This window comes from Lichenostomus cassidix, chromosome 1, assembly GCF_008360975.1.
Source record: "Lichenostomus cassidix isolate B80296 chromosome 1, HeHo_3.0, whole genome shotgun sequence".
In the NCBI taxonomy this organism is placed as follows: domain Eukaryota; kingdom Metazoa; phylum Chordata; class Aves; order Passeriformes; family Meliphagidae; genus Lichenostomus; species Lichenostomus cassidix.
In genome coordinates this window covers 64,910,297-65,054,475 of record NC_139479.1, presented here as the reverse complement: position 1 = coordinate 65,054,475, position 144,179 = coordinate 64,910,297, and the positions used below count along the sequence as shown (strand labels likewise).

Here is a 144,179-nt window from a genome sequence, read left to right as displayed (position 1 = left end):
GGGAAGGAGGTGTCAGCCTAAAAGGCAAGGAAGAATCTAGGATAAAGGACAGAGCTAGATCCTGGACAGGAGAGGTGATTTCCTGTGTCCTTAGCTGCTAAGAAAAAAAAGGAATGAGAAAAATCAAAAGGTGCTCATCCTGGAGCAAAGGTGCTACTGGAGAAGACGGGCAATAAACATGCTTAAAAAACATGTTACCAGTACCTGATCACTGATGACAGAGGGAGCTGAGGAAAATGCGTTTTTCCAAACTGATGTCTCTAAAGTCTGCTAAATAGTAAATGGCACACCTGGAATTTCTATATATTATTATTATTATTGGATTTCATTGCTGCAAGAGACTGTAAAACTTTACCTATCTCACAGTGACACTGCTGATGTCAAATGGTGACAGGATAGGGTTCTTCTCACCTACAAATTTCCTATACAACTTGCTATTACTGCTCAAATTTAACAATAATTTATCCTTCTGATATCCTCCTTTTTCCCTGCTAGTTCTGCGGGCAGCTGAAGATGCATTCAAATGAAGTAACACTGTTGGTTTATTCACTGTCTTTCCAGTGGATGTTTTTCCTTTTGCATATGTGATACAGCTGAAGATTTCAGACATCCTCTTCTAATTATGAAGAAAAATGTGTAGCACCAGATATTGTGTGAGAAGAAAATAAATATTCTGAAAACCTTTTTTTCCCCCCATGATACTTCTGCATTCTATGGAGGAATGAGATTGGAGAAGTTATCACTCTTTCTAACCCTTAAATAAAAACAAATTTCAGTGGACTGTTATGCCTGGAAAGAAATAATACTTAACTCTTTCAGCAAAAGGAAAGACCGCCGAAATGTAGTTAGAGTTTCACCTGTTTCCTCAGAAAAAGTTTTGAAATGAACAGCATTTTTCAAGGATGGGATTAGGGTATGGGCAATAGGTTTCCCTGCTTACAGAAGGAACACAGACAATGTTCTGCACATAGATTCATTCTTCATTTGTCTGTGGCTTACACTGCCTCACCATCCTCTGCAGGCAAGGCAAAAGCTTAGGAAATGATGAAGCCTGTATCTAAGATGAGAAACAGATCCATGGGGATGTATGGAGTGACACTCAGGGAAGTTGTCTCAGTCAGACCCAAGCTATGCAGTCAGATCCCAAGGACTGGCCCAGTACAGGGGATGGACATGGCTGACTCCCATCTCCTTCTCATTGTATCCTTTGAGGGTGGAGCTTTCTGTTCCCAAGATGAATGATAAAAAAATTATTTGCTTCTTCAATGCACAGAATTAATTCCCTTAATTTTCCTTTTCCGAATCACAGTTCAAGTCCCTTTTGGGTGTACCCTTGATATCAGCACAGCAGTCTAACTACAGACAGTCCTAACTTTAAAACATCAATACTGTAGAATGGATAGGACTCAGGTTACATGCTGGATACATATGCAAGTATGTATGTACTTTGCAAAAAAGCACTGGAAGTTAATCAGTTTTTTTTACTCATAGGCATATATTTCAATTATTATTTTTTTCTTAGGAGCTTTTTGCTTTTCAGTGCAGCAGTACCGTACCCTACTGTGTTAACAGTATCAGACTACTTGGATTGTCCAGAATGCTCTGATAAGGCTCCTGTGCTGAACAGGTCCTGAGAGCTCTCTCCTCCTGCCAAATCCCAGGAGAGACGGGTGTGCCGCAGCTCCTCAGAGGATTTGTTGTCCCATCATGCTTTGCAGTAGGGAGACAGACTGGAATTGCAGTTTAGTCCTTCAGTTCACTAGATAAAAGTCGTCTCTATGCATAAGTCCTGTGCACCGCTTAAGGTCCTCTTGTGGACTTGAAATTAGGATGTAAGATGAATGTAAATGGCACAGAGATCTGACTTTGGTTGCCTGCAGAGGGGTGAATTTCACCTACTAGGAACAGCTACAGCCAGGTTTCTGAACCCACGTGAAATTGCTGGGAATTCGCACCATTTACTGGTTTGGCTGGGGAATGAAGATGCTCACAGGAAATGTTTGACACTTTTGCAGGAATTTGGCTTATTTTGTACTAGAGAACAGATATGCTATACCTGAATTTCTAAACTTATTTTACTGGCATCATAGTAACTAGAAACCACAAAATGAAAAATAAAAGAGAGTAGACTATGTATAGATATATTTACATCTACATACATCTACATATAGAAGCTTCTGTTCATGGGAATTCTATAAGCCACTGCCTGCAATAGCATCCATCCTAAGGGAATTCTAGAGATGATTCTTAAGAGACTGAGGAGATGGGGTTGTGAGGTGAGCCCATCTGTGTCAGCACCTTATCCAGCCATTGCAATGGTCCATGCAGGTGGATCTCAATCCAGCAGGGTGTGCTTGTAACATCTTGGCGATGATACTCTGCTCCCCAGCCCTATAAAAGGACCAAAAAGTGAGGGTTTGTTTGTTTTGTTTTTTTTAAATACCCAAAACATTAAATCACAACTCCAGTGCTGATAGTCTTACACAACTACAGACAGTCCACCACCCAAGTTCCCGAGATTTAATGCTTTATCCTAGGGATAATTTTCTCTAGAAACTTTGCTCCTTTTTAAGGTCATTGTTAAAATTACCAGGGACTCTATGCTATTAAATTAAAAATCTCAGTCACACTTCCAGGTGCTGAGAACAACTAGCAAAGAAAGGCCTGTTTCCAAGCTTGGCTGCCTGCAAACAGCCCATGGGGAATGGTCCCTGTTGTTTGCACACCAGAGACATGCCCAGGAAAATCTGTCAGACTGGTGTCTGGCACAGACAAAAAGCAGGCCAGCCTCTTTCATTAACAGGAACTGGGAATGATCTTGGCCACTGTTTCATGTGTTGGTAGAGATTCATCCTGTGAGTCTGAGGTCCTAGAATTTCTAGGTATTTATCTAAACCTCTGGAAATTTCCAGCAGTTCCTATGTACCATACTTAGCCTATGTATAAATATTTTCTATAGGTTTTCTATCCTTGAACATGTCCTCTTTCCCAGTGAGACTTTCCAGCCACCTGCTGTGGGAAGTCCTGCAGTAATTTCTCCAGCTCTTGTGGGGAAGATAAGGGATATGAAGCATCTGAGAGAAGATGGAGATGACATACCGGAATGGAGACAACAAAACCTGAAGTCCCCATGACTCAATAGGCAGGTTTAAGTTAGGTATCAGGAGAAGGCTCTTCTGCCAGAGGGTGGTTGAACAGGCTCCCCAGGGAAGTGGTCACAGCACCAAGCCTGACAGACAGAATGCTAGAAGTGTTCGGGCAATGCTCTCAGGCACATGGTATGACTCTTGGGGATGGTGCTGTGCAGGGCAGGAGCTGGACTTGATGATCCTGATGGGTCCCTTCCAACTCAGGATATTCTATGATTCCAGGAGGTGCAGTGTCTGCTCGCTAAGCAGGCAGCCTGATGTCACAGCAACACAAGGGCTGTGAGTCACAGCCAAAGTCTTGCAGCTCACCAGCTGTCTCACTGGCAGAACTGAACTCGGATTTCCACAGGGCAATGTGCAAAACATGGTCCCACTACAGGATGAGGATCTTCATTTGTGGGATGATAATCAGACACTGACTCACACCTGTCAATTGTGATAGTCAGGCAGGTTGGTATTCTTGTTGTGGAAAAAGGACATAGAGGTATATTTAGACTGATGGCTGCCAGTCACCAAAATTTTAGAGTGCTGAGCAACTGACACAACTGAGACTGCTAGATGATGGCTGCAAAACCAGGATCAACACCAAAACTAGATGTCAACATGAGTGGTCTGGATAAAATCCATTGCTAATTAATGAAGAAAAAGGGAAAGTGATCAGAAGAGTAAGATATGGACCAACCAAAGCTCAAAGGGTACTTCTAAACAGGCAGCATTTTTCTAAACTGCAGAGCATTTATCATACTAGAAAGGGCCTGTGTTCACAGAACCTCAGATTGATGTTCTGGAAATGTTTGCATAAAATGCCAGTACAGACAGACTTCTGAGATGGTGAAGTCACAAGTACTCGGCTGCAGTGAAGATACACAGCCAGGAGGGCAAGTGTTAGAGGAGCTGGCACACCTTGCTGACAGGCAAGATGGAAAATCCAGAGGAATAGCAATTACAGGATTCAAGCACAACCTGCCAGATTTGGGGGAGCCTGGCAGGCAGCTGTCCATCTCCCTCTGCTGGCAACTCCCAAACACTCCCAGTGATGCTTTTTTTGGCTGGAGCACCCCCAGGGGAAACGACAGGAGGGCAAGGACCCCGATGCTCCCTGTACATCTTGGGTTGCAGGTACCCTCCTTTATCCCAGGGATGAAAGGAGCCCGGAGCTGGAGCTCTCTTACCCAGGGAATAAAGTGAGTACAATTTGCAAAGCTGCAGTGGTGTTTTACACGGATAGTGGGAAGAGGATACTAGTATTCCCACAGGGTCCTGCTGTTCCTGCCAGCACTTCCCACCTCTGAGGGCAACAGCTCTCTCCAGCCTGGGCTTCAGCCATGTCCCAGAGTGCTGAACTTTCAGGTTTCCTGGGTGTGTTCCCCTTAGCCTCAAGACCTGGGGAAATGTGGGAGTGATTGTGCTGGGTTCAGACCTCGGCTTGGAGAAACTCTCCATCTCTTCTCTTTGTGCTTCAACTGCCTCAGCTGTGGAGAGGTGACAAGAGCCACCCTTCTTTGGCTATCAGCAGCTTTTAGTGGATGGAAGCTGCTGTCACTGATGATACACCCACATTTGAGCTCCTCCCAGCTCTGTGGGCACATGAAGGGCATCAGAGGCAACAAGACCTTCACCTCCCTCTATCCCATGTCCTGCCTCCAGAAGATGGCACAGTGCTGGCAAGTCTCTCATGTCTTGGTCCCTACCCATTCCTGCCTTCCAGCTGGTAGCTCAAGCATTGGTGGGGTCAGAGGCAGGCTCTCCATACCTTTGGCTCTGCTCACCCTGTGGGCTGTCGGTGCCCAGCAGCACCTGGGCATGAGCCAGGGGAGAAGCCACAGCACCCAGGAGCTCTCTTGGATTGTGGCTGACAGACAACACACCCCTCTGGGCACTGCATCTCCAACACCCAGGGACACTCCTGACCCCAGACTGAACACAGCAGGGCTCACACTGTGGGAGGGAAATATTTTGAGAGGCCTGAGTACAGGAAAGGGTATTTGCAGGCCAGGAAGAAAGAGCCTAGATGAGATTTGCATAACAATTTTTCAGACGTCATGGGAAAGAGTTCAAAATAACTCCTTGCACTGGTCCTCTGGTGCCTGAGGCACTATAATAGCTGCTATTATTTCAACAAAGCAAGGTGATAATATGGCAGCAGCATTATATAGTGCATCAACACCACCATTTCTGCTGCCATGCTGGGCATGGTGGCAGATAACACATCAAAGAGCCTGCCCCCGAGTTGCTGAGATAATGAAAATATTGTGTAACTGGCTACACTGCCTTTATAAAGGTTCCCATTCATGTCTTCCATTAAAAAAATGCTGTTTGTTGGGTTTCTTGCTTTCTTTTTTTTTCCCCGAATGCTTGTGTGTGAACAAGATGTCAGTTCCTTCCCAAGAACAAAGCAACAGCATGGTCATGGGCATGGAGATTTTGGATTGGACTCTTGGGAGAAGTTACAGGGCACTCTTAATGCTCTTGGAGACTTAAGGAGATGGGTCCCCAAGGATGGCTAGAAAAAGTCAAACCAGAAAGATATGTGGGACTTAACTCATTGCCTCTGCAGAACATAAGGAAACTGGGCTCAAGCCTCAAGCAATTTTTTAGTATCTTAGATGTGAATTCAATCATCTCAATTCAGTCATTTGTATAGAAACAAATCTGCAAGACAAAGGAACATACTCAAGCCATTTTTATGGTACCTAGCAGGACCACTGGCTTCTAATGGTGCAACTCCTCTAGTCTGCAGGCTGAGCATTGCCACCAGCCCTTCCCAGCAGCGCTATAGCTAGTTGGTCTAGCCTCATCTGGAAACTATCTCGAAATACTCACCATTCTTTGGGGTTTAGATACTACAACAGGCACAAAAGTAAATACTGAGTGCTAAAAAGAGTCAAGAGATCTTGGTCTGGTGAGAAGGCCGTTCAGAAGATTTGAGAAAGCCCCACAAAGACTGATAGATTTCACACAGAGCAGTCTGACTGTGAAGTTTGGATATGAAGGACTTCAGAACAGTAATGGCTTTGGTGGCCTCCTGTCTCTTCCAAATAACAGGGAGAGGGTCAGATGTTCTTTTGCGTTTTCTATTCTGCTTGCAAGAAACACTTCTGATTGCGTGGCTGGCCAGAGCAAATGACATCAGAAAGTAAGACAATCTTTTGCCAGGGATCAGGCAGATGGCAAACAACAACAATTCTCTGCAAGCTCAGTAAGGGAGGAGAAGGAACCCCGTGTTTCTTGATTGAGACCGTATACACCAGTCTGTGGTACTGGTGAGACTGTAAATTAGCCTAGAGACATAATGACATTCTTTTCAGATCTATAGCTCTATTGAGTTCTATTGCAAACCAGTAACAATAGACAAGACCACAACTGCCTAAGATATGTGCTACAACATTTATGTCAGTAAGCCCTTCTGAGCAGAGCTTTTTGAGCAATCACTGGGGGAACACCACCATGCATTCTCTGCCTATTTTCCACAGAGAGATTATGGAACACCTAAATTTTGTAATCTAAGAGATTTTCAGGTTGACCAGGACAGCTAATGATTTTGAGGACCTATAAGGCAATACTGGAAAACAGGCAGTCTGAAATGCTATTTGAAAGCTGGGTATCTAAATCCCCCCTTGGAATGGATTTCATGGGATCTAACACAAAAGCTAGCAAGGGTGCAAGAGAAAGCAAAGAATCCTTACTTTCACAAAGCTCATTCGAATAGTACACATCTTGGTCAGCTCATACACCACTTCAAAACCATGATTGACTGACTGGGCAAGCAGCTGGGCGAAGAGCTGGTTGTTGAAGATCTTGAGGCTGCAGCCACTGGGGATCTTGCAGACTGTGGCTGGGTGGAAACCATGCTGGTAGTTACAGTTGCGGCTTTGCACAAAAATGCTGCTGTCACTGACACATTCGGCATAAACTTCCCCACCGACGTAGTACAGATGAACACCTTGAAAAATAAAGTATAACATGTATTATTTCTCCATTGTTCACAACACACTCTATGCCAGTCATTAATTATTTTACTGGTTTGGGCATACAAGCCCAGGATCCTTCCAGGATCTTTGTTTCTCAGTACAGGTTGGTTTACTTCTCTACCCAGCAGCATAGTACTTTATGATAAGATACATATACATGAACATCAAATACATGTCAACCATATACTAAGCATCAAGCAAAACTATCCAAGACCTGAAAAATCACTATTGCATTACACAGCAAAATGTATTTTTGCTGTTAAGTAACTGTACACTGGTCAAGACCCACTTCACTGCATGCTGTTGTTTTATTACAGGATCCTACTCTCATACAGTTAAAACACAGCATGATGCACACTTAAAATAGCTTTTCTGTATTTTCCTTTATCCGCCACGTCAGAACCACATATTTGCATTTACATGATGCGACTTGCTCATCAGATCCTGTTCCAAGTGACCTTTAGTAAGAAAATTACTGATTTTCTTTTGAAATGCTCAGTGTCCAAGTGACTTACCAACACTAAATCAGATTTTGATTGTGACTTGGGGAAATTAGGGTGGAAGCACTTCTATCCCTTCAAAGACTCTGATCCACCAAGGATATCTGCTTGCATGAAAACATACCTAATTTGGTGGGAGAATTTACTGGAGCCTAACTCAGCAACCTTGAAGTTAGGGATCATCTGTAAGAAGGTAATTATGTAGATGTGTTCTTTAGCTGATAGATGGGGAAAGGCACTGTGACCAGAGGATTCACTCCATCTGCTACAGAGTGCAGGCTCAGACCCAGTTTAAACCCATGGAAGTCTGTGCAGGTGCTGAAAAGTCTCCCATTCCCTGCCCCTGCTGGCACACCTGCTTTCATGCTGGCAGCAACAGCTGAGGGTTGGACAGCTGTCCAGGATGAGGAACTGAACCAGCTAATAAACTTAAAAACAAACAAACCAAAATTTATTTGCTGTAGATCTAGTGAGATCATCAGTGCAAGTGTGGCAATGGGGACCCTGACTGCTTAAACATGAGCGTGAAGCCACAACCTGAAAAGGACCAAGTCATCCTGTGAAAATGCCCAGTCACCCTTCCCATGGCTAGATTAGGGGAAATGAACCCCTCCCATGGGCAAGAGAGGTGGAAGAACTCAGTTATTTGTTCTTTTAAAAACCACCACTAAATAAAAATAAAACCCTGCTCTCTAATGCCAGGTATGACAATCAAACATTTACACACAGATGTTCACAGAGCCTTGGTGGACTGCCTGAAAAACTAGTGGTAACTGTGCTTCAATAATGCAGCTGTAATTAGTTTTATTCCTGGTGTCTTTCATACAAACAAGGACTGGTTACATATTCCCAGTCCGTTCATCATTCTGTAGTCATAACAAGGGGCAGCAGCACATTCTTAGGACAAAACCAGCCTCTAAACAGAAGTGGGAAAGGCACAGGGGAAAGCAGGTTGAGTGGGAAAAGGATCTGGGAAAAATACACTCTCCCATAGTCTTCCATGGTGACTCAGATGGGAACCTTAAAGTTTGTCTTCAAGCCATCACTTGACTTGTGTGCGCCCACAAGATTTCAAATGAGCTGCGAGTGGCAGGGGTGTGGCTCGGAGCACACTGGTGCTGCACTGGGAACGGGAGCAACAGGAAAACATCAGCTCCAACTGCACAAGGCACCGTGGGGTGCTGCACACTCTGACTGCTACTGCTGGACCTTCCTTCCCATGGAACTGAATAAAGGGGAAGGACTGAAAGGACCTCGATGGAGTCCATACAGCTTTCTGAAATAATCAGATGAAGTAAGAACAGAGGGTAACGACAGAAGAATAAGAACAAAAATGTGCAACACATTTTGAATCTTCAGGTGTGGCTACTGACTTAGGGTCACCACAGGGGATGCTAAGGTGAAAAACATTAAAGTCTGGGTTTTCAAAGTATACTAAGTAAACCATTTTCTGAAAAAAAAAAGAATGCTTTCAAAGGCATTGCCCAAACATTGTGCTATAATAACAAAAACATCCATGTCACTTCTGAAAGCAGAGGTTACAAATGATTTTTCCCTTGTAAACTCTTTAAAAGCAAAAAATATAGCACTTATTCAGTGTGTGTTTCTATTATTCATTCACCAGAGAATTCATTCACCAGAGAAAAGCGTGCTCAAGGAAATCAAGGAACTCAATACATATTTGTAGAAGACCAAATCAAAGGTCCATATGTTTTAGTGGTAATTCATTGCTCCGTGCTGAAACTGAAAATTCAGCAGTCTCCAAGCATCCACATCTTTTTGACACTGATCAAAAGTTCCTTTTTTGTCCTTGAAGTCTGCCTGCTGAAACAGGTCCAATTGCTCGTAGATGTTGCATTGTGTTCTGGATTGTTTTTAGCTTTGATGTGGTATTTCCAGGAAACGGTTTCACGCTGATACACTAGATGACAATTCAATCACATATCCTTATCCTACTGAGCTAATCTTGTTTACTCACTCTTTTTTCTCCCGTGTTAACATGTGACAATTGTATCCATTTCAGCAGCTTTCATCTGTCCACCATGCCTTTGAACTACACACTTCTGGAGCTGCTCTGTGCTCTTCTGCAAGCCTGCACTGGTGCCACTTGTACTCCACTTGTATATGTTTTTTAGGATTTGCATAAACAGGGAAGAGCAGTAAAATTAAGGATCTCTGCTATATTAAGCTTCTCTCTGGGCAACCTTCTCTCTTCCCTTGGGCAAATTCCTAGTGTAGGACTTTAAAGGACTTTTAATCAATTAAGACAGATCTTCACATTTAAATGGATAAAGACCATTAGCATGTACCTAACTTTATTTCTGTTCTGTCTCTTCCTCTTTTGGGGCAGAAAGTCCCAGGCTGTAACATCCCCAAATGACAGCTGGGATCTTTTGTCATTCTTCTTTTAGGGTCAGGCTCAGCTTTGATCTACATCCCTCTGCCAGCTTACACTGACAGGGTGTAAAGCTTTGCTTTATTTCCTTTAAGTAAGCTAGGACTAGATGTACAGCACGTTTGCACTCATCACAATGAGCCACTGTGGCAGACACTTGTAGCATCTGCAAAGTGTTTTCCATTCTGGGGAAAAGTGCAAGAGCTTAGCACAACTTTCCCTGCACCAGCCTTCAGGTTCACCTCTGTTTGCAAAACCTGTATCACATTTGTCTCAGAACTTCCTCGTATTCAGTCATTCAACACTAGACTATCAAGAGCCAATTAAAATATTGCTCTAGGCCTGGGAAATGAGGTGAGGTTGACAAGATAATAGGAGTGGAACAATTAGAGTTAATTAGCCCAGTGGGAAATGCATTCCCAGGCAGCTACTGGTGAGAGGCTGGGTTGGCAAGATAATGAGTCTAGACTGGATAGACCAGAACAGGCAAAGCTTCATCTGCACGGAGAAGTGGCCAGCACAGGGCTTCTGACTCACCACCAAAACCAGCAGAAATTCTGGGAGAATATCAAGCCCTACCCAGCCCTAGGGAGCTGGGATGGAGGGTGTGTGGCCGTGTGTGTCCAGGTGTCCTCTCCTCGTGCTTGGCACCAGCAGCACATGATCCTGCATGCTCAGGGTATATGGACACCACAGGTGGAGCATACAGAGCTGCACCAGCTACCACTGGTGGGAGAATCCAAACCTTAGTTTTACCAGTGAAAAGCTGACAAAGCAGGGAATTGGACTGGAAGGGGAAAAAAGCTACAAAGACAACTCTGGTAGAGTTCTTCAGCTAAGTAACTCAACTACTAAGTGTTTCATCCATCTCCCTTTGTTATTTGGTGGGAGGAGAACCAGCCCTGAGGCACCAGCAATTATCCTTTTAGTGGCATTTCAATGGCAATATTCCCAGTTGCCAGAAGCTCTAATAAATAAAATGAAAATACATACTGCTAAATTAGAACACACAACTATAAACAACATTTTTCTCTTCACTGGTCAAGTAAATAGCTTTTGTAAGGAGTTACTCTGCTGATGGTTATCCAGTCAGAAAAGAATAATCTGCTTTTCTCCTGTTTCAGAAGTAATCTCAGAGCTTTGATCTTAAGGCAAGTGCATCTGATGAATCAGCTAGGTTTGTTAATGCAATGCATGGATTTTTGAGATCTGAATATTACTGCTAAGGAGAAGGGATTTTCTCTTACCTTTTCCTATGTGTCTCCTGGTGTTTTCTATAGTAGAATTGCGGTTTACATTTGAGAGCAGACCCAGGCAGAACCTGTTTTTGTTATTTGAAGGATCTGTAAATCCATCTATAAGGATACTTCGAGAGGAAGCCTGGAAAGTCTCCCCTACGCGGTTGTTGAGTTCATAGTAGGCAACTGAGCACCAGTGTTGGGGTTCCTCATAACAAACAGGCCGAAAGTCTGTAGGAAATAAAGTTAAGCAACTGCTCAGGTTTCAACAGTATTTTTTAAACAATCTTTCTCTGTTTTTGTTCATTCCCTCCCACTCTCAGCCCCCATCTCTTCATCTAAACAGTCACTTATGTCATGCTTTATCCCAACAGCAGCTTCCATTGCTTCTTGATTTTATGACTTAAGTCCCAAACATGCAAAAGGCTGGTGCACCAGCTTAACTCTAAGCCTCTGAGGAGCCCCACTTCTTCTTAAAAGTGGTAACTCCACTGCTTTAAATCAAGCATGCTGACATTCCTTGCTGAACTGGGGCCCAAACTACACACTGAAAATAGTAAGGGATACATCTGCTCTGCACACCAGAGGAGATAGGGATGACAGATGGGCTCAAAGCAAGTCAAAACTGAGCCAAGTTTTTGGTATTAGGCCTTCAGCCTAATACTGAACTTTGTAGTTCAGCAGTAATAAATCACTCCAGTTTTTGCACGCTTTCAGGCTTTCCTCTTCCATGCGGGACTGCAAGCAGAAATGTCAGCAAGGTCATTTCTTTTGGATTTATCTCTGCCCTGGTTTTCTAAGTCAGAGACAGAGGAAGACTCAAAAATGTAACAGAATCTCTGAGCCTCATTTGTCCCACAGGAATTAGTAGGAAACTTTATCCTGCCTGCTCACCACAAGCATGTGAGCCCGCCTGTGCCCAGAGCACCTCTGTGCATAACCTCTAATAAACTTCCAACTAATATTCACTAGGATAGTGATCAGGGACGGTAAACTATGATAAATAGATTAAACTAGCTTGGCAATTCATTTACAAGTATTGGTGTCTGATAACTTATTATCTAGCCATTCTGTGTCCCCATCTGTAATTAGCACTCTGCCCCTCACATTCCCTCTGCTCCAGTTCCATGCAACATGCACACTCTTCACTGTTTCTGAAGGCTGGCAATATTTTTTTAATGTTCGTGTGTTCAGTCCTCATTCTAGAAATGACATTTCTCTAGGAACACAATATGATGGACTACAGGAGCAATGGTGATTTTTCCTTTGCAGTAGCAGGAAGCCAAAGCAAAAGCCAGCAGAGGAACTCTGTTTCCCCTTCCTGCTCTGCAGCAATGGGCTATGAATGGTGGAGGCATCACCTGCCAGTACCAGCCCAAAGGTAGCAGAGACCATGCTGCAGAGGTCACCAAGTTGCTTTGAGAGGTGCAAGAATCCCAGACCCTTCTTTGACCATTCATGCCTCTCCCAATAAAGAATGCTTATGAGACCACAAAGATTTTGGTCTTCTGTCAAAATCTCTTTGTATTCCACTAGAACATGTCCGTTTCTTTTCTAGCCAGCCAGTAATGTAACATTAATACAAAGATGGCAGTAAAAGTATCCCAACCATAAGTCTTTAAAGCACTTGAAACCCAGAGCTGAAGGTGATAAAGAAATGAGTTCTGATATTGATAATGCTTTTGTGTGTTATATTGCCCCACCAGCCTTGATTTGATATGCTTATCTTTACAACATAGATAACAGTGTTAGCTTTCATTAACAGCTTTTTAACTGTAATAGTCCACGGATGCAAATAAGGTCTAAACTCTGTAACTTTGCACATAATTCATGGAAATCTTTCATCAACCGATCCTGCTAGCTAATGGCTGGCTCTAGCACCCAGCCTTACTGCAAAACTGCCTGAAACTTATTACAGATCACTAAACCTTCTTGTGCAAGTAACAAATCTTTTCTTAACAGTTTTTATTTAAAGAATAGTACAAATGGTTATTTACTTTCAGCTTCTCCATCGGCAGATTTACCTCCATTGGGCAAAGACAGCACTAATTGACTTTCAGCTATTGCATCCATTGACCGTCCATTGTGGATTCCTGGAGGTTCTCTTGCATGGTAGGGCGGAGGTGGAGTTTCCACTACAGAAAGAAAGAAAAAAGAAAGGAGAAAGAAAGGAGAAAGAAAGGAAGACACCTAAGTCATTATGTTGGTAAATTCCTCCTGTCTTTTCTTGGTGAATATTTTACTACTTCAGCATTGTTTGGCTAGAGAAGCACTGGAAACAGCACAAATCTGAATCTGACCTCCATTCAGTCTCTAGTTTAAGACCATTGCATGTTCAAGAAAGATGGGAAGGAAGGGCTGTCATGTTGGACATGCAGCTCTTGAAAGAGAGAGGGATGATCACAGCAGTGCCTCAGGCCTAGACCTGTGTCCAATCAAGTTCTCTGTTAACACCACTTGTTACCCTAAGAAAGTAATGCAGTTTCATCCTTTAGTTCCAGACTTTTTAATTTAAAACTTGAGAGGGATGATTTAAGAGCAGAAGCTAACTTTATTTGATCCTGTGGGAGAAAGGTCTCTTTTTTTATAGTCTATGAAAGAAAACCTGTGGAAAGCTATAGAAATCAGACTTGGCAAAACTTTCTCCAGACTTGTTCTTTTTTCCTCTGTCCTACAAGGGAAGTCTGTCCCTCTCCTTGTTTGCTCAGTCTCCCATTTGAGAGCAATGGATGTCATGAAAACATTGGGAGGAAAAGCATCAACTCACAACCTCCCAGCTCCTGATTTGTTTCATTTACAGCAACATGAGCTAGAAAACAGAAGGTGACACCATAGTGGGGATTCTCCAGAAAGGCAGGAGGTTTTAGAAAGCCAAAGAAAAAAGGATTTCATTTTCATATCATAAAATGTCAACAATCACTGCATAAGCACTAAAAGTGTGTAGTTTTGTTCATTTGAAGAGAAACTCAATGGGCTTATGTGCAAATTATAACCATATACAAACTTGCAGGACTCTTTAAGAGGGTCTCTTTAAGAAGGGTTTAACTTGGTTCCAGGTTTAAATTCCCTCTTGTGTTTGGGATCTTTTGGCTCTTTCTCAAAATGGAACAGCTTCACCCAGAGTGGAGAACTGTGAACTGTCTCATGAGAAAACCACTGAATCTTCCACATAAGTACTGCACAGGACTATTAGTCTATTTAAGCACTGTTCAGGATTTAAGAACTTCATACACTATATGATATTTCTAGCATTTAGCTGACATAACCTTCCAACAAAAAGTAGTAGAACAAAATCAAGAAATAGTGGAAAAGTTACAGAAAGGAATATAATCACATAATCATGTGGTTACAGGGATATTTTTGATATTTAGGCCTAAACTAGTCACCTTTAAGTGTGACTTTAAGTCTCCTTATACCCACTAAAGAAAAATAGAAACCTGCAGACAGAATGTATTAGGCATATACAAGAAGATGCATTGAATCTTGGTCTAGGAGTGCCTGTTGTCCTCCACTGATTACAGGGAGAGTATAGACAATTCCATGAGATGCAGAAATTTGCATTGTTGACATCTATACTTGGTCACAACAATCCCTCTCAAGGTTTGTGATGTAATTCTAGTTTGCTTTAGATAGCCTTCCATCCCTGATTGTTACTCAGGCAAATTATGCTTATCACTATGCCATGTGCTGTGAGATACTGAAGCTCAGGTTGAGCCACTTCCATTATTAAGTAGCTTTGCAACATCCCAAGTTCAGTTAAATGCACAAGTCAGAGTCATTACACAGCCAGAATGGGCCTGATTTACCTGTCAGGACCAGCTCCACTGAATCCAGCTTGGTTACACAAAGTTGAAAGAAAAAATATTGGAGAAGACAAACAGGTCTTACTACTTGATGAAATGTTTCAATGTTGCTAAATATGATTGAATCAGAAATATAAATCTAGAGAAGAAATGAATGAAGGCACATTCAATGAATGAAGAGGGAAGGAAAAACATCACACTGTTAAAAGTATTCAACTTAAAAAGGTGTTAAAATACTACACACGCCTTGAAAAATAAGGCACTGAAAATGCACTTAAAATGAAAATAGGTATATCATTAAGGACCTGAATTTAAAGGCTTCATAGTTGGCACTTAAAATCTTAAATTACAAGATTCTGACCTGAATTCATCTTTGTGAAAAAGCTGACATAATTGAAACTATTTGGAAGTTAAAGCGCTGAAGTGAATCTGAGCCACGTTTTGATATTAAAACTAGCTCTCAGCTGTGTTGCATTAACAGCAAAAACACAGTTAAATTTTCAGGTAATTAGAGCTGTACCAAGTCAGGATTTCAAAACACAACAATCTGAGTGGCATAACCCTGCTAATCTTAGAACTGTGGAACATATTCCAAAGTCGTAGGAATTTGCCTAGTGACTTCTCCAAGTGTTGGGCCAGATTGGCAAACACCTTAATTTTCTGAGATTTATATAGTCAGTGGGATCACCATACACTTAAAAAAAAATTCTACACACCAAATTCCCCATTTTATCCTGTCTCTTGATGGAGTTTCTAAAGGCTCCTACTCTGATCATCTTAGGTGTCTAACTTAGGTCTTGTAAGTATTCCTCCATGAATTGTACCAGAAGCTTGGATGGGCAGCTTTAGGCAAAAGGTGGTCTGTCACTGCTGCTTCTCTCCTCAATTTTCCCCCCACAGAAACCATGAAATCTCACCCAGGCACTGCTAGGAGTGGGATGAGTACAGTTCTAAATCCCTTGATCATCTGTCAGGAGGACTGAGAGACAACACACAAGAGACAGTCACGAGAAATCACATTTCAAGTCCGTTCTGTCCAACAGTTCAGTCTGTAGCTACAGCCTGGTGGAAGCACAGAATTGTCACCCGACCCCAGGCCCTGGCAGGAATCTCAAATGCCTCAGTCAGGGTGTCTAGAAACTCATTCTTACCTGTGAGCTGATAAGGACTTCCCGGTCCAGAAGAGCTCTCTGGTGAGTTGGGGTAGCTGATGCTGTTGGGCGACTGGGAGAACATGTGGCTGGGGGATGATGGAAAAGGGGTGCATGGAGGATGCTGGAAAGAATCTGGATAAGTGGCATTGTGTGGCATCAGTGGCTCGCTGTGCAGAGAAGTGTTTCGAAACTTGGCAAGGAGGCTGAGGTGAGGGTTAAACTCGCTGTGTCTTGGAACGAGTACAGGAGGTAGGACTGAAAAAAAAACCCAGTAACAAAAAAATGGTTAAAACTGTGTTCTTGAAAGTATATCTTGTTTTAAGTTAAAAAGAGGCATATTCCATGCTGCTCAAATATTGCTGTCAAGTATTGATTCAATGACATACAAGTCATTGAAGAGCAACAAACCTGTCCAAACCCAAGAATCAAAAGCTGATTCTTGGACATTTTTCTTTAGATCTGCAGTCAGCTACAGAAGTTCCACATTCAAAATAAGTGCAACTTGTCCAAAATATTGTTCCTTGAGCAAGGTACCATAAAATTCTCAGGTACGGCATGTGCACACCGCCATCATACAGAAATTCAAGTGGTATGTCTCTCCCTTTCAAAATTACCTATTCCTTCCTTCTTTAAAGACTGAACATGTCAGGAATTTTCTAAATATTATCACCAGGATGTGCCATATTCACAGCCAAGTTTAATAACAATTAATAGTGTTCTGCAATATGCTACGCATTTTACGACCAGTGTGTTACAGATGGGCAAAATGAAGTACAGACCTGAAGCCAGACACCACATCTAAAATGTTAGGAACTTGAAAATGCTGCCAGACAGTAGGATATTTAAAATGAAATGTAAATGGCAATTCAAATATTGCAGCAATATCAATTTAGTTCTTGCAATATAGTTAGGAAAGATCTAGCATAAAAAGGCATATGTCAGTGGTTGCTATTTAAGACATGAAAAATGCAGGTCAGAAAACTGAAATCCAAATGAACCCATGTAAAAATTAGTGTAGTAGAAGACACCACATCTCTTCACTTTCATCTCACACTGTCATTGCTTTTAACAGCATTGCTCCTTTGAGAAACTCAAAGCTGATCCAAATTACTTTGAATTCTGACATATGAGAAGCAAGAGCAGAATTAAGAGGCAAAACACTTTTAAAATCCTGACTAGTGAGATATCTATGAAGATGCAGTCCCTAGGCTGGAACACAAAGAGGCTACTGAATAATTCTGCATATGAGAGTTCAACCTGAGGCTTTAACTTTTCCCTACCATATCCTTGGTTGGGATAACAGCACCTACAATGGGTGACTCCTGTACCCCAAGATTTCTCTATTAGTTACTAGCTCATGTAATTATGCCTAATTATCTTAGTTAAGGCTTTCAGCACAGGTAGGGAGAATGAATCCCCACTTGGTATAATGCAGATCTAAAAGCCACCAAAGATGATAAGGCAATCCGAGTTATTGTGAGAAGGATGAATTGTCCCAGCTTTGGGTACAATTCAGCAGGCTTGTGATGACTGACCTAGTGTGCAGAGTTCCTCTGGCCTAAAACCCAGCAACACTTTGTCTTCCAGTCTGTCCTTATTAGTTTATGGAAACAAGTAACAATGTGCACTCTTGGTTTTAAACATTGATGGGAATATACAGTTTGAACGTGTTTTAACATATTGCTTGGGCCCAAAAGCTCTGTCTAGGTAAGGCTAATTCTTTTCAGGTAGGTTAGCTAACAACTTTTAATTATAGCAAACTCTCATTTATCCAGCTTAATGAAAGAGTGGAATAATTGCTATAAAGCAAATAATGTATAGATAATGCAAAATATATGCATGAGAAGAGGCTGCAGGAGCTCTTCTTGGAATGCACATCAGTTGCAGAGAGCTGGGGCATTTACAGTGCCTGGTACCAACAACGGGGTTACAGCTTCTTGCTTGATGTAGCACTACACTGCAGTTGGGTCAGGGTCAAACCATGTGTCTGCCCACCCACTTGAATACTCCATTTGGGAATCTGCTAGTCACACATGACCTGAAGAACTGAGCCCTAAAACTATAGAAAAGATTGGAGTGATGGCAGGGGATACCTGTTAAGAAACTACACATGGATGCTTCTCTAGCCCAATACTTTGCTAATTAGCCCCTGGCCAGGACAAGGATGGTGCTCTGGAGACTACTTTCTTTCTTTCTGCCTCTCATATGCCCTTATTTGTGGCATGAAGATTCTGCTGCCACTGTCCTTTGGTAGAGAAAGGTATTTTTGCTTCTTTACTGCTTTTTTTTTCATTTTAGACTTCCCAGGAAGGACTCATACAGGCAATACAAAAATTAACATCTGACATGCACTGCCCAGCCCCCCATGGGTCTCTTCACAGCCAGTGGAGAGAAATAAAAACTTTTACTGCTATATGTTGGGACAAGACCAGTCTGGGATGGGGTTTTGGTGAGTTGTATTCCTCCCATCCAATGTTCCTGTGAACAGCTCCAGGCTGTGAGCTGTTCCTGTTTCTGTAGTTTTCCTTTACTGCTTCTGGAGTTTTCCTCAGCTGCTCTATGAAACTGGTATGATGCTTGTCAGGTCTGCTGGCAGCTCTGACCAGCAGCTTTCGAAAATGAGGAGCTGGTGATCCCTTTTCACCCAGCAGAGGTGCTGAGCAAGGGACAACTGTGTGCAGCAACGCCGTGCTGTGATGAGAGGCTGATGCCTCGCTATGGGTACCACCAAGGGAGCTGCTTCCTTCAGCCCTGTGAGAATTCAACTCCTTCTCTAAATGAAAGCTGAGAATCTGAATGTGTGAACAGCTCTTGCCAGGGAAACCCTTTGATTTGCCTTGAGTGAGTCAGCAGGAAGAATTTTCAAGCCTTGAACTCCTTCCCAGCTCTGACCATGGCACTCTTAATTTCTGCTCTGCTGCACTGTTTTTGCCACCTCACTCACTCTTTCCACTGACAGTTCTGTGACTGCCTAGAGGGCTAAAGTCTCTGTGGTGGTGAGGCATTCAGAGATTTTCTTGTTTGTGGCTAACAGTACCTCCAAGGGCCTCGTTCTCCTTGTTCTTTTGGTAACATGTCACTCTCCAGGGCTCAACCACTCTGAAGGAAGTGTGACCAGAGGCATAAAACTGAGTAACTGAATGTGTTAGGACCTGTCTGTCCTCATAAATTACCTGCATTTTCTCCACTCATTGGGGTCCTTTTCTTCTACCTGCTATTGTCCACCAAGAGCCAGAGGTTGATCCTTTCTTCTATGCATGCTCAAATGTTGATGATCTTTGTTAAACTGAAGACAAAGACAGTCATGTCCTGAGTCCTGCCATTGCCTTTCATGCACCAGGCTTTTTCCTGTTCCTTTTAGCTTCAACAGTTCTTGCTGGGAGCCTGGCTGTGTCCAGAGCCTGTGACTTCAGATGCTAGCAAGCAAACTTATCTGCCTCAGTTTAATTTCAGGTACAATATCCACACTGCGATCCATCTCTGCAGATTTTACTGCTTTTGGAGACTTACCAGCTGGTGAGATCCATCTATTCCCTGTGCCCACACCATTCCCAAACACATGGCCAACAGTGAGGCCATCAGGTGGTCTTCCACCTGGGAGGCTGTTACATCTTAGTCCCACTCAGGCTTGATGAAAGCAGTCACTTAGTCTGAGTTAAAAATCCTCCTGTCTAGAGCAGTGCTGCACCCCAGATTTGAGATATCTACACATGAATCATCTCATTAAAAAAAATAGGGTACATGTTCATGCAGCTTCTCTGTTTTTCTGAAACTGCAGCTTCTTCTGACAACAAACCATTCAGATTTCTGAGAAGGTCTTTGAAGGCAGCAATGAAGGGGGAAGCAGAGAAAACCAGCATACCTATCTCCTCCAGACTAGGTGGCCTAACTCATCTCTGCAGTGGTATGTTGCACACACAGAGGAAATATTTTCTGCTTTTTTTTCTGCGTGGTACCTGCTACTCAGCAGACCTGAGAAGAAATCTGCCAGGGCTACCTGTAGCAGCAATAAAGGCTATACATAATCTGTGCAGTATCAGTCAGTGGAGACTAAAATGGGACTGGGCAACCTGAGGACACAGCAGAGGCAGTGAAATCCCTGAATCTCTGATCAGAGTTCAAAGCTGTTCTCTGTTAACAGAGGTCTAGGGATCTGCCAAGCTGTCAAAGAAAGGGTGAGGCCCCTCCCATCTTTGACACAACTCATTCATTCTGGATAAAGGTTAATGGATCTGGTCATAAAATGATTAACTCAGCAAGAAAGACTGCCATGATGGAAAATGATCCCCAAAAGGATGGATATTTGTATGAAAATAATACTGGTATATGGATTATAAAAAATGCTTATTCCATGGGTGGATTCTTTACCTCCAGAGGATGAGATTCAGAGAATCTCATATATGTCTAAGATCACCAACAGCCAAGATGCAGAAGATTTCCTGCAGCTAAAAGAGGACTGTTGTGTAAACAGACCAGCACCTAAATCAACCTCTCCCAGCCTTTTCTGCGGTGATCTCACTGCTACCACTTTCTCATGAAGCTCCTCTGCTGTCTTGCCTTGCCAACCCCTCCTTGCAGCCCTGCTTTCTAACCGGAGCTGCACTGCACTGTTCTCTCTCCTGCTGCTGCTCACCTGAGTGAGTTCCACTCTTTGCTACCCTATACAAATACATATTATAGCTGTGAGCTTCAGCTTCTGAGTTGTCCCTGTAAAAGTAGATGTAGGGGTGAATATAACAGCCTGAGAACAATTCCCAGGTCCTGTACAGAACTGGCACAGCACAGATTGCATCCTCACTGCTGCACTCACTTTCACCTCGAGAACAAGGTGGCCAAGTCCAAAGTGCCTAAAGTCCCTCCTGTGGGCTAACCCTGCACTCTGAGAGCTGCTAGTCCACACCAGCCCACATGGGTCAAAGCTGTTCCTGGGATCATGCTACCAATTCAGCAGTACCCAGACCTGCACCTTGTCCCTTTCTCATTTATTAGTAGAGATACTCCCAGTCTGCTGCACAGACCAACGATATAGACATGTTCACAGCTAAAACCTTTGACATTTCAGAATCAGAACAAGATTTGGCAGCCATTTAGCAGCTGTTGAATTATTCCAGTAGTAGTGTTTGTTAGCTGGCACTGAACAGATGAGAAAACCAGGGTTGAAATCAGCACTGTGCAGTGCTGCCAGCTGCTGCACTGAGGAGACTCCATTAACTACACCCAAGTTACACCAGAAGAATTGAGAAGACACTAAAGACTGCAGCCTGCAAATAAAGATACACAAAATGGTATATTTTATGAGCATCTTTTTTTAAATTATTGAAGAGTTTACTTTAGCAAGGCAGGAGATCAGCTCTTTCCACAGAAAACTGTTGACAACAAGCACACTCAGTGTAGCTGTAAAATTTAAAAGTTGTGACAATGTTTATAGCAGTTTGAATACAACTTAGAATCAAGGATTATCAGAAGAGGAAGCAGCCCCTGGTGTTTAACAAATGTTAACAAATGTCTTTCTTTTATTTCATCTGTGTGAAAAGAAACATCCCACAGCTCACTTATCTGATCCTAATGTCACCTCAGAGCAAAGTTCATGCCAGACAAGGAGTAATCTCAGAATAATAAGTATACACTTACCAACTGTATCCATTAGTAAATTAAATTACTGTGATTTTTGGCAGCAAGGGAGAGCTAGGTTAGGCATTAGAAATCATTTTGAACTGTAAGGATAGCAAAGCAATAGATTCTCTTGCCTGGGGAAGTTGTAGAGCCTTTATTACATGGGATTTTTAGAGCTCATTAGAAAAAGATCTGTCAGGAATGTACCTGGTAATTTGGTTTGGTTTGGGAGTTTGGGCAGAGGAAAACAGGATGACTGCTCAAGACCTTTGCCAGCCTTGCTTTCTAAGATCCTTGTAGAAGTCAACACTGAACACTACCACTGTTTTAACAGCTGTTTCATTGACAAAAAGCCCAATTAAATTACCTTTCAGTGAGGTCGTAAATTTTTAGTGCAGGCCAAAGAGGATTATCAGTGGAAAATTTCAAAGTTTTATGGGAACTTGGTGGATTTATGTCACATAAACTCTACATTTATGTAAGTAAATCCCACTTAAGGCAGGCCACCAGGCATTTTAGAAAGAATCAACTGCCCTGGTTTCATATTCACTGCAAAAAATGCCATCTTACTGCAACTCTTATCTTTAAAGAGAGAGATAGTGTTTCCTGGGGGTTTATGAGTCAATTGTTGGTTTTCAATGAGACATATATCTCACCGCGGTGGTAAGGCCAGGCTGGTGCCCAGACTTCATGCAAATTGCCACCAGATCATATGGGAAAGATTCAGCACCCACGCCCGTGGAGAGGAAGTTGCTTTCAGCACCTTGGACAAGATCCGGGTGCCCTCAGGGGTCTGATGGGCTGCAGACCCCCCGGGAGAGGGGCTCCTTACTCCCTCTTTACTCCTGGCTGCCAGAGCTGTGATACCACCAGGCAGGGCAAGATCCACGATCCTTCCATCAGATGGAGCCTGCCTGCTCACATTTCAGAGCACAAGGATGCACCAAGACTAGACCTGCCAGAGCAAGAGCTAACCCAGAGATGCGAATCATTTGCAGATGACATAATTACCTGGGGTTTCCACCCGCCGGTAATGGTAGGGGTTGATGCACACTTCTTTCTGCTTTGAGCCGAAAGGGAACTCACAGCATTCCAGTGGTTTCAACTCATGGTGAGATTGCAAATCAGGCCAGCGCCACACTCTGCAGTAGATGACGTGGGGAAGCCCCTTGCGGTGAGACACCTGCAGCCGCCCATCCAGGGAGCGTGGGATCGTGACGCACTTACTGGGCTGGCCCGGGCAGCTCAGAGCCCTCTCCAGTTCTTCCATGGCTCCTTTTTTCTTCTTTAACTTCTTCACCAAGGAATCAACAGCTTTTTCTGCCCACTTCTCTTCTTCATCTCCTTGTTTCCAGCCCAGCAGCCTTTTCACTGCAGGGCTGGTGAAGGAGAACAGGGAACTGATAGGGGTGCTGGAGTGCATAAGAAGCAGAGATTAAGCACGAGAGTCAATGGAAGGGCAAACTGCTCTCCTGCCTTGCAAGGCCTGCACAGAGTTTCCACAGGGCTGAGATGGACACTTCCTTCAAGGAAAGGCTCTTCCACGCACACGTTTTTGTACTCTTAGGCACTGGTTACAAGTAGTCCAACAGGGTGGGTCTCAGAACTTTCCAAACATCAAGAAACTGCTGAGGAAGCCTGGAACAGCAACACAATACAGAGTTAGGCTTCACACACTATTTCTATTGTTCCCTCAATAAAATATTTGGAAAGAGAAATTATTCAAAATGTGTAGTTAATTTTCAGTGGTTTTCTGTTTGGTTTTTGATGTTTATTTTGGGCCCAAGCCTCTCCTCCCTACTATCCTTCCCACTTATTTTAGAGTTGGACCATGGAAACTGTTAAGTATCCAGTCACATTAATTTGTGTTTAGGGTTTAATGCACCAGGCAAATGGTTGCAAGACTAAGATTATTTTTAGAAAAAAAGAAAATTTGCCCTCCTTTTTATATGCTGGTACCTGTAAGCTCAGCTCAAGCATCTTCCATGAAAATAAATCTCTAATATCAAATTTTATGGCAGCAATGAGTAAAATACTATTCTGACTTCAACTCCCTCTCTGCCACTCCAATCTCACTGTACTGTCAAGAGTTGTACAATATTAACTGCAAAATTAATTTAAAATCAAACTACCTCCAGATTTCATTTAAGGCCTTTGAAAGATCTACTAGTATTCTCTAAACTGATTTATGTTTTCTCACATAGAAGAGAAAAACTTTTTTTTGCCTACACAGTCTGTTTCTCTCTCTTCAACAGTTCACAGATTTCTGGATCCAAATCACAGACTTTTGGACACAGTTTGTACTGGATGAACCCTGAGTTATTTTTGCTAGGAGCTGCTACATCTGACAAAGTCCAACAGAAAAAGTTTAATTCTTGAGGGCTTTTCCTTTTTTTTTTTTTTTCTTCATATAGCTGGAGCCAGTCTAATTTTAGCTGAAAATTACATACTTCCACTGACTGGAACTCTGAGGAGAAATGTCCTCGTACGTCAAGCTATTTACTGCTTTAAATATACTTCATGGACCCCCTGTGCATAGCAAGTCCAAAGGTCTGAATAAAGGGCACTTAGAACAGGAGATGGGAGCAGCTTCCAAGTGGATGCCTCTAGGAAAGCAGTTCCATGACTGCCCTAGTCCACCCCTATGGACCTTTTTTCCCACACCAATAAAGGCCTGTTCATGGTCCTCAGCACCACTGACATGCAGCCATTGAGGAGACAGATGTTGCCCAGCACTGGGAGTGGCAGAGCTTCACAAACCATATTTTTGTGCAATTTTCTTAAATGTACAGATCTTGTAGGAGTTCAAAGGGTGCCTGGGAACTCCATGTGCAGGCGCAGGTACAACACACTGAGACAGGAAGCCAATCCCAAGACTGGTTTCTTGGCAGAATGAGCACACATGGCCCAGGACAGCACAGCCTCTTGGACAGGCTGTGATGTTTACTGAGGACCAACGACTGCCTAGAGCTGTTTTTCTCCCAGCTCTTCTGTTTTGTTCTCATGCCCATCCCTAAGCCCCACTGCATCACCCTTTGAAATGCCCATCACCCTGAGAAACACAGATACATGGAAACATAACAAGTTTTTTCCCTTCCTCCATAACAGCAGCAGCAATGGCCAAAAGGGCTCAAAGTCCCAAAAGCTTTCCACTGTACTAGGAAGATGGAAGCACTTGGCCTCACAGAGGAGAAAGCTTGAAAGCAACTCTTTGGCAGCAGCAGCTGCTGTTCTCCAAGACTTTCATATTCCAAGCACCATGAAAATATGTACAGAGGAACTACAAAACTGGAAGGCAGAACAAGCACACCTTGCTTCAGGTACCCACCACAGCACTGACCTCTGGTTTACGCAATTTCTATGTTATCTATCTATGTGTGTCCATTTGTCCTCAACTGACAAGAGAGTCTCTTGACAGATCATGGCAGAAACCCTCTTGCTCGTGCCATTGATCAGTCAAAGATCAATTCCATGGAACTGCCCAAACCTGTCCCACCACACAAAGAGAAACTTCAGATTCCAGATTTTTTTCCCTACTCTGTAGTAGTAAAAATCCAGTGACCTGGAATATTTAACTGGATAGTTACAATGCCTCCAGACAAAGCCAGTCTATTCCAAACACTTAGATGGTACATGTAAGAATGAAGTAAAATCAGAGTGATTTATCACAGGAAAAAAAAAACCCTCAAGCTGTTAGTGAAATGAAATGTGGATAAAATTTAGGCAGGCAGGCTTCAGCCTTTGCAGGAACAGGCTCAGCCTACAGAGTGCAGCACCAGCCCCATCCAGACATCCTGTGCAGTGGAGGTGTCTGTCCCTCACTGCCCTGGTGGGAACCTGTGGAGGATCCACCACCACACTGCTGTCATTGCCTGGTGCCACGAAACCCCATCCTCACATGAGAAAACAAAACAATGCTGGGATCACTGTGGATCAACCCTGAAAGCAGCAACAGGAAGCAAGGGAAGCCTGGGATGAAAGCCCACTGGACCAGTAGCAGTGTATAAGTCTCTCATCTAAGCTGAGAGGGAAAATGGCTCACACTTCTTATCTGAGGGGGTCTCCTGGGCATTAGCAAGTGTAAACAACTGCTCCAGATAAGTTAATGCAACATTACAAGCATTTGATGTGAAAACATACATGTTCATGTAAAAGTATTGTCCCGAGATTTTCTTTTCCATTTTGACCAAGGTTTTAAATAAACACATTAATCTCGTTCAGTCAAATTAAATAACTCAACAGTGACATCAGTATGAGTCTGAGCACTATTGTTGCTAGTGGGAGAGTCGCCAAGACTATGTGTATAAAAGCAAAAGCTGTGCTTTGCAGACCATGTGATGTAGTTTCAGATAAGTACATTGCACAATTTCCTACCGCGCTTCCCCCAGTTTCTTCTAAAATCTTTTTCTCCCTCAATTCAACTGACATATAAAATATAAATGGTATTAAATAAACTAAACGGCTTTCAAATAATATTATCAGAACATCCTAGCTTAATGTTATTAAATTACATAATACTGCACACTATTCAGCAGACTAAGCCCTGTGTTGCTACGCTTAGATTCTCCATTGTGAAATAGCGAGGCACCAACTCTGCTCCAGGGCTGCAACGACAGAGATGTCAATTCACAATTTAATTTTAACAGTCTTTCAGGAGAGCAGTTGCTTAAGCTGTAAGCCTTTGGTAATAGGCAACTTGCCTACCCAGCTTGAAACTTCCAATGTTGAAATGTTTCAAACCCACACTTGATGTATTTTCTGTGCTGATGATCCACTGTGTTTCTCAATTCTCCTCAGTTTACAGTGGCAGTGGAGAGGGAAGTGTTACAGTTTTGTTCCATATTCCCAACACATGTCCATCACATGATAATGGAAGTTCTGGTCTGGTCACCTCTATCTCCCTCAGTGACAATATGGTGTGCTATCATGAGGATGAATCAGGCATCATTCAGGGTTCATTCCAAACACCATTCCCTCCTCTGGGACTACAAGGAAGGCTTTGTCTATCTGTCAGCTAAGTGAGTGGTAAACACCAAACATGGTCAGTCTTCCATATGCTGTAAATCTTTATTCCATTGCTGAGTTTACCATAAGGTCTGAAGCTTGATTTAGGGAAGAGGCAGAAGATGTCTGGTGTATGAGTATGGACCCACCCTTATTTTTCTGTGGCCTGCAGGAGAAGGTGGGACTGGAAATGCATCAGCCCAGTTCACTGGCTCCATTCTCCCTAAACACAGGGTTGTCTACTATTGCTATGGCACAACAGCGGTGGGAAACATCTCTAGGCACAGGAACTTGATTACCTATAGCATATTATTACCACAGCATCTGGAATGGCTTTGGTCTGTGCCAGCAGCACTCCCTCAAATCACTCTTGTGCCTAGTTCAAGAGTTAGGAGGTAACAGGGCTCACTCCTAATCACAAGTCAGCATAGAGCCACCACATTTTGGAGGGTGAGACAGCCTTTGCACAGAAGGAAGCCTCAAGGCCAAGAACAGTGTAAGGTATGTTTAATTTATTAATATAGAAGCAGTCTTTCAGTAGAATTTACTTGGCCACATAAGCATGTCCAAATTTTTGACACCTGTTTCTGACCTACTCATCCTCAAGTCCCTAAATATGTATTTGAGAAAAATATGTGTGTACATGGCATGGACCATTCCACCTAAAAGTAAACACTTAGAAAAAAAATAGCAAAATCAGGCACTACATACATCTGATGCTGTGTAAGATGAGGCACCTCAAGTCTGAATGACTGCAAGGCTAACAGCCAGCAACATGGACATGAGGTGGAAGGGACTAGGGTATTTTCTCCTACTTCTATGCTCATTTTTTACGTTCCAGTGTAGAAATAGCCTGTAGGTCCTCAGGTCTACAGGAGAAATGTGTTGCTCCAGGAGCTTCACTTCAGTAACTTTTACAGTGCTACCAAAGAGCCTGACATGCCAAGAGCAGGGAAAAGCCTACCATAATTGTGGGTTTACCATTTCCTAACTGCAGCCAGGTCTTGCTGAATTCAATAACAAGGGTTCCAGAGCTCATGGAAATTAAATGTGCCCTCCTCTGTGTCTCATGTGGCAACATTCTGACATCTCCACTATGGAAAGGTTTTGTGAAGTTCAAATTTCACCTAATGCAAAAAGGATCCACTGTGTCAGGGAAGACCCACATCACACCTCAGCAGGATGCCTGTGCAGTCCAACATGCAGATGAAGCTCCCTCTAATTCGGTTGCCATAGAATCACAGAATCATAGAGTATCCTGAGTTTAAAGGGACCCCCCCCCCAGGATTATCAAAGCCAGCTCCTGGCCCTGCACAGAACAGGCCCAAGAATCATACCATGTGCCTCAGAGCATTGTCCAAACACTTCTTGAACTCTGTCAGGTTGATGCTGTGACCCAGCACTTCCCTGGGGAGCCTGTGCCAGTGCCCAACCACCCTCTGGGTGAAGAACATTTTCCTAATGTCTAGCCTAACCCTTCCCAAACACAGCTTCATAGCATTCCCTCAGGCTGGGGGGAATTTCACTCCCACGGGCACAGCAGGGAAATTTTACTAGTCCTTGCTAGATTTCCCTCCAAGTTTTCTGCAGAAGTCAAAAAGAAAAACTGCAGGGATGCTAACAAAAACAGACTGAAAACACCACTGTGTGAAAGCAAAGTGTCCAGCCTCCCTCAAAGGCATATCTGTGCATGTGTGTGCAGCATATCTAAGCACAGGTGTGTGCAGATGTGTGTGCGCTTCTGGTCTCAGCATAAATCTTCAAGGTGCTGCCTCCACTCGAGCACTGGGCTGGGCAAACGTCACCGTGAGAGGCATGGCTATCTCTCTCGAGAATGCCTGACATCATCAGTCTCAGTGTCACTGCAACAGCTAAGTAAAGGCCACTGAGGGAGATTTCTCAGAGGGTCGTCTAGACATAAGCTGTGCAGCTCTTGGAGATGCATGTGGCTGGAAAACAGAGCAGTGAGACAATTATAGATGGAAGTCTGCCGCTCGGCGACTGAATCACAACAGAACTGGAAGGGAGAAGATTGTTTCAGTCGATCAATGTGAAGAGGGAATGCTGTGAACATGCTCTTGGTTAGTTATTTTTACCTAGCACTGATTCAGTTACTTCTACCTACTATGAAAGAGGGAAGCATGCAAGTTTTCTTTAATTGATTCTTGGTGTATTTTCAAATGTGCCCAGCTGGCAGCAGCCAGCACATGCCCAGGGCCAGCAAAGAACCTCCCAGGTCACATCATCACTGCCACTTGCTTCCACACATCAGCAGGAAAAAGGGTTTTAAAATAAACAAACAACAAACAAACAAACAGAAGTTTTGCAAATACTTGGGCCTCAAACGAGTGAGGAACCTCACTAACCTTGCCTTGGGCCTCATGCCCCAACACTTTTTGGTTTTTTTGCCTGCACAGCAACTTGGAGCTGGGCAGGAGTTGTTTCACATGTACACTCAGTGCAGAAGAGAGTGTGAAAGCACACACCTGAGCTGCACAGTCCAGTTATCAGCTCATGGCTCAGGAACAGTGACCATATGTTACCCTTGAAGCATGGAAATCACTTGTTCCACTTGTGACACCCTCAACATCATTTGGGATCCCCTGAGGCTTTTGTCGTGCTTGGGACCTGCCAGACAAGGGTGCTGTTATGAATCTATCTGAAACCACTGTCTTTCACACCCAAGAAAATACAGTGAATGAATTATTCATTACAATGTTACCGACTTCTTCCACAATCACAAAACCTGACATCTAGAGTTTTAATTTAATAATATGTAAAGAAGGTTGTTCTCTTCTTAGTGTTTTTTTTTTTTTTTTTAATTAAGAAATTAAATTTCTTCCCAGTTTAACCCTGGACTGCTCCAACTGAAAACAGATGCAATGATAGGAGGTAGAGTGCTTGAAGCTTGGATTTATCCATGTTTCACACAGCCCTGTCAGCCTCTCATTGTTTATTCCTATAAACTTAAATGAATAATGCAAGCTTCTGAAACCCATTTTCTTGAGTCTTTTTCAAGTTTGTTCTGAATATTCTTCCATGATGAATTTTATGTGAAGGCATCAATATCAAAGAGCAAATCTCACAGCACCTCATGCCTCTCCAGCCACTCCTCCACCCTGTGGAGCCTTCACCTGAACTCACTGCCTCCCAAATAAAGCAAGTACAAAATCTGATGCTAGTGCCTAAAACTTTGTTACATCCAAGTAATTTTTCCGAGCTGGTGTAACCACTCAAGTGTTCTGTCATCTACTCAGCATCTTTTAGCTTCTCTTGACAGGAATAATATATTCTTATTGATATAAAGAAGGAAAGATGCAAGTATATAAGATGCACACCTTAACAGAGCTACACGCATTTCCATAGGCTAGACACTCATGGAAGTGTTTCAGAGGCATAAATTCTGTCAAAAAAGAAAACTAAGTACCCAGGTCATGTTTGGTATGCCCATGATGCCTGACTAGGAAGGGATGTACCAATTCCTGATGTGGGACTGCTCTGGATGACCACATTGAGAGATGCTTCAACAAAGCTTCATTTGTGTGACATAAGATGTGGAGAGCAGAGGTGCACGGACATGCTAACAGTACCCCCATGTGCAAAGGCTGTTGCAGACAGGATAGGGGAAATCTCTCTCTCATGTCCACTTGAAGAATCAGGGAGAGCATATGAGTGGGAGAGATCCATGTTGGGGTAGCTGCTGCAGGAAGTCTGTGAATGTATTTTACACAGCTTGCTTCAAGAATTACTGTGCTGGCTTTGGGGATGAAGAAGGGACTGGAAAACGCCTTGAGATGAGCATTTTGATCCCCCAGTATGACCAAGCAAAAGAGTCCCTCTCTTCAGGTGCAGCACTGGGCTAGCATGGCTACACTGGCTTTGGCCCCCAGGCTACTTGCATCTTGGCATCTACTTGCTGAGGACAGCAACCCAACCCCGAGGGCTGGATGTTCCCAATAATTTTTACCTTTGAAAATCTCCCACAATATCTGAAGGCACCCCACAAAACTGCCAGCACCAAGAGAATATTAAAAATATAATTTTTTTAAACAAGGGAATAGTAAAAATATTAAACTGGACCGATTTATCACTATGATCTCTCTCTGACTGCACTTCCTTCCTCAGTATTAATTTTTAAAGGAAACCAGTGACTGCGGTGTTTATAAGGAGTGAACCACACAGTGTTCCCTGTCTGGGCCACACTGAAGTTTCTAAGATGCAATCCCACAGGGACACATCCTCTTCTCTGCCTCACACCCTGCTCCCTGCAGTCAGGAAGAAGACCCATTCACCCAGTCCCTGCTTTACCCCTTCCTGTGGCTGCCTTACTCAGATCCAGACTGGCACCTCTGAGGAAGAACTCCTCTCTCAGCTGCTTTCCTCCAGCAAAGCTGAAGGCTATGGAGCACTCATGCCGTGAAGGAGCTCTGAGGATGTATTTGTGGGAGAAGGCAGGAGGCAGTGGGGTGATGGGGAAGTGCATCAACCTGCCCTGGTTGCCAAAATGCATGATGTCTCATGACTCTGGCTATCCCCGTATTCTAGCCAGTCGGTTCTGCATTCCTCACATACCCACCATTCCCAGAGAAACTGTAGCAAAGCCCATTGGTGTTTCTAAAAATGGAATGGTTAGAAATACGCAAAAAATAGAATTCCTGGTTTTAAAATAAAAGCTGACTCGTCTCTAATACAAAGCATACAGCCAAGTGCCTGCAGAACAAACACTTCACAAAGGAAGAAGGGGACATGAAAAGAATTTCAGCTTCAGTGCTGGTCTAAAGTTTACATCCACACTAATCAGATCCTGTAATCCTCGTTATCAATCACTGGAATTCTTGGACATATTCCCAAATACCCATTTTAGGAAAAGGATTTGCTTAGATTTAGATGTTAAGAATGTTGTGAATAAGTATACATCTATAGAACAATTACTGCACCAAGGATGTGGCACTCTAGTCTGATGGGAATCTATTCTGGAAGTTCAGTGCCTTAAGTTGTTAGAAGAGAATATGCTTTTGGAGATCTGGTTGTGCCTTTACAGTGCACACAGGGAAAAAGGATAAAGCAAATGTTCTCCTCATATTGTATGGTAGCACATCCCACGTCAGGGAGGTCTGCCTGAAGGGTTACTCAGTTCTGGTGTTAAGACAGCAGACATCTTTTGCAGACAATTTAGTATCTCACAGCTTGGAAAGTGAAATAGAGACCAATCAATCATATGGATCATCAACAAAATACTCAAAAGAAAGAAATTCTAGGAGTGCTTCCCCTCTGGCAGCAGGCCTGGAGAGGGAGTAACAGTTCTGCTGGCTGCCTCTTCTCTCCAGGTGAGACAGCCTGGCCAACTGCATATGGGGGGACAGGTTTCACACACAAAACACTTCTTACACATCACGTTAACAGTTTTCCATGGAATCACATTAGCATTTCATTGTGTTCAAACCATATCACATTCAAATCTGTTTTTCCTAAAAGGCTTTCATTGTGCATCACTGTGGGAAATTGCTAATGCAATAAGATTGACATATAGGTTCTCCTGCATGAACATCCGCAGTAATCTGTGCTAATTGAGCCCTCAGTGGCTTGTGAAACCCTGCAGGGGGAAGGAAGGGTGGAGCATCCACAGGGCCTACATCTTGGAGAACTGCAGCAAATAACCATGTGGAAGACAGGCAAGCACTTGTATTAGTGTGCTTTATCCATGTAGAGATCTGATCCAGTGGCAGGGATTGCCTTGGTCAAGGGACCAAGACATTTTCTATGAAAAACATCTGGATATGCTTGGACTGTCTGTGGAAGTTATTTCACAACAACAGGGCTAAGGACAAAAGGAGCAAGAACTTGTCTATCTAGTTCTCTCCTGTGGGGGAAAGAAGGAGATAGCTGGCCATTCCCAGTGACTTCAGCTGAAGATGTGGGTGCTCAGATTCTCTGTAAACCAGAACACTTGCTTATGAGATTAAACAGGCTTCATATGCCTACATTTGAGCCTGGGAGTATAAAACAAGGGCTGGTTTCTCTTTAGCATGTAAGATGACATGTCATGTTAAGTACCAGCTTCAGAAAATGCTGAACAGAAGGCACTAATCAGACCCCGAGCCTTTAAAAGAAGTATTTCTTTCTTCTGCAAATCCATCTCAAGATTCTGAGGAATACCCCATCTCTCCAGGGCTGTTTCTGCACTTTGTCTCCCCTCCTAACATCAGCTCTGGGCCATGCAGCCCCTACAGCTCAAGGCTGCCAAGGAGGTCACCACCAAGAAGCTTGAGGTGGTCCTGTAGGGCCATGCAGCAGGACAGGCACGGGAGCCTCAGGTGTCAGCCTCCCATGGGAATAGATTTTGGCTTCTCTACTCCAGATGTCCCTGTGAAGGCCTCATGCCTTGTGTGAAGTAATTCAAGTTCTGTTGATGAGAGAGAGATAAATCAGCTACCTCATATATGCTGCAGGGTAAGAAACTGCACATTGGCAGCTGGGCCAGAATAATTTGACAGAGACCAGCAGGTTTGGATAGGCAAGACCAGCAAGTAACCATAAAAGAGTCTTGAAAAACCACATGAACTGCTTGTGCCTCCAGTCAGTTCTGTGCCGACTGGGCAGTGTGTGGGATCGCTTCCTGCCACAGGCCTCCCACTAAATGGCTTTCCCTCAGGTGCCTCAATTTCAGCATCTGTCACACAGGTACCCTGACAGTGATGGCTTTGTAAAGCACCATCAGCTCTTCTCATGAAGTACACTGCAAAGGAATGCTTAAAAAACAAAGGACTGGTTTTTTGTTAAGGAAAGGAGCAGCAAGAAAACACATACAAAAACAGATTAAGTATTGTTGAAATGTATTGACCTCAGCCTCAGGGTTATTCATGTTATAAAAGATTCTTCATTAGGTGGAGCTTTGTTGCTGGCAGACAAGCCCTTCTGGAAAGGGCAGCTCCATGACCAGCTCCTGCCTGCTGTTCGGCACAGCACGGCTACGTGACCCAGCACACCAGCAGGCCGAGCAAACACACAGCCACCCTTATCAAGAAATGGCCAATCTGGCTCCCATTGTAGCCAGGTAATGAGGGTGAAAGGAAGCCTGAAGCAGAACAAACTCTAATGACCCACGGGTCTGCTAATTTTCTTTCCTCCTCATTTCTCTCTTTTAATGGACGGTGAGTTTGAGGCCAACAGCTGTGAAGAACTCGGGATGTGGGAAACGTTTTCAAAGCCTATACAAAGGCCAGGCATATAGAGAGACTCCAGAATGGGAGATGTTTCAGAAATAAAAGCAAAAGACACAGGATTTTGGCAGGGGTCATGCTGACTGGGAGCAGAATGTAGGTGGGAGAAAAGAGCACATTTGGAAATGGGAGGTTGCAGTATCAAGCTGGGAAGTTGCCACTTTGTAGACTAATGCTTTGGCAGCTGCAAACAAAAGGAAGGAGGAATGTAAGAAATAACATGAAGAAAAGTGTTAAGAGATATCTGGAAGTATCAAGACCTGTGAAGAAACAGAAGAGGCAAAGATGATGCTAAGTTTGGCAGAGGGAGGATGGTGATGCTACTGACAAGGCAAAAAGAGTGGGAAGGAAACAAATTCTGCATAGAAGGATGTGGGAAAGATTATCCCATTTTCTTCTTCTGTTTTTTCTTGGGTTTTTATGAAGGGTTGGCTGCATAAATTGGGAAGTTTCCTTCACTCCATGTCCACCTCCACCATGTCCTTGCCATGCGCTTGTGCAGAGAAGGTGAACCTCAAAGTGAAATGCTCAACCTTACGTCTATCAAAGGTGCAGAAACCTGCAAGTGGTCCTGTAGAACAATCTGTCTAAAAATCACAGGTGTCTGCACAAAATCTGGACAAATGATGTTTCACCTGCTTTAATAAAATGCCAACATGTATTAGTCAGGATCTCTGTCTGGGCTCTGATCCCGCAATCTAGTAGATCCACTCATCTGCAAAAACACAACCAGATTTTTAGCTGCTATAATAAATACACAATGCACAAGACTCTTTAAGTCACCTCTCCACCTGTAAAATTCCCACAGTATTAACCATTCAAACATTGTAGACAAAATATAAGATGGGATATAATTTGGGATATTTTTAAAAAATTTTTTTTATTGTACTGTATTCAAAGTCTAATGCTTCCTCACAACTATTCTCAAATACTGCAATAGCACTGCAATGATTATCTCAAACTGTTCTTATTACTGTCCTTTACTGTTCATGTACAGTAACACCTATGATTCTTTATCTGGTTTAACAGAACAACGTTTCCTATGTATACTTTTGCTGTGTTGTTTTCAGTTAAAATATTCATGATGCATTGTTTGCTTTTTTTTCTTCCCCAACCTTGTAATTATAATCTGTAAAGGGTATACATTACACAGCAAATGGAATCTCTGTGCACACTATCACTGCATTTTTTGCAGCAGACAAATTACCCAGAGCACATATATATATATATTTTTGTGCCTCCTGTTTCCCCTTATTCTCTTAAGTTTCTTTGAAACAGGGTGCCCAGGAGTGCTGATGCTGGAATTACTGTCAGTATCAGCACTGGTGATAAACTCTAGCTAGTGTTTTGGTTAGAGGTCACTTGTAATTAGTAGTCATTGTCCTTTGAATTTAACAATGGAAAAATAAAACTTTATAGCAACAGATTAGCCTGGCCATCAAAATCACAGCACTTTAGCATTCAGGAGAGAGGATTGCATGACACACTATCTCCCTGGCTGATAATAGCAGATAGCTAGGGATTCAAATACCAGATACAGAAAGTCTGTAAAAGAATAAAAGGAGAGAAAGGAAGATTAACTGCCCAAATGTTATGTGATACATCATACTGACACTTCTACACTCCTCTTTTAGTGACCTGGGCCTTGTATTTTACCCACTGAAGGCAAAATGGGGCATTACTGCCAGTTTCCTCGAGAGTAGCTTTCAGACCCGAGGTGCTACGTCGCTCCTCTATGCACGTCCCCACCTTCTGCAGGTACTTGGCACATGTGTGCCTGGCCCTTGGTGAAATACTAAAACTCAACCTCACAAAGTTGTGCAGTTGACAGCTTTGTGCATATTTGTTTCAGTTCCTGCAGGTAAATAAAAGCTATCTCCACCTTGTATCAGTTTACAAATACTGACACGGATTCGATGCACACGTCGGGAAATCTCCCGATTTGCATATATCAAATGGATATGATAAGGGTCTGTGATAAAATACACTTGACCCTTATTCCAGTCATTTTTGTAGTATTACCTTTTATCAGCTTATGTGTGAGTTAGCAAAGTGAAGAAGAAAATGTTTCTAATTCCATCACAAAGGACAGGCGGGAATAGGAACTACTGCCAAACCCAGTAAATACAAGATATCCTTCTTGATACAGCTGACTTTAAATGTATTTTTGGGCATGTTTATTTTAGCTACTAAGTCAAACTAACTCAATATTTTAAAAACCAACAAACAAACCATGAACATCCCCAGCCTCTGCTTTAAAATCTAACAGGAAGCAAAGATGAACTAGCCAGACACTGGTACTTATCAAATCTGAAAGAAGGGAGTTGTCTGGCTGGATTAAAACAGATGAGGTTTATTTGAGTGATGACATTTGTCCTACCATTGCTGAGGGGAAGAATTTTGCAGCACTTTCTTCATCTTATACTCCTGAAGGTGGGAAGATTAGTCCTAACAACACACAAATACTTGCACATACAGAGGCACATTTCCACACATCGGAGATACTGAAGAGCACTGAAACTTGCCTTATCTGCAGTGTCCTTCCCAAACCACTGCAAACTTGAATACATTCCCGAGCTGTGCATATCATTTCCCACTTCTGCCAAGGGAGAGCTCCTTCATTGAATTGTTGGCCATTCTGGGCTGAAATATTTTTTCCCTAATTTATAAAATGCAAGTAATTAACAGTGCGCGTGCGTGTCTGTGCATGCACAAACGTCCATGTGTATGTCATTTATTTTTATTCCCACTAATGCCTCTTTTAAAGCAGACCTGGCTAGCATCAAATAAATTTACCCATAAAATCAAAGTGGGAAAACACAAAGTTGCCACACAATATCTGAATTGTTACCAATGAGCCGAAGTCTGAATTCCCTCCACTTAGAGCTGCCTGGGCAGGGAGATAAAATTACAGAGATTTATAATTTGCCATATCGAGGGCTATTGTTTTTGGAAATGTTGGTTACTTGCTAACATGTAACGTTCTAACTTCGGAGCCAAAAGACAAAAAGCCAATCAGAGTCACCGTTCGTAGCTGGAATAAAAACACCGAATCCCAGCAATTCTGCTCCGTTTTGCCCGGGAGCGTGTCCAGGAGCGGGATTTCTTGAACAGAAAATAACCTCTGAAAGGAAAAGTATTTTCAAACGTGTCATGTGGGGCTCTGTTGCTTCTTTTCTTTCTTTTCTTTTCTTTTTTTTTTCCCTCCCCTCTCCTACTTAAACGAGAAGCAAAGAAATCCTGACAGCGGGAGGACTTGTCAGCGTTTAGCCATCCATAAAAATGTTTTTTTCCCCGCGCTCCTCCTTTCGCTCGCCGTCCTGGCGTCGGTCTGTCTCATCTCGCTGCTCCGCGGCCCCAGCCCCCGCCCGCACACCGCCCCAGCCCAGCGGGGCCGGGGCCACCAGCCGGGGGGACACCGGCCCGGGGCGCCGCCGCGGCTGCCCCGCCGGGAGCACGGGGGGATGCTCCGGCCGCCGCCGCCCCGCCGCACGGCACCGCTCGGGGAAGGATGCGGGACTGCCCCGGCGCGAAGTTTGGGGCGACGGCGGCGGCACCGTCCCCCGTCCCTCCTGCTCGCCCCCTCCGCCCTCCCCGGGACGCGGCCGGGAGCGCCGGCTCTTACCTGCCAGGGGCGCGGGCCGGGGTCTCGGCGGGAGCGGGGCTGCAGCTGCGCGGCGGCGGCGGCGGCGGCGGGGCCAGGGCGCAGCAGCAGCGGCAGCGGCAGCAGCAGCCCCGGCCGGCGTCAGTCAGGCGGGAGCCGCCAGGCTGTATTAGTGCGCCGGGCTGGAGCGCGGCCAGCAGCGCCGCGGCCGCTGGCCCGCCCCTCGGCCCCCCGCCCCCGCAACCCCCCGGCCGCGCCGCCCCCGCCGCGCTCACACAGCATCGCACACACCAGCACATACTCCAGCACACAGACCAGCACACAGCATCGCACCCGGCATCGCACACACCAGGACACAGCATCGCACACACCAGCACACAGCATCGCACACACCAGCACATACTCCAGCACACACACCAGCACACACAGCATCGCACACAGCCTCACACACACCAGCACACACACGCGCGCTCACACACACTCAGCATCACACACTCGCACGCTCACACGCACCATCGCAGTCGGGATCGCACACGCACAAGAGCACATCCACACATTCACACTCGCACACGCACGTACGCGCACACACACATGCACACGCTCAGACACTTGCACGCACTGTCACTCTCCCAAACGCGCCCACGGTGAGTTACACACACCCTTACACACGCACACACAGGCGCACTCTCGCACACTCACACACGCGCACCTCCCAGTTCCCACACCCCCGCACGCTGCCCCTCGCCCGGCTCGCCCCTCCGCAGACGCCGAGTCCTGCCCCTCCGGCACACGGGCTCCCCGTGACAGAGCTCACCCCCAGGCACAGGCACACACCAGCCCCCCCGTGGAACCCGCCCTTCACACACCCCCCGCTCCCGCTCCCGCTCGCCCCCAGCCCCAGGAGCGCAGCCGCTTCGGGAGCTGCCACTGCGCCTCGGGGGTGCCCCGATCCCAGCGAGGTGTTTGTGTGTGACCTCCGGGCCGCCCCGGGACAGGTCCTCGGCCCAGTGCCCCGGTAGCCGGCCCTTCCCCGGACTCTTCCCGCCAGCCTCCGAGCCCCCGAGAACGGACGCAGTGGCCGAGGCGGGCGTGGAGCATCTTCAACCCTGTCCTGCGCTGCTGCGGGTGCTGCTGACCCGGCTTTTGGGCACAGGGGGCAAACCCTAGCTGCAGACAGAAAATGGTACAATGTCGTCCTTCTGGGACGGCTGGACAACACAGCTGCAACGGGGTTTGGGGATCAGACTGTGCCTTCCCACGCCGGGCTGTGCGGTGGTCCCATGATTTCCTGGACTGGTGAGAGAACAGCAAACTGTAGCTGGCACTGACGAGCAGATGTATTTTCTGCTCCAGAGATTACCTATTAAACCTCATATTCCCTAGAAGTAACCTCCCTAAAAGTAATCTCTAGCTGTGGTAGCTAGAGAGGTAGTCTGTTGCATTAGCTGTAATAATGAAGGGCTGAACGAAGGGAAGTCAAGTGGCTTCAAGGACACTAGATATAAAAGCTACTCACAAAACTGGGGCTCCAGGCAGTGCTAGGAACAGACAACGTCTGAACCTGACCCTGGCTGCATAGAGGGGCTCCACTTAAATTGCACTGTGCCTTTTGAGGTCAATCAAGAAATATGATTAAAGATACCATCCTGCTGACATTTTCACCAAAATTTTTTACATTGCAAAACATGACAGCGAAGCTAATGTTGTTTGGGTAGACATCAAAAAGCCACAATGCAATTACAGCTCCGCAGCGCAGTTTTATCGAAGCATGCCTGCGTGAGGGCTGTGGTGCAATAGGGAGATACAAAGCAATGCCCCAAAATATCTCTGTTTCCCACTTTGGCCTAAATAGTTTTAAAATACCCGTGGCTTCCCCACCTCTGTCTGGCTTCTCCTACAGGAGACTTCTTGAGGGATGAGTGGCAGAAGAGATGCTGTTATTTATAAATCACTGTAAACATTAATAAACTGCCGATCACACATTCTAACTCGGCGTGCTTTCAGATTTTATGTCCATAATGCTGTTTATTTTTAACTGGACACATCACACTGCAAATGTATACACAGACAGTTAGGGGAGGGGGGGTCGGCAGAGCTGTGGCGTGTAACTTACTGAGGCACAACCAAATTCTGCTAGGTCTCACTGCATCTCTTTCAGGTGTTGAAACCTCTGGTTCCTCATGCTTCTACTCACAGTTTCTCTTACCAAAAAAGGGATGGCAGGACAAGGTGGGTCTTTACACTTGCCGCTCTGGTGCACAGCCTGCTGTGTTATCTCCAGTCCATCTTCATTGGCAGGGTACATTAAAATGCCAGTACTGCTACTGGAGTGATCCCAGCCAGTGGGGGTTAGCAGCAGAGCTGCTGCCTAGATTGAGCAGTCAGTTCCTAAAACTTTGATTGAAGCTTCCGGTTAAACAGCATAAACTATTTGTGAAATGACTTAATTGCATTCTTATTTGCGTGGTGGCATTTTTAACTGTGCCATATTGAAAAAGAGTCTAGCTAGCAGAGGTCATATGGGTATATATATATATTGCTGGAGTTTGATACACTATAGATTATATAGCAGGCAACATCTTTTTTTTGCATGTAGCTGTATTTCAGATCATGTGGCATGCAGGCATATATGTTTTATTACAAGAGCTGAATATATGCTGGTGTTACTTGTGATCTGCTAAACCATTGGAATGATGGATCTTCTCCGGAGCAGTGCTCATATATTACGCCTGATCTTTCCACTCTCTCCACACACACTTTCAGAGCCCAAATCCCTGAGCCCAAATCTTCTACTACATGGCTTTCAAAGCCTGTGTCCTCTTTGTAAGGCTCTGCTCCTCCTGCCAGAGTGACTCATCACCTGTCACTCCTCTGCACCGCCTGGGCTCTGCTAATTCCATTTCTCATTTGCCATTATCTCTCTCTCGTGCCTCATTTCCCATCCTGCCCTTTGTAAAAGCCCTCCCTTTGCCTGCACACGATGTGATTTTCCCTCTCAAATCTGCTCCTGTAAAACATGGACCAACCTTCTTTACTCATAAACCAAAACCTGATCTGAATATTGTCCATTTTTTGGTCTGTATTTTTTCTTTTTGTGCTGGATAGCTCTCTAAAGAAAATCATCAGTGTAAGATTATATAGAAAATAGTAGAGTCTGGATGTAGCTTTAAAAGGGATGGAAGGGTACTAATATCTTTTAACACTGATACTCTGTAAAACATAGAATAACATGAATTTTCCACTTGGAGGGAACTGCAAGTTCTCGAGAGCTGTAAATATATTGACTCTGTATGCAGTGCTCCAGGGCTGCAGTGAAGTACTGGCACTGTCCACCACCGAACAAGGGACAGCTGTTGCAACAGCAGTGTCGTGTGATGGAGATACCTCAAACAGCTCCAAGAGTGCTGCTGCGGGCACTAGAACACTCCTAGCCACAGTATCTTGGATTTACCGTGTGAGTTACATTTTCCTCAAGGGCTTTCTCCAGGCAAAGACACAGCAGGCATTTGCCTCTGGCAGCAGATTTTTGGGAACAGCCACATAGCTGTGGTTCTGTTGCCTGCTTTGCCTGTGCCAGAGCCCTGGAAAGTGAGGGCTGTTCCTGTGTTGCAGGGTGGAGTCAGACATGCTGGGCAGCATTGCCAAGAAGCAGCTGATTATTCAAGCAGCAGCAGTCACCATCTCTCCCTCTCTCTCTGTGGGTGTCTGAACAAAGAGCCCAAATCCTGCCAGGATGCCTAGCTCCACACCTTTTACTCCCCTTCCCAGGATAGGGCTGGACCAGCCCCAACTCCTTACCCTCAGCTTTGACTGGTATTTCTTGCACTGCCTACAAGCTTGGAGCTTACCCTGCTTCTTCTTCACAGGCAGCTTGAATAGATCTTAGGATATCTCAGTATCCTAACTAAGGTCTCGACAGTTTGGACACATCTGCATCAGGTTTAAAATTAAACACTTGAACCATCATGGAGTCTTCCTTCACACATCTTTTCCAGCACAAGCAGGATGAAACATTTGCTTTTACAAACATGTTTCATGCTACTCACATCAATTTCCTGCATGTTTATGGTTTAAGATGCTGATTCTCAGAAGAAAAACAGGTGGAAAAAGCAGCTGCAATCTTGTGCAACATGTTGGTGAATGCAGCATTGCAGAGAGTGAGCTGGGCAGCTGGGCTCTCTGTTCTGTCACAGAAAGGCATTACAATTGCTCATCCTGCTGCTCTTTGCTTTAGACTCTGCAAGTGAAGCTATAAATCCAGAGAGGCAGAAGGAGGAGGTAGGCAGGCCAGTTTGGAGATGTGTGCCTAAAGGGAGAGAAGGAAAAAAGGGAATCAGCAGCAGAGTGCATGGAGTAACAGGGACCACCTGAGAAGGCTGAAAAACAGTATTTCAGAAATATTGGGAGACAGGGAGACACAGAGGTGAGCAGGCTGAGTGGCTTCATGTACTTTTCATTCAGAGTTGAAAGAGGTGTCAAGAACTGAATGAGCATACAGTGATAAGGACAAATGAACTTATTCTCAGTACCTTCCAATTACCAGCTGAAAGAGACTCTGGAAAATATTTGGACTCGCTGGGTTACTACAGTTTTCAGAAGTGGAAAGGATAATTTCCTACCCAGCACCATAACAAGATTTTTGTTAGTGTGTGTATGTAACTACTGGCTAAAGCAACTGCACAAGAATGAAATCATAATATTTGTGATTAAAGATTTTGGGGGCAATTTCTGCTCTGAGCTAAAAACACATAAATTTTAAGGAATTCCAGTGAACTTTGTCATCATCTTATAATACCAAAACTCCGCAGGGTCCCTTGACTTTTTCCTTTTCTTTGATCCACATACTATGGCTTGGCTTTAATTCACCTACGTTTTTAATGCATTGAGATCCAGCTACCTCTCTTGTTTTTTGTGCTGAGTTTGTTCTCTGCTGCAGAGAATAAGACTCAAGATGCTCACAACAATATGATTGTTGAGATGTCTTTTTATTCCAAGAGATGTGGATTGACCCCAGACTAGCTGAGATTAGTTGGGAGAACAAAATCTTCCAGGTGATTGAGTCTGTTACTTTCTCCTCAAAACTATGAGACCATGTGGCAGAAGAGGACAGAGGCAACCTACTTTTGCACTTCTTGTTCCTTTAGCATAGCAACATTGATGACTTAGTAAACCTTAGAAGGCAAACCCTGAAAGGATTCTGTTTCCACCCTTTTTAGCCAGTACTGGCTGAAATGTGTGATAAATCACTTCCCTGATATTTGCTTGACCTGGATGAAATATTTATGTGCCTCTGGCTCAGCTGGCATTGATTCAAGGACCACTGTAATCCCCTGCCTTCACTTCACCTTCTGAACGTCACACCTAATGTTGAGAGGAATCAGATGAACTCTCAGCCGTTTCATCTAAGTCCATTCTTTATCTTACTAATCTGAACAGCTGAGGATTTGCTTGGATGAAAAGAAACAATATGCAAAGATTCATTGGCAGTAAGAATGAACCACTGTCCTTTGACTTCACGTATCTGCAGAGGTCTCAGGAATTCCCTGTTCTTTGGCATCAGAGCCAACAGCTATGGTTGAGCTAGAGCAAATCTTCTGGAAAAAGAGTTGTTGAAATCTTTAGTGATAGAAAATCCATTACAAGCCTTGCTAAGTTGTTCCATGGTCAGGCTTATCCTTGGCTGTAAAGAAAAATGGCTTTCTCTGCTCTGAATTTTTCTAGCTTCAGCTACTAGCAGTTTGATCTTGTGTCTTTACACACAGGACTAAAAGTTCATTATTTCTGCATGTCTGCTCCTTTACAGCCCATGTTTATATTACCATTTCCTTCATACACTTGTCAATGGCCCTTAAATATCAGGTAATTAAATAATCTTAAGAGTTGCTGGGCTCTCCTTTGAGCCCTTTCCAAATTCTCGACATCTTTTTGAACGGTGGACATCAAGAACCCAGGCTTCTCCAGCTCTACTAGACATCAGGGGACACACACAGAGAACAGTTAACCTTGTGTGTATCTATATCAACCTATAGAGATCACACCAGTATTTAATAATTTTTGCTCTTGATGAAATGAAACCAAACATTTATTTAGATTCCAGATTAGACTCCCTTTCCTCTCATACTTCAACCTGCAACCATTCTTCACTCCAGCATGTCATCTTACAGACATGACCAGAGTGTGCAGAAACATGTGCTGTTTTCTCGAGCCAGGCTTACGAGCAAGTACTGGAATAACTTCCCCATTGATGAGGAGGAAACACTACCTCTGAAGAACGGATTAGGTGAAAATGTGTCAGAACAGTTGGCTCTTTCTTGGAAGTGGGGAGGGATGGAGTGACTTTGAGGTCCTCACCTGCCCTACTGATAATCTAACTGCCTATTCTCTTCAATTTTTTCTTTTTCAACAATGCCATAATTTGTGCCATTGGCAAAGTTCTCAGTAACAATTTCATAGATTATTCTGCGTCATTATTAAAAACATAGTTAAATACTGTTAGGTCAAGAAATTATCTCTTTGAACCCTCATTAAAAATTCATCAAGCTGATAAAATTTTCCTCATTTATGGTGACGTTTTCAGACCTAGGAACTAGTCAGTTTTTAATCAATTTAGAATAATACAAATTCAATACGTTTTACATTAATTTCTTAATTAAAATGTCAGGTAGCGTGGAGCTGCATACCTCTGAAAAGTCTGTAATATCAAACTCATTTCCTTTGCCAGGTAATGTTTTAATTCAGTTTTAATTTCACCAGATATATTTACTGACTGGTGGTACTTATATTGTCCTCCCTTAATCCTTTAGTGAACATGACCTGTGTTAACTGTTCCATTGTTTTACCTGGAATTGTTATCGCTGAAAGACCTCTACTCACACTACCTATTCCATATATCTCAAAATGCTGACAGTAATATTAACTGTCTTCTGCTTTAATGTTCCTAACATTTCAAAGTCTGTTGAAGTAGCATGGGCTGGTCACCGAGCTCCTTAGTGCTCATATTTAAAATCCTTGAGAACAAAGTGTTAGATGCTGAATTTTTAAGACCAGGGAAGCCAATAAGCAGAACTTTTCACAATATTGACCTGATGATTTCAAAATGTCTTAAGTTAGGATTTGCTTTTTAACATCATCTTCAGTTATTGTTAAAATAGAAAATATGCTATTACCTTGCTGTATAAGTAATTTATAATGTATTTTCTTTTCCAGATGGTTTTTGAAATCTTTAATTTATTATTCCCCGTTCTATAATTTATACCTAGTACTGAACAAATAATTGTTGAATTATTTTAACTTCTGGACTAACTTCTTTCTTACTGTTACTTTTGCTATCCATGGATTTATCCTCCTTTTTTTTTTTCAATTATGATTTTTTTCCTAAAATCTCTATTTCTTTTTTGTCTCCTGTGTTTTACAGACTATATTTGCAATCATACTCATTCTGAGTCTGTCTGCTGTCTGTTAACCAGAATAGGCTTCATTCTCAGTTGGACTGTGGTTTTGAAAACATCTCCTAGAATGTTTTAAGCAGTTCCTAATTATTATTCCCTTTCTATTTATTTTCTTTTCAGCTGATTTAGCTTCAAACTGCTTTCAGCTTTGTGAGACTGGATTTCTGTTTCTTTTTTTGTGGAAGTTGGTTGTTTTTTTAAAATTTTATTTCCAAGAACATGTCTAGCTGTCTGAACTGTCTTCTGATCACACATCACAAATGGAAATAAGTCATGATACCTTGCACTTTAGCAATCCCTGTAATTTAGTGATGGGCTTCTCTACTAGTCAAGACTTAGTCTGACACATATCCTTTACATGTTAGATGAGAAATTTTTGAGGCATCCTTTCTGATCCTTCCTGGAAGCAAATTTAAAGTGAGTCCATAGAGCTTTTTTTGTTGTTTGTTTGTTTGTTTTTTGGTTTTTTTTTTTTTTTTTTTTTTTTTTTTTTGCCTGGCCATGTTGTCAATGAAGAAGAGGTATAAAGATTTTGGAAATACTGAGTGGAGTCATCCTGATGTGTTAAATTCAGTTCTGATGTGCCTCCTTCTATTTGAAACTCAGCTTGAACTGCTCACTCGCTACAAGTACTTGAAAGGAGGTTTCAGCAAGGTTGGCGTCTTCTCCCAGGCAAAACTAGTGCTAGAGTGGTAAAGATTGGAACAGACTTGCCAGGAAGTGGTGGAGTCACCATCCCTGGATTGAGAAAGCGTGGCACGTTGTGAGATGCAGTAATTCAGCTGGAGGTTGGATTTGGTGATCTTGGATGTCTTTTCCAATCTCAATGGAAGCTTTGTTTCATCTTTATCTGCCATAGTGCAGTGGTTATCCCTAAAACACCCTAGTGTGTTGTGTTTACTTAGTTATGATTATTTGGATTTTCACATGCTGATATGGTTTGTGCATATTCTTGCTCTAGGAAGGGAAAACAAGGACAACAACAACAGCCTGGCAATTCCCCCCTCCCCCTCCCCCTCCCCCACCCTCCCCTTTTTTTTTAATGGACTTAAAACTCATCAACAAATTTCTCAAAACAGGGACTGCAAAGATGTGTTTCACTTTCTGAGAAAGCCCATTTTGGAATGTCGTTGAAACTCTTATCACTAAATAGTGTCCTCAGCCTTCCCTGTCCAGATGAAAACATGAAAAGATGTTCAAAATTAATGTTGATGGCAAGCATCTCCTTAATAATATTTTATTTTAAAGCACTCCCATGGTTTAAAGAAAGACAGTATATGTGCCTGCCAGGGGAGAAAAAAGGGACATCTTTATAAACTAGATTATTTAAAACGCAAAATATAAAAAGAGGAAAAAACTCTCAGTGATATCTGAGAGACAAGAACATTGTACTGATAAACACGTTTGTGTCTTTGTTCAGTGTTGGCATTGAAGCAGGATGAAGTGAGTAGAAAGGAAAATGCTATCTGTATTAGAAAACTCAATGTATTTTAATTAAAAACTTGATTTATATGGATCAGATTAATCTGTATTTTTATTATTTGGCAGAAGTAAAAAGAGCCTCACAAACTTATAGTTGCTTCAAGCAATAGGGGTCAAGCAGTGCACCATTTTACCCTGTATTTGCTTTAAAACTAGATGGATACTGACTGAATATTTTGCTTAGGAGTTCCAAGAAGGGGACCCTTGCACTCCAATCCACTCCTTGCAATATGTTAACAGCAATTATCTTGGAGATCATGAAGGTATTGCCACTCCACAGGACCAGCAGAAACAGTCTGCTTGGAGGTCTGTGCCTTTCAAAGGGAGATATATTTGGTAATTTATGCCCTGATTTAAAGTTGACTGCTGTTCATAGGAGCTACCATACCCATTTTCATTAAGTTATAGATCAAGTAGTTATTAAATAAGAATTGCAAGACTAAGCATGTGATAAATTCACTCCCCTGGGAATCACCTGGCACCAAATACCAGACCTCACATTTAATCAAGTTATCAGAGAGCTGAGATACATGAAGATCTGTTTTACTCAGTATCTGTTTAGGGACTATTAGACATCTGAAATGTACAAATCCTAAAGAATATTTTTATACCTACAAACATTTTTAACCCACTCAATGTCTAAGATGGAATACTTTGAGATAGTTCATTAGTCTTACTGTAAAAAAAGCCCAAGCAAACCAAAAGAGAAATAGGAAGAGAAGCAGCTATTTCTTATGGAGGAATGTAGATCAGCCTTCAAAGATTTGCCACTAAAGCATACCTGTAGGTATATCACTGTATGAACTTCAGACAGAAAAGTATTTATTCCTTAAGTCATAAAGCAGCTACTTATTTTGTAGAGTCTTACCACATTTTAATTACAGAGACGATGTACAGTACATGATGCATATAGTGTTGCCTGTTCACAATGTCTCTTCATATTTTTCTATGCTCCAGACATATTCCAGAAAAATTTCATCATTCCTTTCACAGAAACATCTGTCCAACTGTAAAATGGACCCTTTTTTTGTTGTTTTGCGGCTTTCATCACAAGACTTAAAGGCACCATATTTTACAATCTAACACATTTAGATTCAGTGAAACTCTATGTTGCTGCACATTAATGTAATAATGAGAAATGTAATTAAAGTCACTGCTATAATAACATCTTATCGGAATGCACAATGAAGATAAACTTGCTTATTCCAGAGACAGAGGGCTTATTGCATAGGAAGCAGTTTGTTCTGATGGATTCTTTGATCTACAGCTGGTATCTCTGTTAACTAGAGGGGTGGGGAAGGGCTTAGTATATATTGCCACATTTTCCTTTGGCTGCCAAAGGGAGGATAATTAAAAATAAAGGGGGCTTCAGGATCAAAGAAATGGAAAAAGTTATGCTGCCTGGTGAACAGGCTGAGGGAAAATGTTTTTAAAAATATCTTCATTAGTAAATATTTAGAAGGCACAGATGCTGAATAAACACCTCATTTAGCTACAGACTTCAGGAGAACAATTACTGTATGAAAAAAATCAAAAGATTTAAAAGAAAAATAAAACTAGGTTGGTGGCTAGTATGTAAACTGTGCATAGAAATACCACAACTATGCACAAGGTATCAGGTTTTCTTCATAAAGGGCAAGAAATTACTCTGACTCATCTCTCCATATTTTGTACACAAATGAGACTGGATGGCAACTGAAAGCCTAAGAGAAGGCTCAGAAGTCAGTCCCTGGGAACTAGGTAAAATAGTTTCAGCAAACTGGCCCTTGGCACTGTATGTCTCAAACTGGGGTGCCCAACTAGCTCCAGTCTCTTCCAAAGGAGGCACTAACAAGCACAAGGAAACAAAGAAGAGAAGGAGTGATTTCTTTTTTCTGCTTAAGGCTTGCAAAAGCTGGAGCACAACATTAATTGTTTATTCCAAATACTTAAACACTCAGTGCAAGGGTCCATGTTTGCAGAGTCCAAGTGGAAATGACTCAGCATGCTAAAAAGAGCAGGCTGTCCTGTTGTAATTCACATAATTAAAATATTCTGCCTAAATGCATTACATCTCCCCACACACATGAAAGGCTTGTGTTTCCTCAAACTCTCCATTTACATTTAGGGAAGCCAGAGTTCTTAAGCTCTTATGAGGGAGAAAATATGATGTGGCCTGGGCATCTCTGCCTTGGTGTGCATAAAAAAATCACAACACTGGGTAAAATACCAAGTCCCAGACAAAGATGCCTTATTTTTAATACATACTGCAGCACCACCACTGCTCTGCTACCCTTTGCTGTATTAAGGGCTGTGTGTCTAATCCAGTTTGTACATCAGCCTGTATCGACATGTACCTGCATCAGGGCATTTATGCCCTTTAATGGCCCACCAGGCTCCCAGCTGTGCAGGAAAACCAGGCTGCAGGTCTTAAGGAATTGGCAGGAATTTATATCTTAGCTGGCATATTCTTAAAGGTTTTTGATTTACTTGCTTTTTGAAGGCTGTGTGGGGAAGTCCTGGGAAATAGAGGTCTGCCTAGAAGAGTGGAACTTGTGGTGTGAATGGGCAAGGGCCTGCTGTGCCCCTGTTGGCATTTGGATGGGGCTGCTCTTTTCCTCTGTGGCTTTAAATAACATTGATGAAGGCTTTCTACATCAGCATATGTGAGGTATTTGCTCTCTTGCCTGGCAGCCTCCAGGTGGTGGAGAATGCAGGTGGAGAGGCAGCAGTTTAGGGAAATAAGGAATCCCAATGTGGAAAGAGCAGCAGCTGTGGGTTTTGGGCCAGTAATAAAAGTGACAGTCATTGCAGAAGTCTCCTGGAAGCTGGGAGGAGTCAGTAGTAATGCTTGTTTGGCTGCTTGCACTGGGACTAACTGGGCACTGTGGGTGCAGCCTTGTGGGGCTTTGCTGGGAAGAGACATTGACAGGGAAGATGAGGGGCAGGCACTCAGTGCTTGCTCTGTCCTCTGTATCATGACCTGCAGACAAGCAATGTGAGCAAGGACAATGCTCAAAAGCTTTAGAAGAAAAGGTGGATGCTATTTCCCCATTATAGCCTAGCTGGGCCTTCAGCTGGGATGGTTCCAGGTCAAGGATGATAAGAATGTGAAAAGAGTGAAAGTAGGGACCAGGGTGTGGTGGTGTTACCCCTCATCTCTAGAGATCAGGCCAGATCTTTGCCTTGGCTTAGGAGGCTGTGCTCTGGCTGACTGTGATGGACAGTGTCAGTACCCTTCTGGTGGAGCAGCCAAAAGCTGGAGTCTGTCACCTGACACACATTCTTCTTGGCTGAAGCATCATCTCCCTTCAGGTTTCCCTAAGGTAATTTGGTATTTCCAGTGGGTTGGTGTCATTTACTGGGGTATTGTACTGCATATCTTGTGAAGACAGGACTGACCACTATAAACAATAGTTCAGGGGATGAAGAAATGAGACCTTGGACTGAGCATGTTTCAGAAAAATCTCCTTGTTCAGTATTTTCCCATGATACTCCCAATCTAGTTTTCTCTAGCAGAAGTAACCTATCATTCTGTGGCATTTAATCTTATGCTACAAAACATCAGTTTCCCAATTAATTATGTCTTAATAAAGAGTAGGGGAGTAGATCTCATTTCCACAACATGGGTATATAATCCCTTTATGTTACAGCTTTGATGAGTTAGAGAAGTTCTCCCTGCCTGCCTTAGCCCCTCAGTTGAAAGCTGCTGGGTGTAGGAGGTGGCTCTTTGTCCTTGGTGGCTGCTTGGTACTCGCTTGCAGGAGAGTGAGCACCAGACCATCGCCTGGAGAAGGTAGAAAGTAGGGGCTGTGTCACCACAGCAACATAATGGTTACAACCAAATGGTTACAACAAAATGGAGCAGAGAGATTTTGGATCCTGCTTAGCTTAAACGAGTTTAGTCTGTGGTACCTCCTTTCTGAAACAGTCATTGAGCTATGGAAAGGTCTAGCATGAGGCCTCTGAACTCTATTGGGTCACTGCTCAGCAATAAGGGCAAGACTCTTAAGGACACAGACAAGTGGAGAGGTACACAACCTTCCTATTAACAGAAAAAATGTGTCTGAGAATGGGAAGTCTTGGTTCTTGTCCATGTGCTGGAAACTGCTTCACAACACTTGCCTGAGAAGCAATTGAGTAAAATGCCTCTGCAGCACTGGAAACAAGACAGAGGACTCCTTTCCCAAGGGGATATTTAAACTTTTCATTGGAAAAGATTTAAATTTGTCATTCGACATATTTTGTCAGCAATGATTTTATTACTCAGTGGCTATTAATCATGGGCCTTACTGTGGCATTCATATTTCAAGTCATTAGCCTTTTATTTTCTGGCAAAAATGTAGTAGATCTGTAAGAGTGACTGTTCCCTGCTATTGAGAAAGCCATGGCATCATAAAACTTGAGAAGCTTTGCACTAATGCAATCAATCTACTAAACGACAGCTATATGTGAAATACTGTGTGCATGTATAACGCCTCACAATGGAAAGCAGCACTGCTGTGTTGTGGCTCCATAACAGCATTTGGGGAGTTTCTTGTGTGAAAATACTTCTGTGCTGCAAACACTTCTTCTTGAAGGTCTGGCTCCCTCATAGTGGCACTCATCAAACATCAAATGGTGTGTTGGCCACGTAACATTTTGATGTCAGTTTTACATCCGAGCAAAATTACAATCACATCTCTGTCTTTTTTTTGTTTTTAATTACATTATCTCTCAGATATGGAAGATAATGTTTGCCACTGACTTTACATCCAGTGAATGTTTCCTGTAAGTTTTTTTGCTGTGTTAAGCAAAGACCTGGGAAACGTGAGTCAATTTAAGATCTTTACAGTGATACTAACTGCAAAGGCAACAGCCATCTTAGGAGAATTGCTTACATTGGTCTGTCCTCTTTGAGAATGAAGAATTGATCTCTACAGGACACAGTCCCATCTAGTATGGGATTCAACCCTGAGTGACTATAAATGCAGATTAAATTGGGAGGAAAATTTTGACAAGTCTGCAGCAGCAACATGGAAAGAACAAACCTGTAGAACTAGAAATTTCTTAAGAAACTTTTAGGGTCCTTGTAAATTGCTATCTAGGCACAGATGAGCACACCAGCCTACATTCCTGCTGAATTTTCCTAACTCTTAAATATCTGAGTGCAGCAGTGGCTTTTAACTTTGTGCAGTGATATTATGCATTAGATTTGCACTTAGTAGCAAAGACAGTAATCTCCCCAAAGTAATCACAGTACATAATAAAGCTACTTTAAAGTAGGGAACGTATTGCCTGGTGTTGACTGCACACCTACAGAACTATAATCCTAATGCTGGCATTACTAGAGAACATCTCAGGAGGAGAGGAACTAAAACCCCAGGATTTTTAGTGCAGCCTGCAGGCAGGGTAATTGGGGTCCCAGGTAATGAAAAGAAAATGACTTCACATCCCCTGTGAATGTTTGCTGCTCACAGCAAGGAGCTTCTATCCTAACATATTAGAATCTTTTGTCCTACCACTGGAAAATTCAGAAGGGGTTTTTTGAGGGTAATTAAATTATCATGCCCATCTTCCAGATTAGGGCTAGACTGATTTACTGTATAATCTTGAGTAAATCAGGAGTAGCCAGGAATAGAAAGAATGTTTCATTATTTTACAACCAGAGAAATCATTACATGTGAAATTAGATTCCTGTAATCATGCAGGTCTGTTCAAGGCACTCCTGAAATTCCTTCATGATGGGCAAGGGTGCACACAGCAAGATCACTCTTCTCTCACTACTGTCTCCAAAGTGTTTTAGTATTTGAGGCAGCACATCCATGGTTTCAAAGAATGGAGTGGGCCTCACACTGACATTCCTTCCTTCAGTCTTCTCAGTGTAATATAACAGCACATTCTCTTGCCTTTGAATGACTGTTCAGGGGTACCTAAGCAGTGGCTCTACATTTGGGACTTCACCATGATCCTCTTCTACCTTCTGGAAAAGGTAATGTCCAGGATATGAAGTTAGCTCTTCCTTGGTTCTCATGAGGCTTTGGAAGGCACTGGCAAGTATGTGAAAGACAAACATCACATATGCAGACAAAATAGTAACATCACCCCTCTGGAGTATTTCTGTAGGATCTGACAAATCACAGCATTCCTTATTCTTTGTTTAATATTCAAAGATGAATGGCTCTATTAAGTTGTCTAGCTTTATTTATTCATTTTGGTAAACAGACTTTTTCAGTAATTAATTCATTTGATAAGTGAAATGAAAAGGTCCAGATTTCTTCTGCCATGGGATCACTATATGCAGATGAGTGTGGGTGCAAGAATTTCAGAAGTATCATGGAAATTGAGGCAATACATGAAAACATGAGAAATGCATGTAGAAGCTGCTTGAATCTAATATATTCTTGTTCAGTCGACCACTCTTTTTTCTAGCTTTCTAGAAAATACTGGAATGAAATTGCTTGCTTTCTCCTTTATAAGAACAATTGGTCCTTTTTGTAGTCCCTTTGCAGTACTCCTGCAGAAAACTGGTTATTTTTTATTCTGTTCCTATTCTTATGAAGCATTTTATTGAGAAAACAAAATGTCAAGAATAGTAAAATTAAACATAACATCAGAAAACATGTTTTGTGAGACCAGAATTTTACTGTTTGAAGACTGAAAACCAGTAAAGGTTGTTCTAACCTCATCTACGTTTCATCTTTCTTTATCACAAAACCTTTCACCAGGCAGAACCTACCCAGACTTGTAAAACAACTAAAGGGAGAGCTGACACAGTTGATTACCACTTCCAAAATGTATGACTTGGCTTAAAAACTGGAAGATGTCCATGGATATGGTTTTGGTTTTGGTTTTTTTTGGCAACAAGATATGGAAGTTATCAGCAGTTCTGTTGTTTGAGACCTTAAATGGCAGACCTAGTCAGCCAAAAAGAGTTAGAAATTCCTTGTGGTTTTGACCTTTTTCCTAGTTTGACAGCAGATGATTGAGAATATGCAGTGGGTAGTTTATGACAGCCTGTGCAACTGAGGTTGTCGTGTGGCTACAGGGTGAAGCCTGTCCTTGACATAATTAGCTAAACCTTTCTCTACTCTACAAAGATAGGAAGACAAGGATTAGTCCCACATGTGGAAGGCTGCTTTCCAGAGACTAGGAAAAGTGAATTTGCCAAGACTGTGTGCAGAACTCCATGATTCTTCATCATCCTGTGGTTCAAGTACCTCTTCTGATCTCCAGTCCAAGCTGACACTCAATATTTCCCTTTGTTTTGTAACAGGATCTTTATAGAGCTCCAGAATAACCCCAGATGAAACATCAAAACAAGGCAAAAGCCAGATGGGAATGCCAGAGTTCATGTCACCTCATTCTTCAAGAATATTGCATAGATTGTGCCAGCAACAAAAGCTTGGATTCAGTATAGATATTGATGTTTGTTCTGCTAAAACAACAAATTGATGAAAATCCAATGGAGGAAAGTCATCTTGACAGCAGAACATGAAGACTCAAGGAAGGCAGAGCCTGACTGATGCAAAGGGATGGACCTGAGGGGGAGTTAAGATCATGTAGGTAAGAAGGATCACCTATGGCTAAGCCATTTTGGGAGGATGTTTGTTTGGTCTACAGCTGTTTCTTGAATACTGGAGAGTGTATGGGTACTTAGAAGACTAAGCCCAGCAAATGGGACTGGAAAAGTTTCATTTGTTTCTTTTTTTACACCAGGGAAATATCTAATTATGCAGCCAGGGCAGTTGAACAGATCCATGAACGAAAAGTTAAGTAGATTAAAACACATCGAGGGAAATGGAGGCTAGTTAGCCCTTTCTTTTCTGATGGATCTATTAAATGAAATCATATTCTAGCACACCTCTCTCAGCTATGATCTCACAATTATTACTTAAGTTTGGTCATACAAAAATATAATTTCTTTTCCCAGTTAGAAACAAAGGTTTGTCTGTAGCTTCTCCCCTGAGCCTCGATGACCCCTTGGGCATGTGTGCTCAAGGCTCCCTTATGTGCTGTTGGATAACGCAATAGGGACGACATGGCAGCATCCCATTCTTAACCTCTGAATCTCTGTCCCAAAGAGGTAGATGACTTATGGTCCAGCTGGCAGGGTGCAGCCTCCAACAGTGCTGGAACACTACTTTAATTCATGCCCCTTGAGCCATTACAGACATGCCACTGCATCCCTAAGAAACAGACACAGATCATAAATAAGGTTAGATGTTATTTTAAGTAATAAACACTAAGATACAGAAATTTCATTGCAGCCTTCTGTCTTTGTCTGTCTCTTCATTTTGACTATTTTTAGTTTGCAGTCAGCATTATGACTGTGAACTCAAGGAACACTTGGACAATAGGTACATAAATAATTATGGATAGGTCTCCAGTGCCTTAAACATTAGCAGAGAATTCAAGTTAAATACTGGCTGGGACTGTTCTGTGGCTTGGAAATACAAGCTGTACTTACACATATTGCTATAATTTTATTTCCCAGGGTGAAAAACTAACCTGGATGCTGGTGGTGGTAGAAGGGTCTGCACAGAAGCTTTGAGAATTGCAAATTGATGCATTACTGAAAACAATTCTGCAGAAAGAACTGGAGCCATCTTCTATGTTTGTCTGCTTCTACTTCATAGCAGTGAACTCTGAGTACTTTCCATAGATTAAAACTGATTAAAAATGTAAACTCAGTTAAGAGCTACCCTGCCCTGTGATTATGCTGCAGTATTGCTGAAACATGTTAGAGATATTAGCTGCTAGAGCTGTCACAGAAAACATACTGCACATTTGCAGACATGCCTGAGAGTAAAAAGAGAGATTTTTACTCTTTTTCCAATTGATACTTAAAACTTGAGGCAAATATTAGCTTAAGCATAAAAGTTAAGTGTGTATCAAGGGATATTGCATTGCTATTACCCTGGGTTGTGGTGAAAAATAGTAACAGTAAAGAAAACTTATGTAAACTGCTGAATCTTTTTAACTAACTTGATTTTTTTTTGCATGTTTTTCAAAGAGAACTCTTTGATATTGTTACTTTTTGAAAAAAATATCTTTTGAAGTATTAGTAAAGTGGTGCAGAAAAGTAAGGTTTTCATGCATATATAAAAATTTAAAAAAACCCTGAAATCTCCATTTATGAAAGCACTACCTATGCAGACATTGATGGTGGTAATCACCAAAAACATGAATGTTGCAGAATTACCATGTAGATTTTCTCTATTTGTTTTTATTTCCTTTTCACAGTCTGAGAATACTTTATGTTTTGATGTGTCTTTGGAGAGCTGTGTCATGCAGGACCCAGTGGGTAACACAGAAGACTTTCACCTCCTGCAGGTCACCCCTGCAAATGCAAGGCTAGGAAGAAATAGCAAAAGTTAAGACTCCACTGAAATAGAAATAAAGGCATCTCTGCACTTTTACAAAGAGAAGCATGAGGACAGGTTAGGCAGAGCCCTGGTTTGAATGACAGCCTTGGTGATCAGGGAGGTTGTTTGTTTATATCCAAGGCACTTAGCTCTCTCACAATCTCTGCAATTAAGTAGGCCTGCATCAAATGTGAAGCAATCAGGTTTTTTCCTACTAGGAATGACTGTGAAACATTCTACTCAAACCTCCTATTTCATGCTGTAGCACTCTGTAAAATCAAGTGGGGTCTCTGGAACACATCAAGAGCCAGAGTCAGATCTTTCTTGATGGAGCTCAGTAATTAAAGGTCTCATTTTGAGAGGGCAACAAGACCTCAGGTCTTGTATAGTCTTAAAAAAGGAGGAATTTAAATTTACATTTCCTGCCCTTGGAAAGTGTACTAGCCTCCAGGTGTCAAGCCAGTCTGCAAACTTGTGGTGAGTTCACAGCTGCCAAAAGGGGAAGCTCTCCTTTTGCTGCTGCACCCTGTGCCTACTGGGCCACTCAGGGAGTAATTTTAGATCACTGAAATGGCAGAAAACTATCTCAGAAGAAAGGCAAAATTAAAGCAAACATGTAGAAGATGGCATCCTGCTGTTCTAGTGAGCTGAACTGGCTTGAGCGAGACTCTAAGCAGCTCCTGAACAGGTGTAGAGGGAGCAAGAATACTCCTCTTTACGGCTCTGTGCAATTAAACCAGCACTCTGCTTCTGAAATGGTGCCCAGGAGAATCTTCCCCCGATTCTGGGATCGCTGTGCAACAGCTGATGTGTGCTGGGCCTGAAGGAACATAGAGGAGAGCAGAGCAAAAATCTAAACCCAAGTGTAAGTCTAAAACATGCTTTTGTTAGAGCACACGTGGGGTGAGTCCCAGTCTGCTGGTACGGCCTGTGTGTGTTTCATAATCTGCAAATACTGCATAGGATCTGAGGACACTACCTAGAAGATGTGATTGCTGCATGAGTGACAGAAGGTAACGTCAACCATCCTTCTAGGCTAATATAAGTCTTCCGTTTCACTCTGGCTTTCAACTTCAGCTCCAGATCATTCTCCTTTTCTATTTCCCCCCATTTTTCTTCTGTCTTAGTTTACTCGCTTTTTTATTCCAGTTCAGCTTTTATCCTCACCGCAATGCGTTACGCTGCACCTACAGAAGCAGCCCTTGTAGATACATTCACCTCAGAATACTCTGTGATTCTGTGAATCCACACTGTAGCAGGTGTCCCACAGCTGGCTAGCCCTACTCTCAAGATACTTTTGGGCACAGTGTGGATGCCAGTGCAGGTCAAGGAGTATTTCTAACAGGCGATTTAGATAAAAGGAAGCCTGTTTTGAAAGGCAGCTGAGCAGGGACATATAGGCATATGGAAGTGACCAGTGCCATATCAACCTCAGTCAGAGAGCAGACTCTGGAGCATGGAGCCATGTAGAGACCTTTATCCATGGCTCAAATCCACTGAAAGTGTAAGAGAATTCCCTGACAAGTTCTAGCACCCAGCTCCACAAAGCTCCCAGACTGTAAATGCAGCCTCCCTTCTCCATCTCTAAGGTGGAAGGTATCAAATATTTTGTTGGACTGACATATAAAAAGTTGCTAAAGGAGACTGCTCAATAAGGAGAGTTACTGGAGAGTTTATCTCCAAAGTTTGGAAAAATGTTTGTAGATATGTGCAAACAGACATAAAAAAAGGTAAGTTCTACCTCAACATGAGAAAGAACTTCCTTATGTTGAGGGTGGCTGAGCACAGGAATAGGCTGCCCAGGAGTCGTGGAATCCTCCTGTCTGGAGACATTCAAAACCTGGACACACCTGCTCTAGGTGATCCTGTCTTGGCAGGGAGCTTGGAGTTGGTGATCTCCAAAGGTCCCTTCCACCCCTAACTATCCTGTGATTCTGTGAAATTAACTTGAAAAATATAATAAATTTGGCATCCTCCTTTCAAGCTTTGGCATACAATTCAAAAGATTTTTTAAAAAAAAAGATATCACCAGATGTTTACTTATGCAGAAAATAATGCATGACCTAAGACTCATAATTTGAAAGATGTGAGCTACTTTCATTAAAATTTCAAACACATTCAATTTTAAGATGTGAGGAAAATTTTAGGAATCTGCTTTTGAGAACTGGTTGGCAACTTTAGTTATGGGCAAAGCTATCACTGTTCAGGTTTGATCACAGAAAATCACTTCACAAAAACTGAGAAGATGGTATTTTATTCCAGTAATTGCAATGAGGAGTCATGATTGATTCTGCAGAAATGACAGAGATGTGTCTGGACAAAGTAAGAGAATAAAGCCTGTGAAGTCAAACTGAATATATATTTTGAGAATTTATTCCAGCACTTTATAGAAAACTGAGGTAACTCCAACAGAAGCAAAACTCAAGTCATTATTACACAAAAGTAAGAAAAATCACCAGTGAGTTCATGTGTGAAAGTACAACCATACACCGTTCATTCCTTAAATCTCTTCAAATTTGTGCAAGTTTCAGAAAGACAGATTGGCTTAGTTTGTTGGCAATTCACAACTACTTTGAAAGCACAAATGAAACTGTTACTGTACTGTAACACAGTGTGACATTAGCATGAAAGAGTCAAGATCCCTCCCTCCGTCTCTGATCTCATTTGAAGCATGACAACACCAGACTGGCATCACTAATGCACAGCCCCCCAGTGTACACTCTGGGGTCTCACTTCTGCATGCTCTGAGCTCTCCATACCCTTTTCACTACAGATCTGTAGATGTCAAGGACTCCTAGCCTTGAGCATACAGCAGTAAGCATGTATGAGCAAAACACATTTATAAAAGACATTTTGAAATTAAATGTGCCTTCTCTTGGACCTCTGGCAGTCTGGAAAAGATCTGCAGTTTGATCTCAGGAAAACTATTTCAGCTTCAGACAAAAACATTTGGAATGTCAAGGGACTACTGAAAGTCCTGAGAACAACTTTATGAACATTACTGTTATAACTCAGTAAAATCCATTAATGTTTCCCATAACACTGAATCTACACATGCATCAGCGTGAACCATGAATGATAATTCCAAGTTGCAATATGGCCTAAAATTTCCAGATATAACAGATACAAATGGTTGTGGTCATTCACAACAGAACATTGCACAATGTAGAACAGAGTGCCTCTTCTTAGTATGCATAATGAGATTCCAGATGTATGATGAGACAAAAGCAAATATATTTATTTGAATGAATTTATAAGACACGTTAAAGCTACTGTTTATTAAAATAAAAACCCGATTACCACGTAAGAAAATCTTTTTGGAAATGCTTTCTTTTTTCAAAATGTACAAATTCTCTGCTGACAATCTTATAAAACACATACATGCTGCAAAAATGAAACATACAAGAGGAACAATGAAGAATTACCTCAGCTTTCACCACCACTTCACTTGATTGAAACCGTTCTCGTGTTCCATTAAGCATAATAATATATTTGGAAAATGTAAATAACCTAATTACATTTTTTTGCTTCAAGCTTCCAGGCACCAGTCATATATCGCAGTCGTATAAAAAGAAGATCCCTGCCCATCTGCAGCCAGCTCCAAAAGGGAACTAACTTAGAACCTGTGATTAATGAAGGAGAAAATCAGAAGGACATTGTTAGAAAAAAAATCAGCATTGGCAAGACACACATTTAAGAAGTCATGAACCTCTGCATTCTCAGCACACTCAGACCCACAACCTAGACCTTAACATTAATTAAAAAATTGGATTTTGAAAGCTATTGTTTTATAATAATTACATTATGCCAAAGGTGGGAGACTAGTTTGCAAGCAGCACAATAATTCCATGTATGTGACAAGATGCAGAGCCTTCTCTGTGACAAGGCTCTGTTCAAGTAAATAGGAACCTGAACACTAAAAATTAAGCAAATGATCTATCTAGCAACTTTGGAGAAAAGGACCACCACCTTGTCTCACAACAATATGAAGATGCCAATCTTCAGGCAAGGCAAGGAACCCACATGACAAAACTAAGGCTTCTACCATCTCTACTAACATTTGTGTTAGGTGCAATGTACACATGGAACTGCACTGAAAGGAAGCATTTCTAGTAAAGCTGGCTCAGGACATTCTCTACTTGCATCTTTCATCATCACTGCAGTTCATTATAATTTCTGTTGTTCAGGGGTTGTGCTGAGAAGAGATTCAAGTTAAAAATAATGTAAGAAACATGAAAATGGGAAAAAAATGGAAGAACTGCATTTGATGGGGGGGAAGTGAGCTGAAGCAAGCAGTACCTCTTAAGCTGGCTCTGACTGAAGAAATATGCAAGGAGCTATACTTCCCAGTAACTCAGTGGCAGAGACCTCCCTACAGGTCTGAAAGAATATCACATCTTAAGAAGAGATGGTGCTCTAGAGGAAGCCTTAATAACTGAGAATTTTGGAAGGCAAGACACAGGGAAATGGAACTGAATCAATTTGCAATGATGGTCAGACTCCCTGCCCAGTGTCTTAAAACTGCACTAATTTATTAACATACTACAGCAAGAGGACATGCCAAAGTAGTGTTTTGCCCTAGCAGTGTAATTCCCTACCTTTGTCTCCAGTGGGAGTGCAGAGTTCCTCTCCCGTGCTACCCCTTCACCTACTCTTTCTGTACCAAGCCATGGCACCAGGCTGGCAAGGACATGAAATTATAAATTCATATGAAAAGAAAGCTGTGTGCTATCAAAACTGGGTAAATATGGCAAGACCCTTGGTCTGTTATTCTGGATTGACATGTAAGGAATCTTACAAGAACATGAACAATTTCCCTACCTTCTATTTCAGTCCAGTTGACAGCAACTTCTGCTATAGGTATTTTCAAGCGCTGGGCTATATAAAGAAGTTCCACGTCAAACGCCCTGAAGAAGAACAGGAAACAGCAAATTCAGTCACACACACTCCCAGAAGAAAGACAGTGGCAATGTTAATTAAATGATTGTTCAGTCATGTAGTTGATACCAATGCTCTACAGGTCAGATACACATGGAAGGGAAATTAATTTTCCTGACTAAACATCTCAGAACACAGCCAACATACAGACACCAATAAGAATACTTCACTGTGTCCTGTTTTTCAAGGTACAGATCAGTCTGTATTCAGTCCACTGCCTGCTTTTCATTCTGCTGCAATCACAATTTAAACATTTTTGAAGACCATAAAGACCAAGCAGTCAAATGTACCATGTCACTCCACATCTGTAGCAGTTTCACCAAAAGGGACATCTACCCGCTGTTGCTTTATGATGATCTGATGGTTTCTCCTTTCACTTTCTAAGTCAAGAAACTCAAGGCAGCCGCATAGCACTGAGAAATTATTTACGTTACTGTGCATAACAGAACCTAAACAACAGTTGTACTTTAGTGACCACTTAATGCACAACACAAAAACCCTCTTGGAGAGACTTGTCTTTTTTGTTGGCACAATTTTTTGCAGGCTGTACAGCAAAATGAACTGGGGCACTGATCCTACTCTGTCAGGTCCTCATTCCTTCTCAGTTTGTCCAAAATACTCCTTAATTCTCCCAGGTCTCTGCACAGGGAATTGTCTGTGTGTTTCATTCCTGCAAATGCATTCTCAAGTGGGCCTTCTCGCTCTGAAACACCAGAGACTGGATATTCAACAAGTAGCTCGGCCGCTTTTAATGCTCATTTAGAAATCAGCACATGAAATTGCCAGCAGCTACTATTGATAATGTTGAACATAAATGACAATTATGAAGGTTCTGGTGATTTGCCTTAAATTGTCATTGCTAAGTCCAAGACAGTTTTCTTTTGAAATGAAAAAAAATCTATTGCCACTGGGGAAACATATGCAATTAAAAAAAAAAAAATTCATTCATGCTTAAAGGGTTGCTTGAATTCATGTCTTTGGTAATTCCATTTAACACTAAAGAAAAGGTGGAAAGGGACAGAGAAGAGTAGGCAGAAGTCCTACTTTATCGGGTTGCTAGCCAGGTTCAGATGTTATTTCCTTCTATTTCAAGCCACCTTCTCCTTTTAAGCAGTGCATTTCTGCAAAACTATTAATGAAGGCAAGAGCAGTCCACTTTGAAATGTGCATGTAGGTCTGACACACAGGTAGGTTCCCACTGAAGTACGGAGCACAGCTGGCTTGCTGGTGGAACCACAGGCACACGTGCACCGACCTGAACTCGCCCTCTCCGTGTGTGTGACAGGAGAGCCACTGACACCACACGGGACAGCATTGAAACAAAGACAGCACAGACGTTATCTACAGAGACTACAGCTACTGTGTACAGAGAATTTAGAGCTACTTTGTAAATCTGATTTTGACTAGGACACAGGTCTTCTCATTGTGACCAAAAAAGTTATAAGAACAAATTATTTTTTTACCTCGGTGAACTGATTCTACTCCAAGCTGCCTTGCCATTTCACTGCTTTCTTTAAATGACAGTTGAATATTATTTTATTAATCACTCCATGGTCTCTTCTACATGTTCATGAATCATGTCTATTGAGACTAAACCTAATTTTGTAATACTCACTACTTAAATGACTAAAAATCTTAAGAGACGCAGAATAATTGATGAATTAGACTATATGAGCTGCTCTACAAGTATTACATAAACTATTAGCCTAGTGAACTAATAGTTATTTGCAGTAATTCCTGTGGACAACTGATTACTGGAATGTCAGCACATACATCACAGAACAACAACATTAAATAGTTCTGTGAACTACAGGGCTCAAAGTAAAACATTAAAAGCACAGGAATTAATCAGGTTGAACACTAATATTGTTACATGTGGTTGCCATTTGGCTAACAGCGAACATATCCCGAAATTAAAAAACCCAAACCTATTCAAAGCTGAAAGGAGAACCACTTCAGCAGAATACCCCTGGGTTATCGTTTTTCTTCCCTCTTCCCACCACCTTTTAGTACACTAGAATGGTCAGGGAATACAGACTGCAGCGTGCTCATCACACTGACAGCATTACACTACACCCATACTGCAGACCACCAGATCCAGCTGGTACAGGAGAACCACCCAGAAGCTTCCACAGCCAGGATTTAAGCGTGGGTATTAGATGGAGCCTACGCTAGAGGAGATCAAAGCCACACCAGCGGATGAGCTGGTAAGCATTTGTGAGCACTTAACATGTGACAGAACCACTCCTAGAAACAACAAAGTATTATTCACACCATGTACTTCACCCTGCTGCAGAGACTGAAGACAGCTGCCTCCTGGGAGGGCCACACTGCTTAGAATACCCAAGTTTGGCTCCAGCCTGAATGAATTCAGGTTCCAATATGAGTACCCAGAATTAGATACTCAAAAATATATGTGGGAATGATTTTGCCATTGATTTCTAATAGTGGCTCCATGATGTGTCAATTGCCACAAACATGAAGTAAAGAAAAGTAAAGGACAAGCTTTCTGTGTGGTTGAGTTTTGGTTAAGTTAAAGACAATGTTGACTAAAACACATTTTAACACCAAGTTGGTAGGTGTTTAATTGAATTCAGTCCTTTTAAACTGAATCCTTAAGATGCTTGAGCTTATAAAATATCTATCCTGAAAAATTATTCTGGATTTTAACATTGCACTAGGATTCTTTTCTTTTTCCTGGTCCAATATTATGTGTTTCAAAAAACAAAATCAGGCCTTCACTTATGTTTTAACTGGAATTTATGACTTTTGTACACCCTGGACATGTTTTTCCAGTAAACTTTAAAAGGCAAAGAAAACTGCCAATGGTCAAAGAGGTCTAACAAAGAAGCAGGATGGCAAGTGGACTATACTGCCAGCACTACCCTAGCTAAACTGGGGCTTTTGAAAGTCCCCATACATCAGCCAGGAGTAGGACTTTTTACAAGACGAAACACACACAGTTAAAACAGCAAAAATATTTTTGCGTTGAATAGACACTCATAAACAATTCTACTTGCCATGCACAAAACCAGGAAAAAAACAGCTCATTCCACTGCTTGTGTTGGTCTACAAAGGCACGAAAGTGGGGAAAAAATCCCTGTAGCAGTATGAATGCTTATTTTTCTGTAATTTTTATATAGCAACTCATATTTAGAGATTAGCGACAAACTGGAGAAACAAACTTTAATTTTTTATATTGATCTTTCCAGTTTTTAAGGTGAAATACCATGGTTTGTTCAGTGCACAATGCAATTTTTATAGATAAAAGTAATAGCAACAATTTGATCTGTTCCATGATCTGCTGGCATACAGTGCCATTATAAATTGCCAGTTCACGAAGACATGTCAGTCAAATGAGGAGTAGAACTACACTTTGAATTTCCCCTCCCTGAATTTCCCCTCCTATCACTAAGGTAGCACAGTAATTGCTACGTCTAGTTCTCCTAAGGATAGCATTTTCTGGCTGGAAGAAAATTTATCAGGTTTTTTGTTGTCAGAAGAAATCAGTGATCAAATTTAGAATAGGAAAACTTGGCCAGTGAGACCATTTAATTTTCCAGTATTTCTCCTGTGCATAAAAATTTAACACAAACGGTTACATTTCTCAGGTCAAGACTGTAGATACAGAACTAGACCTTCTTTTGTAGTCTGAAGCCAGTAATTCCTACTGTCTCTGTTATGTTTTTATATCTCTTGTAATTTTCTTTTAAGTTATAAATTAAAAAATGTGCTACATCCATTTCTGAAAAAACAGATTAGTCGTGTAATCAGATTCAGAATCGAAAACACAAAGCATATGCTCTCTGCTCAAAAGGTTGCTCTCATTTCAAACTAATGTCAAAACTTTGCTATTTAGAAAGTAAATTTCAAGAATGTTTCGTTTATATTCATATATACACAGCCAAAGGATAGTTAAACAAAAATGACAATGAGAACACTCAACAAAAAAAAGCTAGTTTAGGATGTAAGCATTACTTCTTAGTATCGACTATATAAACAGTTTGCAGAATCTATTAGTTTTCAAATGCTTTCTAAAATTTAGGGTTAGATTAAAAAAATATTCTAGGAAATATCTTGGTCTCTTTGAAAAGTGTTACATGATCCTTACTGCCATAATTATAAAACTATTTTTCTTTGTATGCTTCAGTTCGCTTTCAGGATTTCTTAAATATAAGTATCTATAAATCAAATTCAGCATAGTAAGAAGAAAAATCTGGTCTGTTTTCTAGTATTTTTAATATTAAAGACGTGATATTCACATCAATGTCCACTGGAATGGAAAAAAGCATGGCAAAAGCATGTGAGGGTCTAAGCAGGTGGGGATTATTAGATAGCTGATTTTATAGTAATTTTATATTGACTTGATGAGTAAACACATTACACATCAATTTTAAATGAAAATTTGTTTACACAATGAAAAATTGTTTGAAATTTCTTCTGGAGGTGAAAAAAGAAGAGTTATTGGGATTTTCTGTTGTTTGGGGCCTTTTTCCTCTCCTCTTTTCTAATCAATTACCATTTCCTCTGTCAAGACAAAATCAAAATATCCTACCTAGGATTACATAATTCCTTTGAAAAAAGAGAATAAAATCAAATAAAGAATAAAATTAAATACCCAACTATTCTCCTTGAATGTATCTTAGTAAGAACATAGAAGTTTTAGCAATTACCAGGATACTGTATTGTAACAAGAAATTAAAGCTGCCATGCAAGTAGTACTGTAATTGGCTAAACTGAGCAGCTGGGATTTATACACAGACATCATATGCTTCATTGTAGCTGCAATACTGAAATTACTTTTTCAAACCCATGTTCAATTATAAAAAAACCCCAGTAACAAAAAAAAGGAACAATTTACCAGCGTTCTATATGAAGATTTGAGAAAGTCTGCAAGGCAGCTTCTCTGGTTAGAAGTTTAAATCCACACTGTGTGTCCCGGATCTCTTTGACACAGAGAAACCACACAAGGAAGTGGAATCCGTACATGAGGAGAGTTCGAAAGTAAGAGCGCTGTGGACAAAAGGTAAGAAGTCAGATGGTTTTGAGTCATGAGTGAGGTGCTTGAAGAGAGCTATCTAACAGGACAGTAACCCTGTTTTGTGATAGCCTTCAAAGTTTGCAAACTGGTTGTGTTTTGCAATGGAACGAAAACAGAATTTATCAATTGTTACAGTGAAACAAAATTTTAGCTGCAAGATTTTGATCTAGGAAAAGACTTGCCAGTCTTGTGCATGGTCTAGGGTAGAAGAAATTCAAGTTCTTTTTTCTGGTCTCCCTAGTTCAGAGCAGTTTTTCACTCTGAATAATGTCCTATTAAGTAAAGCAGGAACCTGGATTTCAAATAATCCAGGTACCTGGATTTCAAATTATTAGTAGAACAGCCATAGTATCGCCTGCGTGATTCTCTGGGAGTATATGATGGACCAAGTAAAAACCAGGTCTAGAGTAAAGGTTGCTGTGCAAGATAATATTTATATTTCCAGTAACGTTACAGTCATCTCTTTTACTCTTCTGCTTTCACAGATATACTTTACCTTCCTGATAAATGTTCCCAGCCTACTCTTTGGTTATACTTGTGTTCTTGACACAATAATCACACAGATAAGTTTGTCCATGGACTCCTGAGGCTGGAGTCTGGATTTGCAGAGGTCCCTCTTAGTCGTTTATCCAAGGCACTTCCTAAACGACTAGAACTCTGATCCACAAATTGCTTCTGAACTCACTGCTGTTCTCAAACTCAATTTGAGAGATTGCATCTACGACTGCAAGCTATATATAATGTAACAATTCAACATGTTAAGCATCTCTGGGTGATGGAACAATTTAGAATCTCACTTGAAAAATGAGAAGATGCTTGGCTTGTTATGTAATAGCCTTTGGCTTAAAGAAATTCCAATTCACAGCTTGTGCCTTTTGAAAAGTGCTCCTGCCCCAAGTTAATAGTAGATCTGGTGTGGCTTTTTTGGCTCTTTTGGCTTTGTGACCAAGAACACATGGCTCCCACTGGTGCCAGAAGGGAAGTGCTAGGAGGCTGCATCATTGTCAGACAGTGAAACTGTGCACTTCTCAAAGAGGAGTTCCTGGGTTATGTTTATCTCTCTGAAGACTATTTATGCAAATCATATTATAGATTCATTAAAGGACATTAACAATTCTGGAGGCAGACCAGAATTCTTGATGTATTGAGACTGAACACAAAGGTGAAATTCTGGTCTTAATAAATTCAACACAGCTGCTTATCACAGCTTCATTTTACTGTTTTTGATGCCACTAAGTCCAGGGAGAAACCCCAATATTTAAAAGATTGCTCTGCAAGGTTTTTACACCTACTACACAACAACCTTTTCCCACTGGAGTAAAAGCAGCCTTTCCATTCCAGTCTAGGGACAGCTGGGCCACACATTTCAAACAAATCAGTACTACCTAACCAGTTTGTGATTCCTCTATCAAAAAATCAGAAATACGATGAAAAACAGGAAGCAAAGGATAGACATGTCCTGAAAATTGTACTTTTGTATTAAAAGATGAAAGTCATTCTCCAATTCCTCTCCCTTATGTAGCAAGATCTCCGAAGATGGAAAGAAATATGAATGTATTCAAAATAGTTTGTCTCCATTCAGTACCTGATCACACAATGAGCATTTTTTTTTTGGGCTCCCCTTTATCAGCTACATGATCTCCCTGTAGTAGTTCCTAGTTTCTGATAATGATGAAGGGTTTGGAGTTTTGGGGCTTTTTCTTTGTGTGGGTTTTTTTCCTTGTGAGGATGCTAACATACATGCAGCAGTATTTGCAAGAACTCTGCAGAGAACTACTCCAGTATTATGTGATAAACCAGAAGAAACAAACTACAGATCTACTAGAGGCTGAACATTACCAGCCCAACTTCCTTTGAACTTCTGTAACTATTTTAGTAGTTGTGTATATATTTTAGAATAATTTCAAGTACTAAACATCAGTATAAACAAAGCTTACTCTTGAGAACATTCACCATGATGAGCACATCCAATGACTCTGAAAAAATAAGTTCAGCAATGTGCTTGTGTTTTGTCAATTACTGTCTGCCAAGACATCAGAAAATCAGATGAAAAGTAAGGCCATGTGCCTGTGCATCACTGTTTATTACATAAGAGTCACCCACAGAACAGTACTCTCTACATGTTCAAAACTCAGGAGTATTACTATGAGTAATACAGAAAAATTGAAACACTTTCTCTTGAATAGAGGTACTCTTCAAACAGCTGACTGCTAATTATCCCTAACTAATTTTAAACAGGTTTCAAGATCTGAAGGCCAAGTTCTTACACTGGAAGGAAATCAATAATAATGAACTCATCAGCTGGCTTCCATTCCAGCCCCAGTACTGGTTACTAGCTACCAATTCTGTTAGGGCTTAGAAGCTCTGCTAGTGAGATGGTCTCAACTATAAAAATTAAATCCATAAATTGGAATGCTAACAGAAATGAGTTTAAAGCACCTGAAATCTAGAACACATCCTTTATATATGATGGAGTACATCCTGCACTTATGACAAGATTTTTCTTATTTTTACCTTTCATTCTTTTACAAATATTGATTACCTCATTGCAAAACCTGTAGAGCAGAAACAAGTAACAGAAATATTTAGGTATTAGTACACAGCAGAAATGGAAACAAACCTTTGCTATTGAGTCCTTCTCCAGGTGAGCTCTAGAACCGCAGGAAATAGCCATCTCCTTCTATACAGGAACATAAATTAAAGAGTTATTACTTAAACAAGTATTTTTTGAATCAGCGTAATCTTGTGTTGAGAACCATAAAATAAAAAAACTTCAAAGCAGTACAGTTTTCTGCTTCCTGTAGCTGCACTTCTTCTGCTAGGTTTTAAGCCTAAATCAGTCTTTTACAATTAAGAGACAATATCTAAAGTTTATTACAATTTGCATATGGTGCATATAAACTGCTTCAATTTATTCAGGTCTGGTTTACCTTGCAGTGTTTACTGTGTGCCTACAGCAAATGTATTTAGCAGCACAGATAAGCACGCAGCATTCCTGGGAACTCAACATTATAGCACACATTTTCCTTAAATATTGCACAATGGAAGGGATAACAGAATAAAGTACTTGTTGCACTGATGTATCCTCAAACAAATAAAATGCCATGGTATCAGCCAAAAATATAATCTCAAATTAAATCAACATGACCAAAACAAAAGGTTTAACGTCAGTCTTACACTAATACTTCTCACATGAAATCTCTCAAATCTACTCTGAGAGCATGGGGCCAATGCTGGAGAACCAGCAGCTGCTGCCACCCTGGGAGGGAAGCACATTAGGGTCACACGCTGCCCATCAGGTCCTGTGCTTGTGCTCCTGCACTTGCTGACTGCGACCCCTTCCACAGGCTCATCCCTCACAGCTCTGGGTGGAAGGCTGCACATTCCTTCTGGCTCTCTGGGAAACCAGCTACAAGTACCTCACTCATCTGCATTTAAGCAGAAAATAAACCTCAGCTCTTTCAAGTCAAGCTCCTGAAAGAGAATGACTATGTAGGGAGGTGTTCTTGTTCCACAGGTTTTTGAATTTTTATTTACAATAAAAGTTCTTCCAAGTACTGTCATTAAACTAAGGACCCTGAGAAAAGAAAACCTGTGTAAAAGAGGGTGGAATTAAGATGCATGCTTAAAGGTATATAGTATGACATCAGATAAAATGAAAAAAACAAAACAGTTAACAAAGAAAACTAAGTAGGCACCACATGGTATTTATACAGAACAAAACAACTTCAAACAATTTGAAGGAAGGAAAACTAGCAAACAGAACATTCTGTACTGCCTTGAAGTTGACACAATAGATGCAAAGCAGGGAAGAACTCTGTGAAAGGTCCTTCTGACAGCCCATTCTTGAGACTTCTAGCTTACACTTAGGTCTTCAGACTTACACCTACATCTTCAACCAGATCTCAAAAAAGTTGAAGAGAATTACAAAAGTCAATCTGTAGGCATGTGTATTAAAGTAAAAGCATGAGAATCTATACTTACAGGCCATGGCTGAAGATTCTTTAGACCTTCTTCTACTTTTTCAATATCTGCAAATTTTGTAGCTCCATCTGCATCAGCCATAAGAATCTTTTTTCCTCGAGAACTAAAGACACCCTGCAATGAAAATAGTCAATAAAAAAATCAACATGTCTGAAATCACTTATTTGTTGTAAGCTAGGTGCACAACACTCCAAAAACCTAAAGTAGTAACAAGACAGTGGTATCTCACAATTCCACACAACAGGTAAGTCTTAATATTCTGCAACTAACAGAACTTTACCTATTTATACTGTAGTAACATCTAGAGACTTCACACTCTGAGTGTCCACAATGAGAGAAAATGCACGAACATGAAAAGCTAACAATCTCTCTCAGGAAAAGCTTGCAAACTAAGAGCTTTACAAACCTAAATCTAAAAGTCAACAGGTTGCTACAGTCAGCTGCAGAAGGGAACACGAAGAAGCAGTGATTAGCAACTGCCACTGCACTGGATGGCTTTTCTTTGTCACGTGAACTACGGAAAGGAGGATGCAGGACGAGGTCTTCCTCACATTGTTTCAAAAGAATTCAAGAGCTATTTCTCACAACTAAATTAAATCTCAAGTCAAAGTATCACTGCAAAACATTTGCTATGCACACGTCTCACAGTTTGTTTTGCCATATTCTTGGTCAGTTAAATTCCGTGATTTTTGAAGGGGTCCAGACAACAGGAAAACAACTAGCAGTGGGTTTGACAGAAGTATTGTCACAACCAAGCATGTGTGAATTTGGAAAAGCTGTCAAGGAAGTAGCTGTACACACATGCACTCTATGCTATGCATTGCAAAAGTGTATCACACAGAAAATTGTTCTCCTTCTCTTGGAATAACTTCAAAATTGTATTTCCTAAAACAGTTACATATGTTTTAATACAATGTTCTCTCCATTTCCTATAGTTACTAATTTTGCATAAAAAATGAATTGACATATTAAAGATAGAGCTAAAAATACAGATAAACCCATGTCACTGACAATCCACAGATGATACCACCCTTTATAAGTAAAGCAAGGTGTCATTCATCGTAGGAATAGAATGTTCCTTCTAATGTGTAACAGCTATTTTATTTTTAGAACATGTTCATTTTATGACAATGTCTACATGAAAGCATAAATTGTGCTGTTTTGACTATTGAGTGTGGGTGATTGCAGTGGGCTTCAGTAAACAAAAATTTGCTGGATGAGTGCTTGTTTATCAGCTATCTTAAAAACCACAGCTATGCCCTGGAGAGCAAAGTTTGCAAGTTTGGCTCTATTTTGTCTACAACACCTTAACTTTAATCTGTAACAGTTTGGGGGTTTTTTGGTTTTTCGGCTTTTACAAATGCAAGCCTGTTTCGAGTAGAACTAACATGAATATGAAATTCAAGCACTTTCTGTGCTTTGAATTCCATATTAAAAAAAATTCTTTGTTATTGAACTTTCTGGAAAGACAACCCTGCTACCAAGATCAAAACCAAATTTATTTTGAAAAATGTTTTTGCTTTAATTTATAGAATCTGTGCTCAACTTTCACATTATCATTTTGTTAATGCACTGAATTCAAAATGTCAATCTGCACAGCTCTATCCTCTGCATATTTGGGCACAGGTAGTTCAAAGAAAGAAGGAGAAGAAAGTATCAATTACCGTCCTGACTGCTCCCCCTTTCCCTCGATTTTTTTCCAAAGAAATCACTCGTACTTTGTCACTTCCGTATTTCTTGCAGTACTCCTTTGCAACCTGACAGATACACAAAAAACCAGCATAAAACAAAACCAGGAATCAAGGGAGAAGTTAACATTTGCTCACCCTTTAAAAGAAAATAAATTAATAGCACAGAGGCATAACCACTTCAGTCAGCACAAATACATTGACAGTGCTCGCTGGAGTCTGTTTGGGAAAATAAAAAACAGTTCACAGTCAACACAAGAGGACTGAAGAAACTAAGGAATGTTCAATAACAACAGAATATTTCCCTGAGCCATTTCAACCCCCATCCTCCCACCTCCAAAAAACTCAATCCTAATTTAATTTATATCATACTATTACAGACCTTTTCTATTAACACCAACAGTTAATAAAAGAAATATAATTTTCTATGACAGCTACCTATTTCTCACTTGTCTTGCTGCTATTTGTGGTTTTGAACAAAAATTCACATTGATCTAAAATCCCATTCACACTGCAAGGATCTGCACATTTTAGTACATGTTGTGGGGAAGAAAAAGCTTGAGTTTTCTCCTCCTAATTTATTCTAAAGATTGTCCTGAGTCCTTTTATGTCCAGAGGCCTGCAGCCATTGTATGCTCATTTGAAAGAGATGGCAGACGGAACGCAAGCAGTCAAAAATTTATACGAGCAATCCTTAATGGACAAACTTAAGGAAAGCAAGTCAAGAAGCAATATGCATTTGACCAGCTACCTCAAACATCTCCAAGCAGTAGGAAAAAATCCCTCAAGTTGTCCTTTCCATTGACATACATCAAAGAACTATTTTGAAAATACTGCTGCTGGCATGGGGATTTTTAAATGAACGATTCCACGAAGGGTGCAGGAAAGAACTGTGTCAGCTGTTCTGTCAATCACAGTATGAATGGGATATTTTAAAAGATATTTAGCTTCCTCAAATTCATATTCACATCATCACTATGAACATGTGGAGTACTTAACGCGAAATTCTTGAAGTTAGGATTAGAATTCTTAGAATCTCAGCTGCAGGAAAATGGCTGTCACAGCTGCCAATCAAGAAAACTAGAATGTGCAAAAGAATTGGATGTGTATTCATGTGCATATGTGACATCCATGATGCATGCAGGACAATGACAGAAAGCATTCAGAAATGTGAGCTTCAATTGTCAACTGCTTCAAGTACCAAAACATAAATGCAAAACATTGTTATATTCCATAAATATAAAATATATAAAAAAAAAAATAGTACAAAAATCCACACGTCTGATTGCTTGGGAAGACACTTCTTTTTCTTACCTTTGCAGTTTGATCTTTACTACCATCATTAACCACTATCACTTCATAAGTGAATGAAGGATCTCGTTTCTTGAAAATAAAAGCAGAAACAATGCATTTCATCCAATTTCTTAAGTAGGCAGTAGGTCTTTCAAACATCATTATTCTTTTCTCCCTAGCAGTCATTCATGGCTGCCAACAAACCCTAATATGATGCAATAAATTTGTTAAGATGGCATAATTAAAGAATTTTGCCATATTTTATGCATGTACCATTACACTGGCTTGTCATGCTACCATCTAGAACTGAAAAATCGATTTAGTTGTAGAACATGAAAACTCATAAAAACATCAATGTTAAGAAAACCCGAACAAAACAAAATCCACAAACTTTCACAATGGGCTTCTCACCCAGAGAACAAATCCTAATTAAGAACAGATGCTTAAGAAACTTGTTGGAAAAAAAAAGGATTTAGTCTAGAAAGTTAAATGTATGGTTAATCCTTAGCTCTGTCTTTGACAGATTTCATGCATAAAAACATTTTTTCATCCTACAGCAGTATATTAAATTTTTATTTAATTCAAAAACACTTTCTGGCACTAGATTTAAAAATAACTGATAAGAGACAGAAGCATTACTTCTGTACATCACTGTTTTAATGTACACTAACATAACAAAGCAACTAGATCACTGACTTGTTATACATAATACACAGAAAAATAATGAATTTGGAAAGCAAGAAGAAAATACCTGTCTTTTTTCTAGATACTCCAAAGCTTCATCCATCATAAGAGGTACTAGAGAAAAGATGGAGGAGGTCAGGTTAGTAGATTGTAACAGGAAAAGCACCAAAAGCACCTGCACAAGCAAGCTGGCAACAGCCATAAAGCAAAGCTGAGCAAATCAACTCTCTCATACAACACTACCTGCAGTAAACAAGCTTAGCAGCTGCCACTCTAAATGCTGTCCTTTATAAATGCAGAAAAAACACTGAAGAAAATCATACATGTGATAAAAAGACAGGACAAAACCATTTGTTCTGAGGAACCAGCTTTTCATTTTGACCTATGTAATTCCCTACACAACAGTGAAGGGAAAAAAATCATTCTTCATGACTGACTCTGCAAACAAGCACTGACTTCACCTATTTAAGCAAGCTGATAGCTTGTGTACTGCCACATCAGCTTTGGAGCTTGACTATTTCTATCCCATTTAAAAGCCTTCACTCAGTTTCAGGTATTCCTACCTATGGCCAAGTCAAACACAAACCTGTGTGATCATCCCTTTTTCTGCTTGTCTGAAGTTGCTGCTGTTGTTTAGAGTAGGAAGCTCTCAAATCAATTTTAAAGTATTTTTCTACTTCTTGCCTTGTAGCATTTATAGGGGCAATGAACAGCCATTCCTCTGGGGTTCACTGAAATAAAGACAATTCTTACAAGTGCTCCATGCTATTTTTAGCAGTAGAAACCAAGTTACACAATGCCTTAATTCAATGTACTTGGACATTGTTTTCTGGAAACTGTGTCCAAAATCTGATACATAATGTGGCCTGCCAGAATCTACTGCTAACACAACTGACCTCTGCAATATTACAGTAACAACAGAAAGATTTTCTTCTTTTCCTCAAAACAAGAAAAATCTTACACCGGTCTTCCTCATTGTATGAAGGCACAACGACAGAGAGTTCTCTTGTAGCAGGATCATGTATATTTGGTGCAGATCCTTTCCTGCATTCAGCTTCTGCTTGTGGCATTGTTTTGGCAGTTACATGAGCAATTGCACAAATCTGTGATGAAAAAGAAATGAGAAAAAGTTGTTGGCCACTTAATTAGAAATTTACCTAGCTATTAAATGTGTTACCAGGGCCAACCAAGTATATTTCAGTAATGAGGTGGGTCAATGGTGGGGAATTTCATCCACTGACTAGATCACACAGGACCAAAACTCTCTAATGCCGTTTGGCTACTCCCACTCTGACAACTGTCAGCATCATTAGCTTGCTGCTGTTTTTGACTGCAAAGCGTGCAGATGCCTGCAAAGTTGTGGTCCAAGCTCCTTCCCCAAGTAATCCTAAGCACCAAATCAGGTGTCACCTCTGGTCCCTCACTGAGCCTCTGAAATCAATGGCATCACAAAGCCAGCCGAATGTCCTTGCAAAACTGAGGCTCTGATTGCTTTATGCATGGCTAAAATAAAGTGGAAGTATTTAGTCTGGAGCACTTTTCCCTTGGTGACACTACACACGGCATCACACTGAATCAATCAGGTTGGAAAAGAGCTCTGAGACCACCGAGTCCAGTCTATGCCCCAACACCACCGTGTCAATTACAGCACTGCACTGAGCGCCACGTCCAGTCTTTCCTCAAACACCTGCAGGGACGGTGACTCCACCAGCTCCCTCCAGGGCAGGATGCATACGTGGCACTGTGGACTGGCAGCAGAATTTCACTTTCCAGGGGGTCGAACTTCTCAATCGTGCAGGGCATTTCAGATAGGCAGAAACACAACAACTTCCCAAACGCTTAACGCGAGGGCGCGTTAGCAGGACATTTCCCAAGACTTAGCGCAAGGCTGAAATGCTCCGTCCTGATCCCCTCTGCCCGGCACGGCACCCCTCGCCTTGCCGAAACACGTTCCCCGCACAGCCCCCGCACAAGCACAGCCCTGCCGGCTGCTGCCGCCCAGCCCGGGCCGCCCAGGCCCTGCGGCCTGCGGGGAGCGGCGGGACCCTGGGCAGGGCCGAGACCCCGCGCAGCAACCCTGCCCCGCTCCGGGGGCGGAACAGCGCGGCCTCCGCACCGCCCCGCCGCGGAGCCCCCCGCGCCCGCCGTGCGCGGCTCTCACCAGGACGAGGAGGAAGGCGGCGAGGGCCGCCAGCGCCAGCGCGGCCGCGGGCAGGGACAGGGGCAGGGGCAGGGACGGGAGCGGCGGCAGCGCCATCGCCCGCGGCAGCCGCGGGGCCCCAGCGCGCCGCGACAGCGACGCGGAAGCGGCCGCGCCGCCCGCCGGGTGCCGCTGGGAGCCGCGTGCGCCCCCCGGCGGTCAGGGCCCGGCAGCGCCGCCGCCTCTATCGCCGCTGCCGCCGCAGGTCCGCCCGTGAGGCTGCCGGAAGGGCGGGCCGCCAGGGGGCGCCACATCCGGGGCGGTGACGGCGCCGCGATGGCGGCGGCTTTCAAGTAAGTGCTGGGCCCGGCGGCCGCGGTCCCGCCGGAGCCGCGCTGCGGGTCACCCAGAGCCCCGCCGCCCTGCCCGCGCCTGAGCCCCGCGGCAGCGCCGTTCCGGCCCCGGGGCCCTCCGGGGCTTTACCCCGTACTGCCGCGGCGGCGCGCTCGGGGAGCGGGCTGGGCGCGTCTCGTCGGGATGGGGTCGGAGCTGGGGGGGCTGTGTACCTCCGGCGTGTGCGGGAAAGGCTGAGCGAGCGGGGTTTGGCCGGCCGGGAAAAGGCCCGGGAAAAAGCGGAGCTCATTGAGGGCCGGAGCTACCTGGTATCAATCGCTCAGTATTCCGAGCTGGATCCTTAAAGATGATCGAGTCCAACTCCTGGCCCTGCACAGGACACCCGCAGAGCCACACCATGTGCCTGGGAGTGATGTCCAAACTCTTCCTGGACTCTGTCAGGCTTGGTGCTGTGACCTCTGCCCTGGGGAAGTTCCAGTTGCACTGCCCAATCACCCTCTAGCTGACGAGCCTTTTCCTGCTATCCAACCTAAACCTCTCCTGGCACAGCTGATAGCATTGTAAGGAGGTTAAAACTGCAGGGAATTCAGTGGCTTCCTATTTACAGCTACTCGTTTTAGAATAGTAAAATGGTTTGGGTCAGAGGGCATCTTCAAAGATCATCCAGTGCACCCTTTCTGCCATGGGCAGGGACACCTTCCACTGGAGCCCATTGCTCAGAGCCCCGTCCAGCCTGGCCTTGAACAGTTCCAGGGATGGGGCATCCACAGCTTCCCTGGCTAGCTTGTTCCAGTGTTCTTGCTTCGTCTGTGTTTATGTCTTAAATGCGAACAGCAAGCTTTAGCAAATGCTGTTACATGAATTGGAGGAGAATGGGGCTTGTGTTGGGCATAAGAAACCAGTAGTATAGAACCAACATGTGGAGCCAGTTCACACTTGCCATTATGTTTGTGATGCCTCTGTATGTCAGTTTCCATTTGGAAAACTTGCCTATTCCATTTGCCCTTCCCCCCCTGAAGTGCTGTTTTAACAAAATTCTGAATCTTTTGTTTAAATATTACCAACAACATTATTGACTTCTTATGCTTTGGTTTTCATTTTACTTTAATGATCCCTGCTTAAAATGCTAATACACACACACTGTTAGTACTGTATAATTAATAAGCATTAATTATTTCTCTTCTGAAGCACTGCATGAATTATATTTTGTAATTTTATATTTTCTCAAAGATTCTAAGAAAAACGGAATAATCTAAAATTTTTATACCATTTTTTACATCTGAATGCAGTCCTTGAACTAGTGGATATTTCACACACTGTAGTAAAATTTTCCTTTCTGCATTCCTTGAAAGACATTCTATACCCTCCTGTCACTAAACACTTCTTTTGATTTAAAACTAATAGGATTATTGAAGTGAAAGCTAGCAGTTTTTGTTAGGTGTATATGCAGGCAGGTTCCTTATACAGAAGAAGCATTTTGGAACGGAATGTAGGAAAACATATTTTTTAAAATCAGTTTAGAGTTTCCTCATTGTTCTGTAGCTATACTGCTAAGCAGCTTCGTCAGGCATCTTGGTTCCCAAGTTATTTATTGTTGTGGGTTTGTGCTTGCTGATCTTTTTTTTTGCTGTCTCTTGCCTACTCAGGAGCTTGCCTTTGAACTTCTTTTTCTATTTGTTCTAGAACTGTGGAACCACTGGAATATTACAGGAGGTTTTTGGTGAGTGAAACATGAGATGCCTGTATAAATTGCTTGTAGTGATTTTTTTTTTTTTTTGCTTGTTTCTGATGTCCTAAGTTGTCTGTATGGAAATGTGAAACTGTGGAAATGGAAACTGAAAAAAAACCCCAAGAACTCTCTGAGGAGAGGAAAAACAATTGTTCTCTTCAGAACATGTTTTTCTTTCCATGTGTGGTATGGATGGTGTTCTTCTTGATGGGTAAATGCTTCTGTTGGTGTGCAGGCTAAATTTGACCAAGATACAGGTGATGCAGGTTTTTGGCTAGTACAAAATTATGTCAAACTAGGTTTTAGCTGCTACAAAAATTAGTAATAGAGACTATTGTTGCTAACCACGCATGCTGTAACTGTGGAGGAAGCACATTGACTTTTTCTTACCTTAAATGAGTTCATCTAATCCTGAAGTTTTATTGACTTAGAAATGGGTTCAGTATTATTGCAGCTAGTTTTGGTTCTCATAATTGAACCAAAAGTCTTTGCTTTTGAAAAGCTTGAAACTGTGATGAGTAGCAATTCAGATCTAATACGATGGAATATTGTTTCAGTTTCTAACATAAGGGTTATGTATTGTACAGCTTCTAACCGATGGTATTTGAATGCTGGGTTTTCTTTGAGGGCAGGGTTCTTTCTCTTGTTTTTCTTTTGTTCACTCTAAAACTAAGTGCTCCACTAGATTGAGATAGAGGAGGGGAATTGCCTATGAAACCTAAACAATGCAGACAGGTAGAAACTCTCATTTTAAGTTACCAGTGAGCATTCTTGGATAATACTCTGAATCTAGCCTGTAGTACTTACACTTGAAACAATCAGTGTATTGTTATATTGACTAAATAAATTAAAATTAATTTTAAAAATCAGGTTTTTATTTTTTTGCAAGTCTACAACCACAAACTATGTATCAGCTGATGAAAAACCAGCTACAGTGTGGCTGAGTTTTCCCTAGCATTTTTGAGGCTGTATATTTCTGAAAAAAAGAAGAGAACATTATTTTTTATGAATTTCTGTAGCATATATATTATTGTGCTATTTGATAAAATATGTCTTCTAATTTGAACTTTGAAATTTTTCTTTAGAAAGAGAACTGTCGGCCTGATGGAAGAGAGTTAGGTGAATTCCGGACAACCACTGTCAACATAGGCAAGTGCTTATGTGGAATAGTAATAATGGGGGAGGTATTATTAATATCAGGTTATAGTAGTGACCTTAATGACTTGCTAATTGGTTTTCTTGGTTCTTGCATTTGGAAACCAGGAAGAGGAAGGACTTTTCTGTACAGTTTCAACAAGCATGAAAGAACTTTGTGTGGTACACAAATATCCTTGAGCATTGTTTTCAGTCCCGCTCCTGGGCTAATGAGCACAGTGTAATTACTCAGTTCTGCTCCTGTATGTGCAGCACAGTTTGGGTGCCCTCACAGGTTTGCAGATGACACTGGGAGGAGTGGCTGATACTCTCAGGGTTGTGCTGCCATCCAGAGGGGTCTCAGCAGGCAGGAGACATTCTGAGTGACTGACTGTTTAATACAGAGATTCTGTCCCACTCTGGCTTTGAGACTCGCTCAGTCTGTGTTTTGTATAAAATGATGGAAAGGAAATGCTTTGTGAAGGTGGATGTTATTTAACACCCTTTGAATGAAAAATAGATTTTATTGAAGAGTACTTTTTCTCTTCAGGCTCAATTACAACTGCAGATGGTTCTGCCCTGGTGAAGTTAGGAAATACCACAGTGATTTGTGGAGTAAAAGCGGTATGGTTGTTTTTTATCTTTATTTATTTGTTAGCTGACTTTGTGCATTTGTGTTTAGAATTAATCACCCTTGGAGTTACAATAATGTGCCAGTCAGATACTATTATGGTCTTTCACCTGAGTTACTTCAAGACCTGAAAGTTAATATACAATGTAATTGTATAATCCTACCTGTATAGTCTGAGAACATGCATTTTTGTGATGCCCATCATGTACGGAGAAAGATGTGTACAAAACTAAAGTCCTTGTTATTTCTAGATAAAAGCTATATAATTGAAAATTAATGATCCATATTGATCATTAAGTGCACTGGGAATGAGCTGGCTGGACTATTAAATGCCTTGTAACCTCAACTCTACTGCTGGCCTGCTATGAACTACAAGACAAATGACTGCACATCCCTATACTGAGTTTTTCCATGGAAATTTACAGACAAGAACTGATTAAAAATTGCATTTGTAAATCTCATTGTAATGATAACTGGCAAGAAAACAGCCATTTGTATATAGAACAGCTGGAAAATATTTTGTACAAAATTCAGGTCTTCATTTTTGTCTTTTCTGTTTCTCCAGGAACTTGCTGCACCTGCAGTGGATTCTACTAGTAAAGGATATATTGGTAAGTATTTCAGTATGGACCTTACCCAGGTTTTGTATTTCTTCAGCTTAAAGGTTGTGAAGATTGTGAATATTTCTTAAAATAATGAATTTAGGTCAAATTATATTACATCCCTTGAAATTAATTGTGAGTTTGAAATTGCTTGTGAGTTTCCCATGTACAGCTACCTTTTTATTGATGATTCCAGGCTGGGCTTGGGGAAAAAACCTGCAGCAGTATGTATATTAAGAGGGAGAAGGTAGTTAATTTATAAAAGACAGTGGCATGCAAGACTGTGCAAAGGCATGTTAACTTCTATTTCAAAGTTCCAGTAGGCAAAAAATAGAACTCTTAAAAACAGTGAAATAAAAACTGTTTATTCCTCACAGAACTGTAGAAGTCCTGGGGATATCTCCTGAACTCCTGTTTGGAATTTCTTTGGAAATAAAGTAATTCTATGGAATGAAATCCCCTTTTTGTAAGGCATCTCCCAAAAATATTGTTTTCAGTGAGCCTGACTATGCTTAGGGTTTTTTCACAAATGTTTATGCATGTTTTTGCTTCAAGTCTAAAGCCTCAGGTTTTAATGGTTGATGAAAAGCAGATAGCATACCAGTAAAGTCAGGCAGTTGGATGGAAATGCTGCTGTTTCTTGATCTGCTGAAGAATGCTTAACACTTAAAGAAGAGTTTGTGTGGGGTCATGATAGTCAGAGAAGGATTATAAACAGAAAGTGGCAGTTAGGAGTATGTGCTTTTCCATGGAATGTATAGTTTCTCAGTACAGAGAGTACTACGAGTTCTTTAATACAAACTCATGCATAACTTTATTTTTGAGGGGAGATGTAGGAAGGCTGAAAATGTAGGATGTAGGAAGATTGAAAAACTCTTGGTCTTGCCTTTCATTTGAAGCACATAAAATGGTATGAAGAGTGTCGTTTATTTATTTATTTTTCATAACCCATTGCCTGCTTTCTTTAGTTTATGACTAATGATTCTTGCTACCTAGTTCCAAATGTAGAGCTGCCATCCCTCTGTGCAGAGAGGTTTCGCTCTGGACCACCTGGTGAAGAGGCTCAAGCAGCAAGCCAGTTCATTGCAGATGTGATTGAAAAGTAAGAACCATCTTAGTGCTTTTAAAATATGAGCAACTCTGAAAGACAGTTTTCTATTTCCTTGCTTACTCTCATTTTATTGTAGTTCACAGATGATAGTGAAAGAAGATCTGTGTATTGCCAGTGGCAAGGTAAGTAGTATCTCAGAATGAAGAGGGAGATCACAGGGATCATGAGATCACAGTACTTGTACACAAGTACAAATACAGAAGGTATTTGGGGTTATAGGGAGTTCCATTGCTGTTTTTGCTTTTCAGTCTTCATAGCTTGGTTTACATCTTAAGTGCAAAAATCAAATTATAGAAATAAGTATCTGTATATAATGTGGCCAGAATTTTCTTATATATTGCACCATTTGCTTAGCTGAGGTAGTATCTCACATGTGCAAACTTTTTCTGATAGCTTGCTTGGGTGTTATACTGTGATATCATATGTCTGGACTACGATGGAAACCTTCTGGATGCCAGTGTCTTTGCTTTGTTGGCAGCATTAAAAAATGGTAAGTCTTCCATAGAGCAAGAGATTTGCTCTGATTAGTGCTGCTTGAAGAAGTGCATTAGTTTTGAACCCTGATAAGTAGGTAACTGGTTCACGGGACTGCTTGTTTCCTGTCATTTGAATGCTAAATTACTAAAACGCAAATACGAGGTGAAAATGATGGTAGGGGCACTGTAGTTGTGTAACACCTGGAAAATAAGATCTTTTTGTATGCTTATTACTGCTTTCTTAAAAGATTAACAGCTATTCTGCCATGTGTTCTTTGGTGTCAGATACATGAGTCTTTCAGCAGTGGCCATGATCAAGTTTAACATCTAAATCAGGGTATTACTTCGATGATGTATTTTGTAGATAGAATGAACTGTTGGAGGCTTTGCTGAAACAAATACTTCTGTCACAACAGAATATTCCTTTCCTAGCTTAATGCATTATAGTTTATAAAAAAAATGTATGGATTGACTGCAGGCATGTCCATGTAAACACATGGAGGCAGCAGTTGAAAGGGAAGCTTAGGCAATGCCTCCCTGTCTGTGAATTGCCAGCCTTGGAATTCCCTTAGCTACTTCGCTCATCTTGCTTGTCACCAACAATGTTGTCACAGCAAGAGTTAGCTGAAGGTCAGATTGCACTGTTTCTACGGATACACAAAATTCGTGACACAAGACTGTATTTCTGGGTTTTTTATGTCCAGTAGGCTTAGTGGGGGGAAAAATACTTCTTGTTAAACATGACTCTAAAGTATTTTAAATGTGTGGCATTTTGGAAGTAGAAAATACTTCTGAGTAAGGAGAAGTGCTTCTGTTACCTTGAGTAGAAAAATCAAATACTTCCTTGAACAGGTCGTTCTAAGTTAATACTTTCCTTGATTTCAAGAACTATTTTTTGTAGAGAGTATAATTAATGTGGGCAAAACTCTGATTGATTTTCAGTGGGTTAAAAGAACAGCTTAATTATTTCAGTAGTTGTCACCATCTCTTGGCCTGCTAAACCCATCAATGTTTAATATTAGACCATTGTAATTTTTTCATCTCTTCAGTACAATTGCCATTGGTTACTATAAATGAAGAAACTGGTTTATCAGAAGTTAATTTAAAACAGAAGAATCCTTTGATTATCAGAAAGCATCCGGTTGCCACATCATTCGCTATATTTGATGAGTAAGTTCCAAACCATTTTGTACTTTATGGAATCAACGGTGTCTGTAAAAGAAGTGAAAGACAGAGGATGCCACCAGTGAGGTTTCTGCACTTCTGCCAGTGACCAGTGTGGAGCCTCAGGCAGTGCTGCTTCACCCATTTTAAATCCACAGCTTCCCTTGTTGAACGGCCCTGTAGTTCTGTGATGATGTTCATAATGAGTATGCAGAACAAAGAGCAGTCTGTACAGCTTCTTCCTGAGGCTTGAAGCAGAACTGGTTCCCAAACTAAAAGATATGCTCCAAAGTACAGGGATAGGTACTCTTTCAGGTTTAAGTATCTTTGAGATGAAAGAATGTTACCAATGCAATTAAGGTTTTAGAAGCCTGTGTAAGTAACTGATAAAAAAGATGGTAGTTTTTGAACAGCTTATTCCAAGGATGTAGTCAACAGAAGAAGTGAGAAGTAACTGTCCAGTTAGAATAACAGAACCCCTGGATATCTGAAAACATAATTTCCAAAGGTGAAGTGTAACCATGCTTAACTTCATTGTTCATGTAGGAAAATAATCTGATTATGAGAATTCAAAGTAATCACATCTGATAACCTGACCCCTCCTCTGAAATTGTTTACTGTTTACATTAGGACAAGAATATATTCTGCTGCTGTTTATAAGAAATGCAGTCATTTCTGGTGACAAAGTAGAAAGTGACAAGATAGTGCACACTGTGCTACTCAAGATTTTGGTCTATTTGGAGACACTGAGGGGTTATGGCACATTAATCTGTATTCACCGAAATTATTTATTATTAATAAATTGATTAATAGTGCATTTCGTTCAAGTAAAAAATGGGGTGGGGAGGTTAATGATATTGACCATCAGAGCAGGACATTATTGGTACTTTAGAGTGCCTCTGTTAATTGCTTTAATACCATTGCTGGTGGGTCTGAAGTTTGATGTAGACCGAGAGTTTGGATAACGTACTAGGCAGACAGCTGTCAGTAGGGTATTATTTACACACAAATGACTCATACTTACATATAGACCAAAAAGCTGCCTGTGGAAGAAGGATTTCCATGAGTGTCTATTGGGCTTTGTTTCCTTCCCTGAAACCAACTGTTGCATCAAACAAGTTACTTACGTTAACTCAGTATCGAGGGGATGCGTGCCTCTTTTTTTTTCATTCTGATTTAGTAGTTTTTCTAGACCTGTTGACACAGCCCTTTAAATAAAATGCTTTACATAGTCTTGCTTCCAGAGGTGTTTTTCTTCTGCATAAAAGCCCTCCTTGAATAAATGAAACTTGGAGGGTGCTAATTAACATGGCCATGGCTGAGGAGCACAGTGCAGAGCTGCTCCTGTGGCAGTGACATACATCAACAACAGCAATGCACTGAACTGCTCATGTCATGTATGACAGCCAAAAATAAGCTGTCTTAAGCAACCCAGTATGCTCGTTTTTGAACTATTCCAAGTCTGAGTGATATTAGAGTTCTTTGACAAGAAACTGAGAACTACTTTAATGAACTTACCCTTGGAAATGAGTTTTGCTTTAAGGTGTCTGGTAGAAATTAGTGCAGCCTACACCTAAAAACCAATGCGTCTTTTGTGTCACTACAAAATAATGACTGCAATATTACGTATTGCAAACTGCAAATGGCAGTTTAGTCGCATTTTCCTGCAATACATTGGTGTCACCAGTTTATAAAACTTTCAGCTTTTATGCCTATTTTCCACAGTCATAAACACTTGATTATGTGGAATCTCCCACATTTTTTGGCTTTTTCCTTTTTTTTAAATTGGTGCATTTTGTAGGAAAACAGATAAGCTTGAGCACTAAATCCATCTACAAGTATTTTGTAAGACTACAGTAAAAATTGTATTTTGCAATAACATTAATGGAGCAATGTATACTAACATATCTGCATGCATTTTTCTTTCACAAGCACATTACTCATTGTTGATCCAACTGCTGAAGAAGAAGATTTGGCAACTGGAACAGTAACCATTGTAACTGATGAAGAAGGCAGACTGTGTTCTGTCCATAAACCAGGTACTTCTAAATTTACTACAAAGAAACCTATGGAGATGATAACATTAGGTCAAGAGATTATGTACCTGCTCTGCTTTATGGTAACGGAGCGTCTGCTTGAATAGTCATTAAATTACTTGCTCTTGAGTTTTAAGATGGTGGCATGACTAAAGTTCAAAAAGCAGTCACAGCTTGACCTCCATACAGCAGAGGACAAATTTTGGGCATGTCTGCTGTTACAGCTCTAGTTTGTTGCCATTATCTTTGCCTGAAGTTAGAGCTGGGAAAGCTGTAGCTCCCAGGAAAGCTCTGGTGGGAAAGCTCTGCTCCCCAGGTGAAAGGTGCTGGTCATGACAATTTCTTTATTAATACTCGTATTTGGAAAGCACAGTTGGATATATGTAACTGGAGTATAACTAGAAAATCAAATTGTTCCCTGTAATTTTTAGGTGGAAGTCCTCTTACAGGAGCCAAGCTTCAGGACTGTATCACCAGAGCAATTACAAGACACAAAGAAGTAAAGAAGTTGATAGACAAAGTAATAAAAAGTATAACACCCAAGTGAACAAAAAAAGAGCTCTTTTCAAATATGGATTTGTAAAAATTGTATTTGTTACAGTGTTCACAAACCTTTTATACTAAATAAACAAATACCAATACTACATTTACAAAGTTCATTTTTTCTAAAATGTTTTTCACCCTTATTCTATATACAATGCTGTTGAGTGGTAAAAAATACAAGATAAAACACTCTGTTAAAAAATTAAGTAACTTGAGGAAACAAGATCCTAGCCACTTTATAGATGAAATTTCTAAGTTCTGTAAGGTTGGCTTCCAAAAATTTCATTTCTTTTAGTGTAATGACAAAAGTTCATTTTCCCACCAGTAATATAAAACACTAACTTAATTTTAAACCTTCTCCTTAATAATCTGAAATAAAAAATCCCATTTGAATCAAGCTTTTGGGTAGGAGGAAAGTCTCATGATTTTGGAGGGGCTGGTGTGCCTCTTTTCCTTTTACTTTTTGAGTGGCTGCCTGTATGCTGTTGATGATGCAGGTGAGCTGCTTGTGCTGCTGCTGCTGCCATAGCCATTTGATGCTGCAAGAATCGCAACTGCTGCCATGAAGGAGACGGGAGAAAAAGCTTGTTAGTGTTGACTATAAAGCTTTGACATCAGGAAGAATGGGGAGGGGGTGGGGAAAGGAAGAAAAAAAAGAGGAAGCACCAGGTTGACAAAAGGAACACACCATGTACTGGGGCAATGGGTACAGTCAAGCAGCACCAGTGGCACAGAAGCCTGCTGAGGGCACCAGCTAGCATTTTACACGTGTATGTGCACAGCTTTGTTTCTCTGCCCTTTCTCTCCATTGCAGTAACTGCAGTAACTCAGCAACTTCACTGAGTGTTTGGGTTACACAGTACATTTTTAACATCGTACCTTCTAAGTGTATGCATCATATGAGTTTTCTGTACGTATTAGAAAGAGGAGACTGTGTGCTAAAAAAATACTAAAATATTTTCATGAAGCATCTGAATGCTAAAGGAATGCTTTGCAGAGCTGTTGCTTCCATGTACTGACTGTAGCAGTGCTACATTAGAATTTCCAGGTGCTTACATCCATGCCATTTTGAAATCTGTTGGCACCTGGCATAGTATTTAGATATGTGCCACAAGCACCCCTTGAATGTTCACAAATCAGGAAGGTGGAAGGCTTAAATGAATAAAAATAAATTCAGTGCTCCAAGCTGAGAGAACCACAGATTTCAGGTCTTGCATGATAATTTGCCAAATACATGTTGATTTTGTTATTTTTTTTCCAGTTTGTGAGACCATAACCACATCAGTTAAAAAGACAGCCAAAAGAGGCAGTATTTTTGATTTTGGAGCCAAGAATTATATTTTTAATTTTTTTTTTTTTTTAAACACAGTCAGAGTGAAGTTGCTGGATTACTTGTATCTGTTGCTGCTGCTGCTGCAAGGCTTGTTGCTGTTGCTGTTGCAGGGCAGAAGAGAGCTGGAGTCTCTGCTGAGGAAGGCTTTGCCCACGTCTGTTCACGGCAGAGCCAAGCTGAGACAACACTGAGAAAGGAGAAGGGGAAAGCAGGCAGGTCAAAGAGGTCAGGTTGAGTTGGTCAGGGAGGGAAGACATAGGAATATAGTGTAACAGGAAAGGGGGATCAATAGAATTAGTTTCAGAGTCAAATTGGAAACAGTGCAGAATAAAGTATACATGATATACATACTCTGTTAGTTAGAACATAATTAGATTATGAAGTGCTTGTGGAGACACAAAGGTTTCTCACACTGCATGTTAAGCACACAGTTAAAGAAACATTCCTTAATGAAGTCTGGCATGAAGTTCCCTGCATTTTCGTTTTGTCTTAAGTGTAATTATTTTCATGTGATGCTATCAATTGACGGCACTTAACTGCCAAACAAAGCAGAGAAGTGCATGCTTTAGAAGTCGAGTATTTCTCATACAATTTATGTGCTTATAATAAACAGTTAATCATTCTGATCTAACATAAGACTTCCTTAAGACCAAACTTCATTTCAGTGTGAATTTATCAACATAAACACTCAACTACACAAGGAGGCTCAGCAAGCACATACCTGTAGCTTGAGGTTGCATAAAATTCCCTACTCCAGTCAGGTTAATTACAGCAGCTTGTTGGGCAGATAATGCCTGATCTTGATTGGATGGACCTTGGTCAGACCCCTAGCAAAAATGAAAAGCTTGATCCTTATTACCAAACTTTTGTATCAACGAATAAGCAAATAAAGCCAGTGTGAAGGCAAACTTCTGAAGTGCCATTTAAACCATTTAATGCTATGTAATCCAGTGCATGTAGACACAGGTTATAATGTAGTCACTAACACCAGAACAAACAGATAGTGAATACTCCAACAAAGCTTTGTTTAGGCAGACATGGTATTGCTCCTGTTACCCAGCAAAAGTCCCACGTAGCTGTCAATTTCTCTGCAGCCTAGCAGAGACTGCACTTTATGGTTGTAATCTTAAGGCAATTTCATGTCCCTCTCCCAGCCCCGAAGTCTTCAGGGGACCCTGAAATCATGCGTGTTCAAAGGCCCTCATCAATCAAACTGTGCAAAGCCTGACACACTCCTTAATTTCATAAAAATACAAACCCTGCTTTTTAAATTGTATTTTCAGAAGAGAGTAGTTTTCACAGTAATCACTTAAAAGGAATTAGTGGAGTCTGACCTAGTGTCTCCTGAAGTCAAAGGGTGCTGAATGTCTATGACCTCTTCTAGAACTTGATTAATGCATTGATTTCTAACACAGAGAAGTAAAGCATTATATGCACAATTCAAGAAAACTGCATGACTTGTCAGAAAAAAGCTGGTGCACTCCAGGAGTTGCAATGCTTCTTTAGCATACCCATAGGATACAGTGCCACTAAGATCTAGGAAAATCAGACCGAAAGATTGCACATTGAAACATCATCACCTCCATGATGACTTAGAGTCATAGAACCACCATGTGGGGAAAAGCCCTAAGTATGAGATGAGAATGCATATTTATATTATGTTGGTAGCACAGAATATTGGTTTTTTGGGCCTAGGTTTTTTCCACTAAGCACTGTGAGCACATACATGCTCCTCATGAAAGCTTAGGAATCTAGTGCTCATAACAGCTCATTTTAGCCAACGACCCCCGGTCTTACTCTGAAATGCAAGGTGTAAGAGAGGTTCCTTAGGGCCATTTAACCAATGCAGATATTGATTTTCTCCAGAAAAACCTTTCTGCCACAAGAGGGATTATCTTACATCAGCCTTTTTGTAAATGCCCTTGATGTTCAAAGTCTAGAAAATAAAACCCACCAGTATGAAGTCACATGATTTTTTTTTAATAGTAATTCAACTATCTGACATTCAGGGATTTGGTTGCTGTTAAGAAATCTGAAAGCTTCCCATTAAAGCTTCCCACAATCCAGAGCAAGGCCTGTGGCACAGGAGGCTATATACCATAAAACATTTGGAAGAGGCATCTTATTTATGAACAGTTTACAGTAGCACAAGTGAAATTATTACAGGTGACAAACTTGAGTATCCAGCAGAGAGTATTTGGTAAGCAGAAGGCTTGCATGTCTGGGAAGATGAACATAAAAGCAGAGCAGCTAGTTTTCCCAAACTGCTGGATCAATGTTGATTAGGATTTTTAAGTACTGACCTGGTACCTGCACCTTAGGATTTTTAAGGTGCAACTGACCACTGAAAATTTGCCATTTTGAAGACAGACTGGTCTCTATCAAGGCTTTAGATTTCCTCAGTGATTAAAGCCTTTAACTATAGGCAACAGTAGAGTGAATGTCTTAAGATTACAGCTAAAGGACAACTGCTATTTCCTTTGGTGGAAAGAAAATTCTGTTGAACTACAGCAGTGAGGGTTGTGAACCAACTCACAGCAGTGTCAGTAACAAGTTTTAGTTACTCTAATAATCCTGACTGCATTTCTTCTCTATTCATGCGATGTATCTGTTAATTATGATAAACATAGCACTAAGCGGATTTTACACCACTCATACAGCGGGGCTGGCTCTCTTCATGATAGAGTTACACAGTGCTCAGCCAGTTGTTTCTTTATAGCTTTTCTATAGTGGATATACATAAAGGAGTATAACCCAGCTCCAGCCATAGCAACAGAGCTACTGCAGTCTTTGGTGTTTGAAAAGGTTTAGGAGGAAGACTTTCCTCCTGCTCTGCTTCAGATCTATTGTGTAATGGCTCATTTACTTGAGGAGATGGGGAGAATAGGAGAAACTCTTTCATCAGTGCACCCCAGACTGAGGGCTGTTAGCACACACCTGTTCTCCCTGTTGCTGAGGGCTACAGGTTGTAGGCTGCTGAGATTGTTGCTGTGGAGAAAACTGTGACAGCTGGTGCTGGAGTGGGTTAAAAATAAGTGAACCACCTGGAAGCTGTTGAAGATTAAAAACAAAAGGCATAATTCAATCAAACTGCTGAGTTTCCCACTGTTCTAGGATGAACATAGTATTGACAGTGATGTATTTCCTAGAGGCTTGGTTTTTGTTTTGTAATTTGTTAACAGTCAGTCAGTTTACAACTGTTGCTGTTTGTGAAAATGTCTTATGCTCTGAAAACTAACTTGCATGAACTTATAGCAAGGTATTTCCACAGGAAAATACATTTTAATTATTCTGATTAAAATGGCAGATATTGTACTGATACTGGAAAGGTAAATGCCAATCTTCAAAAGTATATGATTTCCACTTTCAGAATATTCCACTGAATTTTAATAGATAGTGAAACGGCCTTGATTCCTCTCCCTTACCCCAGCTTTAATTCCACTTATTTCAGCCAAATTGTTCTTGTTTTATATGAGTGGCAGAGCTAGCTTGAAAGGATGTCCTTCAATGTGGAATCACTCCAATACAAGCATTTAATTCTATAGAAGAGCTCTACTCTGGCATAACTGCCTCCTGTGCCTGCCCTTTTCCTTGTTTCTGGAGTGTGTACAGGAGTGGGAAGAGGAAGTAGCAAAGCTGGTAACCATTTTTTGAAGCATGGTGGAACACTAAAGCTGCAATTCTGCACCTGCATCTGGCAGCTGACTTCAAGGTTCAGGAATTCCATCCAATTCCACAAACAGCCCTTGTTCCCCTTTTAAATACAACTCTGACACAATAAAGAACATCTGCTCATGTTTGTATTTGTATGTATGCTTAGTGCAAAAAAAGCATGTACAGACCTTCCAAACTTCCTATCTTACATGAACATCCATTTCCATTACCAGAAGCTCTTCAAACCTATTACTGCACCTACCTGTGCAAGCTGAACTTGGCTTTTAGGCATTCTATGCCTATAACCTCTGAGTGATTCTACTGCACTGTTTCGTACTGTATACTTGTAACTTTAGTATGAAGAATTATCTGCAATGAAAGCTTAGGCAAATCCTGAAAGATTAATTTTAGGATTAATCTTTTGAATCCAAATGTCAGCATCTTTAGATTGCTACTGAGAATTATCTGCTTTGTTCTGAGCTAGGAATATAATTTCCACCTGGTATCTCTAGGAAGTAGCCTTTACTCTTATTCTAGGCCTTTTAAATAAGCAATTAAAATTTACAGTAAATGGTCTGACCAACTGGCTCCAAAGATCTGTGTGGGGCAGTGCAGTAAGCAACACTAAGCAGGTCTCTAGAGAAAGATAAATTATTGTTATTATTGTGTCCAAGTATATCAATTACCTGTAGAAGATTTAAGGGCCGAAGATTTGATGTATTTTTCAAACCAAATGGGCTGCCTGTTAAAGAAAACATCTTTTTATTAGTTGTAAGTCTTTACTCAGTTGTATTTGTGTTTTGCAGTACACCTTTCCAGTGGGACTATTTCTAAACATTTGGAAGTTGGAAAACTGACAAGTGTAAATTTTATACTTAATACAATGCTGCATTTTCCATAATGCAGTTCATAGTTACTCAAAGTGCAAACGAGCTGACTAAATGGAAAGAAATCTGTATCACTGCTAACACTGTAAAGCATTTACATGAATGTGATTGTGGAGAGCATCACACCAGTTATTTTTCAGTGATCCTTCTTCTGCCTTTAAAAAGTTTTACTGTTTGTACAGTAAATCCAAAAATGTCCAAAGGCTCAGTGAAGTAATACACAATCCCACCCCAAATCTGAGCAACACTCCAGTAAGACAGCAGCTATCAAACAGAAGCCCTGGAGGTCTTGCACAGACCCAGCTCAGCTCACTACTTCCATCTGTTGTGTGGGTGACAGCACAGCATGTAAAAATTTGCCAAACTGCTAGAGGCTGATAGTGTTAGAAAGGACAGAATCAGACTAAAACTGATCCTCATGAATTGAAGAAATGGTCCAAAACTCAGTAACACTGAATTAAAAAAAGACAAATGACCATGTACAAAACTGTAACTATCCTTGTGTCTATACAGCAAGAAAGGACATGAGAAGTTACAGTAAGTCACAAACATATCCAAACCATCCATATCACAAACTACAGAGCACACAAGAAAAGAACCTCTTCACACAGTTTTACATGTATAAAATTCACTGTCACAAGATGCTGTAGAGATTCCAAAAATATAAATGGGTTCAAAAACCAATTAAATAAATCCAGACTAGAAATCTAGCACAGGATACTAAGCATAAAGATCCATGTGAACATTCTCCAGCTGAGAAAGTCTCAAAGCTGTAGATTGCCAGAAGAGGTACAGTTGTAGACAAGGGATGTTTCACTTCACAGTTTTGCCTCATCTTAAACTCCCTCCTCAGTATCCTCTAATGGCAACTGGCAGAGACAGAATATAGACTGGATGGATTTTTGGCCTAAACTAGTAAAGCCATTCTTACGTTAAGGTAATGCTGTTGCAAAAAAATACAGATAAAAAATAGGCAGACCTCATTTGGGGAAATGTTAACACGAATGTTGTGAAAGAGATGAGATGCATTTATTCTGCTGTGCTCCACAGTGGTAAATCAGCCAAGCTCAGGCTTGTGTCCAGTTTTGGTTATCACATTTTAAGAAGGATGTAAGCAAATTGGACAGTCTAGAAAAGAGTGACAGGATTATGAAAGGTTTGAAAAATACGACCTATCAGAAAAAGAAGACAAATGTGGGACATGACAGCATGTTTGATACTTAGAAGGTAAAGGTAAAGAGAAAGGGTGAACAACTATTTTTCATGTCTCAAAGGTATAGGAGAAAAAAAAAATTGCAATTCAGGAGATGCACTGTAATTAGAAGGAAACATTTTGCATGGATAATGAACTACTCTAAACAGCTACTGAGGAAGATTGGAATCTTCTTTAGTGAAGGTATTTAAAGACAGTTTAGATAAACATTGGTGCAGTATAGTTTAGACAGATTTGACTGCCTTAGCAAAAGGGATGGGTATCTTGAAGTCTTCTACCATTCTCATTCTAGAATAATATATTAGATTTTTTTCTTTATTATATGTTCAGAAAAAATAAACTGATAATTTAAACTGTGCTTTTAAGATTGATATAGGTGCATTTGAAGGCAATACGGAACTACTTAATTGTTGTAAAAGAATAAAGTAGTACCAGGGCCAGAATCAAATGCCCCACACATTTAAAAAGTGAGGCCTCTGAGTTCAATCATGCCGTTTTTTTGGCGGTCATCATTATCAAAGTTCCATTTGAATTTAAAATTTCTCTCAAACTTCTTACTGAACACACCAAATAATCAAGGTTTTGACGGTGCATCCCCACAGCCTAACTCACCAAAACCCAACTTCAATCTCTAACACAGCCTACACTTTGAATGCCAAAACATGTATGTTGTTCCTGAGCTCCAGCCATCAAATACACAACCTATTCATGCAATGGCCACTTCAGTCCATTTTTCTGACAAAACGTTTTCACACTGTCCCTCTCTGAAGGGTGGCTTTTCCACTCAGTCACACTGACCTGCTTGAGAGGCAGACTGCATTGCAGCGGGCAGCGCACTTGGTACCAGACCTCCTGGGGGTAAAATGCCACTCAGATTTATACCTGCAGGGGCTATGGCACCAGTGTTGCACCCCAACATAGGGTTTGAACCACTCATCAGTGACTGTGCTCCACTGTAGAAGAGGAAAGACAAAACATCAAACCCAAATGGAAAAAGTAAATCTGAATAACTAAATTTTTGCCTTCTGTCTCATAGCAAATAAATCAGTTCCTTGCTGTAAATTATGGGATTATGGATAAAGCATCAATGCAGCTTCAAAAATTATTTTGCCAAGAGCATATCAAATACATTGCATATGATTGGCATATACAGGTTTTTTTCTTCTTTGCTATCAACTGAGTAAAATAAACTGCAAGTGGTCCTTTTATTCTAGAAATATTAAAAAAATCAACAGTCTTCAAAATGGTTGTACTATCATAGAAAGAACAGGTTTCCATTTTCTTTTTGCCCTACAGAAAATACCAATTTATCAACAGCGACCAACTGCTGAACACCTCAGCTGAATAATTTAAATGGCTGATACCTGCATTGAAGCACACTGGCTCACACTGACCATCCTAATCACAGAATCTTCCTTAGTCTAAAAAGCAGTTCATGTTGTATCATACAATCTGTTCTTGACAGCATTTTATTATTTTCTTCAAACCACTAAGTGAGTTTTAAGGATCAAAGAGTGTTTAGCCTCAATGTTTGTTCAAATTGATAGAAACAAATCTGTTCCCATTTTTCATTTAGACAGAGTATCATATGCAGACCAATCTCCTCTCTGATTATTAAAAAAAGTTTTCAAACTTATAGAACAAAACCTCAGAAACCACTTAAATTTGGATAATTTAAGATAAATTTAGATAAGAAATGAACCTGTATGACTCCGAAAAGATGAAAGCAATAAATGGCTTTCTTAATAGATCTTTTCAATATTCTGATAGTGGGTGGCTTGTATTTGGGAAATACAAATAGTTTCCAGTGGCTCTTCACTTTGTAATTACAAAGTGACTGATCTTTTTTGTATTGTGGATCCTGAAAAATACCTACTCTAAGGGACGATGGACAGTCCTGGACCACTGCCCCCTCCCACTAACCAACCAACCCACCCATGGCAAATTAAGAAACCATCATAACAAAGGACTTACCACACAGAGCCCACTACATTGATGAAGTTAAGTCCTGCAGGGTTAGCCATGACCTGGGTGGAGGTTGTTCCTGTAGTAATGGATGTTACCATGGTGGAAAGAGGAATGGTCATTACAGGCAGTGCCTGGCTCAGAGACATTTGCTGCTGAGCAAATGGGGTTAACAAAGTGGGCTGAGGGGTGAAGCCTGAATCTTGGGGAGTAGGGGTGGCAGAAGGGGTAATAGGAGTTGAGCTCTGAGCATCAGGAGGGTGTGGGGTCGATGAAGGGGTGTTGGTTGGAGTAGGAGTAGATGGTTTAGGAGTTCCAGACCCTGCTCATTGAGAAAAATAAAAAGTGCTAGTTTGTTATAAAAGGCCTTTTCGTATAATAATGTTAATGGAATCTTACTTAGCACTGACAATTTTTTCCGTTTTTTAGACTGCAAGTGTTAATTTCTACACGACACAAGTGTAGCAGCACACACTCATTGTTAAGGATGCAGTATAATCACAAAGAAAGCCCATTCTCCATGCTTCATTCCTTGTGGCACACACCAATTTGTATCCTCCATTAAGGCTTCCATAATTTATCATACATTAGGTCGTCATTCCTTTCAGGAATACTTAAAGCAATTTCTCAGTGACCTTTTTAACCTCATTATTGTTTTTGTCCTAAACTGTTAAACAAATAGTATCTGTGTACTGCCTGCCCAATAGCATCGGGTTAAAAACATACCATGGAAAACAAGAGAGCCAAAAAAGAACCTGTACTGATTCAATAATCACGCGGCTGATCTCAATTTCATCAGACAGTTAAACTGCCATTTGCCAAATATTGATCAAATAAAAAGCAACTATTTAATATTTAAGAACTGGATGATAATACTGCATCTTTAAAAGCTACAGTGTAATTCCTTCTGCTTAAATGTAGCACATACAGCGGTATTTGTTGTGGATGCAGTAGGCAAAGTTTATCAATTGAAAAACAAAACAAAACCCCCAAAAAGCTTGAGCTCTTTTTTTGGTTTCATTTTTTTTTTTTTTAGCTTTCATGTCCTGCAGAAAGAAAGGAAATAAATACAAATGGTGACCAGAGCCTAAAAGTAATAACTGTGTGCAGCAGACTTACAAAATTCATAGTATTAACATAAAACCAGAGTCAGTATGTTGGGAGAAAACTTTTGCAAGTTTTTTTTTTTCCCTTGTGCAAAACAAGAAGGCAGAAAAGTTACACCTTTTGAGCTACCCAGATTTTAAATTATTTAATGCAAAAAGCATATTGAAATACCATGCAGGATACTGGAATGTGCAGTATACAATTATTCATAAGAAAACTGAGAAGCTGCAGCTATGGTTTCCTCCTTGTACAGATCTGTTCACAAAATGGCTCAAGACGCATACATGTTTTAGAAAACGTTTATGATCTACAGCTATGATTACAATGATCCTGTCAGTGTTAATGAAAATACCTGAATTAGGATGTCACTTCTGATTGAAATTTGCATTTTAACACCTGAGAATATGGTGCTATCAGCAGCAGCATCACCACCACACTTGCAATCAGCAATGATTTGTAAAACAGTGTAGGAGTGTTTTTAAAAAATCATCTTATCGTTTATTGTATCATCACCTCGGGACTGATCAGATTATATACATACATAGATACACAACTGCACCAGCTCCTATAACATTTAAAAAACCAGATGCTTAAATTATGTAAAGGCAAATTGATCTAACATACTGTTTTTACACTGGAGGAAAAAAATCTACACTTTGGGATTTTATCTCATCACATCATCTACCAGCCTTTTTCATATATGAGGAGATCATGCTAATTGCATAAAATGTATTAAAACGTATACACAGAGGGTGCATACATATATATACAGAAAACGAACACAGTTACAATAAACATAAAATACATACAGTGAACAAGAGACCTGCCTAAAGCTGCACAACTTATACAATTTAGGGTACACTGTACACTTAAGCTTCATCATTCCACAGGTTAAGAAGTTTATCTCAGGAAGCATTTATGCGAAAGCCTAAGATTTAATGGAGAATTTAGGTCGTGACTCACTTTGTGAAGAGCTCGCAGGAGACATGGCAGCTGGAGAGAGCATGCTAACTTGATTAAGATCCATAGATTGTTTCCGAGAAAGACCAGGAGGCTTAGAAGGAGGAGGTGGAGTTGGGGATTTAAGATGGCCACTTGACTGTTGTGAACTAAAAATATTACCTGAAAAAGCAGAATTAAAATACATTACTGTTCTGTGAGTACATGTTAACTTGAATATTAGAATACAATTTTGTGAGCAATATAATCAGAAATTAAAAAACAAAACAAAAAAAACCCCATGCTCTTCTCACAGATAAGATACTGGTATTTTTTTATTAAATCTTTACTAAAGGGATATTCTGTCATTTTACAACAGTCAGAACATGTTAAAATGAGATGCTTGAGTAAAATATAATTACCTGAAGAGCTACTTCCTGAACTTGAAGGTAATTTGATAGGAGGAGGTCGGTGTTTTACACCTTTCCCCAATACTGAAGACTGAACAGAGCCTGATACACTTTCTGGCTGCTGGGAGGAAAGAGAAATTAACACTACCACAGCAATGATGAGAGCTTCCACACAGTTGACAGAAAAGACAATTAAATTAATTTGTATTAAGGCTTCTCAAAACTTCGACAAAATTCCTTTTCAGACATTTCAGATGTTTATGTATTTCTTTAGAAAAACAACCTATGATGAACTCTCTTTAGATGAAGTGTTTAACATCAAGAAGTGGCATGAAAGAGTTGGTAAAAAATTAAACTGAGCAAAGTAATAATTAAAATAATTAAGGAGTTTCACTTTTCTCCCTACGAAATCCTTCTTGGAAAGATTCAGAGATGTGAGAGTGACAAATACACTTGAAATAAAAGAACATTTAGGTTTCACTTGAAAACTTACATAATTTCATTCATTCACTCTGCATATATCTGCCATTTTCAAGCAAGACAGACTTAAAGAACAGGATCAGAATTCTTCATTCTGGGAGCAGGACTTCAAATAAATTCAGGAAAATCCTGAATGCAGAGGAATCAAGACACATTTCCCCACTGTCTTCAGTGGGACCAGAACTTCATGTTTTTAGAGGGAAGACGCGTCTTTTTGTTTATTCTTGTAACCTAATTATCAGGTGTCTGAACATAAATCTACTTCAGCTACTCGAGTCTGGAGTTCTCAGTCACTCACAACAGACCCTAAATCCATAATTCCCATAGCTGACATTGTCAAAAGACTCAACAGTGAAACACATTCACTGTGCGAGTCTATGTGATTTTACCTATAAAGCAGGTATCCATAAATGAAAGTAATGTCTAAACAAACACACAGTTCCACAAACTGTTGAAACTAGGAAATGAAGCCGGCAATATAGTGAATGGAATATTTCAATACTGGAGCCTAAATCAGATGCGCAAGGGCAAAGAATTCAGAGCATTACACACTGTGCAGAATCACCCTTGTGGTGAGCTTAGTTTCAACTCATTCTCAGTAATAAGATACAGTCCCTCTACATGCTTCTAATTGCTTGCTTATTAAAAAAAAATTCTTTTGAGGAAAATTCTGAGGATTACCTTTCTCTTCTATTAAATTCTGCTTTCTTGATTTTGAAAATAAAGACCAGTACCCCATTACAGTGGTGACTAGATCACTAAACACAGTAACATGAGTAACTTTGGTCCAGCTTTTGGTGGGGGCTTGGACAGACAAGTTGACTTCCACAAGTACCCTTCCACCCCAATTATTATATGATTTTAATGTATATATATATATACACACACACATGTGCACGTACATGCCTGTACATGTACACATATATACAGAAACATTCATATCCCTTTCTGCAACTGCTGGCCTTGGAATGCTGCTGGTCTGGCTAACACCAGGAATTACCTCTTTCAGAGAAATGTTGTTGGGAGTCTAGAAGTAGGTATTTAGGGGAAAGCTGCCACAAAAGACATATCCCAGCCGATACAAATCTTGTTTACTAGCTGGAGTATAACACACTGCTCACTGCTGAAGTACTGATCCTGACCAAAAAAAGCCAGAAGCAGCAAGTAAAACATAAGGCAACACCAACCAACATCAACAGGCATGAAAACTTAGGAATGCAAGAATTAATATGGAAATGTAAAAATCTGTGCGCATACAAACATACATACTTTGAAGTTGCTGAGTTTTTTGTTTTGGGGTGTTTTTGGTTTTTATTTTTTTAGTGTGGATGTTTTTTGACTTTTTTAATTTTTTTCTTTTTCTTTGGTGTTTTGTTTTTATGTTTGGATTATTTTTAGTCTTCCCTTTCAAATTAAAGAAAAAATAATTTGAATTTCTAAAGGTAAAAGAAGTTCAGCTACTCCATCTGCTTCTGTGTTTACTGACCTGCAAAACAAGACACGCAGCTGCATTTTACTATACTGCTCTATGAAGGCTCATCTGAACAGGGGAAAATGCTAAAACAAAACCTTGGAGCTAACTACATGATACACAACCAACTCCCCACCCCCAAAACAGCTAAAAGATAACATTTCAACATTGAAAATATAAATGCTTTCCCCTAACTTTTCCAATATCCTTACACTGACTGATCATGACCATAACACATTTAAAAATTCATTCAGGATGATATTTTTAGGTTATTTTATGTTAAATGAGGACAGCAGAAATTATTCTAATAATTCAATAATTAAGGGGAAATAAAAGAAATGTGTGGCTTGATAAACTCACTTCCATTTCCTTCCCTGGAGAAAGATGACTGACTGATCCACTTGAATTATGAAACATTTTCACAGTACATTTAGCTTCATTTTGCACTAACTCCTGGTACTGGTTCACCACCCTGAAACAAACAATGAGTGCATAAAAAGATTATTAACTTTGAACTTCTAAAGTAGATACATATAGAAAAACACATAATTGTGTATGTTATCATAAATTTGATGAATAATGTAAGCATATCTCTACATAACGTCAAGTTGCGCACACGTAAAACATATATCTCTGTCTATTTCTACACTATAGTCCTGGGCTCTTAGATTTATTCCATTTTAACTTTTAATCTCTTTCTTTTTAATGCAAAACACAGTGTGAGAAATGGAGAAATAGGGAAAAGAATAGACAGAACAGTTCCATTCACAAAAGCAACTGCAGATCTTTAGGATGTCAGTCAATGGGGATCCCATTCCCCCTTTATTACATACGTCCAGAATCTTTTATAAAAAGTGTCTCTTCTGCTTATGCTGCCTGCAGAACAGATGACCCTCCTTTAGCTTGAGGTCTATGTCATATGAGGAGCCTAAATGCAAGGGCTGAACAATGACTCCTCTTTGAGCATTATGACAGACACTGGTAAAGCATCAGGTAAACAAGATTAAAATACTGTTCTATCAAATTGAATCAAATACCACATCTCTACTAGTCTAAGACAAGCAAATTAGAGGGAATACTGTTTCACAAATATGAGCACAATATACAAAGTGACCCTGAAATATCAAGCTGAAGTGCTGCAGTCACTTGCACTCTGGCAGACTGGACCTCAGTGAAAACCTGCCAGAATATTTCCATTACCTCACACCTAAATATGATGAAATGCACTTTATTCTGATATAGCCCTGCTTCTGTAATACACTGTCACATGACTAATGCAGACATAAGCAAGGGCCCTGACACACACAACAGAGGAAAGGCGTCAGCGTACTTTTTTTAGCAATTAGATTTTAGACTGACTTAAAATTACAGTAGAATCAGGGTAGTAAAATGCCACATACTCAAAAAGCTGGTCCTGCTCTCCTCTGCTGTTTCTTCTTGTCCTTGTCCCTGAAACCCTGTTGCTTATTCTGATCAAAGGACTTGTGCAACCCAGTGACAAACATGATCAGGAAATCAATCCCAGTTAAAACTAGGCTCTTGTAATGTTGTTCACTTTTCAGCCAACCAATCCCCCCAGTTCAGCTTACAGAACAAGCAGCGAAAGCACAAAGGAGCCAGGAAAGAACATAAGCAAAGAGTTTCTTGATCAAAATTACCTATTTAAAAAAAGAGTGTTATTACTGATTTTGGATCAAATGGAAGACTCATTTCCCTGGCAGTCACACAAGGATGCATGGGGATAAGAGCTATGGCATGTACATGAGCTGGAGGAATCCTATGGAGGCACAAGAACACAACTGGCTCTGACAGAGGTTGCTTTTTAAAGGTTCTGTGCTCATATGCCCAGCCAATCTAATGTGATGCACACTGACAAACACTTATAAACCACTTTATTTTGCTGCTTCAGTTATCCCTGAATTGCTACTCCTACTCATTCTACAACTAAAATATACTGAAAAGCAGTTTTATTACTTGCTTCTCTAGGAAAGCTGAATCAAGACATGCACAACACACAAAACTCAGATGTATACATCTCAAATCCTAGAGAAGATTTCAAATGACAAGTTCAAATGAACCATTTCCATGATTGCTAATTTACCATACCAAACGTCAGGACAAAATTACTGCTAAGTGCTCTCGGAGTTCAGATAGCATGACAAGCTGTACTCACCTATTTTGATGTCCTCTATTCCTCCTTGCTTGTTAAATAAAGAAACTACACACTATCCTACTTCTTGATATGATGACTAATTCCTCCTATTTTTCCTTATTTGCTCTGTATCTGTTTCCATAACCATAACACTGGCAGTCATAACTGCCAAAAAGGAACAGAATCTATTATTTGTCATCAAAAGCCAAATAGCTGTACAAACTATATTAATTTACCTTTCAGCATCAGTCTTCGAACCAATAAGGAACCTAAAATGTAAAATACATTTTCAGTCATGAATTGGACAAAAAACCCGTATTTTTATAATCACAAGGCTTCAAACAAACGGCAGGGATGTGGTTTTTTTCATACCTGCTCAAAATACAAATGCTAACGTATCCATTGAATGGACTGGGTATCATTCAGTACTTGAAATACACACTTGACTTGCTAACTATATATACAATATACACACATGATCTAATATGGTCTCCTTTAACAGTAAATTACCTACAAAGCAAAAGGCAGAATATGGAAGTTTTGGATTTTATATTTTAAAAAAATGGAAGCAAATAGCTGCTACAGAATTATTAGTGTAAAAAGTACAAAAGGAAAGTTACATACAAATCAACAACTTAACAATACATTCAGACTGAAATACAAGTGTCCTGAGGACATGTCGAAAACTGCGTAATATTTTAGCCAACATTCAATTTCCATTGTTTGATTTTACTTATGCCAATTCCAATTCCTGTGATTTTCCAGACCTCCTGAATAAGTATGTCTCTTTTACGTAACTTTTATTGCTTACAAACTTACTACTATTTGCTTTAACTTTATAGAACTTTCACTTTCTTCAGCTCTAAAAGGAAAAAAAATGTTAAAAAATTATTTTATTGAACAAGAATGTTTACTTCACCTTTCATTTTATATGGCAGTTTACTAATGAGAAGTTATCCAAGTTTTGATGAACTTTAATTGTCAATGTCTTAGCAATTATTTCCAAAACCCTCCAGGCATTTAATGCCTCTAAATTAATTTAATTCCCAGCCTTATTACACAACTCTAAGCTATCACTCTTGTTCCAGGAAAATCAGTACTAAGTATGCATGCTAGTTTTGGCTGGGGTGGAGTTAATTTTCTCCATACTAGCTGATACAGGGCCGCTTTGGATTCATGCTGAAAAAAGTGTTAGTAACACATGGGTGTTTCAGCTATTCCTAAACAATACCTATAAAGGTCTTTTCTGTCTCTCACGAGCAAAAGGGCTGGGGGTGCACAAGAAGTTGGGAAATGCTACTGCAATGACAGCTGACCCCATGTGACCAAAGGAAGTGATATTTCATACCATATAGCATCATGCTCAGTATATAAAGCCAGGATAAAAAGGAAAGACAGCTTGGGGAGCATTTAGAGTGAAGGTGTTTGTCTTTTGAAGTAACCTTTAGCTGTGATAGGGCTCTGCCCTCCTGGAGACAGCCAAACAGCTGCCTGCCCATGGGAAGTGGTGAACAAATTCCTTGTTTTGCTTTGCTTACATGTGTGGGTTTTCCTTTAGCTATTTAACTGGCTTGATCTCAACCCACATGGCTCCTCACTTTTACCCTTGTGACTCTCACCCCCATTTCACCAGGAAGGATGGGGGAGGAGGGGAGTGAGTGCTTGCATAGTGCTTAGTTACCAGCTGGGATTGCAACCACAACAGTATGGAAACAGACAGTAAATAACTCAAATCTAGGGATAAAATATTCTTAATACTCAGGATGTTTTACGATTTTCATAAAAAAAGCGTGAATGATTACATATTAGACGACAAAAGTAACTTTAATTAGCAGAACTAAAAAGTTTGCTCAGCCTCACTGCTCCTTGCCTTACTAAAATTTATAGGCTCTACTCTGCTGCACAGGTTCCTCCACAAAAGTGATCTGGTACACACAACAAAAAGAGCTGAGAACAGAGAATCTTTGTAGAACCGCAGCCAAACCCAGCATATTCCAAACAATTCAAAATTATGAAGCTTCTTAGAAGCTTACGTTTTTCTTCATTTACTTAGTTTAACTTGATCTAAGTGTAGACAGAATTTAGTCAAGTTTTACACTTTCACAGCATCAGGGAAATTTTGAGAACAATCAAAATTCTGAGAACAATCACCAAAAAAGAGTGCAACAACGTCTCAGTTTCTCAACAGTCTGCATGATTGGATTTGCTGGTGATCTTATTTTGCCCCTCAATGCATCTTTAACCTAAAAGCATGTACAAATTTAACATAAAAGTACACTTGAGATAGGATGGTTGCTTGTAAACATTTTGTTTTGTTTCTTGTTAAAAAATCTTAAATCAGATTTCTAGCTCTGGAGTGCTTTTATGACTGAAAATGTAAGTAATGTTTGTTTTCCTTCACTTATTGTATCACAGCATAGTTTAAAAAAGAACATGTAACTTACTGTGATGGAGTTAACAGGTTGTCATTTTCCTCATCACCTTTGAGTGTCTGAATTTTACCATAGTACAAGGGATTGCCAAGAGACTGAAAAATGGTCAGTTTTGTTTTTTGAAGCTGATTACCAACTTCACATTCAAACACATAATCATCCTTCATTTCCTAAAAAGACAGAAGAAAATAACCTAATAAGTCTTGAACAAGCATTAGCTGAAACAGCAAGTAAAACAGACCAGCTCTCTATACAATAGAGTAAGAAACATTCTGTAAGTAACTCAAACTAAGTAACACTCTATAGGATGGGATGCATTGTCTAAAATGAAAGTGATTACAGAAGTTATCTAACAGGATGAGAAGAAAAACAGTTTATTAACTCTTAAAAATACAAAGATATTGCAGACCTCAAGCAATCATGTTAGACATGGAAAGGCAGACCAGGTAAACATATATAGAAACAGTTTTATATTAATTATGACAGTGCAAAAAATGTTCAGAGTAAAATGTTGGACCTGAAGATTAAGTTCTATGGAAAGTATCACTTTTTTCCAATATGAAACTACAAAGACTGCTATTAATAAAGATATTATCTTGCCTCTGAAATTATAAAAAGTTAATCAACTATTTATGTCTGAATATATTAAATTACTACTTCTTATCAAATCACACAGTTTGTGCCAAAAAATCTTAAGGTCCAACTTAAAGATTGCAGAAAGAGCTTTTTGAAAAAGGCATTTAATATTAGTGTCTTTCAAAATGCAACATTTTGATTTCAATAAAACTCTTTTTCATCAGCCTTTGAGTGTCTGAGTAAACAAAGCAAATTGTTGTGCAGAGTACTGCTCCATTATCCTTAAATTATTATCCTTTTTTTACTACAAGCTGCTTTTCCCTGTATTTCTGGAAAATCTGAGGAAATCAGACTGATCACATACTTGCTTTACTTTATAAAATCTCTGGTAATCTTCCCATGTCTGTGTAACACACGGAAGATTCATTAAATTGGGGGAGGGAAGAGTATTCCACATTACACTGATTTCATTGAAATAAGAGGCATTTTAACTAGAGACAGTGAAGTTTGGCCAAAGGTCTAAACTACTCACGTGTGCTGGCCAGACAGTCGGTTGTGAGTCATCAGACTTGATAGACTTTTCCACTTTGGCATATTTTTCCACCTTAAAGAAAACAGATCAGAAAAGAAAGCATCCCCTATGTTATGCCTTCAGAGAAACTTAAATGAAGAACTTTCAGAACTTTACATTTATAGTGTTACACCATATTTGCTATGCTAAACTTAACAAAAGAGTGAAACATGGTTTCAGACTACAGATTGAAATGACTGCCTGCAATGTGGAATGGTTAAGTAATTTCACAATACCAGTAATTCCTAAAGCCTCTGATTTGAGTCAGGTACAACACAGGTGGAAGTGAAAAGAGGATGTTTGTTTTGTAGAAATTTACACCTTCATTTCATGTATAATTCGCATTCCTGACAGCTCTATGATGTCCAAAGCTACAGTCTTGTCTAGTCCACAGTCTTTTAGAAGACTCAGTATACTAGAGAAGACTTATGGAAAGGGACCTGGAGGTACTGGTTGATGGCAAGTCAAATGTCAGTCAGCAGTGCCCTGGCAGCCAGGAGTGCCACCCTTATCCTGGGGCCATCAGGCACAGCATTGCCAGCTGGGCAATGTGGGGGAATTGTCCCACTCTGCTCTGCACTGGGGCAGCCTCACCTCGAGTGTGTGCTTTTTTGGGTGCCAAAATGTTAGAAAGACATAAAGCTACTAGACAGTGTTCAAAGAAGGGCAATGAGGATGGTGAAGGTCCTTGAGTATTGAGCTGTATGAGGAGTGGCTGAGGTCACTTGGTCTGTTCAGGAAACTGAGGGGAGACCTCATTGCAGTTACAACTTCCTTGTGAGGGGAAGAGATGAGACAGACACTGATCTCTTTCTTCTCTGTGGTGCCCAATGACAGGACCCAAGGGAATGGCCTGAAGTTGTGTCAGAGGAGGTTTAGGTTGCATATTAAAAAAAGGTTCTTCATCCAGAGGGTGGCTGGGCACTGGAACAGGCTCTCCAGGGAAGCGTCACAGTACCAAGCCTGACAGAGGGCAAGAAGCGTTTGGACAAGACTTATGGTGTGATTTTTGGGATTGTCCTGTCCTGCAGGACTAGGAGTTGGACCTGATGATCCTTGCAGGTCCCTTCCAACTTAGGATATTCTGTGAGTCCCTCCTGTACACTAGCAGTATGTGTTTGGACTGTGCCAGAAACTAAGAACATGAATGTCCCTGAGAGAAGAATGTACACAGAGGGAAGGAAAGAACTCTGAACTAGAATTCTCTGTATAAAATTTGAAACTTTTCAAAATATTAATGTCCCATAGTATAACGTATCAAAACAGAGGAATTTCTACCAAGATGAAAAGTGACTAATTTTTAAAAAAAACCAAAAAATCGATAAACCTCATTTGTTTTTCTGGTTTTCATACTATCAGCCAACCTCAAATAGACATGTGCTCACTAAACCCACCAAAGAACAATACTAACAATTGGTTTGTACTGATTACTTCATCCAAACTATTCTGTTACAACTGCAATACACGACAGTGTGGTTTAACTTCTGTTTATACATTATGGTACGGAAAAGTTACCGTAAATGTTAAAGTCACTCCTCTTTTTTAAAGGTCATTCCTTGATACTGGTTACTTCTTAGACACTTTTTCATATAATACAATCTCTAATAATTGCTAATTATACATAACAATTGGTGGTCTTACATCTACTTCAGAAGGAGCAGTCAAGTAGCAAGGGTTCTGTTTCCACATATCTACGCACTGGAAGATGAAAAAGCAGAATTAATGTATTAAATACTTTAATTAAATAGTTGGAAGTATATTAAATTACTTTTCAGAACACTTACATTTCCAGCTTTTGAAATTTTGAGGTCATACTGCTGGGCTGCTTTCCTCTCCTTCCTTTTCTGTAAGTAGTCAAGTAATCTGAGCTGAGGTGGAGTTGAATAGTGAGCTACTTCCTGCTGTCTGTTCAGAGAGGACCTTGAGTATCTTTTGAAGCACCTATGGCAAGATGACATAAGCTTGTAAAACCATCAACATTAAATTCTCCACTGCCTGCATAAAAACCCAAAAATATTCAGGGAACTGCTGTGTACATTGAGACTAATAGGTTTTTAAATACTTAAAAATTAAAGATTTAAAATTGCTTTTTTGGATTACACTGTAGAACTCCAAATCTCGCTTTCACATTTATAAAATACACTAGTATTCGTTTTAAGTATGTATTACATACGAGGAGCTAAATTTTCACATAAAACATTACTTACACTTTTCTTTGAAAACATGTTTCATATTGAAAGCTACCTTTTCATGGGGCGAGTGTTCATCTTCTGCTTGTTGTACAGGAGTCTGTTTGTAGTACAGGTCACTGCTATTGAAGGATCAAGACACAAGGGCTCTGCTGTAGCCAAAATAAGTTGGCTTTCAAGTAGGAGTTTGTCCTCCTGTAAGACACAGTTATTAATAAATATAAAAGTATGAAAACTTTTACATTATTTAAGTTCCTATATACCTATGCAAGTGGACATTATCTTAGAAAAAACTGAAAAAAAATACTAAAAAAATACAAAATTCTAATAAATTTTCATTTTGTTTTGTATTTATGACATCACTGTAAAGTTTTTAAATAACCTTTAACCCACCTGTGTCCATTTGTGGTTGTCACTTGTTATAGAATGCACATCACAAATTAAAGTCTGAGGAAAAAGACATAATGGTAATTAGCTTTCAAGTGAATAATAAGATTTCTTAATATATGTTCAGTAACAGTGCATATCTAGTCTAGGAACTACAGTAACACTGAGAAATTACTTAAGCTCCTTCTTTACCTGCATTGTAGGTCGCAAAAGAATGTGCTTGCTTTGGTATGTCGGAGATTTCATGTTACCAGACTGCCTGTAGTCACGTATTTCTGCTATGACACATCCACAATGGAAAATATTAACCTGATAGACAGAAAAACACCCACTTTTGAATAAACAAATATTTACCAATCTTTCCCTGCCTCTAAAAAGGTTGTTATACAACATATAAAATTCAGTGAAACTATGAATAAAACTGATGACTAAGCTTTTCAGACCAGTGGTCTTTATTAAGTACCTAGACGTATCTAAAACACAAGCTTCAAACGCAGTGTTTTCATATGTCAGCAAAGCAGTTGTAAGAAATTCCCATGCCAAACATTCCATGACAAAGAACAAAGGACATTTTTATTAGAGCACAGTTGAAAATATTTCACAGCCTTAATTATAGTGATCTCTCATCTCTTTCTCCTCAGTCATTTTTTCCCCCCCATATATTGATAAAATATTTATTATGGGCATTAAATACTAGTTTCATATGCACAAGTGTTTTACCTCTCGTGCTTAGAATCACCTACGTGAAGCACTTAAAAAAATAAAGGTATCTCTGGGTACAAAACATAAGTTCTTTTAGAAAACAAAACTTTCAAACCTGAGATTTTTCCAAAAGATCAACCAAAATAGGTGGTAGCTCCTCTGCATCCAAATATTCAAGCAGCTCTCCTTCCTCATAAGGCAGACGAATGGTCTCAGAATCTGAATTTAAACAAAACACATTTGCGTTTCAAGTTGAAACATTAACAATGAGAAATCTAAAATAAACTTGCTACAGGAAAAAGCAGGGTTGGCAGAAACCTATCCACAGAGACCATTTTTTGCATAGTAGTAACTTTTACATCCATTTGTGTTCCCAAAGTTTTATTTTGCTCTTACTGTCCTAGCTTTTGCTCCCAGGTGACATCACGTATGCTCTTTTTGCACACAACAATACAAATGGCATGAAGATGCCACCAAACTGGAACACAAATGACTTTTGACAGACCTAGGCATGGGAAGCAGTGAAAGAAACAATTTGACAGAAGGAACCTGAAGTGTGAGAAACATGGATATGCAGCTCCAGAAACTAAGGGGAAATAAGAGAATGGAAGGCTATCAAAAAGACTCCTATCTAAAGACTTATGCTGTAGATAAACAGCTCAGAGCTTTATGTAAATTTTTAGTTCAAGTACAGTTGGTTGTTTTCCCGTCCCCTATCCACTCCCAGAGTTACACTGGAAGTGAAACAGTTAAACGTAAGCAACAATACATTCTACCAATTTATACAGCATTCAGAGTATTTTTAAAAATTCAAGAGAAAAATATTACCTGAACCATTTTTTCCCCTGAGCATCAGTGAATAACCCTCGTTTCCTGGATAGAGGTTCACCACCAGACATGACAACGTCTCCTGCATAACCAGCTTCTCAAGTAAATTCACATTTCGCCTCAGCTTCTGCTTTAAAAGTAAACATTGCTCATGAACATAATACTATGAAATAATTAGTAGAAATAAAAACAATTGCTAGAATATGATTTAGATTAATGACAAATTATGCATCTAAATGAGACCGGTTAAATTTAATTGTACTGTATTCAGCAGAGTAAAAATATTATGTATGATCACACATTCTTATATACACAGATATTTGTAAAACGATCCCACTCATTTAAATTACAAACCCTAGAACTGAAGTTCACAGACAAGAGAGTTAATAAGAATAACCCAATGCTACAATGTAAATGTACAGTGCACCATTATTTGCATCATTTCTATGAACATCATCAATCCAGTACAACTTGTTTGATAACAACAACAAAATATTTAATACTTTCAGATATTCCTAACAGAAGAAGATATTTCTCTCCAGGATTAAAATAATGACTTGGAGCATTTGGAAGCTTTCTAATTGCATTTTCTTGTCTGTATTTGCTGAAATCTGATCCAGCAGCTGCAGACACTATGCCCTTATTTAACTGTAAGAACTATCTTTTTGAGGTATAACAGATTTTTATAATAACTTGGTGTGTTTCTGAGATCCCATATACATCCTACAAATTGAAACATTTGAAATCCCCTTAGAACTTACGGCAATGAATTCTAAACCTCAGATAATTTTACAACTTCTGGCTGGAGACCATATTTCTTCCATCTCTGAATCCCAGCTCTGGGTACAACCATTAATTGGGAGTTAACCCAAGTGCTCTTTTGTCTTCTCATTAATTTTCACTTCCTTGAAAGCAACAACACAGCAGATTCCACAGCTTGCTCTTCTTGTTCCATTTGACATTCAGAGTTTAGCAAAGTAATTTGTGCCTTTTACACTTTAGCACTGATAAGCCTGTTTGAGCCTCTTTGCTAATGTTACGAAAAAAATTCACAAAACTTAGTTTTCCAGCAGCTGCAGAAATAAATCTGAAATGACAACAAACTTACAGGGTCTAAAATATTATCCACATTTTTTCCATGGTAGTCATGCTAAGCAACTGCCTGTGAAACAGTGATAGTTGAAACAATGCACATGGCATTGACACTGGCCCTGAACTTGAACACAAGTGCCTTCCGTGACACAGGATTAAGACAGAATGAACGGGTTACTTAAGCCAGTCTAGACCTTACTACTCATATTATGCAGTCTTGTCTTTAGATAACTACTACAGTAAGAAGAGTTTATACTTCTTTTAACAAAGAAATAAGTAAAATTTAAAGAAAAAAATATTCTCAACTTGCCAGTTCAGACGGAAATGAAAAGCTTCTCAGCAATTTCCACTTACCTTTATCTCAGGCTCTTTTTCACATTCTTCTATATATAAATCATAGAGTTTTTGAAATACAGATTTTCTGAAATTAAAAAAGCTCAACATGTAACCAAAATTAAATCAAAGAAATTCTATTTAAAAACTAAATACTGAAACTCTTAGTACCTTCCACTGGATAAATACTTTCTTTTGGGAGGTCTCTGACGGGCACTTTCAATGATATACTGAAAGAGAAAAGTAAATAATAAGTCCAGCATATATTACAAAGAAATTTAATTCTAGTTACCACACAACTTTAGATTATTACCAGACAGCATTCCATGTATACAGAAAGTAATTAAGTCATGGCAAATCACTGTTCCAAAAGTGTACTAAACAAAATCTGGTTTATGTTATGGTCATCAACAAGAGCATAGCTCAATTTAGCTGTCAAAAACCAGAATTTCATGGCTATAGCATCGGTTACACGAGAGGTCTTGATTCTCCACTCGTGTCTTAGTTAACACTACTGAAGTTAATGTGGTTAACATGCTGAGGTACAACCAAATTTATGCACACTGGCTCAACAACATTCGCAAATCAAGTACTCTTCAGCAAGATAATTTCAGGAAGTTGAGTTCTCACTTTGTCTTTTGCATTTACATTAGTTTTCTCTATAGAGCTGTGCATTCTAGAGACGATTTATATAGATTAAACATTTGAATTAAAGAAGAAAAATAAACATATCCTCCATTACATGTGATTTACATTCTAACATGGTTTTTCCTTGTCTCTATTGTTGAAAGTATTTTGATTAACAGCTTAGTTCAAAATTTCCGTGAAGAGAGGTTCTCCCACAGGAACATGTATTTCCCTTAATAGGGTTCAAGGTAACTTGTATCAGATGACAGCATGAAAGAACATGAATGTGAAGGCACTTGCCTCTCATTCTCACAAGGCTATCCTTAAAAACACAGACAGGATTTTACCATATATTTCTGCCATGTGTCTCTGTGGAGTCCTGCTTATTTCACAGCACATAGATTTGCTGGTTTAAAAGGGGAGAGCTCAAATCTTGCATAGTTTATCACCATCCCACTTGATGATGTTCTCAGTACAATGGGAAAGAGGCAAATACACGACAGCAATCTCAGTGAGAATGTTGCAAACTCAGTATTACATGTATAGGTGATTACACAAATATGTATTTACATAACATGGTTTTCCACTGCTTTTCAGACGAAATAAAAAATAGCTATTTTATTTTTACAACTGTGACATCAACATATTGCCTGCAAACAAGTAATTTAGCTGCTTCTTACCTCGGCACGATCCAATGCCAGTTCTAAAGCTTGTTGCTGCAAGAATCACAAAGGATATTTTAGAAACTACATGACTTGTTTAAATGTCCTCATACATTAAGAACACCCCAAAAACTCTACTACTACTACTGATTCAGATTTATAACTAGAAGATGGGCACAAAAATTCTTTGGCACATACTAAACTTAGCAGTTAAACCTCGTCTAACTGCCTTGCAAGGTCTGGCTAAATTGCGAAGCCTTAGAACAATAAAAGTCGATTAGAATTAAAAGCAGGAATGGAAATTATACCAAATAAAAGCAGTAACAAATGCTAACCAAAACAACTAGCGATGACAACTAGAAAACCTGATCTCTTTTGTTAAGCTGATCACTAATTCAACAAAAAGGATAGGCCAAAATATCCCTGTCATGGAAGAAAACGTTTAACTTCTAGATACTGGTACACAAGTAGTGGTGTAGTTGTTTTTCACAAAATGTAAACAAAGATCTTGTGCTCAGAACATTACTTCTGCACATAATACAATTTGAGAAGTGTTCCTTGGGACATACTATCAGGTGGCTAGGAAACAAAACCAGCTTCCACTCCAGATTTCCTCCAAGGCAGTCTAAAAAGTCTGCCCAACCCTACAAAACACAGCAAAATCTGTAAGAGCTTCTCAATACCCCATAGCACAGTATACTCAATACCATTTATTTTAATGACTTTAGCTCCTTTGGAACATTTTTTACTTCAGTACACCTGCAGTTGATATACCTGTATTTAAAAAAGAGCAAACAGCTACACAGATCAGAACTATGAGTTCTTGGACTAAAACTTGACAAGTATTTCAAGTAGAATACATAAGCACCAGTGTCAAAAAAACCCAAGAAAGTCTCCCTTGGCTCCTAATGTTCCTTCTCTGGCACTCACTTAAGCTCTGACACCTCCTTTGCGCAGGAATAACATGCAGCTGCTAATGAACAAGACAGTGAAACTGATTTGGGGCAGGGAGGAAAGAGAGGACAGTATTAAGAACCAAAGTGTTGTAGGAGAATGCCATGGGCTTGATTCATCTCCAGTTAAGTCCAGAGAAGCAATGCATTCACTTCAGTGGCAGCTGGATAAAGTCCTTAGGAATGTAAGCATGACAAGCTCTAATGTTCAGTAAGACTTAGAAACATTTTGAATAGGTACCACTTCCCACATATATGTTTGTCCTATTTCCTCAGTTTAAACCATCCCTATCAGCTGCTCCTGAAAGCAAATACCTTTACTTGAGCCTCAAGGAACAGAAGACACATGAGACATGTCCAACCAATCCAAGGTAGCAACAGTTATTGCACAGATAATGCATATCTTATTAGAATAGAACTCAGTCAAGAAAAACATACTAGACAACAACAAAAGAACAACAAAGAAATATACAACAAAAACACTCATATAATATATCTAAAACAAAATTTCTTACCTGTACATGAAAAAAAGACCTACTTACTGTGCTATTGCATGGTAGAACCTGCCACAACAGAACATTTAAGTTTTCAAGTGTCTAGGTATTTTTATGAAAATGTCAAATACTCATGCTTTCTATGTAAGTGGATTTATCTAGTAGACATATCTACAGTGCTCATATCTAGTGGATGACAGCACGATTTCAGATATTCAGTTCACTGACTGCTTGACATTAGGTAAAAATCCATGGCAATATTAGCACCTGTAAATACAAGAACACTATGCAGAAGCAGGATTTATATGCACCCGACTTCCTGCCGCCATTCCTGACTGAAAACACACCACTAGCTTGATATGGCAATTCCTGTGATGCACTGGCCAGCGAGTAAGTGTTTAGAAGTATTCACAAGCTATGAAGGAAGACACCAGTAAAAAAGGAAATATCAGAATTCAGTAGTGACAAGCAAACATTTTTTTTAAGAAACTGTCAAATATTAATAGCATCCTCCTCATCAGCCAGACAGCTTGCAGACTAGAGCAAAAAGATCTGAAAATATGTGTGAATCCTAACTTACCATTGTAGTTGAAGCCATTTGGCCAAATGGCAAAAGAAGTACTTAAGGAGTTTCGTGAAGCAGGCAAAGAATCATATTTGATGGTTGGACCTGGGGTACTGAAAAGAAAAAATTCAAGGAGAAAAAAAACCCACAAAGAAACTAATTGAGTATTTTAATTAAATACAACGTTTTTGGTGGTTAATTGTACTTAAATCTCATTTGCGTAGCTTCCTTTCCTCCAAAAGTACAAACAAGAGTTCCATTTGCTGCTAGTGCAGAGGTTCTCACTCCAATGACTACTACTACTTTTCACAATCATTTTACATTAGGTTTATTAAATAGAAAAGCAAAAAGCACGTAAGTGTACATATCCTCTTCTCTATTGCAGCCGTCTACCTAGGCTATCCCAAATGTCATATCCTCAGATGCACAGGGGACTAAAACACTTAATGACAAGCAGAGTGTTTAGCATGCCCCATCAGCTCTTTTGTTTTGCTTTGGAGCAGGTGTTACTCCACAGCCAACACCTCCACCAGCGGTGTCTCCTAGCATTGTTTGGTTTAATACTGACTCACAGCAAGCTGTCAATCAAGAAATGAAAAAAACCAGCTGCCGCCGCCGTGGCGGACCCGGCGGGGCGGAGAGGAGCGGCGCAGCCACCCACGGCACAGCCGGCCGGGAAGGAAGCGCCGGGCCGCCCGAGCCAAGGGCGCAGGCCGGCCTTCCGCCTCCCGCCGGCCCAGCCCCGGGCCCGTGCCGCCGCCCCCTCCCCGGCCGGTGCGGAGCCCCCCGAGCCCGCCGAGCGCCGGTACCTGGCGGCCTGTCCCTCCCGCGGAGCCCCCGGCAGAGCGGCCCCGCCGGCCGCCCGCGCATCCAGCCCGCCGCGGCGCCACGGCCGCTTCCGCCCCGCCGCTTCCGAGCCGCGCCCGGAAGGGGCGGGAGGTCGCCATGGAGACCGGGCGGGGCGGGAGCTGCCGGGGAGCCGGGAGGGTTGGGTGCGGGAGGGACACGGGTAGGGGCGAGGCGTCCGCAGGGTTTAGTGGTGGTGAAGAGCCTGGACAGCGCTGCAGGCCAGAGGTTTAGTGCCGTGTGAAGGTCGGGATAGGCTTCCGCGTGTTCCAGGGGTGCTGTGGGGATATTTGAAGGGTTTTGGTGTGTCCGACTCCTTGCCCTGCATAGCATCATCCCCAAGAGTCCCACCCTGTGCTTCAGAGCGTTGTCCAAACACTTCATGAGCTCTGTCAGGCTTCTGTGACCACTTCCCTGGGGAGTCCATGGGCCTATGGAGCCTGTGGGCATCCATTCTCTTAAGTATTTCCAAGCTCTGCGAGGCACATCTGCATTATGCATTGCCCATCCTGTCCCTGGGCACAGCACTTAGATGACTTGTGGCACGTTTTCCCCAGACCTTTCTAGCACTTCGGGCTGAGTCACAATTTATTTGTTCACAGCAATGAGTGAATGTGTTACCCTGTGATCCAGCAGCCAGTCCTATAAAACCACACCCTAACACCACCCTTCAGTGGCTTTGTTAACCTTGTGGTGCTCATATGTCCTAAAAAGGGGTGACTTGAAAGCTCAAGAAAATTTAGACACTGGGAGCTCCAGGTAGCTCTGGATGGAGTGAAGTGCCTCCTGTAGGGCTACCCAGGTGCGCTGTCTTGGTGCTGACACTTCTTGGGTTTCGGCACTGGTTTCTTAGTAGCCCTTCTGTGTCTCACAGCATAGCCAAAATACTGGGAATCATAATTACTGGTGGTGCCCAGAGTCTCTCAGAGGTTCTCAGTGCTTTGAATAAAAACATCTGATGAGATCAGTGTTCTTCAGCTGTGGGCATAAATATGTTGGACACCTAATTTCAGCAATTGGAAGGCTGCTTTATTGATTTGTTAGGAGCCTACATTGTTCCAAACATCAGAGAAAAGATGACCAGAATTCCCTCCTGGTCCAGGAGCAGGTGGCAGTTTTTCCTTGACTCATCCAGGCACTAAATAGGTACACGGACCAACAGTTCAGCAGCTGCATTTTATCCAGCTTTGAAGCTCCTTTGAGGATGCAGTATGCCATCCTTTAACCTATTTTTTTCTAAATTTCTATGCTGTATGCCTCAGAGTACCAGAGTTCTGTAGCCATACTGATACACTTGTCCCAGTACAAAATTGCAAAGATTTTCCTGTGCTGTTTCAAAATTAAATGGCTCGCAGTCCTATGAATCTGAGTCAGATTTATATGCTCAGGCTGAGACAGTGATTCAAGTATGGTCCCTCTCATTGGAGTACAAACATTAAAAAGAAATTAAAGCATGCTGTGGGTAGAAAGTGCTTCATTCAAGTGAGACAGACTGTAGGCATGTGCATGAAACTTAGGGCAGAGAGCCGTGATCTCCTGAATTCTATCTCAGTTATGTCATTGACTCTCTGTGTGGGCTGTTATAAATCCCTGTGGTAACATTTCCTACCTTGGTTATGTACATCTGTATTTAGGACTTAAATGATTTACAGATATGTAGAAGCCCCACAGCTTTCATTTATTTTTAAGGTCACATACACCTTGTCAGGTATAACCATCTATTCTTTTGTAGGCAACTATTTCTAATTTGACTGTTTAAATAGAATTTTAGAGGACTGGCAAATGTAGCACAGAACCTGAGGGAGATCCATGTTCTTTGGCTGCAGATGCCACCCCTGTCTTAGCCTGCTGCTGGTCAACCAAATCACTCCCTTGGGACTTCTTGGCTGCATTGAAGAGTTCCTCTGACTATTGCAGCATTAACACATTGAGACACCTGGAATTATCTGTCTCCATCTCAAACTGAGCCTTTCTGCAAGAGTTGGTTTCAGATGCTTAGCAGAGACACCATAAAAACAGCCTTGATTTTCAGAATTTTCTGACTTACGTTTAGTCACTTAGGCATCTTCTTTGGGTGTCTGAACTGATTACTAAAGAAATTGATTTATGATTTCAAATTATGATTTCTATGAGACAACTGTAACACTTGAAGCTAATCTGTTCCAATCATGTATTATTTTGAATTTTTTCTTCTGATGGAAGTTGCAGTGAAGGTACCTAAAGCTGGACTATTCTACAGGACACTGTGAAACCTTAGGAGGATAATCAGGGAATTCACACTACAGATGCATGGAATACCTGGAGACAATCTCTCTTCCACGACTTCTTCAACATCTCAGTTTTGCTCTACTCTGAACTTATTTGCACCTCTAACACTTTACTTCTCAGTGCTACATAAAAGACTGTCTCACTCCTACCAGCAGGTAGGAGACAGGAAGAAGAAGCAGGATGGTCAACCTGGCCCAGAATGTTTAATTCCCATCCCTTCTTCTATTACTCCTCACTGGTTTGAAATTGAGAGTTCCTAATGGACTCTGCAAAAACTGTTCAATAGGAGGTGAATACTTGCTTGTATTTCTGTCCACAGAAATGTGGATATCAGGCAATTAATTTAGGGATTTAATTAATTTAACAATTTAATTAATTTAACAATCCTTTCAGGATAGCAAATAAAGCAAGAAGCTTTAATAGCAGATAGTAAATCTGAAATGTCATGAGCCACAGAGAGTAAGCCAGAGGCTGAGGTTACTAGGACTGATTTTTTGATGCAGTTTTTCTGTTTTCTTGAGAAAGGCAAGGAGAAGGTAGTAAGAACTGAGGAGATGGACAGTGGTCAGAGTAGATCAACTCCCTGGTAGTCTGGAGGCAGACAAAGGCAGCCTTAGCTTGGGCCTGAGGAGGTTATGCAATCCAGGTTGTACTTTATGTGGGAGGGCTGTTCTGGCTGGTCCCTTTCTTGCCCTGGGCTTACACAGAAACCATTATGAGAATGCCAAAGCATGCTTCTAATAATTAATGTCTCATGATGCTAGGTCAATCTGCTGTTAGCATTTGGAATTGGGATAGGTGTCATATTCTTTCTAAGAGCCAGGGAACCTGTGGTTGGAGGAGTTTGGCACTGAAGGCATTTTAAGGAGAATTTAGGGCAATACAGATACAGCCAAAAATTTTAAGTGTGAGTCCATGATGCCAAACTTACCTAGCATGCTGGCATATGAAGGGAGGCTTACAATGAAGCCATTATATTTGGAGTATTTCAGGGAAGAGAATTTTGTCCAGTACCAGTTGATCCAACATGATCAATCAAAGCAGTCAACTAAACAGTGAGGTTGCCGTGGGAAACCATAGTGGAACAATAAAACAAGGCTCTCTAATTAAGACAATGATGTCTGAACACAAGAAACTCAGCTTACCAAAGTCTAGAGCAGCCTCAGGATCCCTAGAATTTTTAGTCAAATTATTCTTATTTGGCAAAATATATATGCTTTGATTATGAACAAAATTAATGTAGATATTAATTAATCTGTAATATGGATAGAAATAGGATATTTTCTTCTCCTTACAAGATTAAAAAGCACATATTTTATTGAGCTGCTTCTGTAATGAATAAGCAAAGAAATGTACTATTTCTACATAATTAATTTTTGTATGGGCTGCTCTGAGTATTCCAGACTTCATAAGTAACAGATTTGTTGGCTTTCTCTTGCAGTATTCAGAATGTGGAAAACATATCTGCATATTTGCATTTTGAACTTTTACAGATGATGTGAAAGTGGAGCTTATTTGTCTCTCCTTGGAAGAGGTGTCTTTGTTCACTTTAAAAAAAATATTGTCACTATTTATTATTATTAATTCCAATAATGACACCCTTGTTATGTTCTGTCTGTCTAGTTTGGTCTGATTCCCATTTGCTTAGTTCACAGCAAATCAGAACAACATTATTTGCATTAATGTAGGTCATTACACATTATATGACTAAGAGAATCTTAGACTAAGATTCTTAGACTAAGACTCTTAGACTAAGAGAATCACATAATGTGACTAAGAGAATCTACTGTTTGAGTGCTTTCATGAGGACTTCTGTGCTGAAGACTGAAGGACATGTAGGAAGGAGCATGGCAGAGTATCTGTGGCTATCCTGTTAAGGCTGTCTATGCTTCCTTTACCCTGTGTTAGGAATTTGAAGGAGGCAGACAACATTCCCATCACTTTGTATCTGTCTTTGACCTTCTAGATGAAGATAGCTGAATTTAATGTTGTTTCTTGTATATTTTCTGCAGTCTTGTGGAAGTCTTCTTGTGGAAGTCTCCCATATTTAATTGGAAAATCATTGCAGTAATCTTTTCAGAACTCTGGATTTAATTTTCACTGTGGGACAAAAATAACAGGAAACCTAAGATTCTCAGTCTTTGTGTAACTGGAGTGAATCATGCAAGTGTTAAATTTTTTAATGTAATAGATGTTCATAAACCTTTGCAGCAATCAGGTCTTAATCTAGTTCTTAGATTACAGAAAAATTGGAATGTACTTATCCCTAACTTGTCTTACTTGTTTTTCTGAATCCAATAATAGGTATCTCTTGGTCTGAAGATACGTTAACAAAAAAAGGATAAGTCAAGCAAACTGTGCAGATAGCTAAGAGACTAATAATGGGGTTTACTTAATACAGATGGGGTTTACTTAATACAGAGCTCCCAATGGGAATGAGCAGTCATCTGCTGAGAAGCAAAACACCTCATCAATCAGATGGATGTTGGCATAAGGCAAACACAGTACTGCTGTTAGCCTGCAATTAATTTTCATCTGTTTAATAAAACAGCTATTCCTTGGCTGATTGCATGTCTTTGCTGGAACTTCTATATTTTCCAGGTTTAAATGATATTGTTATATCACTGAAACCAAGTTAGCATGTTATCCTGCCTGCTAACACTGTTTCACTGAACCCACTAGAGGTCAGGGCTGTACTGCTAAGGTAAATAGTTAAAATCAGCTTGGAAGAAATCTCTTAAAATATTGCCAGAAGTGAAAACTTTGTCAGAGACTTCTAAATTATGGAAATTTAGAATATGTTACGTAGTTTAGCTAATATTAAATAATCTGTTGTATTTACTACTGCTGAAGCAGGTCAGTTTGGCAGGTCCATGGTTATAAAATTACAGAGCAGTGACCAAAATTATCTAATTTTTTTTTTTTTAAATTCATATATCTCTAAATTTCTATTAAATTGTTATTGCAGTTTTAGTTCCAGCTTTGTGATTGCATTTTATACACTGGTTATCTAAATGTCTACTTAAAAAAGATCAGAGACAAGTATAAGGAATTTTTCTTAGTTCCATAGAACAAGGGTTAATTTGAGTCCTGTAACCTTCTCAGCAACATTTTTAAGGAATGGATTACAGTACTAATGGTTTTTAAGCCCAAGCTTGGGCAGGGTCTTTGATATAGCATTTCACACACAGTCCTGCAACTTTTGCACTTTACTTGATGATAAAAAGAACTAATTTAATCTTGTTATGAATAACTAAAATACAGCACATGATCAGTACTTTGTTCAGTATTTTATTCTGCTCTTTAGTAGTGCCCCTTTTGTAAAATCTATGCTTGCTAAAGCAAGGAGAGCCACAAGACTCATGGCACACCTATACAAAGGCTTAACACACTGACTACATCAGTGTATGTCAAAACCAAGGGAAGGCAGATGGGGAGCTTCATATTGCTTCTGGTATAAGAAAGGAAACATTCTTTTTTCTCCTGTATTGACTGTAAGCCTGAGGTGGCCAGCTCCACCTTGTGACAAGAACAGGAATCCTGACGAGATGAGAAATTAGTATTCATCCAGACTGGCAGTGATGCTCATTCCTTTGCCATTGTTTGTTATGAGATCAGCCTCTGAAATATTTGGGACACCTCTCTCAAGTGTCCAGACTTTAAACACACAGCACTCATTTGTCATTTTGATGTCTGCATGTATTAATGGATGTGTGCCTGCAAGTAGAGGTGAGCAACAGCAGCAGCAGCTCCTTGCTGTGCCTGCGGCATTGCAGGAGGGATTCACACCTGTGTATGGAGTAGGTGCACTGCAAGTGAGGGTTGTGGCTACTATAGAGGCACATGCAGTGGCACTGTGCTCCTGGCTTTGCTGGCATTCTACCAGCCCAGTAGCCATATTGCCTGTCCAGAAGTCAACAAATCCCAGATCAGGTTGACATGTGACATCTGGTATGTGTGGCTCTGGAGTAGTGAAGCTGCAAAACCACAGATTGAAGGGATTGTGGGAGAGTCAGAAGACTGAACATTAAACTGAGAGCAAGATGTTTGAAAGGTCTGATAGTGTTTATTTTTATGATTTTTCAGAGGGTGAGATCTCCCTCCTTCCCTAAATTTTTGAAAAAGTCAGTAATTTAAAATTTCATGTATGCAGTTATGTCTTTATCCAAAATTACTAAGATTCTTTCCATGAAAATTGACTTAATTATTCTTATGAAATCTTACACTTAGAGAATTTGATTGAATTTGAACAATTTGAAGTTGTTGTTATGATTTTGAGCAGGTCTGATACCAATATTTGCAGGATAATGCAATGTGATGGGTTTGTGCATTTTTTAATACTCCCTAGCAAAGGAAGTCCTTTTGGCTATGTGCTGGGATTTGTTTTCGACTTGTCTTAGTGAACTAAAATTAGGAAAAGTAATGTGGACTCTTCTAAATTTTTCACAATATTGTAAGATGGTGCAAAACAAACTTAACTATGTCTGTCAGCAGGCAGGGTGATATATATTGTGATTATTTGTTACTGTAGACTTTGTTGAACTTTTGCTGTAGCACATTGACAGTCCAGGATAATTTAATTTGTTTTTTTTCACCAGGCCTGGCTGAGCCCCCCCAGGTCTCAGTATGAACAAACTGTGGTTTTGAAGCCTCGGTTGATTAAGCCTTTTGACTTTCATATTTTACTTTTCTCATTATATGGTTTTTCAGGACACCCAATTTAAGAAGAGTTACTTTTTCAGTGCATCTCTATCCTATGCCAAAAATAACATCAAATGTTTCTGCTATGTACTAGTCATGTGTAGATGTGTAGATGTTGTAGTTGGTAGCCTCAGCAATCGCATACACCTTCCTGCATGTCAGAAGCTTTCTGTAACCAATTTGGTTACCCAGTATTTGGCAAAAGTTGAGGTAGTGAAGTGAAGAGTGAAGAATGACAATCTTTTTCTCCATTAGGATGGGCTGGTGGCTTGTGATGGTTGCAGGCTGGATATCCAGAGCTAGTTCTCCACATAGAACTTCAAAGGTAGCCCTCTGTATGGGGAAATTCTTCATCCATTGTTGGTCACCCCGCTTGTAGCACAGTGTAGTCTTGCCAATGGGTGTTAGTCTTTCAGGCCAAAGACCTTTCCTCTCTTAAAGGCAATGCATAGCAGGCTTGGACGTTCCTTGTTGCAATTGGCCTTGGCAAGGAATTCTGGGCCTCAGTAGCACTTTCACTGCGTTGCTGAGCCTCAGGACAAGGTGTGGGATATGTGTGTTGTGGATCCTTTGCTTATGAACAGTTTTGTTGTCTCCAATAAAGAAGGCAAGCCTAAGAAAGCATAGAAGGCTGTCTGATGTGGATAAAAGCAATAAAAAAATCAAAGCAGTTGGAACTTTGGGAGTATGAGCATCCAGAGGCAGCATGTTATGACACAGTGTGTTCAGCAACTGCCCATGTGAGAGCATCTGTGGGTCTGAAGTTATTCTCTGTGTGTGGCCTGTAGGACATGCAGAGAAGAGGTGTGGGCCACTTCAGAGCTCTGGGAGATGGATCCTGTTCACAAGTCTCTGCCATCTAACTGGCATCAGGACAAGGTCACTCTCTTTTGGAAAGTGGTGAGTTCACCAGCCTGCATGCACACCATGCTATGTCAGCTTGCTGAAGATGCAGAAAAAGTGTTTTGGCATGCTCATTTTTCTAGTGGAAGCATAATGTAGTTATGTTAGGCAGAGCTAAGTTCCTATGGATGTTTCATGAGTGCCAACATGCTGATTGGGAAATCATATACACTGCCCTGTTGAAATTGCTGTAAACAGCAGTGTTGTTAATCATAACATTTCCCAGCTTTGTCTGCAGCAGGATCATTGCAGAGGAATTCCTTTGAAGGTAAAGCCATGGTAACAAAACTAAGGCAACATCAGTCCTTGCTCTCAAAAGCTCATCAAAGATTAGATCCACGTTTATCAGTCCTTTCTCTGGAGTTTCCTCACTGTCTTCCATGTTCTTTTTCCCCATCTGGTTTGAAGAACCTTTTTTTAATAATGAAATATTTGAATGGAGCCAAATTTGAATGGAGCTGACAAAAATGGCTCTCATTTTCTCCATTCTTCTCTCATGCTGTCTTATGCTGGAAACATACATTTTTCTGAACATCCCAGAGCTGTGGGGAGGGGATTCCCTGGGACAGCAGAAACAGTATCTTTAATCACCCAAGAAAGGAGTGGACTTAAATGGCCATCATACAGAACTTTGCTAATCACACTTACATTGTGCAATGATGAAAAGAGGGATACTTCAATGTCCCTTGTAGAGAGATTGATACACTGCATGTGCCCTGAGCATGCCTCAAGAATTGAGCTCTTAAGGCAATAGGCCTGGGCCTGGAGGAACACTTTACCTGGTTTATTATGCATGAAATAGGTGCTGAGTTTTCAAAGCTGTCAGGAGTGCGTTTCTTTTGACAAGTCCCAGGTGCAGCATTCTAGGCATCAGGTGAGCTCTTGTAGCAGAAACTAAGCCAGCTGCCATTTGGTTTCTGCACAGATTGAACAGATACCAAATGGTGATTTTGCTGAGCCACACTTCCAGTTAAACATGCCTGAAATGGCAGCTGGGTCTCCTCTGCGGTGAGACTCTTAAAGGAAGTCTGGATTAAGTTATTTAATATTAGTTTAAACTGTAGTAAAATTAATAACTGATGAATGAAATAGCTCAAAGCAGGGCCCTTCATTTTTTTTCCCTCAAGCCCAGAAAGAATACTATTGTTATAATTGTCTTTGTGTGCCTCAAAATTTAAAATTTTTCACTATGCCTCTGTTTTTACTCAGTTTAGTGTTCAGTATAAACAATAGTCTTCTCTATGAATAAGTAGTTCTGAAAAGAAGTCATATTAAATATTACTAAACTGACAGAGCATGGAAAAAATCACATGATGAGAAGGCCAAGTATCCTGATGATGTAACTTTGTCTTATATATCAGGTCATAATTTTGTTTGAGAATATATGTTTCTTTCCAGCTGTTGGCAGCCTTTGCTTTTCAACTTTATGAGCCTCAAGTGTGTCTGTTAAGAAGAACATTGACTCAAAGCCATTTTCTTTTTGTTGCTTTCCAGATAGAATCACTGTATCTCCTTTTTGTGAAGAGAATCCAGAAAGCTCTCCTATGAGAATTTGCTTCCTTTTTGTTTTGGCTTTTTATTGTCTTTCTTTCTTTCATTATTGTTATTTGTTTACATATGATGTAAATGATAAATAAATCCCAAACTTTGAACTGATACTGAAATCTAAAGTATTTGGGCTTTTCTTACATGAATTTATTCCATATGGTACTGAAAACTTGGCTTGTAATTTCTGTTTATGTGCTAAAATAAACGTCTTATCAAGACTAACACCTACTCCTCATGAGTTTAAGGACTTTTTGCCTGTGGATTTCATTTCAGTCTTGGAAGAAAGTGTAGGAAGGTAGGCTTACTGTAGAGACTGGCCAGCCCAAAAACTGTGGCTTTAAAACAAGCATAGTGCACCTTTCACTAACCTGGGCCTCTCCACACTCTGAGGTCTCCTTCATTTTGTCTTTGTTTTGTTTTGCTAGAAGTGTTAATACTATGCCCAGGACAAGCTGCTGCCTTGGAAATAACACATTTTTGACTTCGCAGGTCACACGTGTTTGCATATTCTCAAGTCAATGGTGCTTTTAGTTATTGGCTGAACTCTTGGTGTGGCAAGGGCTATTTTTTGGTGCTTCTGGTTTTTTGTTTTAATACCATGTTTGGTATGGGAAGTAAAGTGTGCCATGGCTTCTGGTGTGTGTAAGGGCAAGGAAGAGACATGTCTTTCATTGGACATGTCATTCTACAGCTGTGGAAAAGTGGACTTGATACTTGAGGACATCCCATTTGTTTCTATTTGTTTCTATAAATTTGTAATCTCTAAAAAACTCCAGACAGGCTATGTTATTTCTGGTTTAAGTTCCTATATATATTTGCAGGTATCATTCAAGTATGTGTACCTTTGAGAGCCCAAGAGGGGAATCATGGCCACACTACAGTCACCCAAGCTTTTGCGTCTCAAAAAGAAGTTTCCATGCTCCCGTGAGGTGCTTCAAATGCTGATGTAGTGAAGAGATCAATACAGGGAAGAGAGTGGGATTCAGTTGTATTAATTCAACCCAACACTCTTAAAAGATTATTCAGCTGATCACCTGTAGGTGTCTCTTTTAAGATAAACTGGATCATTGTATGAGCTCAGTTGATTATGTAGGTGGGAAGGTTTTGTTTCCTATGGATGTGGGTTTAATGTACTTTTTGGTGGTAGGGTTACATTCCCGGAATTCAGCTGCTCCACTGTCACATTTTCCCCTGTGAGTCCTGTGATATTGCTGTCAGCTCTATGCAGGTGTTTTGGGTTGTCCGTGACACTGGAAATCTCTAAGATCACTGAATTCCCCTCTAGGTCTGGTGACATCAAAATGTCGTCATTGAAGTCTGACAGTGATTCAAGCCTTTACTGTTCTGCTAATCAAGTCTCTGTTAATCTACCTTAGATTTTTGTCCCATGCCCAAGTGTTGGACACTAGTCCCACATTTATGTTTTAAACTTTACGTCATATAAGTAATCCAATCCTGGTTTTAAGTTCCCAGTGCTACTCAGACAGTTAAAACATACTGATAAAAATTTTAATAAGAAATTTGAATCAGAAATTGTATAACTGTTTGTTGTCTTTACAAAAGACCTTCTGAATGGTATAACAATTTTTCAAGTATTGCTGTATTTCACTTTTTTGTGAAGTAATTCTTAATTGCAATTTTGGGATCCTTTGGAGTTAATGTAGTTGGTGTGATTGTTATTTGATTTAAATAATAGTTTTACCACAAATCAAATGATGTGGGTTATAAATACTAGATGTTCTTTCTCTTGACTTCATAACCTTGTCTTTTAAGCAGCTCGAGCTTTATTCTGAAGTAGACGGCAACTCTCCAGTTCTGCAGATGCTATGAACAGGCTTAATTAAAAAACCTTACTCTTCTATTCTGTATGGCTAGACAAAAAAATCAGATTTTGAAGTTGATCCAGCTGTACGCTGGAGAAGTCTCTGGCATCACCTTTTGCTATTTCTGTCTGAACCTAATGCCTTCTACAGTAACTAACTTGTATATCATTTCAGACAGCTACCTCTTTCAAATTCGGCATTTACCATACCATATGTCAAAAAGCAGATAACATTTCATGACAATAAATGAGTAAGAATTCATAGTAAGGAATAAATAGAAATGCTTCATGGAATTTTTCCAGTTATTAGGGTTGCCTTTCTGAACTTCAGAGACTTATCAAGAGTGGTCAGAGTATGTGTGTCTTATGTTTGTGTTTCCTCTATAAAGTTGTCTCTTTAGATTCAGATTTTAACATTTTGCTGAAGATTTAGTTCAGTACTGATTGACTCTTATCAGATAACACTCAAATAATGCCATCTAAGATGTTGTAGGGAACGTTCCTGACAAAGCAGGAAGACTGAGGAGACACTGCTCTTGTGGTCACAAGAAGTAAAGGTTTATTCACTAGCTATGAGAGTTTACATGCTATATACCCCTCACCTTCCAATGCTTTCCTGTCCTGCTGGGCCATGAGGTGTCCAGCAAGCTTCTCTATCACTTCCTCTCCATCAATAGGACAGGGGAGGAAAATGCAATGAGAAGCTTGTAGGTGGGCTAAGGACAGGAAGATCACTTTTCAACTGCCATCACGGGCAAAACAGACTGAACTTGGCAAAATTATTTTAATCTAACTTATTATTTGCCAATAATGAGAAATAGAAGCTAGTCTTAAAATACCTTTCCCCCCACCCCTCCCTCCTACCTGGGCTCAACTTCACTACCAACTCCTGCATCTCCTCCTACTCTCATCAGCACAGGGGGACAGGGAATGGGGGTTGTGATCAGTTTATCACATGTTGTCTCTGCCACTCCTTCCTCTCCGTGCTCTTCTCATGTTCCAGTGTGGGATCCTTACCTGTAGGCTACAGTCCTTCTTGACCTTCTCCAACACGAATCCTTCCCATGGGCTGCAATTCTTCACAAACTTGCTCCACCATAGGTTCCTTCCACAGGGTGGAAGTGCCCTTCAGGAGTGGATTGCTTCAGTGTGGGTCCCTCATGGACTCCCAAACCCCATCAGAAAACTTGCATCAGTGTGGGCTCTTCTCCACAGACTGCAGCTCCTGCCTGGAGCCTGCACCTATGTGGGATATCCATGGGCTGCAGCTTTGTTCATGGCATACCCATCTGCTCCAGCACAGGGCCTGCCAGGGGCTGTGGGTGGATAGCTGGTCCACTGTGATCCTCAGGGCTTCAGAGATGCAGCTGCCTCACCATGCTCTGCATCACAGGCTGCAGGGGAATCTCTGCTCTGGTACCTGGAGCACCTCGTCCCTCTGCTTCTCCAGTGTCCTTGGTGTGTGCAGACTTGTTTCTCTCACATTTTCCCACTCCTCTCTCCCATATGCTGGTGGGCAGCATTTCTTACCTTTCTTAAATGTGTTATCACAAAGACATTACATGTGTCTCTGATGGGCTTAGCTTTGGCCAGTGGTGTGTTCATAGTGAAGCTGGGTGGAACTGGCCCAGTCCAATGTGGGGGGAGCTTCTGTTGTTTTCTCACAGAAGACAGAGCTCTGCTCTCCAGATATCAGCAAACCAGCATCTCTTAGGCACCAGGCTTCTCTTGTGTAACCATGGCACTTTTTCACACAGGTGCTTTTCCAGAGATTTTTTAAAAGTATTTTTATTTTTTGGTATATCACATTTTATTTCCAGATTTCCTCATATTTTCATTAATTTGGTACTCTATTAGTTTTATGATTACTAATTATTACAGCCAGGAAAAATTGCCCTTATGACTATATGAGACAAATTTTAGCTGACATTAATACTTCTTTCACAGTTTGGGGTTTCTCAGCCTAATTTTTCCTTCTGCCCTTCTTGATCAGTGTCACACATTGTTCCTTACATGCATTGTCCACTGAGTTCTGACATAGCTAGTCCTGTGTGACAAATGTGCTGCATAGAGAGGGGCTATTTTTATTAGCCAGAAGTATTCTATTTTTACAGCTGAGCAGTACTGAAATTAATTCACTGAAATACGAGGTAAAAGAAATTTGCTGCAACAAATTGATGGCACATAAAATACACAATTGAATTGACCAGTAAGCTTCACCTCTTAATTTCATTGCTTTAGAGGTGTTCTAATTAACGAAAGAAAAAGCGGTTGGAAATGTATCCAGTAAGACATAATTGTTTCATATTTTCTGTTGTGATTTTAGAAAAAATTCCACTCTTTTCAATCAGTTCCACATTAAGAAAAAGAGCAGCCTCTGAGAACGTGGAGAAAGTTACCCAGGCCCTTAAATGGAAAGCTCAAAATTGCATGAAAAGGTGTGAGAAGTTTCAGTAAAAAATGGATTAGTCATTCCCTAATTATGTGTCTCATTTGTCACGGATAGATTTTCCTGTCCTGCAGCTACCCCAAACCCCCAGCACAGTGCAAATAACATGTGGCTTGCATAGCAGATATAGTAGATATTCTTTGGACAGATAAATGTTAAAACCACATAGCTTGGAATATAGTCTAGCTAGGGTTTCCAGCTGGTGTTTTCTTGCAAACCCAGCAAGAGTTGGACTTGGTTTAGAGTTGTTTTTTCACAACTACTCTTTTCTTGTTCCTTTTCCTCTTAGAATGAAATAGCATAATCTTTAAGATTTGTGCTATATTGTTTATTTTTTCCCCTCTTCTCTGTAAGTTTATAGCCTCTTCATTGGAAAAAAAGGTAAAACGGCAAAAAAGGAAGAAAAAATATGTCCACATATGGGGAAAGCTTCTGAACTTTACTTATTCATTTGTATTCAATGATATAAAGAGAAATAGGCATATCCAGTCATTAATTTTCATACTTTCTGAATACCTCTTGGTGGAGAGGTTGAGTAAGAGAATGACTTTATACAATCTCTCATCACACAAATGGAGAACAAAAGGATATTTCTGGTTAATCAAAGGGTGAAAGATATTCTGCATAACTCAGTAATCGTGGTCTAGATACAAACTGTGGCTCATCAAGTCTCTGGACTGGAGATTGTGGGAAATGAAGAAAATATTATTAAAACATCTCTTCATACTTATATTTTTCTTCTCTTTTCCTTAAGTGTTGGTGAGCACTGTCAATCAAATGAACCTCTTTTTGTAGCTGGAAAGGCAGTTCTTATGTTCTTAAGTTCCAACATTGTCCTTACTTTTTGAGTATTTTATGTGTTAACACACTTTTCAAATCCACACAGATTGCTGTATGAATGAAAGGTTGTTTTTCATTTTAGGTTTTCTGTCTTGAGAATTGGGTGTTTCAGAGCCTATTGTTTGACATTTCTCTCCTGGAGAGATGCACAGCAGTCAATAAACTCTGTGTCTCTGACTCAGATTCTGTCGATGTCCTACAAGTTTCCTGCTGAGTCACTGTATGACTTTCTCACTGACTTTCAGTGTTTTCATTTTTGAGTGGGAAATTATTTTGGCTGGAGGCCATACTTTTCTCTATTTCTATGTATTACGTACAATGAAGAAACTTGATGTGAAAAGCTAGGAAAAACAGCCACGGAGTGATCATAAGAAAGTGCTTTTTGAATGAAACAGGCCATTCATTCAAAAATGAGAACTGTAAACTAGTCTTCTTTCCATTAACTAGCCACGTGTTGTAGCAGCTGGAAGCAAGTGATCAGGGAAGTCAATCTGCAAATTTTCATTTGGACAGAGGGGATCTCTATGCTTTACAGAGAAGCTGAGCTGTTAGTTCTGTAGTTGTAATTCTACGGCACCCATGTTTGTTTTGTCATTAAGTAAGCTGGAGACACCATAGTCCATAGTTGAAAGGTTGAGAACACAACCAAATATTGTAATGAATCGGTGATTTTAGTATACAAAAAGTTATTGCATAGCTTCTGCAGCTTTCTTCACTTATGTGAATGCAAATATTTGTATTTCTGGCAGATGAGTGTTAACATTTCTGGTAGGATTGTTTTATGCTCACTTTTTGCCTGCTCTTTGAACAAAAATGAAGTTTGGATGGAAAGTTTTTGAAAGCTGGAAATGCTTAGTTTTCCATGTCCCCTGGATTAGACTGTGTATCTGTAACAGATCTACACATGTGCTTCTGGCACTTCTCAAGGATTTCTGGACATGGAACAGTCAGTAGGTGATTGTTTGGAGCAGTAGGATGGCAGGGTATTGCTGTGTAACACTTCAGGCAAAGCCTGAGAGGTAGCCTGCATGGCCACAAAAAGTCTGTTTCTCCTTTGAGTCATAGCCCCAGAGGTTCCAACATCAGCTGTGTTGCTTTAATCCAGTCTATGAATCTGGGCAGCTGTTTCTCGTGACTGATTCCTAGTACTTCTTTTATAGTATTTTATTTTTTGTGCCACAGTGATTCAGTTATGGGAGAAGCTTAGCAAGATTCATTGGCACCCTCATCCCTTTTCTGTGTTTACTAGAATGAAGTAATTGACATATGGGAGCATTTATAGGGTTGTGTCAGACAAGCTAGACTGAAAGCAACAGACAGATGTCCAGTGAGCTAAATATGCAAATCTTGAATGTAAATGATGAATTAGATTAATGAACAGCTGAAAAATGGCCATATTAAAAATGACTGGAATCTGATCTCATTCCTTTTGGGAGAGATTTTGTGAATCACATTATTATCACAAAGACAGCGTGTTTCTGTTTTAGTGTTATTCTGGATAATTGGCACATTCTTTGCTGTTATCATGCTGTGTTTGAAAGTGTTTTTCTGTGCCTAAGTGGAACTTCTAAGGAGGTACTTTCTGATTTTTTGTCATTCACATTCACTTTTATCTGGACATAGCACTAGGTAGTAACAGGAGGCTTGAGTCATACTCTCAGTAAGTTTAAATTTCTAGCAATTGATGTAAAGGTGTCTGATCAAAGTAACAAAAATAAAATCCTACATTTCTTTTCTTGCATGTATTTTCATCACTGGGAACTGCATGAAGATACAGAAGGCTTGATTTTTGAACAACTGAAGATTGTAGAGTTTTGCTGGGACACAGCTGAACTGATCAGATTTAATATGAAATGCATTTAATTAGAGCAGGAGAGATTCACTTTGTTCTAGCAGACAGCCTGGTATGAGCTATTTTTTTAAACCTCCTCTAAGCCGGTGGAGAAAAGTAGACTAAGGTCATGGCCAGAAGCCCACTCTAAGTCAGCATGCCTCTGGCTCCTTTCATGCCATTGCTCCTTTTGTGTCTCTTTTAGCAGCTGCTGGAATGAGCAAGGTCAGGTTCCAGTGTACTGTCTGTTTTCCTGGAGGGATGCAGGAGCATGGGGAATGTGGAAACCTCCCTTTTGGTGGCAGTTCAGGTTTCTGTTGCATAAAAATGCCCATTTAACCACAGCTAACAATGCCTGTAATGAACCGTACTGCTTGCAGCAGCAGCCCAGACAAATAAGTTCCTTAGTTACTTAGGTAAACAGAGTTAAGTAAGATGAGTCCTGGTCTTAGTCTACTAAACATTTACAGTCAATAAAAAATGAAGAGTCTACGTGACAGGCTGTGTGAGGGTGGGGTGTGATAAGTCTCTTCTGCATTTAATTCTTTACAACTACTCTATAAAACATGAAATAAGAAAAGATGAAATAAGTTAAAGATGGGTATGCACTTGTAAATGTTGATATAACTGCTTATTTTCACAGAAACACAGTATGATTGATTGGAAGTGACCTCTGGAAGTTGTCTGGGCCAATATCCCTTAAACTCTTGTAACCACAGGGATGTTCCTTCTTGAGATACGAGGCTTTCTTTACTCAGTCAGATTTTCTTCTACTGGTCTTGTTTAGTTTTTCTGTGGGTTTTTTGTACAGTTTTTTGAGGAAAAGGCTCAAAGGAAAGTTCTTTGAGTTAAAGAGTGTAGTTAAAGTATTTTGTGGTCAACCCTGAGATGTCACTCTCAAAATCTGCGTTTAGAATATTGTTTCCAACCATTGTGTGTCTGCAGGAAAACCACTTTCCCTTACATTCTCATCAGTGTATTCTGCCTTAAGCCTCAATTCATGTGAAAAAGAGGAGAAAGTGAGGTTAATACCTTCCCTTTCCTTTCACCCCTCTCATGTGAGGGCAGCTGAACTTGCTGTTTATCAGCTAATGAAGTGGCAAATCACAGTGTCATGGTTTAAAGTGTCACTAGCATTCATCTCCTTACATTCCAAAATCTTTACTGGAGCAGTTTGGAGGGTGATTTGTGGTTTAGTGCATTTATTTCCTTCTACTGGAGACAAGGTAGACTTCTGAGGTGGAAGTTTCATCGTGTCTGCATTCAGGAATCAGAACACTTTAATCCTAAATTAGCTCTTCAGAGAAGGGGTTTTGACTCAGTACATTTTAGTGTGTCATTTACCATAAGAGTCCCTCCGTGTCACTTGAGACTTCCAGGCACTATGACAACACAAACCATAACAAACTAGTGAACATCTGAAAGAGATTATGAAAAGGCATTATGTAGCTGGGCCGTTGTTAGGAGATTTCGTTAACCTATTTCCAGAACAAGCAGAAGTGCAGGGCTTGGGAGTGTCCCTGCTCTGTGGAGCTGAGTCGCATGTGAGTACTTTGACTGTCAGAATTTGAGTTGGGTTTATGCCCCCATGGTGGGATGTCTTCCAAATGCTCAAATTCTGCTTGTGGATGAGGTGGAACGATGTGGTTTTGGATCTGACCCATTGTAGACAATGTCACCTGGTTTTGGCCATTCCCAGAGGACCCATTGGGAGGTGCTGATCTACTTTTGTGAGAGAAGTGTTGCTAAAGAGGCAGAGAATACAGCTGCATCTATGTGTATTGCACAGTGGGAGCTATATACCAGATGTAGGCATCAATATGAACAGGTGCCTTGATTTTCACACTTCCTTTTCCAGCTTGCTTTCATCATGTGAGCAAAGGTTACATACATGCTGTGAGCTGCTCTTTCTACCAGTATGTGCTTCTGTTTGAAGTATTTATATTCTCAGCAGAGAATAAAATATTAGTTTTGTATAAATTTAACAGACACTTGTAGCAATTCTTCTCAAATTCTGAGTATTTCCAGATTAAATATGTTGTAACTAAGAAATATTTGTGGGTCACAGAGATAATATTTTGACTTATTATGACAGACAAGTGTGAAGTATACTACAAAATATTTATGTGTGAGGAACAATGAGGTTTGATGACTTTGTAGACATTTCCAAATTTATGTGAGTCATCCTTGTTATGTATTTATTTTCTTGCATGAGGAAACATGATCAACATCTCTCATTCAATTGTTCTTTTTTGCAACTAAAACAGTTTGCTTACTTGTGGTGGCAAGATATCAGTCTGACTTCATGACTAATTCAGGAAATAGAGAAGGTCCTGTGGGCAGGGAAGGTGGGAGTGAACTACTTACATGAGAATTGGTCATACTTAGATGTCAGAATCAATTGAGATTCCAATTCTTATGAACAGAAGCCCACATTTTCCAGTAAAATATGAAGCCCTGACTAAGAAGTTTGATTCCTAATTGTGAAGTTATTGTCTGTCTCCTTTGGTATTGCAGAAACTTCTTTGGGGCTTACCCAGACAATGGCAGTGAATCCAAAAGCAGTTAACCTTTTACTAAGACACCTGGACTAACTGCTTAAGACATTTAAAACACCATTAAGGTAGGCTATTAGAAAGCCTTAGAAAATGCGCAGAGAGAATCTGTTAATAGTAAAATTTTATATTCCTTTAAAATCCTTTACTAGCTCATTTAGGTAAGTTTTTAACAATATTTTATTGTGTGAGCAAATGAAATAACGGGAAACATAGAACCTGTTTTGTGCAAGAATTTGAGCAAGTCTTTAAGTGGGTGGCCATGTTTCACCTCCCTTGGAAGTAAGGCATGTATGTATGTGAGTTTCAGTGAACAGGTTTAAGTATCTTGTCTTGACGTCAAAGATAGTCAGAAGCAGAAGCTTTGATGTCCTGTCCCTATGAACCTCACTATGAACTTTGATTTATGTGCTTCCTTTTCTAGTTTGCTTTCATTGTGTGAGCAAAGGCTATAAATATGCTGTGATCTGCTTTTTCTGACAGTCTACCAGTATGTGCTTCTGTCTGAAGGATTTATGTTTATTTTCTCAACAGAGAAACATATAATAGTTTCATGTAAATTTAAGGGAATTTGTAGCCAGTAATTTGTCTCTTTTATCTCTACTATATTCTGTGTACTTCCATGTAAAGTTTTAGCTTTATTATAAAGAACTTACTTCCCTATTTTTTTTGCATATCCATGTGCATTCTGTGTATGGGTGTTCATGTGATGAATAGAGCCTGTATTGCTGTATTCACCTTGTATCACTATGACAGCTACTTCCAGTTCAGCATGTTCTGTCTCATTTGCATGTAAAATTACTTCTGGGTACTTTTTTCCTAGTTGATCTACTCTGGACCTATGGAAGTTACAATAAATAAATTCTGTTAATGACCAGTTTTCCAACAGAAAATCTCCAACCCCAAATTTAGGCAACCTGTTATTTCAGATATCCAGGAACTGTCCACTAAGTCTAACCTAAATGGTTTAGTCTATAGCTTCTTAAATTATACCTGGTTCAGCATTAAGGCAAGAATTCATGGAGAAAAATTTCAGTTTCCAAAAGCATAAAGAATTCGTAAAAGGAGAAGCATGGTAAAAAGCAGACAAGCAATAAAAGTCAAATTACTTAAAAATTACAAATTACAAAAAAAGTCAAATTACAAATATCTTTAGTATAAAAATGCTAAAGATACATGCAAACCTGACATGTATCTACGGTGATGGGCTTGGAATGATCATGAGTTGTGCCGGGGATGAATATAAAACAAGTTCATTGCTTGCATATGAATCTTTAAAGGCCATGTGTTAAGTTAATGTGCTACTGATAACTTATCACATTTTATGTCTAGACATCCAAGCAAATGTGAATGGGAATACTTTCATGTGATTTTTCCCTCTGGTGTTTTCCCCCCACAACAGTGCTCTTTTTCTGCTTCTGTGCTGCTAAGAATAATAATGGAAACTTTCTGTCAAAAAGGGCAGACACACACACACACACACACACACACACACACACACACACACACTCTCTCTCTCTCTCTCTCTCCCACACACCCCCTTACCTTTTCATGACATAATGTGGAGTATGGAACTCTGGGCCTTGAAATTATGTGTTTCAATTTGAATGTGGTAATTTCTTCCTTTGAATAGGTGATAAACTGTTTATATCTAGACTGGTCCTTGAGAGGCTTAGAATATTTAGGTCTTGTTTTCCAGCTGCTGTAGTATGCCTGGATTATAGATGGGTTACCAGATGAGAAAGACAATTCTCCTGGTAATACACTAAATTTTTACACTGTTGTAGAACTATTCAGACAAAGTTCTATATCAGGAGGAAGATTCTTGAATTCATGGTGATTTAGGTACTCTGGCAAGTGGTTTTCCTGTAACTTTGTACAAAAACTCCTTTAAAAGCTCTTCAATTAGTAAAGTTCCCCTGCCAAAAGATTAAAAAATGGCAAGACTCGGAATTGTCTTAAAAACACTATGGAAGCATATCTAAATTATATAATTTATAGCTATCTGACAGCTTTTATAACATCCTTTGTTCTTCAGTGGATTTACAGAGTTTCTGCCTAAATGCCATTTACCTGTCCATATAATTTTGGTTTATATATTACCCCATCATCCATTTGGCTCACAGAATTGATTCCATCTTATTGTCATTAAAATTAGGATAAATTTTCCTAACAATGAGCAATGTGTAGTTACCCGTGCTTATCTTTTGGGTCTCTTAGAAGCTGATGAAGTACTGATGATGAGATACCTTGCCTCAAGGAGAAGTAATATTCAGATTAGCTTACTGAAACAATTCCTTGAGAAATGTATCTTCTGAGTAGTGAAAGAGTCTTGTGCCTCCAACATATTATCTTTCAACATTTTCAGGCCTCTGAGGGTGGAGTGGTTGCTGGGCTGCTCTGGAAAGGAAATAGAGTCTGTCTTGAAGGGTAGAGACCCTTGGACAAGAATCCTGTCCCATGGTATCCAAACAAGAGGAGCAGAGCAGGTCTGGGGGTTATCAGGGTGGTCAGTGACCCTGATTTCTGTACCAGGTTGTGGTGACAGACTTGGTCTGAAGCCAAGCTGGGAAGGCAAGGCAGCAGGTGGGCACAGCACAAGGCAAGGCACAAGCATCTCTGAGTGCTGCTCAGACAGGGACTGTGGGCCGGGATTGAGGCCAAAAGCAGATCCCAAGCTGGGATGAAGTGCCCAGTGAGGCATCTCCTGTATCTGCCTCACACAGCTCTTTCCCAGCAGCTGTACCCAAGGTTCAGCCACACTGAGCCAGAACTGGTCATGAGCACCCAGTGCCAAAGCACTGGCAGTGGGAAGAGGCTGCAGAGCCTGTTGATGCACTCAGCACGTTGAAGCTGAGGAGGAATAAGTCTGACTAGGGGAATTTGATAACAATCTGCAAAAGACTGTTAAAGAGAAGGTGAACAAAGAATGATTCTTAAAAACTTGGAACAATTAATTTCTATAATGAGCTCTTCCTTTTTTTTTCATTTAAAGAGGTAGTTGCTCATAAACTGAAGATAAAATAAAAGGAAGTATCTTCTACATAATGATTTACTATATCATGAAACACTTGTGGCATCAGAAGTCTAATTAAGAAACAGGCAAAAATACTGCAACTTCTTTGTGGAATATAGATCCCCAGATGACAAGTAAACTTCATAATCTGGATGTGACTTTTGCTTCAGGGTCACCCTAAACCACTGGCTGTCAGCCATTGGGATGATGTGCCAGGGAAAAAAATATCTCTGCATCAGGCATATTTGTTACATAAAGTAATTATGCTGAGATAGTTAATCATACCTTCATGATATTTCCGTTCACTATGATAATGTAACTTAGTCAGACCCTAGTTGGTCCTTTAACTTTCAGATGTTTGAAATAATGCAGTTTGCTACTGCATGTCTTCTCAGTTTTACAGGTGCTAACATCAAACTTGTCCTTCAGACAAACTCTGGCTTCCTATGGCTGTTTAAATGAGTTTCAAGACCTCATCAAAATACTCAGTGTCTCAGGCCAAGGATATCTAAATGCTGTCCTAAATATCTTAGTTGATGATTTTCATCTCTACACAATGCAATACTCATGAAGTTTTCCTGGCAAAGTCTGAAGATTTGGAAAGAAGTCACTGGGGAACTAAGGATCATTATAAATGCCAGCATATTTTTTTTTCTTTCAGTGTGGCTCTTTCTAAGAAAAAAATATGTGGCTCTGTATTTTAAACAATAACCTAATACAATGTGGAAATAAACAGCTCCTTCTGAAAATCCAAACCTCAAACCAAATAAAACCTGACTTGCAACAGAACAAAGCTGTCCTATTTCTGTCTCTTTCGCTCTCTTCTGCTCCTGGGGAGCTGATGGGAAAAATACACAACATTGCATAGTCTTTTGTTCCCTTTTGTGTCCAAAGGAAAGTAGCTCAGATTGTACAGTCATAAACACAGAGGAGAATAAATGTAAAAAGAGGAGAATAAATGTAAAACAGGACTGATCTCTAAGTTTATGCCCAAACTAGTCATATTACACCATGTTCAAACAGTGAAACAAATAGCTTTTTTTCCCTTTCCTTCCACACAAGAATATGGGGAGAGATTTGGAAGTCCACTGTAGACCCAAAATGCAAATGGAGTATTTCTTTATGACATTTAACGTTTGTTTAAAGGTAACTCATAAGCTGTCTTTACATTCTTACTATATTTTTCATGAGTATAGGAATTCCTGTATGTGACCCAGTCTCGGGATATGAGTTGTGGACATTCACATTACATCTCTTCACCACTGGGTGGGTTAGTTAAATAATGTAGAGGATTTGGGTCTTCAGATGCTTCATTATGAATCTGATGGTGCTGGTGAGCCAATTTTAATTTGAGTTTAATACCAAGCATTCTTGCTGTAAAATATTTGGATTTGGGTTTAACTCTCTGCTCTAAACTGATACTTAGATCACATTCCATTGATACCATTTACTCCTTGGCTTTAATTTTCTCCATTAAATTTAGCAGTCAATAAAAATTTCATTGTTGTGCATGAATGAGATATAATTTTAAAACACTGGTTTTACCTGGAGTGTTCTGCTGTTTACTTCTCTGTACATATTCAAGGTAGAAAGAACTTCTAATAAAAAATTGTCACTAATAAGAAAAAGGAAACGGCATGTGTTTTATAATCTTTTGAAATTCTCTTTTAAGCTGAAAAAATCTAAGATAGTTAATTAAACTTAAAATAAACAATACCCTGCTCTAAATATCTTCAGTGTAACCTTAGATGGGGATTCCGGCTTTTACATTTTGGTTAAAAGGTATAGCTATTTTGCTAAGGCATTACATACTCCCAAGGCATAAATGATCAACACCAAGGGCTGACTGAAGACTTCATGCTCTGACCATAGACAAGAAGATCAGATTCCTGGATCAGACAGGAAAAACTGTCTGTAACCTCACTGCACACATTGTGCCAAACCCCAGCATGGTCTGATTAGTAACATTTGATTGAACTGATCTAGTGCAGGTAATTGACAGCTAAGACAAGTTCTGATCTCTTTATGTCAGAAGAGTAGCAGAATGAACCTGGGGTTGATTTTTGAAGTTAGCTCTGTCAATGCACACAACTCTGAAAAATGGGAAGGCTCTCTTGCTGCAAAATTTGAATTTTACTCATTGTAGATGCTGTGCTTTGCTTATCTCTCACCGTGTTTAAGCTGGGCAGTGACAATCAGTCATTTTGACTGGGAGCGAGTAAATGTGATGCTGAATGTTTTGCTCTTCTTGCGTGAGGAGCTGAATATGAAGAGCTGATGTGCCTTAACTTTGCTGTTGTATAGAGACACTGAGAGATTAGTACATATTTATGAACTTACTGAATGAAAGGAAGAAAAGTGTATGTGCTACACATTTCATGCACATTAATTGTGGTAAAGTGCAGGAAAAAGTTTATTGATGAGTTTGAGGTATGATCGTTGGTGGAACCAAGAATAAGGTATGGAAGACACTCAAGCTAGAGGAAATAAACTACTTCTGCACTCACTGTCTAGTTTTCAAATATTTTACCTAGTCTTTAAAAGAATCAAAGATGACATTTCACCTTCCTCCATTTATATAACTCTGAAGGACTTTGTTAGGGTTTCTGGTAATGTGTTGGAGGTCTTAATGCAGGTTTTTTGGGCTCCAGCTGCCTTTCTTTGGGCACATGGTTCATCCACAGATTCTTGTCATACCTGCCAGCTCTGTGTCTTCAATACTGTAAAAACTACTCTAGATACTCAGTGTCCAGACAACTGAATCAGCTTGGCTTGTTTTTCCCCTGCATCTCAGAAATGTTTTTTTTTGACCTGGACCCTGGCCACATCCGCTGTCTTCAAAGTCCTGGCCTCTCAGTCCTGCATGTTCAGCAGCTGGTACAGGCTGCATGGAGCCTGTCCAGGGTAGACTTGTGGGTTTCCTCTGCAAGAAAAAACAGAGCATGTGGGAGGATGAGGTGTGCAGGCAGGAAACACACCCACTAGGATGAGAAGTTGGGATATAGACATCTGGGCCTGAGAACTGGGATGTGTACCTGTCTGGAGGGACTGGATATGGTCTAGACTATGTCTAGACATGATCTAACAAAAAGTACTAGGTTTTTGGCTGTGGGAAGATTGAAAAGTTCCCAGGTTGAATAGGAGGGATGCTGAATCCCTCATCCAGCTGCTTCAGGACAAATTAATAATGGAAAATTCTCAAGTATGGTAGTTTTCACAGCTCTGCTGGTGATCTGGCACTGTTACCACTGTTAGAGGTAGGTAACTTTGAACTGGATTTGTGGACATGAAATGAACTCTTATTTTTGTCATATAATATTTAATTGCTGAATTTGGTAAGAAAACTATAGTTCTAAAAATTAAAAAAAATTAAGTGATTTGTAAACTTAGGAAAATAATATGTTCATGCATATATATGAACGTTTATATTCAGAATCACATTTTTCAAAATAAGATTAAAGTATTCCTCCTCACACTTCCCAACACACCAATTCCAGTTTATGTCCAAGTTTCAGATTATGTAATTCAACTTCTTTGGGAACAAAAGCTGGGCTGAAAAAGAGACAATTTTTTTTTCAATTCAACAAATCTTTTTTACATTCTGGGACTCCTACGGGCAGGATCAGGCTCTTCATTTGGTTATACTGATATAAATCACAGGACTGTTGAAGAATATAATGATAGATGAAACTATTCAACCACTGAACACAAGCAAGCTGAATGCACAAGATGGGCAAAGAAGATGTCCATTGTGAATTACACCCAAGATTAATAGAGGCCTTTAAAAAAAATTCTTTCCAAAGAGTTGTCTTCAATGGGGTACATGCAGCCCAGAATTAGTAAATTTGCACAATTCTTCCCTATTTCACTTGGACTGAGAAACTTCTCATATTTCAGCTTCTCTTGTCTCTTTGCACTTGCAATGGCTCATTGAACCCATTTAATAGCCTGATACCTAATCCAGAAACATTGATTTAAACTAATTATAGGCTAGTCTATTTTTTTTTTCTGTTTTCTTTTATTTTATTTGGCTATCATTTTGAATAGGCTGTTGTCAGAGCATGACAGATTTTGCAAGACTGGATTTAGTTGATAGTGGTACCAAAGGAAGTATTTCCTTTAATAATTTTTTATCACAAAATTATTTCCTTCGCTGTGGTATCTAAACTTCATTAGATATATTGTCAGAGAGAATACTTGCTGTAGCACTATTTCCCTTTGAAATTTATCAGGTTCAGACTCTCTATATCATGTCAGCTATTTGACTGAAGACACCAAAGGTGTGATAACGAGTGATAGATCTGTGGTACTATCTTTATCAATGACTTGTGATTATAGTTCAATTTGTTAATGAATTGACAGTGAACCTCTTCATGCTTCCAATCCACTCTGGACTGTTCAATATCATGAAGCTGAGTATCCATTTTCCCCTTTAGAAAGCATCCTGAACAATACTCCAGAATTATTTTTGTAGTTCATATGTATATGTTTCCACATGTAATGATAGAAGAAGGGGTAAAGGCTTTAAACTGAAAGAGGGTAGGCATAGATTAGATATAAAGAAGTAATTATCTGCTATGGGAGTGATGAGACTCAGGTTGCCCAAAGAAATTCTGGATGTCCTGTCCCTGGAAGTGTTCAAGACCAGGTTGGATGGGGCTTTGAGCAATCTGGCCTAGTGGAAGATGTCCCTGCCCATGGCAGGGGGTTTGGAGCTAGATCAGAGCTCCTTCCAACCTGGCCTAATGCAGCTTCTCTCAGGGGAATTTTTAATTACACTTTCCCTTCTTCCATAAACCTTTGCCGGTTCCAAGAATGAATTTTCTCTCTGAGGCAGACTGTGATGCAAAATCCCTGACCATCTCATCCAGGCAGCGAGCAGAGAAGCTGCCAAGGGCCTCAGCTGTTGGCCCATAATTGTTTAACCTACAGACTTGTTATGGACAGTTTATCCAGGAAAGCAGTCCTTTGACCTTCCCAGCTGGAACTGGAAGCAGGGAGTTCAGTGTCAGGGCTGATGCAGGGTGGGAGCTCCCTGCAGAGGTGGGGCTTGCCTTGTGCAGACTATCTGCAGCAAAATGAGGGGAAAGTCTGCTTTTTTTGCTGTTTCACAACCGCTCACAGATGTTGGAAAGGTTGCACATTAAAAACATTAGAAAATCCAATCTCTGAGGTATCAATTGATTCTTGGAAATCACTGAAGTACTTCTGGTTTTTTGGGTTTTGGGGTGTTTTTGTCAGGGAGAGAAGAGTTTTTGGCAGACTGAAAATTTTCTTTATGAAACCTCATCTGACCTCATAGCATCTAATCTAAGAACCACAGAAAGCAATTGGAAAATGCTTCTACAGTTTTGTCAGGCGTCAGACTGGGCCCTTTACCCTGAGCTGGGAGTCTCTATACACAACATCAATAACTGGGCTTGGTACTGGCAGCACATGCAGAAGGGATCACAGAAATAAAATCTAATCCCAGTACCAGGTCCGAAAACCCTGTGCTACACAAATTTGGGCAGGGGGTAAAGCAAAGGACCTCTTCAGGGTAGGGAGAGATAATAGCACTTTCCTGCTCCAAAGAGGTGCTCTGAGGATGAGCAGATGCACAGGTCTGTCTGTGAGCAGGGCTGTGAGCATCACTGTTGGTGCTGAAAGGCTGAGGTACAGGGACCAGGACTCCACAACCCCATCCATGGACACAGGGACATCAGCCCTGATGAATTAAATTTGTGGCACACAGAGTTCAAAATCATATTTTTGCCTCTCACATTTTTTCCACGAGTAGTTATTTTAAGTAAACTTACATTTTCTACACTAATTTTACTAGTTATGTGTGGTAAAGATTTATTCTAGAGGCAGCTTTGCAAGACTATCTGTAGTATAGTAAATATTATAATCTGCTTGCTTTGTTAATAGGTAAGAATTAAGTGTAAACTTTAAGAAATTCCTCTTATTTATGATAAAATGCACTCTTGCCTATACAGGTTTGAAGGTTGTTGTTTATTTGGTTTAATGGTTGGTTTAACTTTAAATGGCATAATAATTATGAATGGCAATTTCTGATCATACAAATTACATTCTGAAATTGCTGTTGGGATAAAAAAACTCTACCTATAAGACCCAGGCCAATCACCCAAGTGTTTTACCCAGTACCTTAAGCATTGGGTTGTCAAGACTGAATGTATTTCTCTCCCTTGACTGCATTCCTTTGAAAAGGACAAGTCAGCACAAGGTGGTGCTAAATAGCACATCATTAATCTTTTTCTAATATACAACCCTGAAGGGAGCTTTGGAAAAAGGCAGCTAAAGGATCTTTTTTTAACTGCCTGATAAAAGATTTTTTTTGTTAATTTATTTACTTCTGTCTGTCATGACTGGGAGACTTCTCCCAGTAAAGCCTGCCCATTTTGGCTGCCAAGGATGTCTCCTCTGAGAGGTGTGGGCCCCCAGTCTTTGGAGAAATGAAGTAACTTCATTTTAGGATTTCCTTACAGGAAAATGTAGCCATTATCTACTTAGTTTTAAGTGGATGGTGGTATTTTTCACCTCTGTTCCACAGCTCCCTGGGTTTTGTGAGTAGTTTCTGAGAAAATCTGTACAGCATGTGTGCTGTGGGCTTAAGTTACAGGGCTCTGTATTTCATTTGGACAAATTGCTAAGGAGAGGTTGAAAATGCAAAATGGGTGGAGAAAACTTGAAAGCCTGAGCAAATTCAGGACTGGCAGCTCCAGGGGAGGTGGTGCCCCTTCACCCAGGGACTGCTCTGTTCTGTGTGCTGCTGCTGTGCCAGAAGCAGGGAGGGATGCAGTGTGTGATGAGCTGCTGACCTCTGCTTTTCCTGCAAGCAGAAGCACTAACTAGACATTTTCTTTTCTTGGCACCAGATCACCTCTTCTGAGAAAATGCTCCTGAGATGCAAACTGAAAGGGATGGACATCTTCAATAAACTCTATGTTTTAGGGGAAGGCAAACTGGTCTCTTTAAAAAAACCCAAAAAATAAATTATGTTTTTCTAGTAAAAACAAAGCAGACCAGCTGTAGTCACCTAGCCAGAGTGCTGTACTTGTTGATGCTGTGTTTCTTGAAGAATCTTGACCCCACAGATATTTGGCAGCACTTTGACATTGTATCTGCACCTCAGAGACTTTCTTTCATGTCTTTTGCCCTTTAAAACATGTTTTATAGATAAGAAAGGTCTCTAGGAAAGCCTAGAGCATTATTTCTTTTGCAAAATAACAAAAGTTTTAGAGGGGTCCTATTTCTTTCCCATCTTTTAAATCCCATTGTGAGAGAGAGCTTCCTAAGGAACCAAGGGAGCAGTTATTATTCTACATTGGCATCTCTTCGCTCTTGCTGTATGCATGATTTGAAGGGTCCTCCTGCTTATCACAGAACTCACAGAGCACACCAAGTTCAATGTGGTGTGAAAACTTGTCTTTTGTGGAGTTACCTGAGATGTCTGATCATTTGTGACATATCATATTGACTTGATATTACAGTAAGACCAGCCACTAGGAAGCACCACTTTACAAAGAGGGTGGTCAGATGCTGGAACAGACTTCCTAAGGAGATGGTCAATGCCCCAAACCTGTCGGTGATTAAGAGGAATTTGGACAATGCCCTTAACAACATTCTTTAATTTGTGGTCAGGAAGCTGGTGAAGATGATTGTTGTATGTCCCTCCCAGCTGAAATATTCCATTCCATTCCATATAATGAATAGCCAACTTTCTCTCTTAAGTTGTTTGGACAGGAGTTGAACTAATGAGTCAGACGAGGTTGGCTCTATTCTCTTTTATATAGACATATATTTGTTAATATATACTAATATAATAATATTCCCAGAACTGAGGTTTGAAATCCAGGCTGAGTAGCTCCCTAGTTCTTACAAGCTAATATTTCACCAGTGACACCAGATCTCTAAAATACA

General features: G+C 40.3%; 4 protein-coding genes and 1 long non-coding RNA gene across 25 annotated transcripts in view; 2 read left to right on the top strand and 3 right to left on the bottom strand.

The window, feature by feature from the left end:
* Positions 1-37,815, bottom strand: part of SMAD9 (SMAD family member 9) — a 43,282-nt gene extending 5,467 nt beyond the window's left edge. Inside the window, exons 1-7 of one of the 3 annotated variants that reach the window (XM_085061336.1) lie at positions 37,673-37,815; positions 22,835-23,461; positions 16,208-16,465; positions 13,251-13,388; positions 11,263-11,484; positions 6,836-7,092; positions 1-2,391 (exon numbers count right to left, since the gene is read on the bottom strand). The exon at positions 1-2,391 is cut by the window's left edge and continues 5,467 nt beyond it. In XM_085061336.1, the coding sequence (XP_084917462.1) occupies positions 2,248-2,391; positions 6,836-7,092; positions 11,263-11,484; positions 13,251-13,388; positions 16,208-16,465; positions 22,835-23,246 (1,431 nt within the window). In that variant the 5' untranslated portion in view covers positions 23,247-23,461; positions 37,673-37,815 and the 3' untranslated portion in view covers positions 1-2,247. Of the gene's footprint in view, positions 2,392-6,835; positions 7,093-11,262; positions 11,485-13,250; positions 13,389-16,207; positions 16,466-22,834; positions 23,462-27,808; positions 28,007-37,672 lie in introns of those variants that run through there. The other 2 variants (XM_085061350.1, XM_085061345.1) reach the window with 2 other exon arrangements.
* Positions 37,816-49,396: 11,581 nt separating this feature from the next.
* Positions 49,397-59,515, top strand: LOC146444798 (uncharacterized). The gene is made up of 3 exons (XR_014852430.1): positions 49,397-49,886; positions 53,816-54,105; positions 55,037-59,515. It is a non-coding gene; the product is annotated as an uncharacterized LOC146444798 (long non-coding RNA).
* Positions 58,265-76,444, bottom strand: ALG5 (ALG5 dolichyl-phosphate beta-glucosyltransferase). 2 transcript variants are annotated; one of them, XM_085061289.1, is made up of 10 exons: positions 76,335-76,444; positions 74,497-74,638; positions 73,603-73,649; positions 72,873-72,941; positions 71,535-71,627; positions 69,871-69,984; positions 68,507-68,566; positions 65,707-65,858; positions 60,729-60,814; positions 58,265-59,530 (listed from the first exon to the last, which is right to left on the bottom strand). In XM_085061289.1, exons 2-10 carry the CDS (start codon positions 74,603-74,605, stop codon positions 59,418-59,420), a joined length of 843 nt encoding a protein of 280 aa, XP_084917415.1. In that variant the 5' UTR covers positions 74,606-74,638; positions 76,335-76,444; the 3' UTR covers positions 58,265-59,417. The 2 variants fall into 2 exon arrangements, with proteins under 2 accessions (XP_084917415.1, XP_084917425.1); XM_085061299.1 differs by lacking the exon at positions 76,335-76,444 and adding an exon at positions 75,697-75,863.
* Positions 75,891-85,558, top strand: EXOSC8 (exosome component 8). Its single transcript, XM_085061313.1, has 11 exons — positions 75,891-76,028; positions 77,713-77,749; positions 78,844-78,907; positions 79,443-79,516; positions 80,089-80,134; positions 81,122-81,227; positions 81,313-81,358; positions 81,630-81,726; positions 82,762-82,882; positions 84,809-84,915; positions 85,344-85,558. Exons 1-11 carry the CDS (start codon positions 76,012-76,014, stop codon positions 85,457-85,459), a joined length of 831 nt encoding a protein of 276 aa, XP_084917439.1. The 5' UTR covers positions 75,891-76,011; the 3' UTR covers positions 85,460-85,558.
* Positions 85,485-114,417, bottom strand: SUPT20H (SPT20 homolog, SAGA complex component). Of its 18 annotated transcripts, none has more exons than XM_085061130.1 (26): positions 114,287-114,417; positions 113,493-113,590; positions 112,934-112,981; positions 111,484-111,519; positions 110,348-110,406; positions 110,198-110,264; positions 108,752-108,881; positions 108,039-108,142; positions 107,414-107,530; positions 107,228-107,281; positions 106,890-107,029; positions 106,430-106,586; positions 106,287-106,343; positions 104,607-104,678; positions 103,511-103,668; positions 101,303-101,335; positions 99,275-99,386; positions 96,976-97,084; positions 96,578-96,736; positions 94,517-94,829; positions 93,341-93,495; positions 91,129-91,184; positions 89,726-89,839; positions 87,510-87,615; positions 86,848-86,975; positions 85,485-86,012 (listed from the first exon to the last, which is right to left on the bottom strand). In XM_085061130.1, the coding sequence occupies exons 2-26, from the start codon at positions 113,508-113,510 to the stop codon at positions 85,875-85,877; spliced, it is 2,640 nt and encodes an 879-aa protein (XP_084917256.1). In that variant the 5' UTR covers positions 113,511-113,590; positions 114,287-114,417; the 3' UTR covers positions 85,485-85,874. The 18 variants fall into 18 exon arrangements, 17 of the variants coding, with proteins under 17 accessions (XP_084917256.1, XP_084917280.1, XP_084917336.1 ...); XM_085061154.1 differs by having other exon boundaries at positions 85,485-86,009; XM_085061210.1 differs by having other exon boundaries at positions 94,517-94,586.
* Positions 114,418-144,179: the final 29,762 nt, after the last annotated feature.

What these genes read in the sequence shown, in the direction of transcription:
- ALG5 (XM_085061299.1), bottom strand. Translation starts at nt 75,792, where the DNA reads ATGGCGCTGCCGCCGCTCCCGTCCCTGCCCCTGCCCCTGTCCCTGCCC. An exon ending in GTAAAGATCAAACTGCAAAG is followed by an intron (nt 71,628 to 72,872) that starts GTAAGAAAAAGA and finishes TGTATCTGTCAG; the next exon opens with GTTGCAAAGGAGTACTGCAA. An exon ending in AATCTTCATATAGAACGCTG is followed by an intron (nt 60,815 to 65,706) that starts GTAAATTGTTCC and finishes GTTCTTCTTCAG; the next exon opens with GGCGTTTGACGTGGAACTTC.
- EXOSC8 (XM_085061313.1), top strand. An exon ending in GACAACCACTGTCAACATAG is followed by an intron (nt 78,908 to 79,442) that starts GCAAGTGCTTAT and finishes TTTTCTCTTCAG; the next exon opens with GCTCAATTACAACTGCAGAT. An exon ending in GTGTTCTGTCCATAAACCAG is followed by an intron (nt 84,916 to 85,343) that starts GTACTTCTAAAT and finishes TGTAATTTTTAG; the next exon opens with GTGGAAGTCCTCTTACAGGA.
- SUPT20H (XM_085061130.1), bottom strand. An exon ending in ACAACCACAAATGGACACAG is followed by an intron (nt 107,030 to 107,227) that starts GTGGGTTAAAGG and finishes TGTGTCTTACAG; the next exon opens with GAGGACAAACTCCTACTTGA. An exon ending in CTCCAGGGAAGGAAATGGAA is followed by an intron (nt 97,085 to 99,274) that starts GTGAGTTTATCA and finishes CTTTCCTCCCAG; the next exon opens with CAGCCAGAAAGTGTATCAGG.